The sequence below is a fragment of the Papio anubis genome, unplaced genomic scaffold (genome assembly GCF_008728515.1).
Source record: "Papio anubis isolate 15944 unplaced genomic scaffold, Panubis1.0 scaffold206, whole genome shotgun sequence".
NCBI lineage: Eukaryota > Metazoa > Chordata > Mammalia > Primates > Cercopithecidae > Papio > Papio anubis.
The window spans coordinates 36,762-156,843 of NW_022162088.1; the positions used below are offsets into that span (position 1 = coordinate 36,762).

At 38.6% G+C, this 120,082-nt stretch overlaps 1 protein-coding gene across 4 annotated transcripts; it reads right to left on the minus strand.

The window, feature by feature from the left end:
- Positions 1-10,250: 10,250 nt before the first annotated feature.
- Positions 10,251-111,763, minus strand: LOC101025161 (transient receptor potential cation channel subfamily M member 7). Of its 4 annotated transcripts, XM_031661630.1 has the most exons (39): positions 111,610-111,763; positions 105,653-105,691; positions 95,709-95,907; positions 89,409-89,622; positions 87,991-88,115; positions 86,325-86,496; positions 83,309-83,483; positions 81,793-81,916; positions 80,316-80,388; positions 77,043-77,143; positions 73,061-73,195; positions 68,241-68,294; positions 62,764-62,904; positions 62,353-62,487; positions 61,199-61,479; positions 59,447-59,675; positions 58,176-58,331; positions 57,955-58,098; positions 55,599-55,727; positions 53,151-53,429; positions 47,225-47,399; positions 44,037-44,163; positions 42,240-42,424; positions 41,429-41,561; positions 39,162-39,877; positions 36,826-36,893; positions 33,368-33,464; positions 30,273-30,343; positions 27,972-28,006; positions 25,777-25,802; positions 22,849-22,899; positions 22,704-22,769; positions 21,826-22,109; positions 21,612-21,694; positions 21,248-21,453; positions 19,797-19,848; positions 19,576-19,682; positions 19,302-19,351; positions 11,645-11,756 (listed from the first exon to the last, which is right to left on the minus strand). In XM_031661630.1, exons 3-38 carry the CDS (start codon positions 95,850-95,852, stop codon positions 19,332-19,334), a joined length of 5,313 nt encoding a protein of 1,770 aa, XP_031517490.1. In that variant the 5' UTR covers positions 95,853-95,907; positions 105,653-105,691; positions 111,610-111,763; the 3' UTR covers positions 11,645-11,756; positions 19,302-19,331. The 4 variants fall into 4 exon arrangements, with proteins under 4 accessions (XP_031517488.1, XP_031517487.1, XP_031517489.1 ...); XM_031661628.1 differs by lacking the exon at positions 19,302-19,351 and having other exon boundaries at positions 10,251-11,756; positions 30,273-30,340; positions 111,610-111,762; XM_031661627.1 differs by lacking the exon at positions 19,302-19,351 and having other exon boundaries at positions 10,251-11,756; positions 111,610-111,762.
- Positions 111,764-120,082: the final 8,319 nt, after the last annotated feature.

Consider the following 120,082-nt stretch of genomic DNA (forward strand, 5'->3'; position numbering starts at 1 on the left):
TGACCAATTATTGTGAAGAATATCCCTTAATTTCTATTCAGAAGCTACATCTATCTGGACTGAATCCTGGGTCAGAAAAAAACAAAATCGCCATAAAAGAACATTATGGGAACAATGTTGTCTGATGTTTCCTCATGATTAGATTCACATTATGCATTTTTATGAAGAATATCACTGAAGTGAAGCTGTGTTCATATTGCATTTGTATCAAATGTTATACAATTTTGATTTGTCCCAGCACTGGTTATGTGAACTGTGATTAACTGTGATAACTTGAATGAAGTGGGGTCTCCCAGGTTTCTCCAATGTAGTTTTTCCTTTTGTAATCATCAGGAAGCATTTTGCAGGGAGGACTTTGAGACTGTGTAAATGCTCTGTTCCTCATCAAACTTTCATACACTAGTTTTAGCAATTGATGTTTCTTGGCCGGATTAATTTTTGCTATGGTGATTGCCAAGTGGTGATTTTCTAATATCATTATTCTGACTACATTCATCTGTTGGTACTCTACTATAAAGAGAAGTTTCTCTTTTTTTCTTTTGAGACAGGGTCTCACTGTCCCCCAGGCTGGAGTGCAGTGGCACAATCTCAGCTCCCTGCAACCTCCACTTCCCAGGCTTAAGCGATTTTCCAGCTTCAGCCTCCTGTGTAGCTGGGACTACAGGCGCGTGTCACCAATGCCTGGATAATTTTTGTATTTTTTGTAGAGACAGGGTTTTGCCATGTTGCCCATACTGGTCTTGAACTCCTGAGCTCGAAGCGATCCACCTTGGCCTCCCACAGTGTTGGGATTACAGGCGTGAGCCACCACACCTGGCTATGTCTCTGTTTATTCTTTTATTTTAATCAGCATGGACTCACAAATTACTGTTTTGTTCAATGGATTACATCTGATATTTTATTTATTTATTTTTAAATTATACTCTAAGTTCTGGGATACAGGTACAGAACGTGCAGGTTACATAGGTATACATATGCCATGGTGATTTGCTGCACCCATCAACCTGTCATCTACTTTAGCTGTTTCTCCTAATGCTATCCTTCCTCTAGCCACCCACTCCCTGACAGGCCTTGGTGTGTGATGTTCCCCTCCCTGTGTCCACGTGTTCTCATTACTCAACTCCTGCTTATGAGAACATGTGGTGTTTGGTTTTTTGTTCTTGTGTTAGTTTGCTGAGAATGATGGTTTCCAGCTTCATCCACGTCCCTGCAAAGGACATGAACTCATCCTTTTTTATGGGTGCACATCTGATATTTTCTTTCTTCCTTCCTTTCTTTTTTTTTTGAGACAGGGTGTCGCTCTGTTGCTCACTGGAGTGCAGTGGTGTGATCTTGGCTCACTGCAGCCTCAACTTCTTGGGCTCAAGCAATCCTTCTGCCTCAGCCTCCTGAGTAGCTGGGACTACATCACATGCCACTATACCCAGCTATTTTTAAATTTTGTTGTAGAGATGGGGGTTTCACTATGTTGCCCAGGCTGGTCTTGAGCTCTTGGTCTCAAGCTCAACCACTTTGCCCTCTTAAAGTACTGGGATTACAGGTGTGAGCCACTGCGCCTGGCCATGATTTTTTTTAGATGTTCAAATTGTCTCAAGATTAGCCTGCAGGAAGCCCTTCAAGATGTCTTCTGTATCCATTTGACATGTCCTCATTGTTCTTTGAGCACTTCCTTTTTTTGGCACAGCAAGATCTTCCAGAGTACCATTCCTGCCCCAATCCTGAAGTCAGGTGTTTCTCCGAGCCCTGGTTCCTTTCAGTGAAGAATGGTATTTAGAAACCAAGATCTGGGAGCTGGGTATAGTCATGTTATTACAGCGTTGCTGCTTCCAGGTCCTCATGCATACATACATCCACATCCATAGGTATATCTCTCCACACTTTTTTTTTTTTCAGTATTACTACCATACTGAATATATCTTGATATTTTGGGAACCACGAATTCATGCCAGTAATTCCAATTCCAAACCTATAATTCAGGATTTATTCTAGTTTCCTCCCTTTTACATATTTACAACCCCATCTCCAACAGAGAGGCACCTCCCATTGTCCTCAATATATTTCCTTATTTGATCAACCCCTCTGCATATAACTAATCTCCTGTCGCTGCGGACATCAACCCCACTCCCCTCTTTACACAACACACAAGCATTATCCTCACCCTGCTTTGCTGATACCCCCCACCAGGTCACTGTTGCCTCCCACCATGAACACCTATGACTGGTCTGAAACCTAGTGGATTTTAGACTAACTTATGAATGAATGAAGATGAAAGGGACCTGGGGCCTGGTCTTCCTGTTAGTGTGGGTGCGTGTGTTTGAGACAGCATCTTGCCATGTTGCTTGGGCACCTCCTGAACTCCCAGGCTCAAATTATCCTACTGCCTCAGCCTCCCAAGTAGCTGGGATTACAGGCGTGAGCCACCACACCTGGCCCTAGTGGATTACCTTGTAAAAATCCTCTCCTTCCCTTCAAACTTTATTTCCTTCTAATGGCCAAGAAGTTGTGTTTGTTTTTATAATTCTGTTTATTTCCTTTAAATATTAAAAAAAAAAAAAAAGGTAACCTGTCACCTTAATCTATTTGGGTCTAAGGTTTGAATAGCAAAGAATACTGTATTATCCCAACCTATTTGGTTTCTAAACTCTGGATGCCGTGAGTTTGTGTGAAAATGTACATTAATCTATGTAGTTCCTGAGCTCACAGTGCAAGTAAGGATAGCAAGGGTTACCCACATTTAGAATTACCTTTCAATGTCAAAAACACCCATAATTTCTCCCAAATAGAAACGAAACCTTTAGTGTGCTTTTACTATCTTTCCCTGAATCACTTTCAATATTTTAAAAAATTTTATTCTAGTTTACATTTTTCAAAAAACATTTGTGACCAGGTGCAGTGGCTCACACTGGTAATCCCAGCACTTTTGTGAGGCTGAGGCACTGAGGATTGCTTGCAGTCGGTTCAAGACCAGGATGGGTAACACAGCGACACCTCATCTCTAAAATAACAAAACAAAACAAACAAAAAAAATTGTCAGTAAGCATTTCAATTTGTGTTTCATACACCATTGTTTACTTCCGTGCCTTTTTTTCCCCCTTGTGTCTTCCTATTTATTTTTCTTTGAAGATATCCTTAACATTTTCCAAAAAGCATGGGTAGTAGACTTTCTGGGAATGCCATCACATGACTGGATTCAACTTCCTCCCTCTTTCCCCTCCGAATATTGCTTTGCTGCCTCTTACATACAGGAGATAAGAACTTTTTTTTTTTTTTTTTTTTTAAGACAGGGTCTCACTCTGTTGCCCGGGTGGGGTGCAAGGGCACAAACACAGCTTACTGCAAACTCTGCCTCCCAGGCTCAAGCAATCCTCCTACCTCAGGTTCCAGAGTAGCTGGGACTACAGGTGCATGCCACCACGCCTGGCTTTTTTTTTTTTTTGGTAGATACAAGGTGTCACTATGTTGCCCAGGATGGTCTCGAACTCCTGGGCTTACGCAAACCTCCCACCTCAGCCTCCCAAAGTGCTGGAATTACAGGTGTGAGCCACCGCGCCTGGCCTACTATGTGAGAATTTTGATGTCAATCTGTTCCCTGTAAATTTTTTCTTTCTTTACTTGCAGAATCACAAAATGTGGCATTTAGTGGGTTATTTCCTTCCTTCTAGCGTTTTTATTCTAGGACTTCTATTATACAGTTATTGTGGCCAGTCATGGTGGTTCATGCCTGTAATCTCAACATTCTGGGAGGCCAAGTTGGGTATATCACTTGAGCCCAGAAGTTTGAGACCAGCTTGGGCAACTTAATGAAACCCCATCACTACAGAAAAATAGAAAAATATCAGCTGGGTGTGGTGGTGGGCGCCTGTGGTCCCAGCTATTTGGGAGGCTGAAGTGGGAGGATCGCTTGAGCCTGGGACGTGGAGGTTGCAGTGAGCCAAGATCACACCACTGCACTCTAGCCTGGGCGAGAGTGAGACCCTGTCTCAAAATAAAACAAAAACCCCCAAAACACAAAATGCTATGGTATCTCATTTATTAATCCAGAAAACGTGCATTTACTTTATGCCACTCATCATGCTATGTGTGTAATACTGAATAAAATACAAGTATTCACTCTCATATAGCTTACAAACTATTGACAACTTACTGACAACTTGGATTATTCTCTGTACTTCCAACTCTTCCCACGTTTTCTATCATTATTATTATTTTTTTTAACTTTTTTGTTGAGATGAGGTCTCAGTATGTTGCCCAGGCTGATCTGGAACTCCTGGTCTCAAGCGATCCTCCAGCCTCAGTCTCCCTAAATGCTGGGGTTAAAGGCATGAGCCAACACGACTGGCCTCATTAGTCTTCTTACATATGCATTTGTATGTAGTTGAACACTTGTATGATTACTTTAGCTTTACATTTGGTGCTTGTGGCCACTTTTTATTAATACCTTGTACCATCCTGCCCCAACTTTCAGCCTTTTTCCCCTAATCTCATTCTTAAAGAGTAACTTAAAAGTGCCTGTTTCCAAACGTTGAGATGGGTTAGACTTATGCACTCTGATGCACATTACACACATTTACAAGGATCTTAAGTGTATGGTCATACTTTAATTAGAGTACTAATGGAAGAAGCTACAACATAAATTCCTTCATAGAAAAAAAAAATTACTCTCAGAATGTTTTCTATTTCCCATCATGTCCTCCTGTCCTCATTGGAATTCCCGAATTAAAAAAGTAGCAAGGAGGGACCCAATACTTGAGACCTCCACGTGCCAATATTTAACTCATTCCGCTTTCACACCATCACCATTAAGTACTGTCAGAAAGGGTTGCTCAGTAAGTCAGTCACTTATGGAATAAGTGGCAGGGTAAGAGACAGTCCAAGTCTATTTAGATCAATTTTGCACTGCAGTGTTATTATAACGCAGTAGCTACAGAATTGAAAGACCCTTAATGTCAGTACTTCATTCTTTTTTAATCGTTAAACAATATTCCATTGGATGGATATATACATATCCAATGTATACATGAAGAAATAACTATTCAGACCTCAGGCCATTTTAAAATTAGGTTGTCTTTTTTTTTTTTTTTTTTTTTGAGATGGAGTCTGCAATTCTCCTGCCTCAGCCTCCCAAGTAGCTGGGATTACAGGCATGAGCCATCACACCCAGCTAATTTTGTATTTTTAGTAGAGATGGGGTTTCACCATGTTGTTCAGACTGGTCCCAAATTCCTGACGTCAAGTGATCCACCCACCTCTGCCTCCCTAAGTGCTGCGATTACAGGCACGAGCCACTGCATCTGACCTCTTATTTCAATTTTGTTGATTGCTGTGTCTATCATAGTATCACACTGTCTTGATTATTGTAGTTCTTTATGGGAAGGAGTATTTTAATAGCCTTTTAGATAGCTGCGGATATTCTTGAGGATGAGGACACGAAAATTGGATGAGTAGTAGTTTCCTAAAGGTTAACTATAATGTAGACTCTGAAACCTCATAAACAAACCTTTTCTACTATGTTAGATCTTTCACTTATGCATTATTTTGTAATACTATGCATTGGCCATTCCGAAAATACTGGTTTAGTTATGCAGATCTTCGAAACACTGACACATCTCATTATACACTAATCATTTTTGGCCTGGCACGGTGGCTCATGCTTGTAATCCCAGCACTTTGGGAAGCCGAGGCAGGCGGATCACCTGAGGTCAGGAGTTCATGACCAGCCTGGCCAACATGGTGAAACCCCGTCTCTACTAAAAGCACAAAAATTAGCTGGGCATGGCAGCTCATGCCTGCAATCCCAGCTACTTGGGAGGCTGAGGCAGCAGAATCACTTGAACCTGGGAGGCGGGGGTTGCAGTGAGTGGAGATCACGCTACTGTACTCCAGCCTTGGCATCAAGAGCAAAGATCCGTATCAAAAAAAATTTTTTTTTTTTTTTTTTTTTTAAAATATCAACACTACTGATTTCATTAGGAAAGTATTAGGAAGCTATAGTGCTACTGGTGTTAAAGGCAAGTTTTCCAAAATTCTAATTTTCACTTGATTCATGGTAAGGTTCTGGCAGTTTTACCCATCACTGCTTTTACTCCATCAATACAACTCTCAATATAGTGAAAAAGGCGAACAATATCTTAGTATTATAAGAAGTTTTGACCTTATCTTACGTACCCCTTGACATTGTCCTGGGGAGACCCTCAGGGGTCTGTGACCCACCATGAGCACCACTGACCTAATTAATAACAGACCCAGGCAATGACCATCAAAAAGACAAGCAGGCATGTGTTTCCCAACAGAATTATATACCCCCACCAATGAAGCATTCTTACCAAAAATTCAGTACTGAATCTATCAGGCCTTTAGACCTAACTAACAACTAGTTTATGACACATGCAGGAAACAATCAGCAAAATCTCAAATGTAGTAAACTTTTCAGGACAAGTAAGTTGGTTCTTCAAAACATAAGCTGGGGGCAAAGATGAGACAGAAAACCTACACACTAAGAGACTTTATAAACAAGCGATTGTTGGCCGGGTGCAATGGCTCGTGCCTAAAATCCCAGCACTTTGGGAGGCGAAGGCGGAGGCAGGTGGATCACTTGAGGTCAGGAGTCAGAGACCAGCTTGGCCAACATGGTGAAACCTCGTCTCTACTAAAAATACAAAAATTAGCCTGGTGTGGCAGCATGTGCCTGTAGTCCCAGCTACTTGGGAGGCTAAGTCAGGAGAACCACTTGAACCCGGGAAGCGAAGGTTATCACTCCACTGTACTTCAGCTTGGGCAACAGAGCAAGACTGTCTCCAATAAAAAAAACAAAACGAGCCAGCAACTGCAATGTATGGACGTTCCGTGTCCTAATACAAATTACTTAAAACAAATTTTTTTAGAACAATGATTATATGTTTGACAATAGTTTTGGTTAAACTTTCAGGTGTAATAATGTTAAATTTCTTCATATTTAAGAAATGTATACTGACACTTATAATTACAATGAAAGAAAAATTCTGCAATGCAGGATTACACAGAAATTCCAAGGGAAATACAAGGAGAGGGCCTAATGTTGGTTTGGACAGCACATGAAGAAAGTGCTCTGTGCATTGGTGTTATCTACTGTTAGCCTGAAGTGTGTGCTTTTTCTGAAGAACAATGTGGAATCATGGGCCCCAGGAACAGAACTCTGCTTTAAGGAGTTTCCAAAGAAGTCAGAAAAAGAAAATCATATTCTAGAGAGGACCAGAGCCTCAGCCTGGAATTTTCTTGAGAAAAAGCTCACAGATTATTTGGAACCTTTAAATACAGGTGCCTTGCTGACACCCAGCTAGGAAGCAGTAAGATCAGATATGCTAAATAAGGAGACATTCAAAAACCCCTGTTGTGTAGACCCATCATTTTCTGTAAATAATTACTTGATCTTTCTTTAAAGTGATAAATAGCCATTTGTTGAGTATTCTTGCTTTGACTGTCTACTTAAGCATATAAGACTACAACATTATGACCTATTTTTCAAGAGGAAGTCTGGTATGGAAGAACACTTTGTCATTCAGACTTTTTTTCTTATAGTGTGCCCATCACAAACCAGGCAGCAAGCAAGGTATTGGGTGCTCCTCATCTGGTGAAGTCTCGAGGGTCCCTTCCCTCTGTGAAGCATATAATCTAGTGGGGTAGGCTGCTAGCTACTAACTATGAAAGCAACATAGTCTGACTTGAGAGTGGGGAAAGTGGAACAAGGGAGTAATTTTTATATTTTTCTTCATATTTAAAAACATTTTCTAAACAATCCAATATAATCTTTTCTATAATTTCCAATACAATCAACATGTATTACTTGTAAAATAATGGCATACATATACCGACACACTGAAGAAGGTATACTATTAGAAAACTTTTGCAGAAAATAATTCCACATTTTTTTTTTTTTGAGATGGAGCTTTGCTCTGTCACCCAGGCTGGAGTGCAGTGGCAGCGATCTCTGCTAACTGCAACCTCTGCCTCCTGGGTTCAAGCAATTCTCCTGCCTCAGCCTCTTGAGTAGCTGGGACTACAAGCATGTGCCACCAACCACAGATAATTTTTTATTTTTAGTAGAGATGGGGTTTCACCATGTTGGCCAGGCTGGTCTCAAACTCCTGACCTCAGATGATTCCTTGGCCTCCCAAAGTGTTGGGATTACAGGCGTGAGCCACTGCACCTGGCCGAGAATTCCACATTTTAAGACTATGGTAAAAGAGTTTTATTCTCTTCAGTAAGATGAGGTTGAGAATAAAAAATTAGAGATTAAGCAAACGACACTTTTACATCACAGGGTAATAATAATAAACTTCAATAATCTAAAAAAAAATACTTATTGGGGATGAAAAATGTGGTTTACAAGTAAACTGCTACTTTCTAGACTTAACCCAAGAAGTTAATGGAGTAGGTGTGTTTCAGTAAGTAACAGGAAATGGTACAGAAACCACCAATGGTCATCATGATTGAGTCAATATAGCACATAATTTACAGCACAGATGAGGCTGGGTGCAGCAAGTTCATGCCTGCAATTCCAGCACTTTGGGAGGCTCAGGCGAGAGGATCACTTGAGCCCAGGAATTTGAGACCAGCCTGGGCAACACAGCAAGACCCCATCTCTACAAAATACATATTTAAAATTAGCTGGGTGTTGACCAGGTATGGTGGCTCAAGCCTATAATCTCAGCATTTGGGCAGCCAGGGGAGGCAGATCACTTGAGGTCAGGAGTTTGAGACCAGCCTGGTCAACAAGATAAAACCTTGTCTCTACTGAAAATACAAAAATTAGCCAGGCATTATGGTAGGTACCTGTAATCTCAGCTACTTGGGAGGCTGAGGCATGACAATTGCTTGAACCAGGGAGGTAGAGGTTGCAGTGAACCAAGATTATGCCACTGTCTGGCCTGGGCAACAGAGTGAGACTCCAACTCATAGAACAAAATAAATAAATAAATAAATAAAATAAAATAAAATAAAATAAGCTACGTGTGGTGGTGCATGCCTGTGGTCCCACCTAATCAAGCGGCAGTGGCAGGAGGATCGCTTGAGCCCAGGAGTTTATGGCTGCAGTGAGCTATGATCACGCTACTACACTCCAGCCTGGGCAACAGAGCAAGAGCTTGTCTCTTATTTTTTTTTCTGAGACAGGATCTCACTCTGTTGCCCAGGTTGGAAAGCAGTGGCATGATTTCAGCTCACTGCTGCCTCCATCTCCTAGGCTCAAGTGATCCTCCTACCTGTCTCCCAAGTAGCTAGAACTATATACAGGTGCATACCACCACATCCAGCTTTTTTTTTTTTTTTTTTTTTTTCATGGAGTCTCACACTGTTGCCCAGGCTGGAGTGCAATGGCATGATCTCGGCTCACTGCAACCTCCTCCTCCCAGGTTCAAGTGATTCTCCTGCCCCAGCCTCCCAAGTAGCTGGGATTACAGGCACTTGATGCCACGCCCAGCTAATTTTTTGTATTTTTAGTAGAGACGGGGTTTCACTATGTTGGTCAGGCTGCTCTCAAACTCCTGACCTTGTGATCCGCCCACCTTGGCCTCCCAAAGTGCCGGGATTACAGGCGTGAGCCACCGCGCCGGCCTGATTTTCGTATTTTTAAAGTAGAGATAGGATTTTGCCATGTTGCCCAGGCTGGTCTCAAACTCCTGAGCCCAAGTGATCCACCTGCCTTGGCCTCCTGAAGTGCTGGGATTACAGGCGTGAACCACCATGCCACACCGAGACAAACAAAACAAAACAAAAACAGTATAGATGAAAGGCAGCCAGCGTGGGTTCAAATCCTATCATTGCTACTTATTAAATAAATGTAAGAATCTTAGGAACGTTACTTTACCTCTCTAACACTTTGATTTACAAATCTGCAAAACAGGATAATAACACCTATTTCTTTATAACATTGTTATAAGGATTAAATAGGTTAATATATGTGAAATACTTAGAGTAATGTCTGGCATGTAGTAGGCACTAAATAAGTGTTAGCAGCCGGGCGCAGTGGTAAGAAAAAGTGTAGCTACTATTATAATCCTGTGAAAATAAAATCAATAGACAGCCCATATTGCCCTTTTTTGGCCTAACAAAAAACAGATTTCTAAGAAGACAGTAAGAAATGAGTATTAATTTAAACATTGTACAAGATAGGATATCAAAAGCATAGGTATATAAATAGTTCATTTAAAAAAACTGATACTCAAATTGATACCCTGAAAATGTCAGATTTTTCAGAATGATTAAACTCACTAAACATCTGTAAACAATAATAAATTTATTTCATTTCTTTTAAAGATTTAATGATATACAAAATGTATATAATATCTTTAGTAATACACTTTTTTTCTCCCCACCCCCAATCAATATTAAACACTATTTAAACAGCTTATCATCTCTTGCCTTGTCTGTATCTATGAGATACACTACTGAGTACAAATAAGCTTTATACTGCTCCCTTCCAAATAAAAATTAAAATTAGTACCAAGGAAACAAAAAGAAAAAAAAAGGAAAAAAAATTAAAGCATAAAACTTGGATGAAAAGCTTTTCTTGTTATTGTTGAATATTCAACAATATCTGGGGTTGTTAAATTACATTTTATTGGCATAAGGTTGCACTGCAATCTGCCAGTATCACATAATGATAATCCAACTGAATTAATTTCTTAAGTACCACAAACAGCATTCATGTTCAAATGTTCCAACACAATTTTAAATATATGCAAGAGTTCATGTTTACATTCTGATTTGATATAACAATCAATAAAATCTTTGGAGAAGTTCTGTGTTGTCACTATTGATATAAATAGAGAAAAAGTACTTTAACTTTCCTCACAAGGTAACTTCCCTTGATGAGTGAGTTAGATTTCTCCTTTTATAATTTAGGTTATATATCTGTTTACCATGGCTTTCTTCTACTTAACAGTGACTTGATAAAACAATGTTTAAAAAACCCAATTAACACTTTCACACAATTTGGGTTCTATTTAACAAAAAACTGGCTCTATCTTTAAATATGGAGCCTAACCCTGATTCATAAATACCGTCCCTCTTGAAAATGGTCTTTAGTTCAGGCTTCTTATACCTCTGTGAACCTAGAATTAGAACAAGTCATTTCACTTCCCGTGCCCAGTAAGCATCTAGCTGGGAACCAGTGACATCATCACTGAACGCACTAAATACACTGAGGAAAATTTTGACTGCCATTTAACCAAAAGGCTGAGTGATTTCTTCATTTCCCTACTTGAATGGCAACAAACCAGCTGCCAATAAAATCTGCATGGACATCTACCTTTGGTTAATGGTATTGTACCACATAAGAGAGAGCATCACCCTCATCAGAACAAAGTCAAATGAGATACTCTGCTATATAAAGAGCCCTTTAAAAAGTTATAAATACTAATTATCATTACCTTTAAAATTTCTCAGCTGCCAGCTCTATCCTATAGGGAATTTCTGACTGATTAGTTTAATCAGGTCAAAAGAATATTGACCTTTTAACAGTGCTGGAGTCAGCAAATTCAACTTGCATACACCTTTCTATATTACCAAACAATTTCCTCCTGAGGGAAAAGTGACACAGTAACATTTCTATGAGGTGCAGGCAAAACCAATGATTCAGTAATATTAATATTATAACATCAGACGAACAGAATTAGTTGATTCTGATTCTTTGGTGGAATTTCCAGGCTGAAGATTCAAATCTGAAGGCTCATCCTGAGGAAATATAATTTTATCAGGCGTATAATCATTCCTCTTCAGATCTACATTGAACACCCACAATAATTAAAAAAAAAAAAAAAAAAGAGAAAAGAAAAAAGTTAGTATTTCTTAGAAATGGAGAATTAGGAACATTTTTTTTTCTTTTCTTTTTGAGATGGAGTTTTGCTCTTGTTGCCCAAGTTGGAGTACAATGGTGTGATCTCAGCTCACCGCAACCCCCACCTCCCAGGTTCAAGCGATTCTCCTACCTCAGCCTCCCGAATAGCTGGGATTACAGGCATGCACCACCATGCCCGGCTAATTTTTTATATTTTTAGTAGAGACAGGGTTTCGCCATGTTGGTCAGGCTGGTCTCGAACTCCCGTCCTCAGGTGATCCACCTGCCTCGGCCTTCCAAAGTGCTGGGATTATAGGTGTGAGCCACCGTGCCCAGCTGAATTAGGAATATTTTCTAATCAATTTTTCTCCAAACATGTCAGACTTGTTTTCCATCAGGCTGTTATAAATTCAGTAGTCACCAAATTTATACACATAAAAATGAAGTCAGTCATTCATTCAACAAATAATTACATATTGACCATAAGTCAGAAACTCATGTAGGCGTGGGAATGTAGCAGTGAACAAACCAGACAAGGTCCCTGACTTCAGTGAGTTTATATTCTAGTGGGTGACAAAAAAATAAGCAAATAGAAAAATAACAGAATTATAAGCAGTAAAAAGTGCCTTGAAGGCAGGGTGCAGTGGCTCATGCCTATAATCCCAGCACTTTGAAAGGCCGAGGTGGGAGAATCATTTGAGGTCAGGAGTTCAAGAGCAGCCTGGCCAACATGGTGAAGTCTCTCATCTCTACAAAAAATACACAAATTAGCCAGGTGTGGTGGTGTGTCCTGTTGTCCCACCTACTCAGAAGGCTGAGGTGAGAGGACTGTTTGAGCCCCAGGAGGCAGAGATTGCAATGACCCAAGATCATGCCACTGCACTTCAGCCTGGGCGGCAGAGTGAGATCCTGTCTCAAAACAAAAATAAAGTAAGTGCTCTGAAGAAAATAGTGTAGTGATTTATAGTGAGGGACAGATAGAAAATGGTATAGGGTGATTCTTTCAAACAGGTCTGGGCAGGAAAGCCAGAGGAAGAGATTTGAGTAAATACCTGAATATTGAGAAGTGAACTATCAAAGCTCTAGGAGGAGTGTTCTAGGCAGAGGGAGGATTAACTGCAAAGACTGTCAGAAGGAAATGGACTTAGCGTGCTTTGAGAATGGTAAGAAGACAGGGTGGCTTCTGCAAGGTGAATGAGAGGAAAACTAGTAGAAATTGAGCTCAAGCAGCAGTTAATGGTCCAAGATTGTCAGCTACAGCTTGTGGGCCAAATCTGGCCTGCTGCCTGTTTTTGTAAGTAGTTTTACTGGAATGCAGTTACACTCATTTGTTACAGTCTATGGTTATTTCCGCACCACGATGGTAGAACTAGGTAGCTGGGACAGACCACATGGCCCTACAAAGCCTAAAATATTTGCTACCTTGCCCTTTACAAAAGTTTACTGATCTTTATTTAAAAGATACAAGCTATGATGAGAAGTACAGATACAATACAAATCCACTGGAAGGTTTTAAGCAGTCTCAAGAGAGAAACATCATCAGATTTGTTTCAAGAACTATTCTGATGACTATGAAAAGTCTTGTGAGATAATGGGTGGCAGCAGTCCAGGAAACAAGGTGCTAGCCATGAAGACAGAGAAGAGCAGATGAATTCTAGGGAGATTTCAGAATTAGGACAGACAGAATTTGATGAATTGGCTATGAAGGGCAAGGGAAAAGAAGAATTGGATAGCTTTAGGTTTTGGGCTTGAGCAATTGGGTAACCATTAATGAGATGGGGAAACAGAGTTCTATGTAGGGTGGGAGATGTAAATCAAGAATTTTGGATTGGACACATTACTAAAGATGCTTTATAGCAAGTCTGCCCGATCCTCGGCCCACAGGCCACATGCAGCCCAACACAAATTCATAAACTTTCTTACAACGTGATGGCATTTTTTGCAATTTTTTTTAAAAGCTCATCAGCTATAGTAGTGATAGTGTATTTTATGTGTGGTCCAAGACAGTTCTTCTTTTTTCTTAGATAAGGTCTTGTTGTTGCCCAGGCAGAAGTACAGTGGCACGATCTCGGCTCACTGAAACCTCCACCTCCCGGGTTCAAGTGATTCTTGTGCCTCAGCCTCACCAAGTAGCTGGGATTACAGGCCTGTGACACCACACATGGCCAATTTTTATATTTTTAGCAGAGACTGGGTTTTGCCATATTGGCAAAGCTGGTTTTGAACTCCTGGCCTCAAGTGATCTGCCCACTTCGGCCTCCCAAAGTGCTGAGGTTATAAACATGAGCCATGGTGCCTGCCCAACAATTTTTCTTCCAATTTGGCCCAGGGAAGCCAAACGGTTGGACCCCTCTGCTTCAGCCTGGGTGGCAGAGTGAGACCCTGTCTCAAAAAATAAAATAAAATAAAATAGTATCCAAGTAGAAATATAGGTAGCTGAACAGAAACGGGAGCTTGGGAAATAAGTCTCCAGATAAATTTGCTATGATCAGTATATAACCATATTTATAGGTATGGGATAGGAAGAAATCACTTAAGAAGTTAGGACATATATGAAAATAGTTGCAGAACTGGAAATAATGCAGTAACATCAACATTATAAACTAACCAAATCAAGCATAAACATATATAGTATGTTTCTTTTTATTGCCTCAAAAAAAAAGATACATGTGCAGAACATGCAGGTTTGTTACATAGGTATATGTGTGCCATGGTGTAAACCCTTATATTTTTATCTCCATATAAAACATAACTGATACTCAGAATATAAACTAATTTTTTATTTTTTTAAAAATAAAAATATTTGACCTCGCTGAGTCATAAACTGTTAATTTTAATCTAAGAAACAGCCTATATTAAATAATCCAAACACATATTTGCAAATACATGAATTATTTTTGATAAATTTTAAATTCAAGACTATGTCAGTATGGCTTTAGGGAATACAAGCTAATCTGCAATTACTGTACAAAGAACAGTGGAAACACAATTATAGCTCATCTTAATTATGTTGTTAACTAGTAAGTGTATCAATGAGCAAGTCATCTCAACTTTAATTATATAATCCAGAAAATGAAGGATCTGGGCCAGATTGCTTTTTTTTTTTTGAGATGGAGTCTCACTCTTGTCTCGCAGTGGTGTGATCTCTGCTCACTGCAACCTCTGCCTCTAGGATTCCAGCAACTTGCCTGCCTCAGCCTCCCAAGTAGCTGGGATTACAGGCACCCACCACCATGCCCGGCTAATTTTTTTATTTTTAGTAGAGACAGGATTTCACTATGTTGGCCAGGCTGGTCTCGAATTCCTGACCTCAAGTGATCTGCCCTCCTCGGCCTCCCAAAGTGCTGGGATTACAGGGATGAGCCACCGTGCCGGCTTAAAAAATGGAAACTGTTTAGATTTAAAACAAAATCAAGAACCTAATTGTATGCTGTCTACAAGAAACCCACCTTAAACATAATTATATACAGATGTGTATGTGTATGTTTTGAAAAAAAGATTGGCTACGGTATATGATGAAAACCTTAATCAAAAGATAGTTGGAGTGGTTAGAAAAAGCATACCTCAAAATAAGGAAAATTACCATGATATTATTAATACACAATGATAAAATAATCAATTCACCAAGAAGACATTAACAACAGTAAATGTGTATGCATCTAAGAACGCCTCAAAACACATGAAGGAAAAACTGATAGAACTGAAAAGCAAGACAGACAAATCCAATTATACTTGGAGACCTCCTTTCTAGTTAATCAATAGAACTAATACACAGAAACCAGCAAGGATATAAGAAATCTGAACATTAGCAACAAACTTTCCTTAATTAATATTTACAGAATACTCCATCCAACAATAGCAGAATATATATATTACTTTCCAAAGCACATGGAATGATCAGAGACCATAAACTTTTTTTTTTTTTTTTTTGAGACAGAGTCTTGCTCTGTCACCCAGGCTGGAGTGCAGTGGTGCGATCTTGGCTCATTGCAACCTCTGTCTCCCAGGTCCCAGTGATTCTCCTGCCTTCGCCTACTGAGTAGCTGGGATTACAGGCACCCACCACCACATCCAGCTAATACCTTGTATTTTGAGAGATGGGTTTCATTGTGTGCACAGGGTTGGTCTCGACCTCCCGACTTCAGGTAAGTGATCCACTACCTGCTCCTCCCAGTGTTGGGATTACGTGCGTGGTTTCACCAAACCCAGCCCTCCATAAAACTGTAAGGTTAAAAAAATTTAATTGGGCCGGGCGCGTACTCAAGCCCGTAATCCCAGCACTTTGGGAGGCTGACGGCGGATCACAGGTCAGGCTTATCGGTGACCATCCTGGCTAACACGGCGAAACCCCCGCTCTCTACTAAAAAAAAAGATACAGCACCAGCCTACGGGTGGCTGGCTCTCGTAGTCCCAGCCATCTCGCCGGAGGCTGAGGCAGGAGAATGCATGGAACTGGAGGTGGCGGAGCTTGCAGTGACGTGGTGATCGGGCCACCGCAATCCAGCCTGGCGATAGATGGTGACTGGCCTCAAAAAAAAAAAAAAAAAAATTTAATTGGTTTTGAAGTACAGCATGTTTCTTTTATAATAGAATTAAGTAAGATATCAATAAAAGACATTTGGAAAACTTAAAAGTAAGAACTAAACAAGACACTTCTAAACAATCCATACATTGAAGAGGAAATAACAACTGAAATTATAACTATTTTAAAGTAAATAAAAATGAAAATAAAATATACCCAAATTTGAGGGATGGAGCTAAAACAATGCTTAGAGGGAAAACTATAGCACTAAATCTCTTCTTAGAAATACAGATCTGAGGCCAGGTGTGGTGGCTCATGCCTGTAATCCCAGCACTTTGGGAGGCTGAGGCAGGCAGATCACGAGGTCAACAGATCAAGACCATCCTGGCCAACATGGTGAAACCCTGACTCTACTAAAAATACAAAATTAGCTGGGTGTGGTGGCATGCACCTATAGTGCCAGCTACTCAAGAGGCTGAGGCAGGAGAATCGTTTGAACCTGGGAGGTGGAGGGTGCAGTGAGCAGAGATTACGCCACTGCACTCCAGCCTGGCGACACAGTGAGACTCCATCTCAAAAATAAATAAATAAATAAATAAAATAAAGATCTGAGAATCAATAATCTAAGTTTCTACTTTAATAAACTAGAAAAAGAACAAACTAAACCTAAAGCGAGTATAAACATGGAAATAATAAAAAGAATAAATCAAATAAATTTAAAACAGAAAAGCAATAGAGTAAAACAATAAAAACAAAAACTGATTCTTTGAAGGTATCAATAACACTGGTAAACCTCTAGCCAGGCTGATCAAGAAACAAACAGCACAGACACAAACTGCGATAGGGAAAAAGAGGATTTGCCACAGACCTAACGGGTATTAAAAAGATAGTAAGGTAACAGCATAAATAACTTGATGCCCCCAAATTTGACAATTAAAAAGAAACAGACCAATTCCTTAAAAGACACAAACTACCAAAACTCACTCAAGAAGAATTTGATAATCAACAGTCCTATCCATATTAAAGAAATTAAATGCTTAGTTTTAAGACCATATGACAAAGAAAATTTCAGGCCAAGATGGTTTGACTGGACAATCCTATGAAACATTTATGGTAGGGACAATATCAATTCTATACAATCTATTCCCGAAAATAGAACTTTTAAAATAAGTATTATCCTAATACTAAAAGAAAACAAACATAGTGCCCCATAAAACAAACCTACCACAGACCAATATTCTTCATGAACACAGATGCAAAATCCTCAACATATTATTAAAAACTGAATCTAACAATAAATAAAAAAGATATTTATCACAACAAAATGTGGTTTGTCCTAGGAATGCAAGACTGGCTCAACATTAAAAAAATAAATTGATGTAATACACTATATTAACCTATTAAAGGAGAAAAACCACATGATCATACCAAAAGATGCAGGAAAAAACCATCTGACGAAATTCAATATCCATTCAAGACAAACATTCTCAAGAAACAAGGAGTAGAAGGAAATTTCTTTGGCCTTATAAAGTGCATCTACAAAATCCTTACGGTTAACATCATCTTAATGGTGAAAAGACAGAATGCTTTCCCTTAACATCAGAAACAAAGCAAATATGTTGACTCTCACTACACGCATTCTATACCGTGCTGGAAATCCTTGCCGGTGCAAAAAGTCAAGGAAAAAAAAAAAAGATACTACAGGTTGAAAAGAAACTGTCTTTACTGTCTACACAAAAAAATCCCGAGAAGTCTATTACGAAAAGTTCCTAAAAAAGGGAGTTAAGCAAGGTTGCAGAGACATAAGCTCAAAAAAAAAAAAAAAGGTATTTCTGTATACTAGCAATAAATAAAAAACAAATTTAAAAAAATAGTACCATTTACATACCTAATAATGCTTATTATATGGCTGGGACTAAATATCTCACAAAACCAACTCGTTAAGTCCTCAAAAAATCCTTGGTGATGGAGGTATTCTCTGGAGCCATGCATACTGGCTCTCAAGTCTAAGCTCCTAACTACTACATTACTGGTCATACAAAGTGGGACTTTCAAAAATACACAAGGGCTGGGCATAGTGGCTCATGCCTGTAATCCTACACTTTGTGAGGCCGAGGCAGGTGGATCGCTTAAGCCCAGGAATTTGAGACCCGCCTGGGTGACATGGCAAAACCCCATCTCTACAAAAAAAAAAAAGAAAAATTAGCCAAGTGTTGTGGCACATGCCTGTAGTCCCAGCTACGTGGGAGGCTGAGGTGGGAGGATAACTTGAGCCTGGGAGGTGGAAGTTGCAGTGAGCTGAGATCGTACCACTGAACTCGAGCCTGAGCAACAGAGTGAGACCCTGTCTCAAAAACAAACAAACAGCTCAAGGGTGAGCCCCAGGCATGTGTAATTTTTTTAAAAATTTAATTTTTAAAAGAGACAGGGTCTCACTATGTTGCCCAGGCTGAAGAAGGTACTACAGCTTTGAACTCCTGAGCTCAAGCGATCCTCTGGTATCAGCCTCCTGAGTAGCTGGGACTACAGGCATGTGTCACTGCTCCTGGCAGGGTAATTTTTTTTGAAGTTCCACAGGGGACTATGATGCACATCAAAGAGAGAGAACCACGGGTTTGTGCTTTAACTTATGATTAAATAATAACTTGTAATTCACCACATACAAAGATGATGTTAATATCATGAGACAATATATTTACAGTTCCTGTTTCTGCTTGATCAAACAGCCTTTTCTCAATTCTTCCGCAAGGCTAACTTGAAAGTCTATTCATTCTCCAAGTAAAGGCAAATATGTTAGTTTCCCAGGATCATTCCCTGACCTGGGTTTGAGTTAAGGGACCTGCTTACATGTTCTATAGCACTCTGTTCTGTTTTTTTGTCTCTTTTAGCATTTATCGGTCCTGTAACTCCCTGCTAGTCTTGTCAATATTCAACATTAGGCTAAACTCCATGAGGGCAGGGACATACCTGTCTGGTTCGATATTCTACTTTCAACACCTAGCACAATTCCTGGCATTCTGCAGACACATAATACATTAAATGAATGAACTTTGTATAAAGAAAGAAAGAAAACACAGATTCATTTATAACCAACAATATGTATTTGCAAAGGCGCTGCTGAAGCTGGAACAATTAGAGACCATTACATTAAACCTTTGTACCTCTGGCCTTATGAGGTACTGTAGAAACCAAGTTTCGTTAACAATTTATATGCTATATAACTGATTAAGAAATTTTTTACCTGGAAGTTTAAGTTTTCTACAGCAAGAATTACAGTGATGTTTTGCTCTGAAGTTTTTAATTGCATCTTCTCCTAGATTTGCTGGGCCAAAAACCATATCACAGGATCTGCAGAATTGGTAATTAAAACAAAAACAACAACAACAACAAAAGGGACAGTTTATGCAGGTACAAATGTAAAATGTGAAATTATGCCTTAATGAAATAGTTAAAACTTATTACCTCTTTTCTTCTGCTTTTATCACAGATGGGTCAGTCAAATTTTCACCAACACCTTTGTATTGTATATAAAAAAGACAAATAATTTACATTATATAATTGACATAAACACTGACATCTGCATAATAAAAATCATCTTAAGAGATGTTATAGTATCGCCAATCATTATGTTAAACTATTCAAAGGAGTGTAGTTCTTCTCTTTTGATATTTCATAACTTGATTTATGACCCTGGCATTCTACCAGGGAGAGGCATAGCTCCTTGTAATGTGAATAAGAGTTAAACATCAGAGTTGGTAGGTAGGCATATAAGTTCCTTATCCTACAGTGCCAAGTATGCAAATACCTCCTGGTAAAAGGTCTGGTCAATCTGTCCTTGTTTCATCTTAGTTAGCAAAAAACAATTTGGTACATAAAGGAATAATCCATAGGACTTTAAGTGTTTGGGATTGGCCAGGCGCAGTGGCTCCGCCTGTAATCACAGCACTGTGGGTGGCCGAGGTGGGTGGATCACCTGAGGTCAGGAGTTTGAGACCAGCCTGACCAACACGGTGAAACCTCATCTCTACTAAAAATACAAAAAAAAAGTTAGCCGGGCGTAGTGGGGAGCGCCTGTAGTTCCAGTTCCTTTGGGGAGGCTGAAATGGGAGAATTGCTTGAACCCAGGAGGCGGAGGTTGCAGTGAGCCGAAACTGTACTACTGCACTTCAGCCTGGGCAACGGAGTGAGATTCGTCTCAAAAAAAAAAGTGTTTGGGATTTAAGGGAAAAAAAACACACACATTAATACATATCACATTTTCTTGCAAAACATTCATGTAACATAAAGAGTAAGATTGTGAAAATCTTTCTTCACCTCCAACCCTCTCCAGAAGTATTATGATTAAATCCTTCCAGTCTCTCATATATTCATGTGTGTATATATAAACACATACACACACACACACTAACACCTACTGATATTTTGAATAATCAGAAATATTTAACCCATTAGAACAAAATTTAATAAAATGGTTTAATTTCACAAAAGGAAAAACCAGAATTAAAACATGATACTATTTTCCATCCAATAGAATGGCAAACATTAAGAATATTCAATACTGGAAAGACTGTAGAGAAGCGGGAACTTCCATAGAATGCTGAGTATGATTTCTGATAAGCTTTTGGGAAAATAATCCGGCAGTTGTTATTAAAATTAAAATTGGGCTGGGCGCGGTGGCTCACACCTGTAATCCCAGCACTTTGGGATGCCGAGGTGGGCGGATCACGAGGTCAGGAGATCGAGACTGTCTTGGCGAACATGGTGAAACCCCGTCTCTACTAAAAAATACAAAAAACTAGTTGGGCGTGGTGGCGGGTGCCTGTCGTCCCAGCTACACGGGAGGCTGAGGCAGGAGAATGGCATAAACCCGGGAGGTGGAGAATTTCACCTTAGCAATATTTTAATAAATTTACCTTGTAAATCAAGTACCAGTAACTCTCCTCTTGTATATTCATAAGTCCAGTGGCTAAAGGCTAACATGATCTCTTCCAGAGTATTAGTTGGAATAATCTCATCTCCATTATTATTGTTGTATTTTCTAAACTCTCCAGTCATACATTCTTCCACAGCAAACCATTGTCCTGCTGAATGGCAATACAGCAGGAAAACTTCAAGGAACCTTATAAAAAATAGTTACAAATATTACTAGCAGTTTTGTTAATAAAATTCTAAATGATCTACAAAATGGATAATTAAATATTCAATATCAAAAATGAAGGTCAAAAGGGACTGCTATCCATATAATAAAAGATCCCAGAAAAAAAATTAAAGATTTACCTTGGAGAATATGGTATGGATTTGGGTTTCATTTGATTAAAGGCAAATGTAAGCTTTTGTGCTGCTCTCTGTTGTTGAATTTCCTGTAAAAGTGGGGTGGGGAGAACCCTTGTTTAATATTTAAACTAAGATTATATTTGGCTTATTGATATTTCAGAAGTTAAAATATAAAGCTTAAATTATGTTCCACTATTAAACATTCACTGACACTTACTCTCAGACAGAGATGCAGAACTGTATCTTCTTTATAAATACTTGACCATGTATTAACCACCTCTGGAAGAAAAGATTTGATAATATAAAGATGCCCTGATTTGAGGATATCATGTTCTGACCAGGTACACTGTACTTTGACAGCTCTTCGTAAACCTCCTCCCATCTCCTCTTTGCTTAAAAACTCTATTTTGGCACAGAGGCCTAGTTGTGACCAAGAAGACATGCTGTTATTTAATATGTTGGGTGAACTCTCTTCCAAACGATACACTGTGACAGGCTCCCCTGCAACATGAATGGAAACAGTTTAAGATTAAATTGTGACTTTTTAAAAACGACAAAGTAAAATAAAAATTAGCAGGCATTTTTGATTAAATAAGGAACAGAAGATAAAATGGACCAAGATGTAGTTTTATGAAAAGAAATTTAATAGCAATAGGTAAGAAATCAAGGATATTTTCATAATATCTTTGAATTCATGTGTAATGTAAGCACTTTTGAAATTCTGAGCATTTTAAAGAAAACCTTTAAAAAAGCAACTGAAATTCTACACACTTCTGAATTAAACTTAGAAGTTAGAGCTATCTGTTTCATGGACACTGTGATGTCAATTTATATACATTACTAGATACTGGATCAAGAACTTTTTAGAATTAGAATATATTGTTGCTTCTGAATATGCCAGTAATGGAGAAATTCAACACTTCTGATGCTTCCCTTCTTCTATTCAAACATACCTCACCCTTGTAGTAGTCAGATTAAGATTTTAGTTGAAATTGATACTTATTAATGTAATCCCACCCACAGTCTATATTATAGCTAAAAACCATTAAAGGGTTAATTTTCACTTTTATTTATTTCTTTAATTTTTGGATTTACCTCTTGGAGGCACAGGTGTAAATGGAATGCTCTGTGATAACCTCATCAAGTTATTTCTTTCCACAGCTGCATAAAAATGAGAGAGAAATGATGAAATCTGTAAAGGTTCAAAATACTATTAAATTTTGTTTTTAATATTACTGACCTGAATAATAGTAATTTGTATCCATAGCCGGCTTAAATGGAGAAGTGAGACCTAGAATGGCAAAAACAAATGAGACCATTTAAAAAGTACTAGTGCAGCAAAAATTTTAACCTGGATACTCTCATAAAATAATTTTCAATTTCCATCGTGTAACTGTTCCTCACAAAAACAGAAAAAATTAGGGATAAAATATGTCCCCTGTGCTATATTACCCTGTTTCGTTATGCCAGATTAGTGAGAGCTGTGCATTTAGACACCCACAAGTGAAGACCACATTATGCTGCACACTATCCTAACTCCTGCCATAAACTTACTCTTCCCATACCTCCCACTCAAAAAGAAAAATCTCTCTTTGATTCTGATGTTTGGGGGTTGAGGACTGTAGCCATGTAACTATTTTAGCAGGTCTACCATGAGAAGATGAATTTCTGGAATGTGAAACATACCCATCAAAAGCCCTTTCCCCATCTTTTTTTTTGTGTGTGTGGAATTGACCTTTAAATGTAGCAAGAAGACAAAGACAAGTCAAATCTGCTTTGTGCTAAGTTTCTAGAACACAAATAAAAAGAAACCTACTGTCTTGCAGGAAAAGGAAGTTAGCCAACAGTTTTAATACTGTATAATAAACATAAAAATATACTGTAAAATGTGCATATACACATACATGTGTACACATATTGTAAGACTATATAGAAGGAGTACCTAATGCCTTTTGGTTGAGAAGACGTCAAAGGCTATCTCAGAGTAAGAGAAGGGGGAAAACAGAGTATTTTGCAAGGTACTGGTGTGTAGAGGGCTTCATTTACAAAGGCATGGAAGTGTTAAAGTACATGCTACACTTGGGAAACTACACACAGTTTTGTATGAATAGGGCTAATTATATACACATCAGAATGACCTATAGAGCTTTTTGGATATACACTCACCCAGATGTCACTCCAAAATATTCTAATTCTATAGGTATGTGTCATCACATAAATGATTCTCTACAAATGATCTGAATATGCAGCTAAGACTACAAATTAATGGGCAAGAATACAGGGGTAACTGCAGGAGGTGAAGCTACAGAAGCAAGGAATGTCAAATTGTTAAGAGGAGGCCAGGCACAGAGGCTCACAGCTGTAATCATCAACACTTTGGGAGGCTGAGATGAAAAGATTGCTCTGGGGCCAGGAGTTCAAGACCAGCCTGGATAACATGGCGAGGCCCCATATCAACAAAAAAAATTTTTTAAATTAGCCGGGCGAGGTGGCGCCCACCTGTGGTCCTAGCTACTCAGGAGGCAGAGGTGGGAAGATTGCTTGAGCCTAGGAGGTTGAGGCTGCAGTGAGCAAAGACCGTGCCACTGCACTCCAACCTGGTGACAGAGAGATCCTGCCTTGGCGGGGCGGGGAGGGGCGTGGAATTAAGAGCCTAATATTGGGCAGGTGGCGGGGTGGGGGGGAATTAAGAGCCTAATAGGTTAGGGAAGAACAATGGATTTTATTAAACAACAATGGGGAAAAATGTAAAGTGGAGGAGTGACCAGATCAGATCTTTTAGAAAAATCAGGCCAGCTGCAGTGGCTCTCGCCTGTAATCTCAGCACTTTGGGAGGCCGAGGTGGGCAGATTACGAGGTCAGGAGTTAAGAGACCAGCCTGGCCAACATGGTGAAATCCCCTCTCTACAAAAAAACAACGCCAGGCGTTGTGGTGCACGCCTGTAATCCCAGCTACTCGGGAGGCTGAGGCAGGAGAATTGCCTGAACCTGGGAGGCGGAGATTGCAGTGAGCCAAGATCACACCACTGTACTCTCTACTCCAGCCTGGGCAACAGAGCAAGACTTCATCTCACCCGGGGGTGGGGAAGAAAAATCATTTTGGTGGCAGAATAGAACATAGACAAGAAGTAAAACTACAGGCAGGGACCCCAAACTGGTATAATCACTTTGAAAACCTATTTGGCAGTAATTACCAAATGTGAACACATGCTAACTCTGACTCAGCAATTCCACTCCTAGGCATATGCCAATAATAAATATATATATGTTTATCAAACAACAAGAACAAGAATGCTTATAGCAGCAAATCATAATAACCATACAGTGGAAGCTACTGAAATGACCACCAAATAGCAGAATGGATAAGTAAATTCAATATATTCACATAAGGAAATTTTATATAGGAGTGAGAATGCACAAATTACCACTATCCACAACAATACTGATGAATTTTATAACAATATGTTAACAGGAAGAAGCAAGACACAAAACAGTATATACTGTATAATTTCATTTATATAGCCAATATGCACAAACATGCAAACACACACACACACACCCCCCCCCCCCAAATAGGTGAAACTATTGCTTTAGGGGGAGGGACTGTAAGAAGTAGAAACAAAGGAATAGGGATATAGGCAAAATTGTTTTTAGGTGCAGATTACATGGCTATACTTACTTTGTAAGAATTTACTGAATTCTGTACTATTCTGTATGAACTATACACTTCGATAAAAGGTTGAAAAAGTAGTGGTCTAAGCTGAAAGGAGCAGTGGGATGTATAGTGGAGGATGGATTTTAGAGACACGTAGGAAGTAAATGCAATAGGACTTTGCGAGTACAAAGTCAAGGTGGTCAAGAATAACTCAGCTGACTAAAAGTTTCATTTGTTACAACAGATGGAATATTAGAAAAGGAGCAGGCTGTATAGCAGAGACCAAGTGGCGGGAGGAAGTGTGACAGTAAACAGATATCACTCACAGGGTGGTTCATGTGTTTGTGAAACATCTACAGTAAGGAAAAACTATATGAGGGAAGAACTCTTCACTACCTTGGCTTTTTCTAGCTTGAAGTCTAAAATGTATTACCTAGAATAATGTGGTGTTTGCTATAACGGATCATGTAAGATTGTCATTTTTTTCACATTAAATCTACCACACAGACTCACCATTTAATGTTCCTTCTTCAGATGGCCTAAAGAAACACCAAAAAATATAGTATAAGCTGTGCTATGATATAAATTTTGGCTATCATTTAATTTTTTGATTTTATACAATTATTGTATAAAAATATTAAAGAAATTCTGATAATGATTCCCTCCGAATATCTGCCATTTCCCTTAAGCCAATCCCAATCCATAGATATATATCCATATATATATACATATTTATCTCCTTATTAATAACTTGTATCTCCAATTTATGCCTAAATATTATTAGTAGTTTGGTGCCAAATTGAAGGCTCTATACTAATAAAGTATTTCATAACTTCTGTATTTGTGGAGATTCATTCCAGTACTTTAACAATACATTGAGATGACTTTGCAGGATGCTAGAAATATTTCAATAGAACTGATGAACAAAGAACTGACAGAAAAGTAAGTAGATGTCATTTTGCCTCTTAGTTTCTAATGTTGCAAAATATTTCTCCCAATGTTCACTGTATTTATTTATAACAACATATACTGGCACCAAATGGAGGTTCTTTTACTTCCAAGGATTCCAGTGTCAATTAGACACACAGGTATAGCAGAAAAGAGAATAGAATGAGAATAAAGGAAAACGGGTTAGAGAGTTAGCACTTTCATTATACAGCTATGTATCCTTGCTCAGGAATGAAAGGACCAGATCCAGAAAGGACCTTCGGAGTAAATAACCTTGTCACTTTCCAGCTCCTACATTCTATGTGACCCTGTTGTTTCCTGTTGATTTTCACCTTAATAGAAACATTTTCTTACAAAAAGTATTTTGAACCTAACATCATTCCTTTGCCTGCTGCTAATCAATCACTCTTTTCTCAGCACTCAAAGGGTTGCCAATCAACTCCACCTTTATGGGTAATTATCAGGGTCAGCATTCTGCAAGACAATGTTCTGCTGTTAGAAACCAGAATTAACACCAACTTGAAGTACCTATTCTGTACTTACATCCTATGGCTTTGGTTATAAAAGAAAATATTCCTTGAAGAGGTCTGACTATAGGTGGGTCTTCCAAATGCCATTTCAGGGTCAAGAAACTCAATTTGAGCAGCTGCTTATCTGTGGCCCAGGTTTATTTTCTTCTCTATAGATTCAGATTTCTTTTCTTTTTTAAGACTAGGTCTCACTGTTGCCCAGGCTGGAGTGAAGTGGTACAATCACGGTTCACTACTCCTGCGCTCAAACAATCCTTCTGTCTCAAGCCTCCTCAGTAGCTGGGACCACAAGTGCACACCATTATGCCCACCTAATTTAGAGACGGGGTCTCACTATGTTTCTCAGGCTGGTCCCCAACACCTGAACTCAAGCGATCCACCCACCTTGGCCTCCCAAAGTGCTAGGATCACAGGTGTGAAGCACCATGCCTGACCCAGATTTATTTCTGATTCACAGAAGGGGGAAAAACACTGCAGAATAAAAATTTCCCCCAAATTAGCCTCTCTGCTCAAGTAATCCATATGAGAGAATAACTCTACCATGCTTCCAGTATCAGGTGCGTGTCAAAACAAGACTTGTTTTTTTTTTCCCCCATATCCTTTGGAATTCTACAATACTAATTCCTAGGATGGAACCACAGAGATTATCTTAGATTCGTCTTTACCCTTATGTCTAATCTGTACCAAAAAGTTTTACCTTCTGGGGACAATAACCTGTCAGATTGCCTATAGTTTCCACTTTCGGTTTTGGATTACCACATCAGCTTTCTAGTGGATCTTCCTGTATGCAGGCTTTCTAATATATACTGTGTATTACTGCTCTAATCATCAAAGTGCTTTCCAAAAGCAGATGCAAAGTTTGATTAGAATGATGGATAGAGAAATCAAGCAAGTACAAAACTAAAGTCTCAAACTAGGTCTCTCAACAAATTTATTCAGGAATAAGTTAGAAACAGGACTAAATAATAAAATCAGAATTGCATCACTATGAGGAAGACCTTAGTAGAGTTGTAATTATAGTACAACTATACGAAAATAAATTTTAACTTATGTGTTAACCCATAATAAACTTGTTCCCCTAACCTCATCTATGTGAAGAGAGGAGATGCTAGAATAAATCATCAACACTCATAAAGAAATGTTAAAGAGATGATGCAAAGAGCAGGAAAAAAGACAACATTCAATAACTATGATACTTTTCAAGCTAATGGTGAGAAAAGGCTTACTTACATTTCTCTGTTTGATGGTCTATCTTGTAACCAATCCTTAGGTTAAAAAAAAAAAAACACACACACACACAAAAACTTTAAAGACCAAAATCTCTAGATGAAGCACAACTGTTTAACTTTTTTCTTATATTTTAAGAATGAAAGGCTAAAAAATTAACATAAAGTTCTTGTTTCATAAAACAATAAATTTATTTATTATAACTGTAACTACCATAAGGCTATTCAACAAAGTGGAATAAAAAATTTTGTTATTTCCCACAACATAGTCTTTCTATTCTTTATGAATTTTTATATTGTTTGAAGACAATTCTATTCTCTTAAAATATACATTTGTGGCCAGGCGTGGTGGCTCACACCTATAATCCCAGCTCTTTGGGAGGCCAAGGTGGGTGGATCACCTGAGGTCAGGAGTTCAAGACCAGCCTGGCCAACCTGGTGAAACCCCGCTTCTACTAAAAATACAAAAATCAGCTGGGCGTGGTGGCGGGTTCCTATAATCCCAGCTACTTGGGAGGCTGAGGCAGGAGAATCACTTGAACATAGGAGGCAGAGGTTGCAGTGAGCCAAGATCGTGCCACTGCACTCCAGCCTGGGTGACAGAGTGAGACTCCATCTCCAAAAAAAAAAATATATATATATATACACACACACACACACACACATTTGTTTCTGTGATTCTAAAAATAATATGTGACCCTTGCCAAATAAACATCAAAATATAAACAGAAACATTAAAAGCATGTAAGCTGTGAATGCTCATGACATTTAGGTGTATTTCACTGCTGCCTTTGTTGTGTGTATGTGCATATGGTTTTTATTCTGCAGTTTTATAATGTTCCTAGGTGTGGGTTTATTTTTACTTACTCACTTTGAGACTCATTCTGCCTGAATTTGAATCTTCACATATTTCATCATTTTGTAAAATTCTAAACCATTTCTAATCTCTTCATATTTTGTCTACTCTCTCAAGGCCAGTTAGATCTGTCTTCCATATCTCTTTACCTTGAACATATTTTCCACCTTATTATGTAGTTTATCTTTTTTTTTACTTTAATCATCTTGTGGACAATTTATTATTATTACTTTAATCCATTTAATTACAGTTCTGTGTTGCATTCTGATCCAGTTTAGTAATTGCCCCTTCAGATGTGCCTAATCTGTTAATTATAACTCCCACTGAGTGGGGGCTTTTTTTTTTTTTTTTTGAGATGGAGTTTCACTCTGAAGCCCAGGCTGGAGTGCAGTGGTGCAATCTTGCTCACTGCAACCTCCACCTCCCTGGTTCAGGAGATTCTCCTGCCTCAGCCTCCCAAGTAGCAGGATTACAGGCATGTGCCACCACACCCAGATAATTTTTGATTTTTAGTAGAGACAGTATTTTGTCATGTTGGCCAGGCTGGTCTTGAACTCCTGATCTCAAGTGATCCACCCACTTCAGCCTCCCAAAGTGCTGGGATTACTGAGCCACCGCACTCAGCCCCCACTGAGTTTTTTTTTAATTTCTAGTTTTTTCAAATTTGCCAGTCTTTTTTAATAGTATCTCCTCCTTTTCTCATGTTTTATATTTAAAACTTTTTTATGTCTATAATCACTTTAAACATACTTATTTTGTCATCTGTAACCAATAATTCCACTATCTTATCAGAAATCAAATACCGTTTATGTAAGTTGACTCCCACGAGTTCTAAATTGCCATTGTGAGGTCATCTTTGGCAAAGCTTTAATTTGTTGCAACGTTGTGCAGCTCAGGGTCAGGAAGAGTCCCTCCAGAAAGGAGGATTTGTTACTGTGAATCTCTTTAACTAACCTCTTTCCCCACTGAAATAACTTTTTTCAATAACATGATTTTAACAACATAATCTCTCTATGCCAGAACAGATATATTTTGAATGTAAGTCAATATTTTCTTGAGCAAAATTATGAGAACTGACTTATATATACTTGATTTTAAAGGAGTAATTTTTGTCTTTTCCTGAGCTTTTTGTCTTGTCAGTGTATGCTTTTAAAGGGAATTTGCAAAATCAATTATTATCGCAATTAGCTGGAAATGAGTTCATATAATTAGCTTCAATTCAAACAAAGAGATTTCTGCCTTTATTCTGCATACATTTTTCTTTAAAATTCCTGATTATTCACTGTAAGAAGAAACTTTTCTGTAACTGCTATTTTGCTAAAGTCAGTTTTCTAAGAAAAATTTTTTTGAATTTTTGATATAGTCCCAAATATCACCACTTTGTAGATCTTACCTAAAAAAGTTTAATGTATTTAATAATATGTATCGGTTTAGTTGAAATCTACAAACCGGTATTAAAGCTGCTTTGGAATCTACTTCATGAGTGTCTTCGGTAGATGGTCTTCTACTGATTTTTTCTGCTGCAAGAAAATTTAAAAACATAAAAAAGCTATACAACTGAAGTTTTATGAATACCAACTAACCAAACACAAAGTATTCCAGGCAGAGTATAACCTTCATAAGATAACTCAAACTTTCCTCAACATGCTGAACACAACAGGTACATGAGGCCCATAAATTACTCAATTTATTTTGAGTAAACTATTGTGAAAAGGCAACAATAAATGAGAGTATGAAGTAAAAACATATTTACCTCCCTTCTGTTCCCAAGTAACCCTGACTGGGGGCAGTAAAGATAATTCATTTCTTGTATATTCTTCCTAGGATATTTGTATGTGTGTACACATACCCCTGCCAATATTTAACATAAATGGCAGGGAAATATATATGTCTTGAGGTTTTTGTTTTTTTTGAACTTTAAGCTTAGAGATTTTTTTTTTTTTTTTTTTTGGAGACAGTTTCGTTCTTGTTGCCCAGGCTAGAGAGCAGTGGCGCAACCTCTGCCTCCCGGGTTCAAGCAATTCTCCTGCCTCAGCCTCCAGAATAGCTGGGATTACAGGCATGTGCCACTATGCCCAGCTAATTTTGTTTTCAGTAGAGACTGGGTTTCTCCATGTTGGTCAGGCTGGTCTCAAACTCCTGACCTCAGGTGATCCACCCACCTCAGCCTCCCAAAGTGCTGGGATTACAGGAGTGAGCCACTGCGCCTAGCCAGCTTAGAGATTTTCTACAGAAGAACAGAGATTTCCAATTATCTTTTGATGCTCTCTTTATTTCATACTGGATATACAGTAATGTATTCAAACAAACTCCTACTGATGGACATTTGATCTGTTTCCAATCTCTTCCTGTGATAAACAATGCTGCAATGAATAATCCTTTTCCCCAATTTATGATAATACCTTTGTTGTCATATCTTGTTTATCTGAAATGAACTTTAGAATTAAGCCTACTTCCAAAAAAAGTCAGGACATTAAGTTACAAATCAACTTAAAGAAAGCTTACAATTTTACAGTACAATAAAGGAAAACCTCAGAATGAAGAAAGGAAAATCTCAGAACAAAATGTGTATTCCAGGTGCAGAGGACAAAAAGACCAGACTGAGATATATTAGAAGACTCTGGGCAAAATGTTTTCAATATGATGAAACTGACAGAATACATTATATTCTGAATATCATGAAGAAATTTGGTTAAATATCAGAGAACCTAGAGTGTTGACCTAACCAAAACTGTAGCTATACTTGGTGGAAAAAGGTGAACAAGTGTGCGTGTGTGTGTGTTCGTTTGTTCATTCGTTCTGGGAATACAGAGTGAGAAAAGAGTTCAATTCTTCTCTTCTTTAGTGGAAGGTCAACAGACATGGCCTAAAACTGAAATATGAGGATGCTGCAATACAGGTAGGTTGAGTATCACTTACCAGAAATGCTTGGGATCAGAAGTGTTTCAGATTTCTGTTTTTCTTAAAAAAATTTTTGGAAGATTTGCACTATACTCACCCAGGAAAGCATCTGAAAATCTGAAATCTGAAATGCTCCAATGACCACTTCCTTTCAGTCAGTACTCAAAAATTTCGGATTTTGGGGCATTTCAGATTTTTGGATGCTCAACCCATATAAGCATACGAGCTCAAAAATAACATTTATGTTATCTTAAATACTGAGAATTCTTTTTCTTCCCTCCTAATCCTTCCACCATTTCTTTTTCTTTTCTTTCTCTCTTTTTTTTTTTTGAGATGGAGTCTCGCTCCCATTGCACAGGCTGGAATGCGGTGGTGCGATCTTGGCTCACTGCAACCTCCATCTTCTGGGTTCAAGCTATTCTCCTTCCTCAGCCTTCCGAGTAGCTGGGATTACAGGTGTGCAACACCACACCTGGCTAATTTTTGTATTTTTAGCAGAGATGGAGTTTCGCCATGTTAACCAAGCTGGCCTTGAACTCCTGACCTCAGGTAATCCACCCGCATCGGCCTCCCAAAGTGCTAGGATTACAGGCGTGAGCCAACCGGCCCCCTTTACCATTTTACTTGCTTTATTGCTCTGGCATCAGAAACAGTAACAGTCAGAATCCTTGTCTTGCTCCCCATCTTGGGCTTTCAATAGTTCACTATGAAATTTGATGCTTCGTGATAACTTTTTGTTGATATCCTTTTTGAGATTACGAATGAATACTGAATGTTAATCAGATACCTTCTCTGCAGCTGTTAAGATGATCTCATGATTTTTCTCCTTTAATCTGCTATTATCATGCATCACCATAATTATATTTTTGAATGTAAAGACAACTTTCATTCCTGGAATAAACCCAATTTGGTCATAATATGCGTTGCTGAATTCAGTATGCCAAAGAAAAATGAAAGAAGTGATGGTGAGCTGGACAATGTAGTACTATTTTTCTTAAGGAACCTTTATAATTATTCAACTTTTCAAGGATGTGCATATATAACTTTGACTTATAAAAAAATTATGATATGGAAACATCACCACAATATAGTAAATGAAAAATTAATGGTACAAGGCAACATGTATTGTCTGTGACCTTTCGTGTAAAAAATGAGAGGTATAAGATTGTACTGTCATACATGATTGTATAAGCAAGAAACTCTAAAGGGTAGACAAATAGTGGTTACATGGGGGAACAGAGTGAGAGGGAAAATTTTCAGAGTGTTTGTATTTTAATTTTGAACCAAAAATGTATTATTTTTAAAAGTTAAACTAGAAAAATATGTTGAATAAATGATGATACAGATTAAAACAGATGATACAGATGAACAGATACATCTGTAAAAGCTAAAAGTAGATTTATAAAAAGTTTTTCTATTCCATCTTTACAGAATAAACAATTTTTTAAAAAATATTCTAATAACATTCTAATGAATGCTAGGATTACGACTTATTCAAGGTTACAGTAACTATGGAAGACCAGAATTTTCATCTTCTGACTCCTGTACCATTCACTGCTCACGTGTTTGACAAACATAAAATACATTTATAAAGTGTAAATGAGTATGTTTTCTAACACTATTCATGTAGTCAAAATACTCACCTTGTTTTGAATGAAGAGGAATGGAAGTTCTGTGACAGTCAGTAAATCCAGCAAGAGAACTCACTCGTTTCAAAGTCTTTTCAGAAGTATTGTTATTCTGCAAATATTGTACATATATACAATTTGAAAACAACTGAACTAAATTTCAACCCATTATTCTAAGTAGTATAAGAGTCCCTTGATCTATTTAGCTCAATACGCTTTATTCTACCTGGACACTGATGGGTATATTATAGATTATGGTTATTTTCTTCAATGCCAATTTCAAAAACTGCACCAAAACACCTTATTTGCCTACTGTTCATAAATCCATCCAAATGAATTTTTTATAATAATAAAAACTCAGGTTGAGTGTGGTAGCTCACACTTGTAATTCCAGCACTTTGGGAGGTTGAGGCGGGAGGATCATGAGTTCAAGAGATCGAGACCATCTTGGCCAATACGGTGAAACCCCATCTCTACTAAAAATACAAAAATCAGCTGGGTGTGGTGGCACACGCCTGTAGTCCCAGCTACTTGGGAGGCTGAGGAAGGAGAATCGCTCAAACCCAGGAGGCAAAGGTTGCAGTGAGCCAAGATTAAGCCACTGCACTCCAGCCTGGTGGCAGAATGAGACTCAGTCTCAAGAAAAAAACAAAAAACAAAACAAAACAAAAAGCCTCATTAAAAAGTTGGAAAAATATACAAAACTGTGGAGAAAAAATGAAACCATTATGAATTCAAAGAAGCTATTATCTTACATGTATCTTGACACACTGATAACATTAATGGTGGGGGAACTATTTCCTTTTGGGGATCATGGTAACTTTCTTATTGATTCGTATGAGCTATTTATACAACAAGGTTATCTATATGCTTACTATCTGTCAAATTGCAATTTGTTTTTCAAATTTCTTTTGACTATGTTTTTTAGGTATTTAAATCTCTACATTTTCCCTTAATATTTTTCCATTATTTATGTGTTTGGAAAGCCCTGACGGCTTTACTGGCTCAATAAATACTGCTTTTTTTTTTTTTTTGAGATGGAGTCTTGCTCTGTCTGAAAAGAAAAAAGTTGTTTAAATCAAAACACAGCTACTGCTTTTCTGCTAACTCACAGAAACTTGCAATGTCTTGCTTTATTAAGGAGTACCTACCACTAAAACATTTTCAGCACATTCCTCTTTAAGTTCATTATTAAAAAGGTGAAATCTGTGGGAAAGCTCTGATGCTTTACCTTTTCCCATTAAGAAATGCCCATTTATCCTAAGTTTTATGTCTTATCTATACCAAGTGCTTCACAATAGCAAAACAATACCACTAGAGGTGTGGCAATAATTTGTGTAAAGAAAATGTGATGAACTTAGGTTTAAATAGTTCTACATTGTAAACAGCTTTACTAAAACTTACGAAAGTCCATAAAACATTTCATTTACCTATAAAATCTACTTCAATCCTATATGGATTACAGATATTCCATAAGTCATATTGCAATAATTATAAAACCAATTTGGTAGACAGCAGTCTGTTCTTCCTACTTCCTAGTCTCATTCCTGTTTTTCTTCTTTCTCTTTTTATCATGTGTCAGCTAAGGCTACCTAAGAGAACTTGATCCATTTATTTAGCTCTCTCAGTCTAAATATGCCATAATTAAAATGGCTAGAAAACACTACGAATTACAGTCCTTATGAGAGGTCCACTGAACCTACACCTATTTTCTCCATCTTGCTGACTTTCTGACTTCTGCATATACTAAAGAGAGTTTACCTCATATTTAGGCATCTCTGTATACTCCATAATCACATTTCTTACATCATTCTGCTGTTCCTATTTGAGGTAAGAAAACTGCAACTATTCTCAAACTTAAAGGCAAATACAGAAAGGAAAAAACCTAGGTAATCATTACACCTCAATTTGCTTATAATAACGAATTAAATTCCAAGTTATCAATATCTAGTTGATATTAATTGATTTAGTACAATACTTTAATCAAAATATATGATAATAAAAATACAAAATGTTACAATACAAAAATGCATTTGAGTCTACTTTTTATATGTAGGGGAGTAAGTAATATGGCCTGATAGCAATTACATAATTAACTTGGATCACATAAAAAGTAAATCATTCATAGAAACTCCTATGTCATTATCATTGACTTGGTTCTAGCTTTAGGAAAGGTCCTGTTTTCACTGTGTATGTCACTTAACATTTCCATAGTGTAAGTTCTTTAAGGGCTAGAGAAGCTTAACACCTTTCTAGGTGTTTTTAATTATCTTGGTGTAGCCACGTTACTACTCTTAAGGCTTTAAATAGCCACAATATATGATAGCAACATTTAAGAAATAAAACTAACTTGCAGGCAAGAAATACACCGTTTTTGCCAGCTGTCCTATATATTTTGAAACTTATTTAACAAACATTTATTGAATTATCTTGCATTTGTACATAATATACAGCTTCTTCCTGCTAGACAATAGGTTTCTAAGAGTCAGGGTCATGTTCTAATAAAACTTTTGGATCTGGGAAGAGTGAGCTCATTAAGTATTTAATCAGTGGAAAACATATGGGGAGAAGAAACTTTAGAAAAAGAAATGTAGGCCGGGCACAGTGGCTTACACTTGTAATCCCAGCACTTTGGGAGGCCAAGGTGGATGGATCGCTTGAGGTCAGGAATTTGAGACTAGCCTGGACAACATGGTAAATCCTCATCTCTACTAAAAATACAGAAATTAGCCAGGTATGGTGGCGTGCACCTGTAATCCCAGCTACTCAAGAGGCTGAGGCAGGAGAATCACTTGAACCCGGGAGGTAGAGGTTGCAGTGAGCTGAGATTGTGCCACTGCACTCCAGCCTGGGTGACAGCAAGACTCCATCTCAAAAAAAAAAAAAAAGAGCCGGGCGCGGTGGCTCACGCCTGTAATCCCAGCACTTTGGGAGGCCGAGGCGGGCGGATCACAGCGGGCGGATCACAAGGTCAGGAGATCGAGACCATGGTGAAACCTCGTCTCTACTAAAAATACAAAAAATTAGCCAGGCGCGGTTGTGGGCGCCTGTAGTCCCAGCTACTTGGGAGGCTGAGCCAGGAGAATGGCGTGAACCCGGGAGGCGGAGCTTGCAGTGAGCCGAGATCGTGCCACTGCACTCCAGCCTGGGCCACAGAGCAGACTCCGTCTCAAAAAAAGAAAAAAAAAAAAGAAAAGAAAAGAAAAAAAAAAAAAGAGAGAGAGAGAGAAATGTTAAATAGGTGATGTTTGCTATTTAATTACTATAACTATGCAAGCTATTTGTACCTTTTCATGTTCCTCAATTGTTCGTTTTTTCAAATTGAGGACAGCTTCAAATATTTGGTATCAGCATGTTAATGATGATATCTGCTACAACTGTATTTTTACTGAAAAAACGTTTAATTAAATTTTGAACTAAACATCAAGATAGTAAAATAAAAACTGTGGATGTTTTAATAAGGATTTACTTACGAATAGTATTTCTTTTATCTTGTTTGATGTTTCTTTAAACCTCTGTAAATCCATGCTATCTCTGTGTCCTTTAATAGAAAAAAAGAGATTGCAATGAGAAATTTTTATTTTTCTTCACCAAAATAATGGCATTGCTTAAAGTTTATAAAAACAATAGATTTATGCTGCTTTTCAAGTACATTTGATGGCTTTGCAGTCTCCTTTAGCTCTTTTGATAAATAAAATTGAAAATTGCCAAGAAGCTGGTGAAGGTTATAGTTCTTTGTTTTTTGTTTTAATTTGAGAACGAGTCTCACTCTGTTGCCCAGGCTGGAGTGCAGTGTCATGATCTTGGCTCACTGCAACCTCTGCCTCCTGGGTTCAAGCAATTCTCCTGCCTCAGCCTCCTGAGTAGCTGCAACTACAGGTACGCGCCACCAAGCCCAGCTAATTTTTATATTTTTAGTAGAGATGGGGTTTCACCATGTTAGCCAGGCTGGTCTTGAACTCCTGACCTCGTGATCCGCCTGCCTTGGCCTCCCAAACTGCTGGGATTATAGGCCTGAGCCACTGCACCTGGCCAAGATTATAGTTAAGTTTACACTAACGTTAAAAGCCAAAGTCCTTATAAAAGAAACCAACATGTGATATGAATAAATAGCTCGAAATTTAAAAGAAACAAGGGGACCAAGCATTTTTACTATTAATAAAAAATATATAAAAGTATTACATATATACGGATAATCAACCAAAAAGGAATGATTTATTCTTATGCCTATAACTTAAACAAGAACAGAAAAAAAATATTTTGGCAATAACACTTTAATTACCTTAATGAAAACTGTTTCACACACAGAGATTGTTCAGACAACATGTTATAATAAGCCCATGAATAATCTCCACATTAAGGCCAGCCAGCAAGTTATTTAGGCACTGAACATGCTGATATTTACTGCTAGGCTATATGGAATTCACTCTAGATATATAGATACATAAATTTTCCTATATGATATACATGTCGAGAAAATATATATGATATAAACATATACCCCACTGGTAATACATTAAAAAACAGGCTAAAATGCATTTTTAAAAATAAACTGGAAATTAGCTGGGTGTGGTGGCGCGTGCCTGTAATCTCAGCTACTCAGGAGGCTGAGGCAGGGGAATCGCTCGAACCCAGGAGGCAGAGGCTGCAGTGAGCCGAGATTGTGCCACTGCACTCCAGCCTGGGCGACAGAGGGAGACTCTGTCTTAAATTTCAAAAAAAGGAATACATTTAATGTAGGAAAAGTTGTATATCTATGTATCTAGAGTGAATCCCATATAGCCTAGAAGTAAATATCAACACGTTTAGTGCCTAGATAACTTCCTAGGCTGGCCTTAATGTGGCAATTTTCCATGGGCTTATTAACATACTGTCTGAACAATCTCTATGCATGAAAGTTTTCACTAAGGTCTTTAATGTGTTACTGCCAAAATAAATACTGTCTTATTTAAGCTATCACAGGTATAAGAATAAGTCATTCCTTTTTAAAATGTTCTCCTCTGTGAATACATAAATAGGTAGACCATAAATACTAATTTTCCCAGTAGATTCCTAGATTTCCGTTGTTGTTCTGATAATAATTATTAATAGTGCACTCTTTCACTTTTAAAGTGTCTTGGTTTGGGTAAAAAAATTATATGGTTATCTATTTACAGGGCACTGTTCTTTTCCAGTTGATTCTAACCTCCCCTAGGAGGTTCTCCAACTACTTAACACTTAAGAATCACTTAAGTTTTCAACAGGAGTTGATGAAACCCAACTGAAGATATTCAAACTCAAAAGACAGAACCTAAAATTCCATCAAAGAGGTTATATGCCAAAATAACTCTTATAGCCTAAGTCAGTCTATTTCCCATACTTCTGATTTTTTTTTTTTTTTTCCCATTTCATTTCTAGAGACAGGGTCTCATTCTATCACACACACTATAGCACAGTTGTGTGATCACAGCCCACTGCAGCCTTGAGCTTCTGGGTGCAAGTGGTTCGCCTGCCTAAGCCTCCTGAGTAGCTGGTACTTCAGGCACATGCCACTGCGCCTGACTACTTTTAAAAATTTTTTGTAGAGATGGCGTCTTGCTATGTTGCTTAGGCTGGTCCTCGACTCCTGGGCTGAAGCAATCCTGCCTGCTCAGCCTCCCAAAGTACCAGAATCACAGGTGTCTGATTCTTTAAAAAATTTTTATAATTATACTCTATGAAAAGATACTGACTTGTAATACAGTATGTTTTTATTATTTCTAAGGTGATAATTTTTATTTCTAAGGTGAAAAGTAATATTGATATACAAATATGAATTTGCCAAACTTACCTACAAATGCTCCAAATTCTATATTATCTCCTTCTGCAGCTTTAGAGCAAACAGTTTCTTGATCTTTGGTTCCTGTTTCCAAGTGGCTTTTGCAACTTGGTTGAGATGGTGTACTAACAAAAAATTTGGTTGGTGGGGATGACAGATGTGGTATGCTATTAGATGAACTGCCTAATTTTTGATTTTTATTAAATATTTTTAAGAGTTCTACCCCATGCAGTCTCTGTCGCAGTTCTGGAGGGGAACCAGCACTTGGGAATAAGGCACCAGAAGAGGAACCAGCCTCTGGAAAATTAAATTCTTTTCTCTGGGGTATTGCAGGTAAGTCTTGACCAAATATATTACACTGGGGATCTTTGTCATCTTTCATTAAAATATTACAAAGAAAAGGATTATTACTTTCAAGATCACCTTGAGGAACAGAGGAGCTAAGCGTATTTACAACACTATGCTTTTTCCATACAGAAGGTCTTACGGGACCATCATCAATAAGGTTTTGAGCCAAGTGTTTGGAAATGCTCAGTTCTCGGGTGATTTCATTATGAACTTTGCTAGCTTCCGACGCTTTCTGGGCAGTGAGTGTTTTTAATGTATCTACCGTCAGGGCTGAAAGATCTTGCAAATGGCCAATTTGAGAATCTAATGATTGTAATGATCTTTTTATGTAGTTGACACGATCTCCAACTTCTTTAATCTGAATGCACATCTGTTCCACTCTGTAGGAGAGAAATAAGCCTTTTTTACAAATGTGAAAAAAAAAACTTAGAATTTTATTTTGTAGCCTCAAATAATAATGATAAAGAGAAAATTGTACATGCATTTAAGCAAGATATAAAATAAAGTACAGTTATTTTTTTTTTTTTTGAGACAGTCTGCATCTGTTGCCCAGGCTGGAGTGCAGTGGCGGATCTCAGCTCCTGCAGCTCCGCCTCCCGAGGTTCGCGCCATTCTCCTACCTCAGTAGGACTACAGAGCCTTCCGCCACCTGGCTTCGGCTAGTTTTTTGTAATTTTTGGGAGCCCAGTCTTGCTCATTGCTCAGGCTGGAGTGCAGTGGTGCTATCTTAGTTCACTGCAAGCTCTGCTCCGGGTTCGCATGCATTCTCCTGCCTCAGCCTCCCGAGTAGCTGGGACTACGAAGCCGCCACCTCGCCGATAGTTTTTTGTATTTTTAGTAGAGGCAGGGTTTCACCATGTTAGCCAGGATGAACCCGATCGCTGCGACTGTTGATCCACCTACGGCCTCCCAAAGTGCTGGGATTACAGGCTTTGAGCCACGGCATGAGCGCTTTTTATGTTACCCCGGCGGGCGGGGTTTCGCATGTTGTGAATGATCTCGTCTACCGGCCTGATCCGCCGTGTGGCCTCCCAAAGTGCTGGGATTACAGGCTTGAGCCACTGCGCCTGGCCAAGGTACAGTTATTTAATTATACAAGGCCTACCTTATGTTTAAGAAGGATCCAGTGCTAATCTTACACTAAAATGAAAGATTTCAAAAAATATTTTTGTTCCACAGGCTACTTACTCCAATTACCCCACATCAAAGTAACACAAAATAATGTATATACAGCTACATATACACAGAACTACCATTACTGTTACTGTAACTATACCAAACACCATATGCTTCCAGAATGTAGCAAAGTCAACAGAAAAAAAGAAATGCTGGCCAGGCGCAGTGGCTTGCGTCTGTAATCCCAGCACTTTGGGAGGCTGAGGCGGTCAGATCACAAGGTCAGGAGTTCGAGACCAGCATGGCCAACATGGTGAAACCCTGTCTCTACCAAAAATATAAAAATTCGCCAGGTGTTGTAGTGCACGCCGGTAATCCTAGCTACTCAGGAAGCTGAGGCAGGAGAATCACTTGAACCCGGGAGGTGGAAGTTGCAGTGAGCCGAGATTGTGTCACTGCATTCCAGCCGGGGCAAAAGAGCGAGACGCTGTCTCAAAAAAATAATAATAATAATAATAATAACAACAGTAAAAGAAATCCTGTAAAATACTGAGGATAGTTTTACTTTTCTCCCTCTAAACAGTAAAGAACAGTAACTCTTCTATCTTCTGTAACTAGGGTAAAAAAATAAGAGACTGACCAACTGACTTATATGAAGTATTAACAGAACTGAACTATCTTTCCAATATATAATGTAAAACTATAACTAAACTTATTGTTTGACAAAATAAATTTAACAATGACCATTTAAAAGAGATATAACTAATAGATCCCATTTTGACATATAATTGATTTTAACTAAAGGGCTTCTGAACCTTTCGAAAGTGACACGAATTCTCTCTTCACTCCCAGAATGAAATTTGTCATCTTTTTCATTGAAATACATCTCAACACATTGCTCTTCAAAATCATGAAGTTTCTTTTGATCTTCTTCTGTTAAAAAAAGTTCTATGGGAGGAAAAGAAGAAAATCAATGAAGAGCTGTCAAGGTATCAACTTTAGCTCATAATTCTTATGAATTATTCAGGGTTTCTAAGACTACATCCATCATCTGCACTTTTTAAACTTTTACTTCTATGCTTCTAAAGCACTAGACAAGTATCTTTCTTTTTTGCTTCACCAGTGTGATGTCAACAGAATACGATCAGGTACTTCCTCCTCCTCTTCTGATTTCCTTTTCCTATACAACATCCTTCCCCTGTCTCTCTCATACCTCTCCCTCAAGTATCTACTCAGAGAAATTTAAGAACCAATTTGAAAGTCCCTATACCATTTTAAGCATAATTTGACACAGTACGATTAGTCTCACACACACAGAATATACTAAAATTGTTACTGTTTACAGAGCTGTAAAAATGGTTTGTAGAACAGCAAAGAAGTTAGGTTTACACTACCATTTTAACAGAAACAGAGATGCCATTCTCATAATGAAGTTTAATGTTAAATCCATTTCTATAGATATCATATTGCACTTAAAAATTCCTTTATCTTCAGGCAAATTTAACAAAAGCCTTTACCATAACATTAACCCACTAAGTCATTTTTGAATAAAATCAATATATAGTCTTCAGTGTAAAACTAAGAAGTAATAAAATGAAAATGTTTGCCTTAATACAGTTTACTTACTTGGTCCATCGGAAGTCTTATCTTTCTTTCTTCTCTTACATATGCAGCAAAACAGAGAAACTATATGGCTAAGAATGATAAGTGGAGGAGGCAGAACTGGTTTCTCATGATAAGCCATAATAAAATGATAACGCTGGTACTTCCATACAATATTGGAAATTGCCTTCACTTGTAAATACACATTGCTAGAGAAATAATGAAAAAAAATAAAATAAACTTTGCTAATCATCTCTTAAAGTTTTAAATACTGATGATTTCATTGTAATTCTGTACTAAATAAGGATTCAAAAAAATATACTTCTAACAAAACTAATAGCAAACGAGAAACTGGAAAAGATTAACACTCAGCAGAAAAAAATAATTTAAAAAATTTAAAATATTTCATGTAAATGGGTAAGACATAAGAAAATACTCAATCTTATTAGTAATCAAATAAGTGCAAATTTTAAAAAACAAAATCCTGGCTGGACATGGTGGTTCACGTCTATAATCCTAGCACTTTGGAAGGCCGAGAGGCAGGAGGAGTGCTTGAGGCCTGGAGTTGAAGACGAGCCTGGGCACCATAGTGAGACTCTGTCTATTTAAAAACAAAAAAGTCAGCCAGGCGTGATGGTGTATGCCGGTAGTCCCAGCTACTGTGGAGGCTGAGACAGGAGGGACTGCTTGAGCCCAGATGGAACAGCCTACAGTGAGCTGTGATAGTGCCGCTGCACTCCAGCCTGGGCAACAGGTTGTCTCAAAAAATAAAATAAATTTTTTTATTTACTATCAAATTGGCAACCATTAAAAAAACTAGTATGGGTAGAGAGTTGAGGAAACAGGCCTATTTAGACTTAAATGCAAAAAGCCCTAAAAGTACATATACTGAACAGCCCTGCTTTTAGAAAAACATTCTAAACAAGCAAGTTTTGCTCACAGATTTAACTACAATGTGATGTTTAGGAGAAGAATTACAAACAATCTAATTGACCAATATAACATACTGGATTGAAAAACTATGGTCTATATCATGGAGTATCAGGTAGCCATTAAAAACAGACTGGAGAAGAACATTTGTTTATCTGAAATAACGTTCATGATGCTTTGCTTAGTTATAAAACAGTACATAAAACATAAAAATAGGCTAGTCACTGAGGCTTACGCCTGTAATCCCAGCACTTGGGGAGGCTGAAGTGGATGGATCACATGAGGCCAGGAGTTCAAGTCCAGCCTGGCCAACATGGTGAAATCTCATCTCTACTAAAAATACAGAAAAAATCAGCCAGGCGTGGTGGTGCACACCTGTAATCCCAGCTTCTCGAGAGGCTGAGGTGCGAGAATCGCTTGAACCCGGAAAACGAAGGTTGCAGTGAGTCAAGATTGTGCCACTCCAACCTGGGTGACAGAGGGAGACTCTGTCTCAAAACTAAATAAATTAAATGAAAATATTATTTTTGAAAAGAAAAATGGCTTATATATATTTGCAAAAAAAATGATAGAAAGGTGTACACCCAGATATTAACAGTGGAATTATGGATGAATTTTCTATATTGAATGCATATTTGTTGGCAACCGAGGAAAAATCCCAATGACGACTAAATTTATAAAGAAAACTGCATGTTGAAAGATAATCAAACTTAAAATTTAGAACTCATTTGATTAGGAAAAGCATCTCCTATTTGTAATTTTTCAAATATAATTTTAGTAGTTTAAGCCAATATAATTTTTAGATTTTAAGTTCTATAAATTTCCTTCAAAACATATAGAATTGCACATTAAATCATCTTATTATAATAAGCAATTGAACAAAATTCTTACTTGAAAAATGCAATAAGAAGATTAACCATAATGATATACTGTACAAAGAGGTAGACTGCTTGAAGAAATGGAGTCAACCACGTCCCAGGACCACAGATTTGAGGGATAACAGAATCATTTGCACACACTTTAAAAAGAAAGAAAGAAAAACACAAAAACAACTTAAATATAGTAATTCACCAGTAACTGCTATTCATCAGTGTTTCTGGTTATTTATTTATTTAAATTAAATTTTGATTATGTACAAATCTGTTCCACAGATTCCAGCAAAAGCCTCTAGGCAGGCAGTCATAGGAACCCCAGTTTAAGAGTGTTCAAACACAAAAAGATGTTGTGAGAAATGTGGGTGCTATCTGTTTTACAACTCTATTCCAGAAAAGAAAGTATATTTAGGTGTTACATTTACCCTTCGAGGCAGGGTTTAACCTGAGGAGCATTAAAGAGGGTTAAAATTCCTGGATCAACCATATTTTAACATTTCTGTAAGAAAAATGTCTGAACTTTTTACTTTTTTCCTGAGATAGAGTCTTGCTCTGTCACCCAGGCTGGAGTGCAGTGGCACAATCTTGGCTCACTGCAACCTCCGGCTCCCGGGTTCAAGCAATTCTCCTGCCTCAGTCTCCTGAGTAGCTGGGACTACAGGCATGCACTACCATGCCCGACTAATTTTGCATTTTTAGTAGAGACCAGATTTCATCATGTTGGCCAGGCTGGTCTCGAACTCCTGACCTCGTGATCCACCTGCCTTGGCCTCCCAAAGTGCTGGGATTATAAGCATGACTCAACTTTCAGAGTATGGTTGACTCATAGCAAAACCTGTACATTTACAAACATAAAGAGTACTTAGTTTATCTTATTATGTCACAAAAATGGGGCTGAAGAAATAGCTAAAGTGCCTCTAAATTATACAGTGATTAGATTTGAATTCCTTGTTTTTCATTACCCCATCTGAAAAATTTCTTTTTTTTTTTTTTTTTTTTGAGACGGAGTCTCGCTGTGTCTCGCAGGCTGGAGTGCAGTGGCGTGATCTCGGCTCACTGCAAGCTCCGCCTCCCGGGTTCACACCATTCTCTCGCCTCAGCCTCCCAAGTAGCTGGGACTACAGGTGCCCGCCACCGTGCCCGGCTAATTTTTTGTATTTTTAGTAGAGACGGGGTTTCACCATGTTAGCCAGGATAGTCTCGATCTCCTGACCTCGTGATCCACCCGCCTCAGCCTCCCAAAGTGCTGGGATTACAGGCTTGAGCCACCGTGCCCGGCCTGAAAAATTTCTGAAGCCAGAACATAGCTAATTACAAACAAGGAAAGGAAGAGCTTTAATACCCCCCACAGCATAACAAAGAATAAAGTAAATTAGGCAGGGCAAGGATTAGAATTAAATAATGATGAATTAGTGGTAAGTTCTACCTAAATATTTATAGCACACTTAGCATTTAGTACTTGGTAGATTTTTTAAAGTATATGCATCAATGACATTCATAATGGCCCTATGATTCCTTTAAATGGTTTTACGGGCAAATCAATGGTAAGGTCCTTTCACTCTTAAATAATTTTATGAATCTATTTCCATTCTATTCAGATTAGTTTGTGGAAGCAAATACCCAAGAAAGAGAATGCAGGAAACTAAAAAACTATACTCAACGCTTTATAACAACTACACAATTAGAGCCACATCATTAGAAAAATAGCAGACAGCCAGGTATGATAGCTCACGTCTATAATCCCAGAACTTTGGGAGGCTAAAGCAGGCCAATCACTTGAGGTCAGGAGTTCAAGACCAGCCTGGCCAACATGGTGAAACCTTGTCTCTACTTAAAAAAAGAAAAACAAAAAACTAGCCAGGCATGGTGGCATGCAGCTGTAATCCTAGCTACTCCAGAGGCTGAGGCATGGGAATCACTTGAATTTGGAAGACAGAGGTTGCAGTGAGCTGAGACGGTACCACTGTATTCCAGTCTGGGAGACAGGGTGAGACTTTGTCTCAAAAAAAAAAAAAAAAAAAAAAGTAGCACAGAATGAAAACCTGGAAACACCACCAAACAGAAGCCATTAAACACAACATTTGACCAGGCTGGTAAAACAACATTAGTTTAACTACTGTTCAAGAACAAATAATGACCACAATTTTCTATGTGGCCACCCTTGGACCTAACCACAATCACTTGCATGGCCAGCCCTTGACCTAATCACCCATAAATATGTGGGAAGGGAGTAACACAGATATTGGGGGAGGGAAGAGTGAAGGAAGAAGAAAGAACAAGAGTGAGAGAGAATTAATAAAATGAAGACTCTATAACTCAAATGTGGAAGTCAGCAGAATATCACTGAAAGCTGACAGCATCACTTATGTTCACAGGTTATCTACTCTCATTGACTAAGACAATGTAAGAGTCAAAATGTGGATAGTAACAAAATTGAACAACAAACTTAATATTCTCTCTAAGAATAGGGTTGAATCAGTGGGAGTTATGTCATTGATTATCCAGAGAATGTACTCACAAACTGCAACAAAAACCTTGAGTATCTGTCATCTGTAAAACTCAACATGCTGTAAGCTTTCAGTATTCACACAGGATCATTATTTTTGTAATTAACATTGTGCTTGACTTCTCAATGTCGAATCTACCCTGAATTATCTACGCGAATCATGGTAATCCCATCCCCCTTGTCTGTAACCATTTTAGAGATAGGCAGGCCGAAGCCAACTCAAGCTAATGAAATGAAAGGTCAGGCTCAAAAGGGAATTTCTGTGAAAGGGACATTTTCCTCTAAAGAGAACCATGGATAAACGGTGTCTCTTTCCTCCTGTTGCTAATGACGGTCTTATGATCATAAGGGAAACTTACAGAGCTGGCAGCGGGATGAAAAAGAACAAGTGTCCTTAGTTATGAATTAACCAACCCTAAAGACCACTGGAGCTAGCTCAAAATTGTTATGTGAGTTAATAAATGTCCTTATTGTGTAGGACGGTTTAGACTAGATTTCTATTACCAGCCACCAAAAAATTTCTAAAATACTTTTTCTTCCAATTAATTTGTATGTTTCTTTTGGAGTTCACTAATGCCTTTGTGGGGGGCTTAGGTTGGTAATAGTTTGACTTCTGAAAATATACAATATTACTATAATTCAATACTGGCTTTAAAACATAAAATAACCAAAAGATAAATCTGTAAACATACAATTCTTACCATCAATTTCGTATGCATAAACTTCACCAAAAATCATCCAGTATGGATGAAAAACTATATCTTTAGCAAGAGTCCAAGATGGTGCTTCATGAGGATAAAGTATTGCCTTTCTGGGAACACCAAAACTAAGTAATACAAGAGCCATAATCACTACAATGTAGAACATATTGGCCACCTGTTAAAAAATGAACACTGTTAAAATACAAGGAAGTTTAAACACTATGACAAATCTTTTTAAAAGATTCTAATGTTCTAATAGACCAAAAAAAATCCATTAAACACAAAAAATCTTTGAGATTATTTTTGTTTCTAGTGATAGCTTTCAGAAAAATTTCATCACTACATAAATCTTAACAACTAGGAGATCATGTAAAAAAAATCTATTAAGCTAAGCAAGTCATGGCCATCTTTAGCTACATAAAGAACTGTATCACCAGTTCAAACTGAAGTATGCCTATTTCTGTGGTACGTGAAGATTTTCAAGAAGTACAGAGACACAGACAGATTCAGGGAATCAATTTCCATAACTGCCCTTTCCTAAAGCTTCTCTATTCTTTTAATGGAGGCACAGACTCTCTTTTCCACGTTGCCTCTGACAATTGTACTTTGCCCACTTCACACAAAAAAAGAATACTTCCCATCCACCCTGAATCCATGGGTGCCTTGTCCTGGGATATGAAAACTTCCTACGAGCCAAACAAAACAATATGAATTATTAGCATGGGTGTTGAAAAACTAAATGATACCAATGTCTGGGAAACAAATACTTTCGTAAGTCATGTAGTTTGTAATTCTTTAAATTCAATAAAATTCAAAAAAGACCCAATTGAGCTAAAACCTAGTAATTCATTGAAAAATTATTTTCATTGTTAAATCACAATGTGCATTCTGACACAATTATGTAAGGATTCAAAGAATTAAGCAGAATGCTATAATAAAACTTTACCTCCCATCTACTTATTTAGGTATATAAGTTCTCCAGCCTGTACTACTTATAGTCTAGCCTAGACAATATAAAAAAGTGAATATACGACCAGCAACAGTGACTCAAGCCTGTAATCCCAGCACTTCGGGAGGCCGAGGTAGGTGGATCACTTGAGCTCAGGAGTTTGAGACTAGGTTGGCCAACATGGTGAAACTCTGTGTCTACTAAAAATATAAAACTTAGCAGGGCATGGTGGCGTGTGCCTGTAATCCCAGCTACTCAAGAGGCTTAGGCAGGAGAATCACCTGAACCCAGGAGGCAGAGGTTGCAGTGAGCCAAGATCACACACTGCATTCCAGCCTGGGTGACAGAGCGAGACTCCATCTTTTAAAAAAAAAAAAAAAAAAAAAAGGGAATATACATATAAAAAAGGGAGCACCTTCTCACTCTAGCAATATTGATGAATATTCATTCATAATCATCTAACTGAGGAAAAAGGCCTCATGCAAAAGAGAATACATTTGCAATAAATCTGTACATTAACCTACTGTAAACTTAAAATAATTGTAATGACAACTTAAAAAATTATTATGACATTTTCACATATTTTTAAAATGACTATACAGTGACAGTAGAAATGGAAAGTAAGATGTGAAAGGTAAAGGGGAGGCCGGGCGCGGTGGCTCAAGCCTGTAATCCCAGCACTTTGGGAGGCCGAGACGGGCGGATCACGAGGTCAGGAGATCGAAACCATCCTGGCTAACACGGTGAAACCCGGTCTCTACTAAAAAATACAAAAAAACTAGCCGGGCGAGGTGGCAGGCACCTGTAGTCCCAGCTACTCGGGAGGCTGAGGCAGGAGAATGGTGTGAACCTGGGAGGCGGAGCTTGCAGTGAGCTGAGATCCGGCCACTGCACTCCAGCCTGGGTGACAGAGCAAGACACCGTCTCAAAAAAAAGAAAAAAAAAAAAAGAAAGGTAAAGGGGATAATAAGTAGTCAAGGCCGAATAAAGTAATTGTATAGGGGCTTAAGATTAGGAAGAAGTTGTGCAGATAGCTGAGAGTCTTAAAATGTCAATTCAAAGGAAGAGATGAGACTTGATGCTTCATCTTGAGAATTGTGTTAGATGAACAAATAAATTTTCTTTTTAAATTAAGAGCTGGGTCTTTGCAACTTGCAGAGTCCTAACAGGCTCCAAAATTCTTAATTGGGTGTTCTTATATGCAAAATGGACAAGTAACGCCTTCATTGAGCATTTGAGAGCGTTACTGAGAGAATGCATGTTTTCAAATAAAATATTGCAAAACAAACAAAAAGTATATTAGGATAAAAGATTTTAAAAGGCAAAAAATGTATTAAAACATTATCCATGCTATTTGATATATTTTGGAATACAAATATTTATTTGTAAATAAAGGAAAAGCCAAGACAAATATTCCAAATGAAACCTAAATCTGTATTGACGTAAACTAAAATTATTCAAGGTCTATGGTTGATGATTCATAGTCGTTTTTGCATTTCACACACCTTTTCACATAAAGCCTAAATGACAACTACTTTCCTTGTGCTTGTTACGAATTTAATTAATTAAAAATGTGAGTATCAGCTTGCTCATAAAAATGAGGATTCTTAAAGTAAAATTTTGCTGGGTGTGGTGGCTCACGCCTGTTAATTCCAGCACTTTGGGAGGCCGAGGTAGGCGGATCACAAGGTCAGGAGTGCAAGACCAGCCTGGCCAATATGGTGAAACCTTGTCTCTACTAAAAATACAAAAATTAGCCGGGCACGGTGATGTGCGCCTGTAGTCCCAGCTACTCGGGAGGCTGAGGCAGAAGAATTGCTTGAACCCAGGAGGTGGAGGTTGCAGTGAGCCGAGATCACACCACTGCTATTAAAAGATGTATTAGGTTGATGTAAAAGTAACTGTAGTTTTTGCAATTACTTTCAATGGCAAAAACCGCAATTACTTTTGCACTAGCCTATAAAGTGTGAGGGAGGTTTCTTCTTTTTAATCTTTTATTGTCTTCAAGCTTTTCAAAGCTGTTTCCTCTGGTTAGAAACTCCCTGCTCAGAAGAAAACTCCCACATATTTTCTTTTTTTTTTTTAATGATTATACTTTAAGTTCTAGGGTACAGAAATACCATTTGACCCAGCAATCCCATTACTGGGTATATACCCAAAGGATTATAAATCATGCTATTATAAAGACACATGCACATATATGTTTATTGCGGCACTATTCACAATAACAAAGACTTGGAACCAACCCAAATGTCCATCAATGACAGACTGGATTAAGAAAATGTGGCACATATACACCATGGAATACTATGCAGCCACAAAAAAGGATGAGTTCATGTCCTTTGCAGGGACATGGATGCATCTGGAAACCATCATTCTGAGCAAACTATCGCAAGGACAGAAAACCAAACACCGCCTGTTCTCACTCATAGGCGGGAACTGAACAATGAGAACACTTGGACACAGGGCGGGGAACACCACACACCAGGGCCTGTCATGGGGTGGGGGTGGGGGGCAGGGAGAGGGATAGCATTAGGATAAATACCTAATGTAAATGATGATTAATGGGTGCAGCAAACTAACATGGCACATGTATACCTATGTAAATCCTACATATTTTCTAAACTCCTTTGAAATGCCATAATCTTTGTGAAAGCCTTCATGACAGAATTGGTTACTAGTTCTTCTATCTTCACATAACAATTTATCATATTTTTCAATAGCTACCTATCTGTTCACATGTCTATATTTAAAGACTCAATTGTTGAGTTCCATGAGGATCTGGACCATGTCTTATTCATCTTTGTAGCCTCAGTTTAGTTTAACTCTTAACATATAATAGATACACAATGATGAAATAATGAACATTAGATCTAGAACAGTAACCATTATGAAACTTCCAAAGGGGGATGTACAGGGATGCTGGCACTAGGGGAAAACAGACAATGATGGAACAAATGACCAGCTGACAAGGAGAAAGACATCCTAGCGGAGGGTGGTTTTAGAGAAGATCACAAATAAAGACTTCTGTACTTCCTAACTCTTCCATTTACATTACCATTAAAGTAACTAGACACCACTAAGTCACTAAATAACCTAATAAGCGTAAGAGCTACAACACCTTTTTTGCACGCTAAAACGTTAGGCTAAACCCAATTCTTCCCAAAAAATCTTAACTGCCCTATTTTTCCTTGAAATACCATAAGAATGCCAAAATGTGTGAATAATGAGTAACACTTTGATGTGAAAAACAGTACACTACTAATTCTCAATTAAGTGGGGGAAGACACATTCTCTTAGAGGGGAAGAGTGCAGCGTGAAACTGCAAATAAATTATATTTAGAAAACCTGAAAGTCTTGTTTTCAAGATGCAAAGATAATCTTGTGAGCTTAGTATGGTTACTCAAGAAATAATTTAGAAGACTGTTTTTTTATTATTATACTTTAAGTTCTAGGGTACAAGTGCACAACGTGCTGGTTTGTTACATAAGTATACATGTGCCATGTTGGTGTGCTGCACCCACTAACTCGTCATTTACATTAGGTATATCTCCTAATGCTGTCCCTCCCTGCTCCCCACAGCCCACGACAGGCCCCAGTGTGTGATGTTCCCCATTCCCCACCCTGTGTCCAAGTGTTCTCATTGTTCAATTCCCACCTATGAGTGAGAACATGTGGTGTTTGGTTTTCTGTCCTTGCGATAGTTTGCTCAGAATGATGGTTTCCAGCTTCATCCATGTCCCTACAAAGAACACGAACTCATCCTTTTTATGGCTGCATAGTATTCCATGGTGTATATGTGCCACATTTTCTTAATCCAGTCTATCACTGATGGACATTTGGGTTGGTTCCAAGAGAAGACTTATTTTCTAAGATTAAGAGAGCATAAGAAACTCTACGAATAGCTTTTTATACTTCTTACAATGGGACAAATATTTTAAAATAATTGAGAAACAACATGTATTTTTAAAGCATATTTTGATAAAACTACTGTATATACTTATTTACGAGAAGTTTGAAACAAACACATGCATTCATATATGTCTTGAGGGATGGAAGGATGTACATTAAACTGTTAATAGTGAATGTCTCTGAATAGTGATTTGTCTGCCATTTCCTGAAATTTCCTAGGATGAACAGAAATTTCAGAATGAGGAATAGCAATAGCTATATTACAAATTTTGCCTTTTTCACCACTGAAAACCAAAAGGAATTATGGCAAGGAGTAGACCCAATATATTTTAGATTTAGTGTATAAAAAAATTACACATTTAACTTGACATCTAGATTTTCAAAAATAAAACCTGCCACTCAGATAAGACTAAGGAAAAGAGCAAATACTGGGCATACTGTATTAGGAAAAGATTAGGTATCCTGGATTTAACTTTTAAAAAATAGCCTGAGTCAGGCCAGGTGCGGTGGCTCATGCCTGTAATCCCAGCACTTTGGGAGGCTGAGGCGGGCAGATCATCTGAAGTCAGGAGTTTGGGACCAGCCTGACCAACATGGTGAAACCCTGTCTCTACTAAAAATACAAACATTAGCTGGGCATGGTGGCGCATGCCTGTAATCCCAGCTCCTCGGGTGGCTGAGGCAGGAGAATCGCTTGAACCTGGGAGGCAGAGGTTGCAGTGAGCCGAGATAGCGCCACTGCACTCCAGCCTGGGCGACGACAGAGTGAAACTCCGTCTCAAAAAAAAAAAGGCCTGGATCAGTAAAGACAGGAAAAAGGAGTTACCTACAGACATAAACCATAGATTGTATAGCTAACATTATCTTGCAAAGCACAAAATGGGTGTAGGGGATTGGGATTGAGCATGAGAAACTCTTAAGGAATGGCTGATTTGAAGTATGAGGCAAACAAACACAAAATAAAAGACATTCACTGGCTCAAATAAAACTATGTTAATAACATTTTTGTGATTTTAAAAAAAAATCAATAAACCCATGAGTATTATCAAACATCTCTCAACTTACCATTTTTCCAATCATCATTACATAAGGTCCTGCCTGTTGATTTACAGCTAGAAAATCTAGCAAACGCACATACCAAAATATTATGTTAAGACAGTAAATTAATCTTCCAGCCACAAAAACATGATTATCATATGCATTTGCAAAGTTCCATTTTGCTCCAAATCTTAGTCCAAATCCAATGAAGAAAGAAATTATGGCAATTGTATCACTGATGTTGAAGTAATCACTAAACCATACTTTAATCTTCTGGTTTACTTTCCCAGCTTCAGACATAAAGATCTAAAGGTTTAACAACAACAAAAAAAGTTTAATCAATTTATTCCTATTAAAACACATAGAGCAATCAATTATAACATTACAGAGTTTCACATAGCATTTTATTTATTTATTAACTTATTTATTTTAAGACAGAGTCTCGCTCTGTTGCCCAGGGTGGAGTGCAGTGCCGCGATCTCGGCTCACTGCAACCTGCGTCTCCCAGGTTCAAGAGATTCATCCAACTAAGAAGCTGAAAATGCAGATTGCAACCCACTTCGCTAGACCTGGATTGTAAAATACTTCTGCAAAATTGTTTTATTTCAAATTAAAGCAGCACCTGGATATCCTGGTAGTAGCTGCCAAACCTGCCTTCTTTGTAGAAAGTAAATAACTCAATGGTTTAAGTAGCTGTATTTATCTAACTTATTTAAAACATATGCCTCTTCTCCTGAATATATGAATTTTAAGAATTATCTTTTGAGAGGAATGGTAACACATTCACATCTTCAAAATTCATGGTGTATCATAAATACTGCAAAGTATCTGTTTCCCTCTTCTCCCTTAGCCAATTAATTACTCTTCCCACTAGAGGCAATCACTACTATTACTGTCTCATGAACACCTGCAGAACTATTTTATGAATATATATATTTTAAAATGCTTTGCAATTTGCTTTTATCATTTAACAAATCAATTTCTTTAAACATGCTGATAGAACAACAGATTTAATAAACATATGGACCATAACACTCAGAGGAATTTAAAATGCAAAATAAGCTATTTAATAAGAAATTCCTTCTGGTTCCAGTTGGTGTTTGGAAAAGAAAAGAAAAAAAAAGAAATTCTTATGATATCTAAGTGAGAGAGAAGTACTATGCCTTCTAATTATTTTTGCAATTTCTTCTATTCTCTAAATGCAAGGTAGAGACATGAAATAATTCAGAGGTACTTATGCAAGTATGTTATAAAACAATATTCATGGCCAGGCGCGGTGGCTCACGCCTATAATCCTAGCACTTTGGGAGGCCAAGGCAGGTGGATCATGAGGTCAGGAGTTCGAGATCAGACTGACCAACATGGTGAAACCCTGTCTCTACTAAAAATACAAAAATTAGCCAGGCTTGGTGGCACGCACCTGTAATCCCAGCTACTAGGGAGGCTGAGGCAGAAGAATCGCTTGAACCCGGGAGGCGGAGGTTACAGTGAGCTGAGATTGTGCCACTGCACTCCAGCCTGGGTGACAGAGGGAGACTCCATCTCAAAAAAAACAAAAAAACAAAAAATCAAAAAACAATATTCATGTAGTTACTACTTCAAAAACAAAGTATAAATATTAAGAAAAAGATTTTCTTCAAAATCAGGATATTAAAAATTTAAACTGAAAACTGAAAGACACAGGGATATAAATCTAAATGATGATTCAACGGCAGTATAGTACATTTTAGTAGGCAGTACGATATAAAAGCAAAATAAATACCTATTTATTTTATTTTTATTTTGAGATAGAGTCTCACTCTTTCGCCCAGGCTGGAGTGCAGTGGTGCAACCTCAGTTCACTGCAACCTCTGCCTCCCGGGTTCAAGTGATTCTCCTGCCTCAGTCTCCCAAGTAGCTGGGATTACAGGTGGCTGCCACCATGCCCAGCTAATTTTTGTATTTTTAGTAGAGATGGGGTTTCATCCTGTTGGCCAGACTGGTCTCGAACGCCTGACCTCGAGTGATCTGCCCACTTCAGCCTCCCAAAGTGCTGGGATTACAGGTGTGAGCCACTGTGCCTGGCCTAAAGACCTATTTATAACTTACCTACCTAATTGGCTAAATCAGGCAGGTAAAATAAAAGTCATTTAGCCAAGTATATTTAATACTTTTTGAAGAGTGACAGAGAGCAAATGTGAACGTTCAGGAAATAAAACAAACAAAATATAGGCTACATTTTTATAGGCTACATTTCTGACACAAATCATTGTATTTGTAATGGCAACAAAGTATACAGCATACTCAGTAATTCTCTATTCTTTTGCCATTCTTTTGCCATTATTTTGGGAACAGTAAAATTACACAGGTTCTACACTTCTACAATCTCATCACACACATAAACACACACACACCCACCCACGTATATACCCAAAACAAAACAGAAAATCTTCCATGTATACAGTAAATTATTGGTAGGAAAAATTAAAGACATACCTCACGGACTTTCTCAATGGCATAAGTAAAAATATAAGCAATAACAATCCATTCTTGAACTGAAGGTAATTGTTCCATTTGTACAAGAACCACAAATGTATAAAGCATCAGAAATCCTAAATATGCCAACTAATGAAAAAGTAAAGGTTATATAAACACTGGTTACAAAATAAATCTTTTAATTATGAACATTTTCAACCACACACAAAAATAGACATTAAATGAACCTTTGAGAATTATCCCCTGGTTTCCCTTATTAAAATAGTTTTAGAAATATCTCTTTTTCAGCACAGACATTGCATTTACTGGAGTATAAATGGTCCCCAGAGTATAAACGTGTTGTTTTACAACTCAGTCAACCTTTAGAACATCCCATAGAAAGGATTTTGTAATCAGGTTTATGTTCTCAGCATATGCCACACAATTCTGCTTAACTCACACCTACAGTATCATCATATATTCAAATCACTGCAGAATTTCACCACCATAATCATCAAGGAACACATATTTCCTGCCTCCTTCCTCCCCCAACCAAACAGTATTCCTAAGAAAGACAACTGAGGCAGGGTGTGGTGGCTCACGCATATAATCCCAGAACTTTGGGAAGCCAAGGCAGGTGGATCACCTAAGGTTAGGGGTTTGAGACTTGCCTGGCCAAGAGGTGAAACCCCGTCTCTACTGAAGAAAAAAAAAAAATTAGCCAGACATCGTGGTGCATGCCTGCAATCCTAGCTACTCGGGAGGCTGAGGCACAAGAATTGCTTAAACCTGGGAGGTGGAGGTTGCAGTGAGCTGAGATCATGCCATTGTACTCCAGCCCGGGCAACAGAGCAAGACTCTGTCAAAAAAAAAAAAAAAAAAAGGAGAAAGAAAAGAAAAGAGAAAAGACAAGACAGATAGACAATTGGTATTTTCTTAGCTCCCAGGCACTAAAGTTGAACCCCAAAAAGTGGGAAAGATGTGAAAAGGCTTTGCCCCAGGTACAGAAACAGCCCACCTTTGACACTCTTTACAAAACAGGTTATAGAGAGGTGATAAAGTTTATGTTTAAAAACATGTGAGTATTTATTTCATTTCAGAGGAAAACCCACACTTATTGACCCTTGAAAAATTATGGGTAACAATCCTCTCATCTCTATCTTGTCTCCATCAGTCCTAAAGTAAGTCATATCCTTGATTTGATTATCTATAACAGGCTAGGGAAGTAAACTGCAGTAAAGAAAGAAAAGAGAAATTCCTGTAGTCACCCATACTGGCTATTTTAACGTAGCCATTCACATGAATGCAAATGTAAGAAAACTGCCCTATTTTCATTAGTGGAGACAGAATTTGGAGATTAGATCAGATAACTGATATTTGCAATTTCAGCCTCTGAATAGGAAGGAACAAGAACATTTTCACATAGAGATGTAAGGAAATGTTAATGGTCACATGTGGGTGAAAAAGTAATCGCCAAAGAAACAGATTCTTATTGATGAAAATGAAAAAATCTCCAAACAACAAAGTTAAAAACATCTTAATTAAGAATTTTCCGATGAAGAGGAGTTAAGAACTCATTTACTCAGTCCCTGGTTAAAAGTAGGGGCTAATCTCATTTACTGTATCACCTGTTCCTTCAGGTTGGTCCATCACTAGGAAAAGCAGCACCAGCAAGATAGCCAACTAATATTTCCTAGTGCTCATTCTCCACACAAAATAACCAAAACACATAAACACCTACATTTCAACCAAAATAACAGATGAGTCCATCCTTGTATGGACATATGCTCTTTATCTGCTGTCAAATCAATTTTTCCATAAAGCAAGAGAAAAGCCAATTATATGGAAGGTAATCAAGCATACACTTTAATACGATTAAAGAAATAAGCCACAGATAAATAAAACCATATAAATGATCTGGATTACTTTTCATCATCATCAGTTAACACTGCCAACAGGTTTATTTCAGACTTTTATGTATTATAAAATTATAATACAAAAAATTTTATAATACAAAAAAATTTTATAATACAAAAAAACTTTCATAATACAAAAAAAAAAGTATCAGAATCTCTTTTGGTCCATCTTTTATCATGAATTTTACTAGTTGATTAGTATTTGCTACCAACTTACAAAGACCAATGGTTATCACATATTTGTTAAGTATATTTTTGGTTCCAATTAGAACTGAAATTTGTTAGTGTTTATCACTCTAGATGACAATTTAAATGAAACTAAGGCAAATGTATCACTCTTTTAAATGTGAAATGCCTTTTCAGTGATCCAAGTTATATCAAGATTAGTATGGATTCTGAACCAGTGGTCCCCCACAGCCTATCTCTTAAAAACATTATGCTCGTGTAATTTAAAAACATACCGTGTTAAACCAGAATTTTACAATTGGTGCATGATAAAAGGCATAAAACTTTCGTGTGATTGGAAGCTTTTTTGATTTTATTTGTATCTCCATCTCATTCTTTCCTTCATTACTATCCAAAATCCGTACTTCTTTAAACACTTCCTAAAATTAAAAAAAATTTTTTTTGTACAATTATTCAGAACAAATTTATGTTTACTTTAAAATGTTTTCCTGCTTACCATGGGGATCTCTTCTGTTATGTTCTGAAAGTTGTTTTCGCTGTCATCCATTGTCATCTGATGAGCATCTTGAGATTGTGGGATATGGGACATTTCAGCCTTAGTTTTATATTCTAGCAGTAATATGGCAGGTGGAACTAAAATGCTTAGTATGACCTAAATTTTTAGAAACATAATTTTGCATTTTAAAATTAATGACCTTCAAGAATATAATAAAGAAAAATAAAAGATATTAAATATCTTATGATGATTAGCCATTTTGCCCCAGTAGTGGAGAGAAAAAAACAAAAAATTCATTTTTTACTTACATGTTGTATTTAAAGAGGCCCAAGTTTTAAAGAGTAACAAAACATTTGATTATTATGATAATAAGGGTATAGGATAGATTTAATAATTATTATAGACTTGTCCTTTAAATAAAATCAGATTACAATTTGTTCAGAAAACACATTTTCTTTACACAAAATTCAAACCTTATAAAGGTGCTATGTCCTTAATTTTATCCTAAATCTCTTTGCAAGTGTTCCATGTCATAACATGATTACTCAGCTTGTGCCTCTATAAACAAAAAGGTTTATTTCTAAAATTTTACTTATTACTTGCAAAATCCCAAAGCATGAAGAAATTGTAATTGCGTAACAGGGTTTCTGTTGGTTATTCAGTGGCCTATGGTTAAAACTGCCTGATTTCTGACTCCTACATTTCTGCACCTTATTTAAAAAGATGTAAGAGAACAAAAAGCAAAGTTAAAAGCAGTATGTATCACCATGACAAAACCTGAAGTACATGTCATTTTACTCAAATTTTTAAAGATATAAACGGGCCACATGTATATACTTATCTATAAGTATAAACTGGGTATATGAATATACTCATTCAATATACTTTAAGTAACTTAAAAGTAACAGATTATTAAATTAGTAGATAGGTCTTGAATTTCAGAATTTGGGAATAATCCTTTCATAAAGTAGTAACTTTTTTCAAGGCTGCTCAGGGCCATAATCTCCAGTATTTCCCATTTGTTCCCCTTCTAGCTCAAAAGGAGGCCATAATCATTATACACACCTGAAAAGGATTCAAAAGTAAAGAAGAGGAGGAAAAAAGAAGCCCATTATACCACTTGGGATGAAATGCCAATCATCCTTCTTGCTCCCTCTATAACCCCCACCATTACCCTCACACATCAAGGCATTTTACTACACATTTTGACTAATTCCTCTGTTCTTTTTATCTTATCATACACTTTATATCAAATTATTTCTAAAGTATACCTTGTACCAGGAATTTTTCCTCATATTCAGCCTTCCCATCCACATATCAGATAACAACATTTGTGTACAGGTGTGGGCTACAAAAGGTCTAAGTCTTGAAGAAACTGCTAACTTAAGGCAGGTTGAATTACTCCAGTTCTTCAGTTCATAAGTGAGCAATTTCATAGCCATGGTTTCATCTTGTCTGAAGGACTGTTCTAATAATTCAACAGCCAACTGACCAAAATCACTATAAAAAGATAAAAGCCAAAATATACTCAGATTAACAAACTGCAATTTTAAGCCACTATTCTTATATACATTAATACTTTCTACCTTTTAATATTCTCACACACACTTACAGAATTATGAGGCATTAAAACTATAACTGTTTTCAGACATCTACATCTATTCACAAAATATTAAAATATGTCGCATTATGTACAAGACTGAAAAGGTGAATCCAGAGCACTTTCTCCCAGTCCTAGAAATCAAACTATAATCTCGAAGTCAATCAAAACTGACAATGTTACAATGCTCTGTTCAAAAAAGTTTATGCAGTATTTCAAACACAGAAAACAGTTGGTACCTGGTAAAGAGGAAGAACAATGTGACTAGGGACTAACCTAATTATGAGAAACATCTGAATTTTGAAGTTCCACTAAGTAACCATAGGATCCCTGTTAAGAGTTATTTTCAGTAACAGTTGGTCACTGTCCTCTAAAGACCCCACTTGGGAAGCGGGAGGTCTTAGTATATATTAGAAAACTTCTACAAACTACATTTCCAGTTTAATATTTCAATACTGCCCCCCCAAGTAAATTGTAAATTTTTATGAACTATGTCGTTAGTCTATGTATGTACTTCTAGCTTCTGAAGTGCCTCCCAGTTGAATTCAGTCTATTTTCTTATAACACAGCTCCAACCTCACTTCCGCCCTTTCCTTACCAATTCAAATGGAACTTTCTAATCCAATTGCTACCATTTGCAAAAATTAAAATGACTTCTGGTATTTCTTCTTTCTTTTGAGATAGGGTCTACCCTGTCACCCAGGCTGGAGTGCAGTGGCATGATCACAGCTCACTGCAGTCTCAACCTCCCAGGCTCAAGTGATCCTCAGCCTCCTGAGTAGCTGGGACCACAGACAAGTGCCACCACACTCAGCTAATTTTTAAATTTCATGTAGAGACGGGGTCTGCCTATGTTGCCCAAGCTGCATTTCTTCTTTCTTGCTGAAATATTTAATTCTTGGGTTGTAAATATAATAACCTCTTTTTCATAGAGGCAGAAAGTTTCTTTCTGAATTAAAAAATATATACGCTTCAATAATTTTCTGTCAATTGTACCAGTAAGATTATACATATAAATACATCACCGTTAAGTACGTGGCACTGTAACAGCCACTCAAACAATATCTACTTTGAATTTTTAAAATGTTTTCAAATAGTCTGGGCGCGGTGGCTCAAGCCTGTAATCCCAGCACTTTGGGAGGCCAAGATGGGTGGATCACGAGGTCAGGAGATCAAGACCATCCTGGCGAACACGGTGAAACCCCGTCTCTACTAAAAATTACAAAAAACTAGCCAGGCGAGGTGGCGGGTGCCTGTAGTCCCAGCTACTCGGGAGGCTGAGGCAGGAGAATGGCGTAAACGCGGGAGGCAGAGCTTGCAGTGAGCTGAGATCCGGCCACTGCACTCCAGCCTGGGTGACAGAGCGAGACTCCGTCTCAAAAAAAAAAAAAAAAATGTTTTCAAATAATAAAATATCACTTACTTGGAATACTGTTTCAGTTCTTCTGAAGTATCATCTACCAGGTCACTCTGCTTTGCTTCATATGCCATTGAACGATAGATCTTACAGGCAACTAATGCTTTAGCCATTGATTCTTCACCATGTTGCCATAAAAAACGGGCCATGACCTGCCTCTTCATAAGGCAAGCCCAAATTAAAAGTTCATTAAGTGGATAAGGAAAGCGCTTGGTTTCTGGATCATCAATGTCTACAATTTCATCTTTGGTTCTTTTCTTCTTTCCTTCTTCCACAACTGTATCAATCTTCCAGGGAAAATAAAGTTATAAAGATCATTATAATAAGGCCATATGAAATTTATGTCACTGAAAATTTTAATAAAATATCCTTTACATTATTCAGCTCCATAAAACTGCACATAATAGCATAAATTTTATAAACTGGATTTTTATTATAGCTCATAATTCATTTTATGAAAACGCTATTTTAACAGAAATGTCTTTGCAATAAACATTTCCCAAAATTTAAGGGCCTAAATATTTCAACTAATATTCTAATAGAACATAATTTTAATAAAGGGTTAGATAACATTTTTGTCATACATGTTCTTAATCAAGTATAACTGGAATGAAAGGAGTCAGGTAACCATTTATTAAAACATTTTAATTTGGTTATCATCATAGCTAAATATGAAAATGTAGGCCGGGTGCAGTGGCTCATGCCTGTAATCCTACCACTTTGGGAGGCTAAGGAGGGTGGATCACAAGGTCAAGAGATCGAGACCATCCTGGCCAACATGGTGAAACCCCATCTCTACCAAAAATACAAAAAATTAGCCGGTGTGGTGGCGGGTGCCTGTAGTGCCAGCTACTTGGGAGGCTGAGGCAGGAGAATCACTTGAACTCGGGAGGCGGAGGTTGCAGTGAGCCAAGATTGAACCAAAGCACTCCAGCCTGGTGACAGAGCAACACTCCATCTCAAAAAAAAAAAAAAAAGTAACAGAATCATTAACTTATAATTAATATCTCTGTGTATGAGAAAATGACAATTCTAAGACATACCCAAAAATGAAAGGTAATTCTTACTAAATCCAATTAGGTTTTTTTGTTTAATAATACTAAGTAATTTAGAAAGAAGAAAATAAAAACTCAGAAAGAATAATATTTAAATAAATTTACCTTTGGTCGGTAGGGCTGTGCTGTCTTAATGAAATGGTTATGCCTCATTTTTTCCTTTTTATCTGCCCTATTGCCAAAAGATTCATGACTCTTTCGCAACTGAGGAGTGCTGCTGGAGGTATTTCGGCCAGACCTCTGAAAATGAGCTCTTATTAGCTTTTACAGATTTAAACATGCTGACATGTTATAAAAATTCAAGAATCAATTTATATACGTGTGCAAATGTGTTTGTGTATAAACAAAATATGACTGCTTTAGGATTTTCATGACAAAATATTTCTAATTACTCTTAGTTGAAAATCTTCAATTTTATGACAGTGTTACTTTCTCCATTCTAATGTTAATTCTTAACATTTAAAGTGCATTTAATGTTAAAGCACATATATGGATTTCCCCCCAAATTTTACATACCCGATTATTTCCACCAAGACTATTATATATTAATCGAAAACGTTTCCTAGTATAGGTGCATCTGTAGGTTCCTCCCATGAGATATTCAATAACAAGTCCTATATCAATTAGAGTGATCTTATATCCTGGAGGAAGATTTCCCTAGAAACAAAACATGTTTTAAATAGATCAGATAGCATTTCTCAATATTGCCATGCCCTGCCTAGGAACAGGCCTACTCTCCAAAATGACAAATGTTTACTTTGTATAAGCAGCAAGGGCCAGGTGCAGTGGCTCACGCCTGTAATCCCAACACTCTGGGAGGCCAAGGTGGGTGAATCACCTGAGGTCAGGAGTTCGAGATCAGCCTGACCAACATGATGAAAACCCGTCTCTACTAAAACTACAAAAACATTGGCCAGGCAAGCTAGCACGTGTCTGCAGTTCCAGCTACTCAGGAGGCTGAGGCAGGAGAATCGCTTGAACTCGGGAGGCGGAAGTTGCAGTTAGCCAATATTGTGCCACTGCACTCCAGCCTGGGAGACAGAGCAAGACTTGGTCTCAAACAAACAACAAAAAAAGCAGCAGCAGCAAGGGTTGCCAGCAGCTATCTTTACAGAAGGAGATGTTTGTTTCTCTATTTGTTCTGTAAAAATACGGGATTCTGAAGTTCTGAGGTCTCAAAGGTGTGCCTTGAGACAGGAGTATGACCTAAAGCAGGAAGATAACAATTTCATCTCTCTATTGCCCCAATACTTCACACATAAGATGGAGGCTGGGTGCAGTGGCTCAGGCCTATAATCCCAGCACTTTGGGAGGCTGAGGCAGGCGGATCACCTGAGGTCGGGAGTTCCAGACCAGCCTGGCCAACATGGAGAGACCCGGTCTCTACGAAAAATACAAGAGCAAGACTCTGTCTCAAAAAAAAAAAAAAAAAAAAGAGACAATGGAAATGCTAATTGGCCAACTATTCCATTTTCATTGTGATATATATAAAAAATTGCATTTTTCTGCAAAACTAATGCTGTGTTATGTTTCCAGACTGGCCCAGAAATACACGTAAATATTTTTTAACCAAAATTATACTGGCGATATTATAGGTTTTTATAGTGTTGTCTAGGAATTAACTATCACTTGCAACATTGTTTAAAGCTAAGACTTCATTTTCCCATGGCAATTTACAAATGCACTTTTGGAACATACACCATTTGTGAGTTTGGAAAGATGGCCTGTTTAAAAATTTAAAAACTGGTTAATTTCATTAAATAATCTTAAAGGGATTTAATCATCAGATAATTTGTATTTATTAACTAATTCTGCCCTCCTACCATTACCATTTTTTTATTTCCCTGATTATAATGTCATGAACTTTTTTTTTTTTTTTTTAAATGTCTGTATTTTTACTATCTTGGTTTCACTGGGCATGGTGGCTCACGCCTGTAATCCTAGCACTTTGGGAGGCTGAGGGGGTGGATCACCTGAGGTCAGGAGTTTGAGATCATCCTGGCCAACATGGTGAAACGCCGACTGTACTAAAAATACAAAAATTAGCTAGGTGTGGTGCAGGGCACATGTAATCCCAGCTACTCAGGAGGCTGAAACAGAAGAATTGCTTAAACCCAGGATGCGAAGGCTGCAGTGAGCCAAGATCGCATCACTGCACTCTACTATGGGCAACAAAGGCGAAACTCCGTCTCAAAAATAAATAAATAAATAAATAAAATCTTGTTTTCATCTGTGAAATTTCTAATTTCTAGATAGCTATATCCTTTAAATCTCTAATTTGAAAATAAATCAAAATACATATTTCCATCTTGAATACATGATTTTTGGTTTTAACTCAAGCAGCCTCAAAATATGCTGCTTGAGCAATATTATTTATTAAAAATGACAAATGCCATTATATGAACCCACTTGAATAAGAAATATTTAAATTAGGTAAAATAATGTGAATTATCTATCAAATGTCATGACGATCAAGTTCTCAAACTATACTAAGCCATAAAACTCTTTACCAATGTGAATCAAAATATTCAATTACTGCCTTTACTTCAGGATTTATCACTTACAGAAATCAAAAAATAGGGCTTATTATCATAGCCACCAATGTAACAACAATGTATACAAATTCTCAGATTTGTTTCCAAAATTTTAACTACCATAATTCTTAGAAACATGGTCTTAAGGTCTCCCCCATTACTTAAGATTTCTAGGGGAAGGAGAGGAAATTTTAATTATTTAAAAAGACCAAATCAAACTGATGTGAAATGACCAGAATAGGCAAATCATTAGATTAATAGTTATCCTAGGAAGGAAACGGAAGTGGGGAGTAGAGAAGGAGAAGAAATGAGGAGTGACCGCTAAAGGGTACAGGGTAACTTTTCGAAGTATTATAAATGCTCTAAAGTTAGACTGTGGCAATGGTTGCACAACTCTGTGAATAAAGTCAAAAAAGTATGCCTTTTTTTTTTTTTTGAGACAAAGGATCTTGCTGTGTTGTCCAGGCTGGAGTGCAATGGCACAATCTCAGCTTGCAGCAACCTCCGCTTCCTAGGTTCAAGCAATTCTTCTGCCTCAGCCTCCTGAGTAGCTGGGACTACAGGCACACGCCACCACGGCTGGCTAATTTTTGTATTTTTAGTAGAGACAAGGTTTCACTATTTTGGCTAGGCTGTTCTTGAACTCCTGACCTCAAGCCACCACGCGCCTGGCCAATGTCTCCCCTTTTTAAATGAACGAATTTTGTTGTGAAATACATTTCAATAAAGCTATAAGAAAAAGCACGCACACATGGGCTGGAGTGTGTATGGCTCACACCTGTAATCCCAGCGATTTGGGAGGCTGGTGGGTGGTCACCTGAGGTCAGGGGTTGAGAGACCAGCCTGGCCAACAGTGACCCCATCTCTACAAAAATAATAACAATAATAAATGGGGCTGGTAGCGGTGGCTCAGAGCCTGTAATCCCAGCACTTTGGGAGGCGAGATGGGAGGATCGCGAGTTCAGGAGGTCGAGACCATCCTGGCTGACAGTGGCTCCATCTCTACCAAATACAAAAATTGGCGGGGGCAGTGGCGCGACGCCGCGCCTGTACTCCCAGCTACTCGGAGGCTGAGGCAGGAGGAATGGCGTGTGAGCAGAGGCCGGGGCTTGCAGTGAGCTGAGAGATCGGCCACTGCCTCCAGCCTGGGCAACAGAGCCAGACTCGTCTCTAAAAATAAATAATAATAATAATAACCAATAAATAAATAAATAAGCGGGTGTGGTGGCACACACCTGTAGTGCCAGCTACTTGGGAGGCTGATAGGAGAACTGCTTGAACCTGAGAGGCAGTGGGTGCAGTGAACCAAGATCGTGCCATTGCACTCCAACCTGGGCAACAGACCAAGACTCCATCTCAAAAAAAACAAAATCAGCCAGGCGTGGTGGCAGACACCTGCAATCCTAGCTACTCAGGAGGCTGAGGCAGGAGAATCACTTGAACCCGGGAGATAGAGGTTGCAGTGAGCCAAGATCGCGCCACCGTACTCCAGCCTGGGCAAGAAAGGGCAAAACTTCATTTCCAAAAAAAAATTTTTTTAATATAAAATGTCTCGGTTCTTCCTATGGGATAGTTTAGTATTAGATCAGTTACAAAATAATGAAAATGAAAACAGAAAATGACATTTTTAAAAAACATCCTCAAGGCTGTTAAAAATGACATTTCTAATGTCATTCTTTTTTCTTAAGACAGGGCCTTGATGTGTACCCAGACTGGAGTACAGTGGCTCAATGACAGCACACTGCAGGCTCAAGTGATCCTCCCTCAGTGCCCCCCAACACCCCCACCAATCATTTGGGACTACACGCAGGTGACAACATGCCAGGCTAATTTTTAATTTTTTTGTAGAGACAAGGTCTCGCTTTGTTGCCCAGGCTGGTCTCGAACACTTTCTCTCTGGCGATCCTCCCACCTCAGACTACCAAAGTGCTGGTATTACGGGTATGAGCCACCAGGCCTGGCCTTCGATGTGTTTAATAATGCACTCATATTAAGTAGCAAGTAAAAGCTGAAATAAATAATTCTAAACAAAATTTAAGTTTAGAAACTTAGAAGATATTTTAACCAAATAAATATAAAGACTATTTTATCAAGGAAAACAAAACTGTATTGAACACCAATATAAATGGCTATAAAAGTGGTGATAAATGTTTAAAACTTTTAGTTCACAAACAATCCTGATAGGAGAGAAGAGGAATAAGAGTACATCAATTTAGTGGCCACAGAATAGCCTGAGATCATGAGAGTGTTATACATTCATCACTACCAATACTAGATTTTGTTTTACTTTTAAAAATGTTAAAGCGATTTATATATATTTAGGGTTACAAGTATAGATTTCTTACATGCATGTGTTATGTAGTGGTGAAGACTAGGCTTTCAGTGTACCTATTACCTGAATGGTGAATAGTGTACCCACAGGTAAATTGTTCAACCCTCACCCCCCAACCCAACCTCCCACCTTTTGTTAAGTCTCCAGTGTCTATCATTCCACTCTATGTCCACAGGTACCCATTGTTTAGCTCCAACTTATAAGTGAAAACGTGGTATTTGACTAAGTTATTTCACTTAGGATAATGAACCTCTAGTTCCATTCACATTGCCACAAAGGACATGATTTCATTCTTTTGTATGGCTGAGTAGAAACACTACATTTTTTTTTTAAGGGGAGAGAGCTTTTCAGTATTTCTACTGGCAATTTTTTTTAAGGGGAGAGAGCTTTTCAGCATTTTTACTGGCAAAGTCTGCCATTAAGATCATGACCCTGTCCTCAATTTCCTTATTCAGTATCCTTTACATTCGGACAATTTTCTAAGGAACAAATTTCTGCTGAAGATAGAGGAAAAAAGATACATTCTATCAACAGTCTTTCTTTTATGAACCAATGAGCTTTATACATCATATTCTATCTTGGATGACCAGAAGCTCAATAGCTTTTTTTTTTTTTTTTTTTTTTTTTAAGACAGAGTCTCACTCTGTTCCCAGGCTGGAATGCAATGGCAAGATCATGGCTCGTGGCAGCCTCCACCTCCTGGCCTCAAGCGATCCTCCCACCTCAGCCTCCCGAGTAGCTGGTACTACAGGTGTGCACCACCATGCCCAGGTAATTTTTTTAACTTTTTGTAGAGATGTGATTTCAGCATGCTGCCCAGGCTGGTCTCGAACTCCTGGGCTCAAGCAATCCACCAGTCTCAACCTGCCGAAATGCTGGGATTACAGGTTTGAGCCTCCCATGCCTGGCAGTGGTCTTAATTTCATAAATTCTCTTTTTTTCTTGTTTTCTGATACATTATGCTCTTTACTCCTCTCTTACCACAAATTCAGCTCATATTTTATCTTGTTCTGTAAACTAATTTTATTGGTATTTCCAAAATGTATTTAAATGCTTTAAAAAAAAAAAGATGAAATATAAATGATTTTTTAAAATAACATTTTTCAAAAGCAAAAATAATCTTTTACCTGTTTGACGTCTCGAACAAGATGAAACAGCATTGGATTAGTTGGACCTTGTTTCTTTAGGGAGAAAAAGTTACAGCAAACTATTATTTTTCTTCTAAAATAATTTAAAGTTTACAGGATTTTTGAGAACCTCCTTATATAAATTACACTGTTTTGGAGTTATTTCCTTAAGTTCTATTCATAAAGTAGAACAACAAAGAATTGTCACGTTTACTGCCAAAAAACAAATAATCTTAGAGTATCACTAAAATGATACATTCTTTTTTGTTTCATAAAAGTCATGTCAACACTGCAACTTTACAACTGTACCTTAAATTTAAATTTACATTTATTTCATTGATAATGGCGCCGTACAATACCTTTCTTCTTGTTAAAATGTCTGTTCCTCTGTTCCATCACTAATAAAGTCATATTGAGACTTTAATATTTTGAGTAATAAGTCTTTTAACACAAGCTTGTCCAACCTGTAGCCCACGGGCTGCACACAGCCCAAGAAGGCTTTGAATGCGGCCCAGCACAAATTTGTAAATTTTCCTAAAACATTGAGTTTTTTTCCAATTTTTTTTTTTTTAAGCTCATCAGCTATCGTTAGTGTATTTTATGTATGGCCCAAGACAATTCTTCTTCCAATGTGGCTCAGGAAAGCCAAAAGATTGGACATCCCTGATTTAACATTTATATATGCCATAATTTTGCCATTATCTTACTTCTCTTAATATATAATGTTAGAGTGGACTAATCACAAGTTCCACCTTTCTAGTAATCTCATTTTGATGGCAGTCTGTGTTTTGAAAAAATAGCCAAATATCTATTCTCCTCGACCAAGAAGGAAGTAAATGGCTCAAAAAGACCTGAGGTAGTCATTTGACCCGTCTGAAATTTAATGCAATGAATTCCAGGTGACACAAATCAAGAGACTTCTAAATACTTTAAATCCTATTGTTTAAAAGAATTATCAAATGGGATTTAATGCCACCCGTGTATTGATATTTTATATGATAAGTTATTATAGTAATCAACTCAATCTACTTTTCTATTTTGATCACATCTACTTTGTAAAATGTTTTAAAATTTAACTGGGTGCACCTACCATTATTTCTTTTTTTTTTTTGAGATGGAATCTTGCTCTGTCGCCCAGGCTGGACTGCAGAGGTGCAATCTCGGCTCACTGCAAGCTCCGCCTCCTGGGTTCACGCCATTCTCCTGCCTCAGCCTCCCAAGTAGCTGGGACTACAGGTGCCCGCTGCTACCACGCCCTGCTAACTTTTTTGTATTTTCAGTAGAGACGGGGCTTCACTGTGTTAGCCAGGATGGTCTCCTGCCTCAGCCTCCCAAAGTGCTGGGATTACAGGCGTGAGCCACCGCACCCGGCCATCTACCATTATTTCTTTGGAGAAAAAGTTATTTTCTTTTATATTCCTGGCTTTCAAATTCTATATAATATCTAAGATGACTACAATTGACATTGCATATAAATTATACTTTACTTTGCTCTGTCTTCTTTTTACAAGATTTATTTAGGGCCGGGCACGGTGGCTCAAGCCTGTAATCTCAGCACTTTGGGAGGCCGAGGCGGGTGGATCACCTGAGGTTGGGAGTTCGAGACCAGCCTGACCAACACGGAGAAACCCCGTCTCTACTGAAAAAACACAAAATTAGCCCAGTGTGGTGGCGCATGCCTGTAATCCCACCTACTCGGGAGGCTGAGGCAGAAGAATCGCTTGAACCCGGGAGGCGGAGGTTGTGGTGAGCCGGAGGTTGTGGTGAGCCGAGATCACGCCACTGTGCTCCAGCCTGGGCGACAAGAGTGAAACTCCATCCCCCCAAAAATAAAAAATTTAAAAAACAACAACAACAATATTTATTTAGTCTATCCACTCAGGGGCTAAGTTCTCTCTGCCAATTCTCCCCCACAGGTTAACTTTTTAAAATAAGAGTTTCTTCTAAGTTAGTAAGAAGCATCTCATATTTTGGAAGTATTGGGGAATTTCATTGCATTTTTCTCCAACGGTATATAATCATATGCAAAGGCACTTAGAATTTTTTAAATTCTATTTTATCCTACTCTATTAAATGTTTATCCATTAAAAATAAACTGTTAGTAAATAATAAATGTACTTTAACATAGAAATTCTCAAAGTATGACCTGGGGACACCTGAGGCCCCCATGATTCCTTTGGGAGTTCCATGAGATCAAGACTTTTTTCCTAATCATATTAAAATTGTATTTGTATTGTTTCATTCTTATTCTCTCCGTGTTTGGTGAAGTTTTCCAGAAGCTTTCTGATGTGTGATATTGTGAGATTAAATTCAGAAGCAAATATGAGAATCCAGCTGCTTTTATAAGGCTAGACTTTAAAGACATTTGCAAAAATGTTTTCCTCTCCTCAGCAATTTTTCTGTTTTCTTTAAAAATAAAAACATAGCAGGCTGGGCGCGGTGGCTCATGCCTGTAATCCCAGCACTTTGGCAGGTCAAGGCGGGTGGATCACCTTAGATCAGGAGTTCAAGACCAGCCTGGCCAACATGATGAAACCTCATCACTACTAAAAATACAAAAATTAGCCGGGTGTGGTGGTGGGCATCTCTAATCCTAGCTACTCGGGAGGCTGAGGCAGGAGAATCACTTGAATCTGGGACGTGGAGGTTGCAGTGAGCTGAGATTGTGCCATTGCACTCCAGCCTGGATGACGAGAGCAAAACTCCGTCTCAAAAAAATAAATAAAAATAAAAACGTATCAGGCAGAAGGTGCTAATTTAAGAAAAAAGAAATACAAATAACAAATATTTATGTTAACATGGGATAAGTTTAGAAATTTTAAGTAAACATAATTGCTACTTTAATAAAAACAAATATTTTTTAAAACTCGCATTTTTACATTCTAAAATACCAACACACATAAACAAAACCTCTTTAGAAAAGCTCTCTGAAGTTCTTGATAATTTTAATGTAAAGGAACCCTGAAATTAAAAAGTTTGAGAACCACTACTTTATCATGTTGCAAGCCCTTAAATGTTTTAAAACTTCATCAATAATTGATGCTAAAAGTAACTACAGTATTTTCTTAAGACCTTTGAGTTACATAATTTAAAAATTACTTGCCTTGCTAATGGGATCAATGTTTATTTTTATTATTTTACACTGCTTTATATTTCAGGGATAAACCTTACTACAGCACAATGAATAATCCTTTTAATTTTTACATCTATCCACTAGAGACAGTAAAATGTCAACAAAGTTCAATGCAAATGTGCTATGCACTATTAAAAGAAAATAATGGAGGCTGGGCCTAGTGGCTCATGCCTGTAATCCCAGAACTTTGGGAGGCTGAGGCAGGCGGATCACCTGAAGTTGGGAGTTCAAGACCAGCCTGGTCAACATGGTAAAACCCCACTTCCACTAAAAATACAAAAATTAGCTGGGCATGGTGGCGCACACCTGTAATCTCAGCTACTCAGGAGGCTGAGGCAGGAAAATTGCTTGAACCCGGGAGCCAGAGGTTGCAGTGAGCCCAGATCGTGCCACTGCACTCCAGCCTGGGCGACAGAGTGAGATTCTGTCTCAAAAAAAGAAAAAAATGGGAGAAAATAAGATATAATACCTACTTTAAAGAAATTTACAATGCAAAGGGAAAGACCTAATAATTGTACTTAACTATGCCATCAAGCTTCATGGAACCAGTGGCATGCATTTGAGCTAAGTTCTAAGCAATGAACAACATTTCAATAAACGGGTTATTAGTTGGAAGCAAAACAGACCAGCACTGTGAAAACAGCAAATGCTTTTTAAAAAAAGTTTGTATTTTTGGCTGGGTGCTGTGGCTCATGCCTGTAATCCCAGCGCTTTGGGAGACTGAGGCAGGCAGATTATGAGGTCAAGAGACCAAGACCATCCTGGCCAACATGGTGAAACGCCGACTGTACTAAAAATACAAAAATTAGCTGGGTGCGGTGGCACATGCCTGTAGTCCCAGCTACTTGGGAGGCTGAGGCAGGAGAATCACTTGAAACAGGGAGGTGGAGTTTGCAGAGAGCCAAGATGGCGCCACTGCACTCCAGCCTGGCGACAGAGCGAGACTCCATCTAATAAAAAAAAAAAAAAAGTTTTTATTTTTAGTAAATAGTAGGTAGACATTTACCATCTTATTGCCGCCGTTCCCCTCTCCCCCAGGATTTGGGGAGCAATAAAAAGGCCAAGTGAGAAAAGTAGCTGGGGCAATATATGAAGATCTTTGAAAATCAAGTTAAGGATTTGGGTAGTAAATTCATATTCATCAGAAAACCACTAAGAAGGGTAGTATATCTTCAATGCTAATGATAATAAAAATTTGGAATAAAATGAGAAAGTCTTTGTGACAAGAATAATAAGTTTTCAGGAGTCCTTTACCAAAAAAATGAAAACAGTATGTAAGCTAAAAGGGGTATACCATGAGGTCAAACAATGAATGTAAAAAAAGAGCAAAAAGCAATGCATAATTCCTCCATTAGACAACAGAGTCAAAAGAAACATAATCACCCTATAATTAAGAAGTTGATCCTATAGTTTTAAAAAGGGGTGAGGGGAGGGAAAGGGAGACAGATAGGAAAGAGAGGTAGGCTTAACAGCCCTATGTGAGTATGGTGACAGGGAATGGGTTCTAAAAACAAGGAAAGGGTTTCAGACTGTAATACAACCAATCCATACTAAGACTGGCTATAATTTTTTCATATAATCGAGGAAGACATTAAGGGTTTTATCAATAGGAACGGCTATATTCAGGTAAAGTAACATTTCCCAAAAGATAAAATGTAGTCAATAAAGAATTTTAACGTAGACTTACAGTGTTGTAAAGTTCTTCCAGTCTTGGAATGGTAAGGAATTTATGCATGCTTACTCCATTTTCAATAAGAAGTTTTACAAATGCAACTCTATCCATTACAAGAGCATCAAGCATAGCTTGTTCCAAGGATCCAACCTAGGAGTATCAAATTTAATAAGTATATAGTTCACATATTCTAATTATACAAACACTTTTAAATGTTAAGTCCTTAGGATTTATATTTAATTTGTTCCCAACAGTTTTAGAACAAAATTAGAAAGATGCAACACAGTAAAAAGCTAGTAAGACTTCAGGTGTTGAGGGAATAGATTAAAAGACCTCTCTAGAACAACATTTCTTAAAGAATATTCCACAAACACTACTTCTGTAGGAGAATAAATGTTACATGGGGGAAAAAACAGAATCCATCATCAATTAAATCTCGGGAAAGAATACCTTAAAGCAATGCTCTCGGTGTTTAGGGAAAGTTTTGTGGTAAGGATTATTTCAATAATTGAGTGCTGTTACTAACATTTAATGGGTAGGGTCAAGGGACATCAGAAATCAAGCAATATGCTGGAGAATTCTACTCAGAAAGAAACTATCCCGCATCCCACACAACTTTTTATTATCCTGTTAGATGTTCATGAGTGAAAAACCAGTAATTCTGCCTTACAAATGAACACTAAGTATTTCATCATGGTTTTTGTTCTACAATGAATTTTCCAAAAATACAACCACCAGATAAGTCAGGCAAGATTGTACTTAGTTTTCTTCAGAACTTTAAAAGAAATCATTCATTATTAGGGAAAAGAAATCACTTGACAGCAGTACAACTTATGTCATTTGTGCTTAATATAACACATCTGTATCATTCAGCATTTGTAGCGGTCCTTTATATATTAAAGCCTATTTTATAGACTTCAACAGACTTTCAAATCAAATACTGGTAAATCAGTAGAGACACAAAATGTAGGTATTTCACTGAGTTTTATTAATAAATATTGTTTTAACATAGTCTGTATATTTTTTAATATTTTGTATATTTCTGTGTATTTTTAAAAATTTAGTACCACATTACTAAAAACATCTTTGTGGCAAAAATCAATACAAAACCACTGGTTTTTTTACCCATTACTTTCCAATCTTATTCTATCTTCAGAGGTTTAACACACAACTACACAACTTCTCTAGAGGAACTTGTATTACCATTTCTTTCTCCAATCTATCTTCAATTTACATCACCTAGCAAGGATATAGTCTTCATGATATTTTCAGTATATACTTTCCATTTTTTCAGACGGGGTCTCATTCTGTCACCCAGTGGCACAATCATAGCTCACTGCAGCCTCAAACTTAGGGGTTCAAGGGATGTTCCCACCTCAGCCTCCCACATAGCTAAGAACTACAGGTGTGCACCCCTGTACCTGCCTTTTTTCTTTTTCTTTTATTTTTTTAAATAGGGACAGGTCTCAAACTCCTGGCCTCAAGTGATCTTCCTACCTCAGCCTCCCACAGTACTGGAATTAAAAGGCATGAGCCACCACACCTAGGCCTATTTTAAGTATATACTGATGAAATGTATGCCTTTTACATGATGGCATTTAAAGATACAAGGTATGTTTTCTGTGACATTTTTCAATACTCAATTCTGTCACAAGGAAAATATTTTCACATGCTTAAAAATAAGGCCCGATTTCCAAGAAATTAATACTTATTAGTTTTCTCTACATTAATAGGCTGTAGTTTATCATGGCATGTTACTACTATTTTACTTCAGATTATTTCCTTCTTTCTCTTATCACATACAAATAATCCTGATGTTATTACTTATTCTAACAGTAATATTCTAACATTATTCTAGTGCCCACTTGATCTTTCTTTGTCCTACACTTGCAAAGGATGTTTATCTGTTTCCCAGGATATTTAAGTTACCAACAACATACTTGTATTAGTATGTATAACTGCAGCATTTACACTCATTATAACTGCAGGCATCTGACTTATGTGTTTTATATTGCCAATCTTGAACATTTGTATACTGAAATATTTATTTTTTATTATAAATCATTTATTCTGTCTTATTACAGTTAGGGCATTATACATATATTCTTAATTTATGTAATTATGACATTTCACTTTAGTAGAATAAAAGGAGATATAACAAAAGTATTGTTTTTAAAACAAGAACATTCTATCTGTGTTTATAATCACTGCCCTAGAACAAAAACTTAATTTTCATATCTGAGGGGAAAAAAGAGACCATTTAAAAAAAAAAGTGTCTGCTTTGTAAGGAGCATTTCCTCAATCACTCAATGCATACTGAACTCCTGGCAAGTAAGAAGAAAGAAGAAAAATAACTGTTCTGCAAATTCTAAGTTTAGCAAGAAGCACAAAATCAAATAGGTAACATTATGCAGAAGAAATCCATCAGACAAACCACATATACACAGAAGATAAATGCTTCATCCAAGCCTTTACATCTGAGGAGAACAAAATCCAGTGAAATTATTCAAGGGAAAAATAAGGTTGGTTATAGTCATCACAAATGATTAACATTAATTTTTTTCCTCTGTAGTCCTGCAAGAGGAGAAGTGACTAAATAAACTGTTTTTTTATTGCTATATAGGAAATACACTTCCATGGTTAAAAAAAAAAAAATCAAACACTACAAAATGGTATAAAATAAAACTTTCTCTCCTCCAGCCCCCATCTCTCCAAGATGAATCCTATGTTAACAGTTTTAGAAAGGTACTATTACTACACAGTACATGTAGATATGCATGAATGTTTGTACATTCATAAGGAGAATTTGCCACAATTAAGATCATACTGTGCATACTTTTCTGCAATTTGCTGTTTATATTTACTATGTGGACAAAAAGGATCTAGTTCATCCTCTGTAAAGGCTGGTAATACTTCAAGGTACAGATGAACATTTAATCTGCCCAGCCTCCTATTGATTCAGACATGTAACAAAATTTTAAGTGATTACTACATACCAAGCTGTCAATACAATAGTAAACAAAACTGAAAAATATTCTTGCCCTCAGAAAGTTTACTTTCTAGGAGAAAGACAAACAAACAATAAATAATAGCTACATTATATGGTTTGTCAGATGGCGACAAAAGTTAGGAAAAAATAGCAGGGAAGAATGCTGGTTTAGGGGGATGCTATTAAAATAGGGTGGACAGAGGAAGTCCAAAGAGGAGACATTTGGTTAGAGGCCAGAAAGATAGGAGGAATTAAGCCCACGTGGGTATCTAGGGAAGAATATTAAGATAGAGAGACAGGCAAGTACAAAGCCTAGAGATAGGAGCATGCTTGATATGTTCAAAGAAGAGCAAGAATGCCAACAAGGTTAGATAAAAAAGAGCAAAGCGGATAGTAGTAGCATGTAAGGCTCTGGATTATGCTCTGAGTAAATGGAATGTGATTCATCTCCTGTTCGTAAAAGGACAGCAAGTATGAGAGAAGTGAAACCAAAAAGTATGCTACTGAAATAACACAAAAGAAGGATGATGATAGACTAGACCAGGATGATAAAATTAGGTATTTTGAAAGTAGATCTGACAAGATTTACAGATGGAATTGGATTGGAATACATGAGAAAGAGAAAAGTAAAACACTAAAGATTCTCATCTTAGAAACTAGGAAGAAGTTGTTTCCATTTAGTAGGATGAGGAAGATTAAAAAAAGAATAGGTCTAAACATCAGGGGGAATGCTAGAATGGATTCTCTTGTATACAGAGCATGAGTTCCAAAGCTTCTTTCAGTTCTAAGATTCTTAGAGATCTATATACTCTATAAAAAAATAAGGTTTTATCTAGAGGCATATATTAAATCCTAAACTGGATCGGAATGGTGTAGAAATACTTAGCTAAACTATTTTCGAACTATTGGCAGAAAAGTAAAATGTCAAGTCAGTTCACAGTTCCCGCAAATACTTTTTTATTACTTAGTGTAATTTAATTGTATTGTGTATGTAGATTATTTACATACCAGCCACTGCTGTCCATAAACAAATACATGATTTTTGGCAATGTCAACTCTATCCCATGCCAATGTAAGGATAAGCTGGTCAAATGCAGATGCATTAGTACCTAATCAAATAAAGAAAATAGTTGATAGGTTCAATTAATTTATCTCCATTAAAAGGTGAACACTTTTTTTTTTTTTAAGAGATGGGGTCTTGGTCTGTTGCTCAGGATAAAGTGCAAAGGTGATCATGGCTCACTGCAGCCTCAAATTCCTGGGTTCAAGTGTACCTCCCACCTTAGCTTCTGAGTAGCTGAGACTACAGATGAGCACCACCACACCCAGCTAATTTTTTTAACTTTATGTAGAGACAGAGTCTCACTTGTTGACCAGGCAGGTCTCAAACTCCCGGCCTCAAGTGATCCTGCCACTTGGGCCTCCCAATATGCTGGGATTACAAGTGTGAGCCAGAGTGCCCAGCACGAACACTTATGACATCTCCCCACCATTCTTTAGTTAACTTACACAGCTGGTGTCAGCCACCATTCAGAAGTAGCCTGCCTCAGAGAGATAAGATAAGCCCCAGGGTTAAGAACTTTACCTTTCCAACTATAAACAACATATTCCCATTCATTGCAAACATTTAGAAATGCAGAAAAATGAGAAGAAAACAAAGATGAACTGTTTCTATCACAGAGAGAGCACTATCAGGATTCTGAAAACAGCCTGTCAGGTACTTTTCTGTGCATATACAAGCTCATACATAAACTTTCCATTTTTTATTCAAAAATGGGTTCATACTACAAAAGTGTTCAGTAGCTTGCTTTATGTACCTGGATATCGTACCCTGGTTCTTCCTAAAATTATATATAAATCTACCTTATATATACTTAGGTGAGCCACAATTTATTTAACAAATACTTCAAATGGTAGATATTCAAATTATTTTGAATTTTTTGCTGAGTATGTTTTTGTGCACATGCTTGAATATTCAAATAGGATGATATTCTAGAAGTCAAATTACTAGGTACAAGGATATATACTTCAAGGTTTTTGATATACTCCAAAATACTTCAGATCGCTTCTACCATCCACCAGGGGAGGGGTATAACCATAACCATTTCTCCATGTGCCATGGAGAGGGGAGTTTCCTTCTTTTCTTTTCTTTTTTGAGACCGGGTCTCTCCCTGTTGTCCAGGCTAGAGTGCAGTGGCGTGGGCTTGGTTCACTGCAACCTCTGCCTCCTGGGCTCAACTGACCCTCCCACCTCAGCCTCACTCAAGTAGCTGGGACCACTGGTGCATGGCACCACACTAGGCTAATTTTTGTATTTTTTGTAGAGACAGGGTTTTGCCAAGTTGCCCAGACTGATCTCAAACTCCTGGGCTCAAGGGATCTGCTTATCTCAGCCTCCCCAAAATGTATTACTGTAACATTGGCCATCCTTCCATATTTTCTCTAAGTATTTGGATTCCTCTATTAATTATCTATTACATAAGTTCTGACCCATTTTTCCACGAGGTAGTCATCTTTCTCTTATTAATTTTTAACAGCTCTTTTTGATCCCTCCACTTCAACATTTCTCTTCCTTAGTTTCCTCATCTATAAAATGAGTAAAACCACAGGAAATCTGACTCATAGGAATGAGATAATGTAAACCACTTAGATATAGTGGTTAATACACAGAAAGGTACATGGTAAATAATTAATGAATATGGTACTTTCTTTATAACCTTTTTATTTATTTATTTATTTTTCTGAGACACAGTTTCACTCTGTCACCCAGGCTGTAGTACAGTGGTGTGATCCTGGCTCACTGCAACCTCCACCTCCCAGGTTCAAGCAATTCTTATGCCTCAGCCTCCAGAGTAGCTGGGACTAAAGGCTCCCACTACCACCCTCGGCTAATTTTTGTATTATTAGTAAAGACGAGGTTTTGCCATGTTGGCCAGGCTGATCTTGAACTCCTGACCTCAAGTGATCCACCTGCCTCAGTCTCCCAAATTGCTGGGATCACAGGTATGAGTCAGCGGACGCAGCCTTATTTATTTTTATGCAATCCCATTTATTATTTTTTTTTCCTTTTTGGTTTCTAGGTTTCCTATCACTTGTGATCTCTTGATACCATGATCCCAGATGATATAAATATATTTCATCACAGTATTTTAAAAATGCTTAATGTATTGGCAATTTATTATGGTCTAATATGCAAGAAAATTCTTGTAAATAAAAGGACAGTATCCTCTTAATGTGATGGGTTCCTGGCACATCACTCTACACTAACTTTCAGGTAGATAGATGGGATACTGTCTTAGTTCCTAATTTCTGAGAAAATATTTCACTATAATGTTGTTATATCTGTTGGATGTCTTTGGGGAGACAATGAGAGGATCAGTGTGTGTGTGTGCTTCAATCCCTTAGTCCTAGAAGATACCACTAGTTTACAAACTTTCCCTTCATAATGAAGACAGCATGTTTTAAAATTCTATCTTTAAATTCTATCAACTAATGCTTTATAACCTTTAAACACTTATTTTTCAGCTGATTAAGAAAGTGACACATTTTTATTTGTTTTTAGAGACAGGGTCTTGGTCTCACCCAGGCTGGAGTGCAGTGGTGTGATGATGGCTCACTGTAACCTCAAACCCTAGGCTCAAGCGATCCTTCCGCTTCAGCCTCCTGAACAGCTTGGACTACAGAGTGCACACCACCATGTCCAGCTAATTTTTGTTTGTTGTGAGATAGGGTCTTGCTCTGTTGCCCAGACTGGAGTACAGTGGCATGATCACAGCTCACTGCAGCCTCAACCTTCCAGGCTCAAGTGATTCCACCTCAACCTCCCAAGTAGCTGGGACTACAGGCACATGCCACCATGCGCAGGTAATTTTTAAATTTTTTGTAGAGATGGGTCTATCTTGTCTAGGCTGGTCTTAAACTCCTGGCCTCAAGTGATCCTCCTGCTTTGGCTCCCAAAGTGTTGGGATCACAGGTGTGCGCCACCGTGCCTGGCTCAGGATGTTAGACATTCTTAATAGGACTATTAAATAGGTTTGGTGGCATAAACCTTGCTAAAAACTTTTATTTTTTAAATTCTACAAGATTAAATCAAAAGTTACCTTACTGCCAAGGAAACCAACATTGTATTTTTCACAAAGATAAATGACTGAAAATTCACTTTGCAAGTAGTTAGCCATGTTAAAAGTTTCTATATTTTACATACATACACATATACACACACACATCCATACAAAAAATAAATAAAAGGTTTTACAAATAAAAAAGTTCTTAGAGGCTTACCTTTAAGCAGTGCAGTAAGTATTGCTACATCTATATCTTGATGTTCATCTGACCCAATATGGAAAACAGTGATCTATTTAAAGATAAATTCATAATATTATGCCTTTATATTTTTAAAACAAAGGCATCATAAGACCCAGTAATATCAAACTCTATGGGGGGGGGCAAAATATATATATATACATCTAGGAATCTATGTATTATGCATACATAAACATACATACACATATTTATGTATCCAGTTAGTAACTTTATTTCAACCAAAAAAACCAAAAAATTTAAAAAACTTTATCATTTACCAAATAAAATGGCAAAAATACTAAAAATATTTGGTTTCATATGATATTCTGATCTATCTTATGGCCCTTACTAGAGTAAGAAATTTAGGGGCTGAGGCTATAGATTCTTTATTAGGGTAAATAAATCCTACAGTTCCTTCCACAGAATGAACATTTACATGTTCACATAATGTATGTATTCTTGAAAGATAAATGTTTGTTTTGGTCAATCTTTTTACTGTAAATGTCTTTAAATTACTTGAAACATAGCACCAATTCAGAAATTGTAATTTAATAACATTTTTCATAAAGTGAAAGATGGTCAGGCCCATGGCTCATGCTTGTAATCCCAGCAATTTGGGAGGCCAAGGTGGGTGGATCACCTGAGGTTAGGAATTTGAGACCAACCTGGCCAACACAGTGAAACACTGTCTCTAGGGAAAATACAAAAATTAGCCAGGCATGATGGTGTATGCCTGTAGTCCCAGTTACTTGGGAGGCTGAGGCGGGAGAGAATCGCTTGCACCCGGGAGACGGAGGTTGCAGTGAGCTGAGATTGCACCACAGCACTCCAGCTTGAGCAATGGAGCAAGACTCTGTCTCAAAAAACCAAAAACCAAAAACCAAACAAACAAAAAAAACAAAGAAAAGAAAGTGAAACATTATTATAACCCCAATACAAAATTTTTGGTCAACTTTATTTCATAGTTTACAAAAACTTGCAATGAAAAATACAGCAAATCAAATCATGTTATATATCTATTTATAGGCTTGCTAAAAAATTTTATCTCTGAAAACTTAAGCCCATGTTTACATGACTGAAACAAAGCAGCACTGACCTTTAATTTAATAGGCTTAAGCACATTAAAAAAATTTTTTCCAAATATTTTATTACAGAAACCATAAACAACTCTTTACAGTTCTTCGTTGGTACCGAACATGACCTGTTGAGACCTAGTTACTTTTCCTAAAACTTTCCCTAAAACAGAAGCACAAATACACAGTCTCAATACCGTATAAAAAACTACAGGCCTCCTTCTATGATACCTCTCAACTTGGAACAGACCAATAAATGACATATTTTTACGGTTAATAAAGATTTCAAAATTTAAAATCCAAATAAAAACAAACGTATTTCACCAATTTAGAATGTATTTTGAATGAAAGAAAAAAAGGCCTATCAGCTGAAATCCACTCACAAGCTCCTTTCTTTTCATGCACTCCATCAGTGTTTGAAATAAATGAACTGCTTCATTCTGGCCAAAGTTAAATGTTTTTTTGATAGTGGAAATAATATCAGGCTCTGCTGCATCAGGAAGATTCCTGGAATAAAAGGAAACATAATTCACTGATTTCATCTTCCATTATTTGTAAGATCAATATGAAGTACAGGTAGATTCATGTAAGACCTTTGAAAACAATGCATTAATATTACATACTTCACCTTGGGTGGGATTATTTTCTCTTTCATGAGACTCCCAACACAAATCTTAGAAGGAAAATAAATGAAATGGAGTGATTTTTCTCTTTGAATTACTTTGTGAATTTCATCAAAAAGTGTATGTGGCAATATCAGTACTCACATAAGATATTGCATAAAAACAATCTGAAGATATTATGATGTATAAACTAGTATTCCACCACGATGTTCTTAAACATAGGCACTCACATTTTTCTTTTTTGAATATTTAATACATTTTCATGGCTCAAAAATATAGTAGAAAATATAAAATGCTAAAATATTAAAATTAATAGTGAAAGTCTCCTTCCCACTGTCTTTCATCTGCCCAGTTCTATCCCAACTATTTTCAGGAATCATTTACTTATATAACTTTCCAAGATATCTTTCTGCATATACAAATAATTATCCTCTCTCCTTTTATTCTATATAAAAAGTGGCACAATATATATGCTTCTCTACATCTTCCTTTTTGCATGTACATATTGTGGTAATCTCCTCAAAACCATCCTTACTCAGCTGTAAACAATTTCTTTGTATAGATACACCATAACTAATCTAGTCTTCTCATGTTCTATTTTGTTTCAATCTTTTACAAAGAATCCAGTAACAAGTAGCTTTATACATATATTATTTCACAGATGTACACCTGTAGGAACAATTCCCAGAAATGAAACTACTAGATTAAAAGATAAGTGCCTCTAGGTTTGATAGATCTTACAAAATTGTGTTCCATGAAGATGGTTTTATTTTAATTTCTTCCAATAACATATGAGTCAGGCTATTTCCTCAACGCTTAACAAAGTATTGTATTAAACTTAAAATTTTCATGTTCACAAAACACAGGAAGGAATCCAACACCGTATTCTAAATACCACAAGCCATTTTAATAAATTAATTAAAATGGGCCAGGCACGGTGGCTCATGCCTGTAATCCCAGCACTTTGGGAGGCTGAGGTGGGTGGATCACTTGAGGTCAGGAGTTCAAGACTAGCCTGGCCAAGACAGTGAAACCCCATCAGTACTAAAAAAAAAAATACAAAAATTAGCCAGACATGGTGGTTCATGCATGTAATCCCAGCTACTTGGGAGGCTGTGGCAGGAGAATCGCTTAAACCTGGGAGGCGGAGGTTGTAGTATACCAAGACTGCACCATTGCACTCCACCCAGGCTGGGAGATAGAGCAAGACTTCATATCATGAATAAATAAATTAAATAAATAAATAAAATAAATTAAAATGTTGTCATACACTTACCCTCCTTCTTCTGTTTGTTTATGAATATATGCTAGTAGATCTGCAGCTCTGCCTGTTCCTTCACATACAACTACTGGAACAGGGGGGCTTTCCTGAAGGTATTCAAGAACTGTGAGGATAACATTTGGCCCACCCTCAAATATAAGTGCCACCACAGGGACACCTTGGACAATCCCTAAAAAGAGCAAAGTTAAATTAAAAAATTATTTCATCACAAGCAAGTTTCTTTCCAAGAAAAAAAATTAGGCAAAATACAGTACTCTAATTTCAGATTTTACTGAAAAAAAAAAAAAATTAAAAAGTAAAAACATAATTTCTAAGACTATGTTGACTTGACTTTAAGCACACCACTTGATATCAGTTCACATATTAAATAATGAATACTTTGTCACTATCTTAAAGGTTGTTCTCTAAATGACAAAAATAGAAAATCCAATATATAACAGACATCAAATAATGTATATATTCACTACTTAAAAGTAAAAATTTGTTTTCCATATTTTATTGAGCTCTTGACAAGAAATGTAAAACACTAATTTTTTAGTTTGCTTTTTAATACATTAGTTGAACTTCTAACATGGATTTTTATTCATTTTAAAAACATATATTTCTGATTCCAAATGAGACATTAAAATAGAAATTAATGACAGTCTTGGCCAGGTGCAGTGGCTCATGCCTGTAATCCCAGCACTTCAGGAGGCCAAAGCAGGCAGATCACAAGGTCAGGAGATCCAGACCATCCTGCTAACACGGTGAAACCCTGTCTCTACTAAAAATACAAAAAATTAGCCAGGCATGGTGGCACACGCCTGTAGTCCCAGCTACTCGGGAGACTGAGGCAGGAGAATCACCTGAATCCAGGAGGCAGAGGCTGCAGTGAGCCAAGATCATGCCACTGTACTCCAGTCCGGGGACAGAGTGAGACTCCATCACACAAATAAATAAATAAATAAATAAAATTAATGACTTTCTCAAACACCATATGAAAGGTTTGTAAAAAAGAAAAAAGAAATGGCTCATGTCTGTAATCCTAGCACTTTGGAAGGCCAAGACAGGCAGATCATGAGGTCAGGAGATGGAGACCATCCTGGCTAACTTGGTGAAACTCCATTTATACTAAAAATACAAAAAAGTAGCCAGGCATAGTGGCAAGCGCCTGAAGTCCCAGCTACTCAGGAGGCTGAGGCAGGAGAATCGCTTGAACCCAGGAGGCGAAGGCTGCAGTGAGCCGAGATCGGGCTGCTGTACTCCAGCCTGGGCGACAGAGCAAGACCATCTCAAAAAAAAAAAAAAAAAAAAAAAAAGGACGGCTGGGTGCAGTGGCTCATGCCTGTAATTCCAGCACTTCAGGAGGCCAAGGCGGGCGGATCATGAGGTCAGGCGATCAAGAACAGTCTGGCTAACATAGTGAAACCCCCTCTCTACCAACAATACAAAAAATTAGCTGGGCATGGCGGCGAGTGCCTGTAATCCTAGCTACTCTGGAGCCTGGGGCACAAGAATCGCTTGAACCCAGGAGGCGGAGGTTGCAGTGAGCTGAGATCGGGCCACTGCACAACAGCCAGGGCAACAGTGCAAGACTCTTAACTCAAAAAAAAAAAAATTAAAAATTAAAGAAGAAATTGATGACAGTATTACATAACTGGAACTGATCAATAAAATTCCAAGATCTCTAGAAGAGCAACAGAAAAAAATTAGTGAAGAATACAAATTTTTGCTTTTACAGTAACTTGTGGTGCACTGAGAAAAAGAAAAAAACAAAAGGTAGCTATAGGACTATAAACAATTCTTAACTTTTGTTTTTTGGTTTTTTTTTTGAGATGGAGTCTTGCTCTGTCACCCAGGCTGGAATTCAGTGACGTGATCTCAGCTCACTGCAGCCTCTGCCTACTGGACTCAAACAATTCTCCTGTCTCAGCCTCCCAAGAAGCTGGGACTACAAGCGCACACCACCATGCCCGGCTAATTTTTGTATTTCTAGGAGAGACAGGGTTTCACCACATTGGTCAGGCTGGTCTAGCACTCCCGACCTCAGGTAATCTACCCACCTCGGCCGCTCAAAGTGCTGTGATTATAGGCGTGAGCCACCATGCCCAGCCCATTCTTAACTTTTAGCAAAAGCTTTGACTCCACCATAATCTATAAACACTGTTCTGTAGTTTTAAATTTCTATTTCACTTTGTCACAGAGCTCAACTTCTTGGGGTTCTTAGGTTACAAATTTTCCTTTATTTGAAATAAAAATTTAGATGTTGAACCAGAAAATTCAGACATAGTTAGAAAGAAAAATCACTCCCAGGAATACAATTTTTAAGACACATTTAGCCAAACAGTGATACTCATTTTAAGCTGATTTAGTTCTTTCAGTGATTTTTTTCCCTTTTAGTTTTCAATTTTGAATTTCACAGCCATGTATTGGACTAAATCACACATTAAGAATATTTATGGGCCAGGCGTAGTGGCTCACGTCTGTAATCCCAGCACTTTGGGAAGCCAAGATGGGCAGATCATGAAGTCAGGAGATGAAGACCATCCTGGCTAACACAGTGAAACCCCATCTCTACTAAAAATACAAAAAATTAGCCAGGCATGGAGGCGGGTACCTGTAGTCCCAGCTACTCCGGAGGCTGAGGCAGGAGAATGGTGTGAACCTGGGAGACGGAGCTTGCAGTGAGCCAAGATCACGCCACTGTACTCCAGCCTGGGTGACAGAGCAAGACTCCGTCTCAAAAAACAAAAAAAGGAATATTTATGAATTCCTTGGGCTGAAATGGAATTGCAATAACAGAACTTCCAATGAACCTTTTTTGGTTTTAGCCTTGATAACCGAGTACCCAATTTTGACCTCTTTTCCTTGGTCTTATCATTTTGTCTAAGATCAACCACTGTTGGTTGTTTCACATGTTATCTTGCTATGTAAGAAAAAGCACTTCAAAGAACATTCCACCTTCTTTGAATTTAGCTATTAGTACAGCCCAGAACAATTTCAACAGTAACAAATTTATGAATTCACTTACTAGCATGAATTCTTTGCTGATTAATAGTTTTTTCAAGTTCTCTTCTCAGTCTGACTTCTGCCCCATACTTTCCAACAGTGCCATCATCCACCAATATGAAATGGGAATGTAGATTATTCAAAACATTCAACTTGCTCAGGGGGTTCAGTAAGGTTTGATAAGGAGCAACCACCTAAACAATAGCAAACAAAGGAGTTAGTGAGCAGGATTAAATACAATATGATGTAAAATAAATTTTGAAATAATCCGTAAAGACAAGTAAGAAGTAAAATTCTATTTTACATGCAGAAATACGAAATCACAGAGAATGTATCAAAAAGCATAAGCTTTTAAGCAGCTGAAGATTAATCAATAATGGGTTGAAATATGTGATTACATTTGACCCATACTGCGGAATTACGTATTTCATCATCACACGCAAAGACAGAAGCAGTAAATAAGTAAATAGTGCAAAGAAACTATTATCAGATTAGTAAGTGAATAAACTACAATATATGAAAGATATTGTGGCCAGGCACAGTGACCCATGCCTGTAATCGCAGCACTTTGGGAGGCCGAGGCGGGTGGATTATCTGAGGTCAGGAGTTCAAGACCAGCCTGGCCAACATGGTGAAACCCCATCTCCACTAAAACTACAAAAATTAGCCAGGCGTAGTGGCGGGTGCCTGTAATCCTAGCTACTCAGGAGGCTGAGGCAGGAGAATCACTTGAACCCAGAAGGTGGAGGCTGCAGTGAGCTCAGATTTCAGCCTGGGCAACAAGAGCAAAACTCCATCTCAAAAAAAAAAAAAAAAAAAAAAGACACAGTAAAAAACAATAAAATGTCAGTCATATTTTAGCCATGAGTAGACTCTTTAAAACTGACATCAGAAATTTAATAACACTTGAAAGTGATCATTATAATTCAGTAATTGTATGTATGTATGTATGTATGCAAGCATGCATGTATGAGATGGAGTTATGTTTTGTCACCTAGGCTGGAATGCAGTGGGGCAATCTCGGCTCACTGCAACCTCTGCCTCCCAGTTTCAAGCAATTCTCCCGCCTCAGCCTCCCAAGTAGCTAGGTGGCAAAGACCACCACATCCAGTTAATTTTTGTATTTGTAGTAGAGATGGGGTTTCACCATGTTGGCCAGGCTGGTCTCGAACTCCTGATCTCCAGCGATTGGCCCACCTCGGCCTCCAAAGTGCTGGGATTGTACGCATGAGCCACTGCACCCAGCCAGTAATTCTTTTTAACAGTCTTGATAAATATCTATAACCAATTCACAAGTCTTTAACCTATTCAAACAAAACAGTAGGATTTAACTCCTATTCCCTATTCTTAGTGAGAATAAAATTAATTCTCATGTCACACAGTCATTAAAAATTTAATTACAAAGACTAGCATATATGGAAAATGTGAAATAATTTTATACATAAAAGACTGAAAGCAAAATGTGCCAACACTATAACAGCATTTATATTTATGAACTTATTTATAGTTATGAATTATTTATCTTTATTCATTTTCAAAAAAATCAGAAGTAAACCTCAGGAAAATACCTTTTAAACTTAATTTGAAAAGTATAATATAATCATGAATATTTTAAACTGGCACTATTCTTACTATAATTTTGTTTATATATAATTTCAAACATAAGAAATTTTAAAAATAATTCTTACATCTCTCCCAACAAGATCATTTCTGTTTTCAATCACTCCCCATGGAGCTATTCCGATAGTGCAAATCTTTCGAGATGATCTGGAAGCATGTTCTTTGAGGGCATCTCCAACATGTTTTGCCACACCTGCTCATAAAAAAAGTTTACTCATTTTGTTTTTTTATTTTCTTAAAGACAGGGTCACCCAGGAAACAGTGCAGTGGTGCAATGACGGCTCACTGCAGCCTCAAACTCCTGGACTCAAGCGATCCTCCCTTGTGAGCCTCCCCAGTAGGTGGGACTACAGGTGCATGCTAAGACAGTCGGCTAATTTTTTTTTTTTTTTGGTAGAGACAGGCGGGTCTTGAACTCTTGGGCTCATGCCTCAGCCTCCCAAAGTTCTGGGATTACAGTCTTTATTGTGTTCAGAACAACCCTGTGCTCAATCTGTAACACTATAATATGTGATATATTTCTTTACACATACAAGATATAAGGCAACAAAGTCACAACAAACTTAAAACAAGGTCATAGCCAAACCTACGAAAGAATACACAAGGACCAAAAAGGAACAAAAACCACTAAATCCCACAATATCAAATCACTACAAATGCCAGAAACACATACAACACTAACTTTTTTAATGTTAGTAGGTCTAGTCCATTTTTGCATTTCTCCTCTAAGTAACAGTAGGTTTTTTATTACTGCTCTACACATCATTTAGAAAAAATTAAGAATGCAGCTCCGTGGCACAGGACCATATGCAAAACACACACACACACAATAAACAATGACGAAAGTCTACTTCGGTCAAAAATGAGAGAGAAAAGTATAAAAGGCAGTTCCAAAGAGCATATAACTCCTCATTATCACTTCTTTTTTTTTAGGGAGGGAGTCAGGGTCTCACTCTATTGCCCAGGCTGGACTGTAGTGGTGTGATCATGGCTTGGCTCACTGCAACCTTGACCTCCTGGGCTCAAGTGATCCTCCCACCTCAGCCTCCCAAGTAGCTAGGATGGTAGGCACATACCACCATGCCTGGCTAATTTTTTTTTTTTTTTTTTTTTGTAGAAAATGTCTTACCATGTTGCCCAGGCTAGTTTTGAACTCCTAGACTCAAGTAATTCTCCCACCTCAGCCCCTCAAAGTGCTGGGATTATAGGCATGAACCACCATGCCTGGCCCATTATTACTTCTTATGGGCTGAATTGTGTCCCCTAACTCCCAATACCACAAAATATGACTGTGGTTGGAGACAGGGCCTTTATATATGTGATAATACCTCAAAATATTACTGTACTGGGAGGAAGAGGTTGCCGTGAGCCGAGACTGTGCCACTGCACTCCAGCCTGGCAACAAAGTGAGAGTCTGTCTCAAAAAATAAATAAATAAATAAAAAATAAAACACACTAAATAAAATTGGTATAATCATCACATTACCTGTGTTTACTCCTCCAGTTAAAATCCAGGCTCCGGTTGTAACTGCAGCTTTAATAAGACCTTTTCCAAGCAACTGCTTGATTCGTGGGTGAAGCTCAAATTTCTGCATGCCCCCATGTACAGAGATAACAAGTTTGGGTAATTCCATTTGCCATTCTTTAAGCAGAAGTTGCAGAATGACTTCAGGTTTGGTGTCATATGACAGCCTAACATACTAGAAAAAGATTTTAAAAGGCCAAAATAATTGAACATGTTCACAGGTTTCATAATGTGACATTATACGACATTGGAAAATTTTATATGAACCAGATTATGTAAAAAGAGATTTCACAGGCCATTTTCAATATATTTATACTCCAAGGAATAAGCAATAGCAAATGATTTTAAAGTTGAAAAAAATAATTCTGTGAGATCTTAAGAAACAGTAAAACTAACTTTTAAACATTTAGACACAAATGTTACTCTTTCCGTTTAAACTCAATTACCACTGACCCAATTTACCAAGGTACCTGCAGTATTTATTGCCTTCTTTAACTATGACTACACAGTGAGTGAGAAGCATTAAGACTGGCTTCAGAGGATCAGAAAAGGAAAAAAAGGGAATTATGGGAGAAAAAAATGGAGGCTTCTAAGGCTCTTGCTACGAAGAGAGGCAAATACTGATTATCTGTTTGAAAGTTTGGCAACGATCTAGTCCAAATAACGAATTGCGACTATGGAGTAAAATTTAAAAAGACACATTTAATATAGATAATTATTTTCTTCGCTGTAATTAACTGGATTTGATCAGAGTGAGAAATAATCAGAAAATCATAATCAACATTTCATGGTGTTCGGATGGATTCTCCAGTTTAATTTTTGAAAACATCTTTCTATAGAAAAATAGAAAAAAAAGGCTGGGCGTGATGGCTCACGCCTGTAATCCCAGCACTTTGGGAGGCCGAGGCAGGCGGATCATGAGGTCAGGAGATCGAGACCATCCTGGCTAGCACAGTGAAACCCCGTTTCTATTAAAAAATAGAAAAAATTAGCCAGGTGTGGTGGTGGGCGCCTGTGGTCCCAGCTACTTGGTAGGCTGAGACAGGAGAATGGCGTGAACCCGGGAGGCGGAACTTGCAGTGAGCCGAGATCGCGCCACTACACTTCAGCCTGGGCAACAGAGCGAGACTCCGTCTCAAAAACAAAAAATAAAAAAAGAAAAAGAAAAATAGAAAAAAAAAGCTATCGCATGTGAAATAACTGCTTCTGGTTTGAAAGATTTTAAAAATTAACTTCCTGTTTAAGTGATATCACAAGACATACTTGCTATACTCACATTAATTCATTCTCTTGGCCTCAAGCACATATATGAAGTAACTCATAAGAAACTTCAAATATTCAGACATTGAGACATTTAAAAATCATCTATAAGAAACCTTATTTGCAAAATGATGTATTTCCCATTCCTTTACAAAGACCAAACACCACTGAAAATCTCAGTACTGAAAAACAAATGAAGCCAAGAGGCCAGGCACAGTGGCTCACACCTGTAATCCCAGCACTTTGGGAGGCTGAGGCAGGTGGATCACCTGAGGTCAAGAGTTCGAGACCGGCCTGACCAACATGGTGAAACTCCATCTCTACTAAATACAAAAAATTAGCTAGGTGTGAGCGCTTGTAATCCCAGCTACTTGGGAGGCTGAGGCAAGAGAATCCCTTGAACCCGGGAGACAGAGCTTACAGGGAGCCGAGATTGCGCCATTGCACTCCAGCCTGGACAACAAGAGTGAAACTACGTCTCAAAACAAAAAAAAGCAAAAGAAATGAAGCTAAAAAAATCCCAGAATTCCATAAAACTGAGTAGAAGACTCCGGAGTCCCTTAAGAATACTTTGGTTTTGTTTTGTTTTTTTTGAGACACGGTCAGGCTCTGTTGCCCAGGCTGGAGTGCAGTGGCGCCACCTCAGCTCACTGCAGCCTCTGCCTCCCAGGCTCAAGCCTTCCTCCCACCTCAGCCTCCCAAGCAGCTGGGACTACAGACACACGGACCCTGGATGGTTAATTTTTTTTTTTTGTAATTTTTAAAAAGAGAAGGTTTCACCACCATGTTGCCCAGGCTGGTCTTGAACTCCTGGGCTCAAGTGATCTGCCCACCTCAGCCTGTCAAAGTACTGGGACTACAGACACATGGCACCCAGCATGGCTAATTTTTTTTGTATTTTTTGTAGACACAGGGTTTCACCATGTTGCCCAGGTTGGTCTTGAATTCCTGGGCTCAAGTGATCTGCCCATCTCAGCCTCCCAAAGTGCTGGGATTACAGGCATAAGCTACCAAACCAGACAAAGAATGCTTTGTCAATAGGATTTGTTTTTGTTTTTGTTTTGTTTTGTTTTGTTTGACAGAGTCTCGCTCTGTCGCCCAGGCTGGAATGCCTTCTGGGTTCAAGAGATTCTCCTGCCTCAGCCTCCCAAGCAGAGTAGCTGGGATTACAGGTACGCACCACTAGCCCCGGCTAATTTTTGTATTTTTAGTAGAGACAGGGTTTTGCCATGTTGGTCAGGCTGGTCTTGAACTCCTGACCTCAGGTGATCCATCCGCCTTGGCTTCCCAAAGTGCTGGAATTACAGGCATGAGCCACTGCGCCCAGCCAGATTTGTTCTATAGTAAGTCTTTCTGTATCAGTTTTGTTTAACTCATTATTATATTTGGGCACATAAAGTAGTATTAGAGAAGTAGTCTAAAGTTAATGTTTTTAATACTATATTAGAAATAAATGAGAAATTCCACTTCCTACAATGATAGGCTAGGTTGGTTTGGACCTACTCTGCTCCCAGGAACTAGAAGAACTAGAAAAAAGAACAACACCTGCATGAAGACATGAGCAGGTGGCCGAGCATGGTGGCTCACACCTGTAATCTTAACACTTTGGGAGGAGGAGGCGGAGGCAGGTGGATCACTTGAGGTCAAGAGTTCCAGACCAGCCTGGTCAACATGGTGAAACCCTGTCTGTAATCCCAGCTACTCGGGAGGCTGAAGCAGGAGAATCTCTTGCTCTTGAACCCAGGAGGCAGAGGTTGCAGTGAGCTGAGATCGCGCCACTGCACTCCAGCTTGGGCAAAAAAAAGACACTAGCAGGGTACAAACGCAGTGAGAATTTGTAGGATCGGGATCCAGGAGAAAAGAAAAACTTAGAGAGATGATAAGCTCACTGTTTGGCACAGTTTTTTCTCATCAGAACACGGAGGCAGGCAGAACAATGTAGAGGTTAAAATGGTTTTTGTTGTTATTTGTTTTACAGGCAAGGTCTGGCTCTGTTGCCCAGGCTAGAGTTTGGTGACATGGTCCAGGGCTCACTGCAGCCTCGACTTCTTAGGCTCAAGTGATCCTCCTGCTTCAGCCTCCCAAATAGCTGGGACTACAGGCGTGTACCACCATGCCTAGCTAATATTTTTGAATTTTAGTACAGACAAGGTCTCACTATGTTGCCCAAGCTGGTCTCAAAGTCCTGGAACTCAAGTAATCCTCCTGTCTAGGCGTCCAAAAGTGCTGGGAGTACAGGCATGAGCCACCACGCCAAGGTTAAAATATTCAAATCTAAATAAATAATAACTATATTTTAGGGGTTTAAAATAAACAAAATTAAAATTTATGCTGACAAGAGCACATAAGTCTTAAGAGAAATAAATGCAGTTTCAAATATTCCAAAGGTTCTTGCATTGTTGAAAAAGTGATAAAGAACTAATTTATAGTACAGTCATGTGCCACACATTTTGATTAATGATGAACTGCATGCATACATGCAGTGGTTCCATAATATTATACCATACTTCTGTACCTGTTTCTTGTTTAGATATATTTAAACACATATTTCCCACTGTGCTACACCTGCCTACCATATTTAGTACAACAACATACCATAGAGGTTTACAGCCTAAAAGCAATAGGCTATACCATATAGCCTAGGCATATAGTAGGCTATACCATCTAGGTCTGAATACACTCCATGGTCTCCATGGTGCTAGCATAACGAAATTGCTTAACACATCTCTGAGAACATAACCCCATTCTTAAGTGATGCATGACTGCACATAACAAGTTAAAAAAATGCATTTTGGCCGGGCGCGGTGGCTCAAGCCTGTAATCCCAGCACTTTGGGAGGCCGAGACGGGCGGATCACCAGGTCAGGAGATCGAGACCATCCTGGCGAACACGGTGAAACCCCGTCTCTACTAAAAAATACAAAAAAACTAGCCGGGCGAAGTGGCGGGCGCCTGTGGTCCCAGCTACTCGGGAGGCTGAGGCAGGAGAATGGCGTGAACCCGGGAGGTGGAGCTTGCAGTGAGCTGAGATCCGGCCACCGCACTCCAGCCTGGGCGACAGAGCCAGACTCAGTCTCAAAAAAAAAAAAAAAAAAAAAAAATGCATTTTATCGGCCAGGCGCGGTGGCTCACACCTGTAATCCCAGCACTTTGGGAGGCCGAGGCGGGCGGATCACGAGGTCAGGAGATCGAGACCATTCTGGCTAACACGGTGAAACCTTGTCTCTACTAAAAATACACAAAAGTAGCTGGGCGTGGTGGCGGGTGCCTGTAGTCCTAGCTCCTCAGGAGGCTGGGTCAGGAGAATGGCATGAACCCGGGAGGCGGAACTTGCAGTGAGCCAAGATCGCGCCACTGCACTCCAGCGTGGGCGACAGAGCGAGACTGTCTCCAAAAAAAAAAAAAAAAAGCATTTTATCACATTTATTACAGTATTATTTTTCTTTTTCCTTTTTTTGAGACAGAGTCTCGCTCTGTCGCCCAGGTTGGAGTGCAGTTGCATGATCTCGGCTCACTGCAACCTTCACTTCCAAAGTTTAGGTGATTATCCTGCTTCAGCCTCCCAAGTAGCTGGGACTACAGGCTCGTGCCACCATGCCCATCTAGTTTTTGTATTTTTAGTAGAGATGGGGTTTCACTATGTTCGCCAGGCTGATCTCGAACTCCTGATCTCAGGTGATCCATCCACCTTGGCCTCCCAAGTGCTGGGATTTCAGGCATCAGCCACCACGCCCGACCTATAATATTCTTTTTCTAAAGAACAGAAAAAGAGGCCGGGCGTGGTGGCTCATGCTTGTAATTCCAGCACTTTAGGAGGCCAAGGCAGGCAGATCACGAGGTCAGGAGATGGAGACCATCCTGGCTAACACAATGAAACCTCATCTCTACTAAAAACACAAAAAATTAGCTGGATGTGGTGGCATACACCTGTAGTCCCAGCTACTCTGGAGGCTGAGGCAGGTGAATCGCTTGAACTCAGGAGGCGGAGGTTGCAGTGAGCCGAGATCACACCACTGCACTCCAGCCTAGGCAAAAGAGTGAGACACCATCTCAAAAAAAAAAAAAAAAAGAATAGAAAAAGAACGTATAGTAGGCCTTTTGTATCCATGGGATTCACGTTTACGGTTTCAGTCAATGGTGAATCATATATATTCAAGAAAAAAAACTGAGCCTATACTAAACATGTATAGACTTTATTTACTTGTCATTATTCCTTAAACAATGCAATTAAACAACTATTTACGTTATCGTTATCGGGCATTTTATTAATTTTTTTATTTTAAGTAGAGACAAGAGTCTCACTATTTTGCCCAGGCTGGTCTCCAACTCCCAGCCTCACGCCATCCTCCCACCCTCTCAAGTGTTGGGATTATAGGCGTGAGCCACTGTGCCTGGCCTATATTAGGTATTACAAGGAATCTAGAGATGATTTAAACTATATAAGAGGGTGTGCATAGATTACATCCACATACTATGATATCTGTAGACTTTGGTATCTGAGGGAAGTCCTGGAACCAAGGCCCCTGAAGGATGACTGTATAAATAATATGTTAATAAAGGAGTAAGAAAATAATAAAAAATACTTAATCCAAAATAATATAAGAAAAAAAACAGAACAAAGAAAAAAGTGAGACAAATAGATAATAACATAATGGTAAATTTAAATTTAAATACACAGCAGATAACTTTTTTAAAAACAATTAAAAGAAACCTCTTAAACATAAAAGGTTAAAACCAAAAAGGAAAAAAGATGGCTTAACTATACTGATTCCAGAAAAAGCAAACCATGTCAAGAAAAATGACAAGAAACAAAATACATTTTATAATGATGAAAGGTTCAATCCACCAGAAAGATACAATTCTGTATTTGTATGTACCTTTGTACTTTAAAATATGCAAACAAATTACTGAGACCAACTTTTTGTCAATGTTGCTACACAAATTGTGATATTTATTATTTAAATAACAACATAAATGAAGAAAAATTCAATATGTGACATACCTTAGCTCTGTAGGAATGAGAACCCCCTTGAAAATTTATGACTCCATAAGCATCCGTTGGGCTCTGTTCTGTATGCTTTTCCACAGACCATTCTTCTATTGCCTGATTAAAATGGTCACCCAATTTCACATCTGAGTATTTCATGGCAAGACTTGCAGTAAAACAAGCATGTTGCTTGACCAAGCGACCACAAAAACACCTAAAAGAAAAAGGTGAGATGATTAAAATACCTTTCAAAAAATTAGAGTTAATGAAAAAATGAAATTAAAAATGAATGAACCGACAAATAGTATAAAAATAAGCTTTTTGATTTTAGGATATCTATATATTAATACCTTCATTATAGCACTGAAATAGCATAATTAGTCTAAGATGAATTCATCATCTAAATTTAACGTGAGGCATCTACAAAACATGGTATAGGCATGTAACAGAATAGCATTTACACCGGGTGTGGCTCATGTGGGTAATTCCAGCACTGTGGGAGGCCAATGATGGAGGACCTTGAGGTCAAAAGTTCAAGACCATCCTAAGAAACACGACAAGACCCTGACTTGACAAAAAAGTTTTAAAAATCAGCCAAGTGTGGTGGCATACACCTGCAGTCCCAGCTACACAGGAGACTAAGGTGAGAGGCTTGCCTGAGCCCAGCAAGGATGCAGTCAGCCTTGGTCACACCACTGTACTCCATCCTGGATGACAGAGCAAGCAAGACCCCAACTCAAAAAAAAAAAAGAAAAGAAAAAGAAATATCATCCAATAATAAAGATAAATGAATGAATCACTAATGATACTAGAGAATGGATAAATCTCAAAATCATTATACTGAGTGAAAGAACCTAGACACGAAAGATTATATATTTACATGATTCCACGTATACAAAATTCAAAAAAATGTGAACTCATCTATACAGTGACAAAAGGGTGATCAATGGTGTCTGAAGCTAGGGTACAAATACGGATGGCATTCTACCCAGAAGTACATACTGAACTGTAACACCGAAAGTAGGAATCTAATGGAGCTGGGCAGTCTCACTGATTCGATACAATCTTAAAATCAGATCAGAGTTTGAAGAAGCCAAGGCAGCTTAGAGTTTGTGAGGTAGAAGACAAAAAGAGGAGGGTTGCAAATATCTGCAGAAGGGCCTCCTTAAGCATGTGGAAGAATAACTACTTGGCCAGGTGCGGTAGCTCACGCCTGTAATCCCAGCCCTTTGAGAGGCCAAGGTGGGCAGATTACCTGAGGTCGGGAGTTTGAGACCAGCCTGACCAACAGGGTGAAACCCCGTCTCTACTAAAAATACAAAAAATTAGTTGGGCATGGTGGTGCACACCTGTAATCCCAGCTGCTAGGGAGGCTGAGGCAGGAGAATCACTTGAACCTGGGAGGCAGAGACTGCAGTGAGCAGAGATCGGGCCACTGCACTCCAGCCTGGGCGAAGAGTGAGACTCGGACTCCCAAAATAAATAAATAAATAAATAACTACTTAAGGCAAAGTTAAGAGCTACTAGACAGCAACAGCCGAAACAATTTCTGAAGCTCATAAAGGGCAGGGAACAGTTTATGTTCCCACCAGCCAGAATAGAGATCTCGTAACACAGAAGGCTTATGATAGAGTCCTCAAAAACAGTATCATTAAATCAGACGCACTAAATTAGACCTAGACAGGCCAGGCACAGTGGCTCATGCCTATAATCCCAGCACTCTGGGAGGCCGAGGCGGGTGGATCACGAGGTCAGGAGATTACGATCATCCTGGCTAACACAGTGAAACCCTGTCTCTACTAAAAATTTTTTTAAAATTTTAAAAAAGACCATGCTTGTTGGGCACGGTGGCTCATGCCTATAATCCCAGCACTTTGGGAGGCTGAGGTGGGAGGATTGCTTAAGCCCAGGAATTTGATATTAGTCTGACAACATAGTAAGACTCTGTTTCTAAGAGAAAAAATTAAAGAAAAAAAGACTACGTAGAAAAAAAATATGAGCATGATGAAGGCTAACATAATGAAACCCCATCTCTACTAAAAATATAAAACATTAGCCAGACATGGTGGCACGTGCCTGTAATCCCAGCTACTTGGGAGGCTGAGGCAGGAGAATTACTTGAACGCGGGAGGCAGAGGTTGCAGTGAGCCAAGATCGTGCCACTGCACATCCAGCCTGGCGACAGAGCAAGACTCCTTCTTGAAAAATAAATAAATAAATAAATAATACTAATAATAATTTTCCAAATAAAGTTTTTGAAAATTTCATTTAAAAAATAACCTACACTTCTACCGTAAAAACTAAAAATATCCTAGCTAACCCAGTGAAACCCCATCTCTACTGAAAATATAAAAAATTAGCCGGGCGCAGTGGCGCCTGTAGTCCCAGCTACTCGGGAGGCTGAGGCAGGAGAACGGCGTGAACCCGGGAGGCAGAGCTTGCAGTGAGCCAAGATTGCGCCACTGCACTCCAGCCTGGGATACAGAGCGAGACTCTGTCTCAAGAAAAAAAAAAAAAACTAAAAATAAGAGCAAATTAACCTCAAAGTAAGCAGAAGAAAAGATATGATAAAGAAAACAGAATGGGCCGGGCGCGGTGGCTCATGCCTGTAATCCCAGCACTTCACAGGGCCGAGGCAGGTGGACTGCGTGAGGTCAGGAGTTCGAGACCAGCCTGGCCAACATGGTGAAACCCCCGTCTCTACCAAAAATACAAAAATTCACCAGGTATGCTGGTGGGCGCCTGTAATTCCAGCTTCTGAGGAGGCTGAGGCATGAAAATTGCTTGAACCCAGGAGGCAGAGAGAGATTGCAGTGAGCCAAGATCATGCCACTGCACTGCAGCCTGGCTGACGGAGTGAGACTCCACCTCAAAAAAAAAAAAAAAAAACCACAATGAAACAGAAAAGAGAAAAACACTGGGGGAAAGCAAGAAAACAAAAAGCTTGTCATTGAAAAGATAAATAAAACTGATAAACTGAAGTCAGAATAACGAGAAAAATTGAACAGGAAAATAAATTAACACTCCAGCCTGGACAATACAGCAAGACTCTGTCTCAAAAAAAAAAAAAAAAATCATTAATACACCTTCCCACAAAGAAAATTTGAGGCCAGATGCCTTCACTGGTGAATTTCATCAAATATTTAGGAGGAAATATCAATTCTACACACATTCTTCCAAAAAAATCGTAAGTGGGTACATTTTCCAATTCATTTCATGAGGTGAGAGTCATTCTGCTTTGGAGAAAAACAAAAACAAAAACAGCCTGTAATTCCAGCTACTTAGGAGGCTGAGGTAGGAAGACTGCTTGAGGCCAGGAGTTCTAGATCAGCTTGGGTAACAAAAGGAACTCCATCTCAAGAAAAGAAAAAAGAAAAAAAGGCAAAGTATTAGCATTACAAGAAAAGACTAGGCCAGGCACAGTGGCTCGTGCCTGTAATCCTCGCACTTTGAGAAGCCAAGGTGGGAGGATCACTTGAGCTGAGGAGTCAAGACCAGCCTGACAACATGGCAAAACTCCTCCTCTACAAAAAAATACAGAAATTAGCCAGGCATGGTGGCATGCACCTGTGGTCACAGCTACTTGGGAAGATGAAGGGGAAGGATCACCTGAGCCCAGGAGGTGAAGTCTGCAGTGACTGTGCCACTGCACTCCAGTCTGGACCACAGAATGAGACCCTGTTTCCCCACTCCCCCCAAAAAGAAAAAAGAAACGGACGTGGTGGCTCACACCTGCAATTCAGTTCTTAAGGAGGCATAAGTGGGAGCATAGCTTTAACCAAGGAGTTCAAAACCTGCCTTGGCAATATGGCGAGACCTCGTTCTCCACAAAAAGGAAAACAAGCACTGGACAAAACTGAATGTCTATTCATTATAAGCATTGTCAGAAAACTAGGAAAGCAGGAAACTTCCTCAACAGAGATAACATAACACTTATTAAATCTTATAAAGAGTACCACTACATGCTAAGTCTTGTGATTCATTCTAGCTAAATCATGGAATGTGGTCTCGGAGATTCCTGACACAAACGTGAACAAAATATATGAGACAACTGTTTCAGGCATTAAACAAGAAGAAACATGGAGCAGTGATTCTTGAAATGAAGGAAATACATAAGGTAAACCCCCATGATTGCACAAGCTTGGGAGAAATTTCTCAATCATAGAGATGACACCTAGGCAGAAAATGGTAGTCATCGAGCCAAGCAAGGAAGTAGAGAACAGAATTCTAGGCTGTTGAAACAGCTGGAATTTGTAGCAGACTACCAGAGAAAATGGATCCATAAAGACAAGAAGGAAAAAAATCTCACATGGGGATTCACCATGGGTCTTTGGCCATGGTCTAAGGTGGATCTATGAGAGATTCTGTGATGCCTAGCGGCAATCACTTGCTGTGTGTGGGTCTGATAACTGGGTCCTAAAGATCTGGAAGACACAGCAGTTTTAGTTCAGCGTGAAAAGACGTAACTGAACCCCTTGAACACTCAGTTCAGACCACAAAAAAACCTATAACTTAAGAGGAAGGTCCACATCCTAGGACTATGTTCAAAATAGAAGTAGAACTGTCCTAACAAAGAAAAAAATCAAACCTGAATGGACAAAAGAATCTACCAATAATTAATTTAATCACCTGTCAGAAAGAAACCGAACACTTCTTACAGGAAAATTATTTACTCCAGAACAACAATATATAATAAAAAATTACTGGCCGGGTACGGTGGCTCACACCATCCCAGAACTCTGGGAGGCCAAGGCAGGTGGATCACCTGAGGTCAGGAGTTCCAGACCAGTCTGGCCAACATAGTGAAACCCCATCTCTACTAAAAATATAAAAAATTAGCCGGGCGTGGTGGCACATGCCTGTAATCCCAGCTACTCAGGAGGCTGAGGCAGGAGAATCGCTTGAATCCGCAAGGCAGAGGGTGCAGTGAGCCAAGATCACAGCACTGCACTCCAGCCTGGGCAACAGAGCAAGACACCATCTCGAAAAACAAACAAAAAAAAGATGTATTTAAAAGATGAAGAAAAAAAAGCAGTCATCAGAAACAGACCCTAAATGATGCAAATGTTGGAATCAGTAGACAAAGACTCTAATGCAAGTATTATAAATACGCTGAAGGACATACAGCAATAGACAGTCACAATGAGAGTGCACAGGGTACATCTCAGCAGTGAAATGGAAACTATAACCAAGAATCAAATAGCAATCCCAGCACTGAAAAATGTAAGGTGTGAAACGAAAATTCACTGGATGGGGCCGGGCGCGGTGGCTCACGCCTGTAATCCCAGCACTTTGGGAGGCTGAGGTGGGCGGATCACAAGGTCAGGAGATCGAGACCATCCTGGCTAACACAGTGAAAAATTAGCCGGGCATGGCGGTGAGCGCCTGTAGTCCCAGTTACTCAAGAGGCTGTGGCAGGAGAATGGCGTGAACCCAAGAGGCAGAGCTTGCAGTGAGCCAAGATCGCGCCACTGTACTGTAGCCTGGGCGACAGTGCGAGACTCCATCTCAAAAAAAAAAAAGAAAAAAGAAAATTCACTGGATGGGCCAGGCGTGGTGGCTCACGCCTGTAATCCCAGCACTTTGGGAGGCTGAGGCAGGTGTGTCACGAGGTCAGGAGATCGAGACCATCCTGGCTAACACAGTGAAAAATTAGCTGGGCATGGTGGCGGGCGCCTGTAGTCCCAGGTACTCAGGAGGCTGTGGCAGGAGAATGGCGTGAACCCAGGAGGCAGAGCTTGCAAGATCGCACCACTGTACTCTAGCCTGGGCGACAGAGCGAGACTCCGTCTCCAAAAATAAAAATAAAAATAAAAATAAAAGGAAAAAAAAATTCACTGGATGGACCAGGCGTGGTGGCTCATGCCTGTTATCCCAGCACTTCGGGAGGCTGAGGCGGCACGAGGTCAGGAGATCAAGACCATCCTGGCTAACATGGTGAAACCCCATCTCTACTAAAAAAAAAAAAAAAAAAAAAAAACCACACAAAATCAGCCAGGTGTGGTGGTGGGCGCCTGTAGTCCCAGCTACTCGGGAGGCTGAGGCAGGAGAATGGCATGAACCCTGGAAGCGGAGTATGCAGTGAGCTGAGATTGTGCCACTGCACTCCAGCCTGGGCGACAGAGTGAGACTCCGTATCAAAAAAAAAAAAAAAAAGGAAATTCACTGTATGGACAAAACAGCATAATGGAGACTGCAGAAATAAGAGTGAGTGAACCTGAATACATCAATAGAAATTATTCAATACATCAGATAAAGAAAAAAAAAAAAAGTTAATTAAAAAAAAAAATCTTCCTGGCCGTATGCAGTGGCTCATGCCTGTAATCCCAGCACTTTGGGTGGCCGAGGCGGGCGAATCACAAGGTCAGGAGTTCTAGACCAGCCTGACCATCAGGGTAAAATCCCATCTCTACTAATAACACAAAATAAGCCGGTGTGGCGGCATTCACCTGTAATCCCAGCTACTTGGGTGGCTGAGGCAGGAGAATTGCTTGAACCTGGAAGGCAGAGGTTGCAGTAAGCCAAGATTGTGCCACTGCACTCGGGCCTGGACAATAGAGCAAGACTCTCTCAAAGGGAAAAAACAAAAAACAAAAACCTTCTCAATTAGGTAAAAAATTTGAACGTGCAAATATTTACGCAAGCAGAATAAGTACAAAGAGAATCACTCTTAGGCATATTATAGATATGCTGCTGAAAACCAAAGGCATAGAAAAAAAATCTTTAAAGTAGCTAGAGAAAAAAAAGACCCATTCCACACAGGGAGACAACTACTGTATGACAGCTGCCTTCTCATTAGAAACAAAAACTACAAGATAAAACAACGACATCTTTAAAGTGCTGCAATGGGCCGGGCGCAACAGCTCACACTTGGAATCCCAGCCCTTTGGGAGGCCAAGGCGGGCAGATCACAAGGTCAGGAGACCAGCCTGGCCAACATGGTAAAACCCCATCTCTACTAAAAATACAAAAAGTAGCCAGGTGTGGTGGTGTGTGCCTGTAATCCCAGCTTCTTGGGAGGCTGAGGCAGGAGAATCACTTGAACCCGAGAAGCAGAGGTTGCTGGGAGCTGAGATCACGCCACTGTACTCCATCTAGCCTGGGCGACGGGGCAAGACTCCATCTCAAAAAAAAACCAAAACCTGCTGCAATAAAATAACAACCCAGAATTCTATGTCCAGTGCAAACATTCTTCAAACATGAAAATAAAAGAAACATATTTTCAGATAGACCAAACTGAGAAAATTCATGTTCAGTGAAGCTGCACTATATGAAATGCTAAATAAAGGAAACTCTTTGGCCTCGTCAAACAAGAGACACCAGGTGAACCTCACCATCTATAAGAAGAAACGAATAGGACTGGATATGGTTAAGTATAGGGGCAAATATGAAAGACTGTCAGGTCTTTTTGTTGATTTTTTTTTTTTTTGAGATACAGTCTTGCTCTGTTGCCCAGGCAGGAGTGCAGTGGTGATCAGGGCTTATTGCAGCCTCAATTTCCCGGGCCCAAACAATCCTCCGGGCTCAAATGATCTTCCCACTTTAGCCTCTTAAGTAGCTGGGACTACAGGTACATGATACCATGCCAAGATTTTTGTGTGTGGTTTTCTTCTTCTTTTTTTTTTTTTTTTTTTTTTTTTTGTAGATACAGGGTCTCACTCTGCTACCGGGGCTGGTCTCAAACTCCTAGGCTCAAACAAAACAATTCTCCTGCCTCAACCTCCCCAAGTGCTGGGATTACAGGCATGAACCATCACATCCAGCCTGTCAGGTTTTTTGTTTTCGTTTTTACAAACTTCTTTGAAAGACTCTTTAACATATCTAAAATAAACTCATTCTATGTACTTTTATTCCTAGCCTACCACCCAGAGACCTTCTCTTCTTCCTCTCATACTTCCTCAACAGACCCTACAGCATATTACAATTTACTCAGTTGCCTAAGAAGGAAATGTAGTTACCATGCTCAAGTCTTCCCTTGTCTTCACATTCACCAAATCCTATTGCATTTATCTCATTAATCCCCTCAAGTATGCCTACTTCTCTTCATTGTCAAAAACATCTTACTTCAGGTTCTCATCTTTTTGCCAGAATCACTCCAAAACCTTAGTAACTGGTCTATTTTCTTCCAATCCAATCTAAAAAAGGAAACTACTCTTACAAAAAATAAAATTGGCCGGGCGATGTTGTGGGAAGTCAGGGACCCCGAACGGAGGGACCGGCTGAAGCCACAGCAGAAGAACATAAATTGTGAAGATTTCATGGACATTTATTAGTTCCCCAAATTAATACTTTTATAATTTCTTATGCCTGCCTGTCTTTACTGCAATCTCTGAACATAAACTGTGAAGATTTCATGGACACTTATCACTTCCCCAATCAATACCTTTGTGATTTCCTATGCCTGCTTTTAATCTCTTAATCCCGTCATCTTCGTAAACTGAGGATGAATGTCACCTCAGGACCCTGTGATGATTGCATTAACTGCACAGATTGTTTGTAGAGCGCGTGTGTTAACAATATGAAATCTGGGCACCTTAAAAAAAGGAACACGATAACAGCAATGTTCAGGGAACAAGGGAAATAGCCTTGGACTCTGACTGTTAGTGAGCCAGGCAGAACAGAGCCATATTTCTCTTGTTTCAAAAGCAAATAGGAGAAATATCGCTGAATTCTTTTTCTCAGCAAGGAACATCCCTGAGAAAGAGAATGCGCCCTGAGGGTAGGTCTATAGACGGCCCCCTTAAGGCGGCCGCTTTTACGGTCAAAGCCGAAGGGATGAAATAAGCCCCGGTCTCCTGTAGCGCTCCCAGGCTTATTACAACGAGGAAATTCCTGTCTAATAAATTTTGGTCAGACAGGTTGTCTGCTCTCAAACCCTGTTCCCTGATAAGAAGTTATCAATGACAACACATGCCCAAAACTTCATTAGCAATTTTAATTTTGCCCCATCCTGTGGTCCTGTGATCTCACCCTGCCTCCATTTGCTTTGTGATATTCTATTACCTTGTGAAGCATGTGATCTCTGTGACCCACACCCTATTCATACACTCCCTCCTCTTTTGAAAATCACTAATAAAAACTTGCTGGTTCTACGGCTCGGGGAGCATCATGGAACCTGCCAGCGTATGATGTTTCCCCCGGACACCCAGCTTTAAAATTTCTCTCTTGTACTTTCCCTTTATTTCTCAAACCAGCCAAGATGCTTAGGGTTTTTCCTCGATAGGGCATGGTGGCTCACACCTGTAATCCTAGCACTTTGGGAGGCTGAGTTGGGTGGATCACCTGAGGTCAAGAATTCAAGACCAGTCTGGCCAACATGGTGAAATCCCATCCCTACTAAAAATACAAAAATTAGCGGGGCATGGTGGCACGTGCCTGTAATCCCAGCTACTCGGGAGGGTGAGGCAGGAGAATTGCTTGAACCCATGAGGCAGAGGCTGCAGTGAGCCGAGATTGTTCCACTGCACTCCAGCCCGGGTAACAGAGCAAGACTCTGTCTCAAAATAATAATAATCATCATCATCTAGCATGTTAGTAATTGCCTGTACAATATCCTTTGAACATGAAATCAAAAGTATGTGCAATGAAAAGCCTTGTAGAGTAACTGAAACTCTCATTTTTCTAGGCCCAAATCTCTCAAATCTCCATCTTACATTCTGCAGTTTCCTGACAGAACCATGATGTCTTTCACTATCAGGCCTTCCCACACACTGCTCTCGCTGCCTAAAATTCCTGTCCTTCAACTTCTGCCCAATGGACACAACTTTCCAACTCTTCTTAGGCAGCTTCACCGGAGTTTCAAACAGCTTTGACTGACCCTTCACCTTCCAAGTCTAGGTAAAGTACCCATCAAATATAATAGCATGTGAGTTTCATGCCACTGTGTTCTAACTCATATTTCTAACAGATTAGTTTTATTTATTTTTGAAATTTGTGCAGTATAGTTATGTTAAACTTACCTGACGAGTTGCTGACAAATTTGACATCCTGGAAGGCATCTATTGAACATAAAAAGGTAAATAAATTATTTCAGGGGAAAAACTTTCTGATTTTAAACTAAAGTATATAAAATACATAAAGTACAAAACAAAGAAAAATTATATACCTAGCTTAATTTTTCAGTAGATACCATAGATCATGTATACCTTGATTTACAATTCAAGTAACTTTTTTAACTGACAGTTTCAATATTTTTAATATAATTAGTTGTGATATAAAATCCAGAAACTATAAAAGACCGACTGATTTAACTACATAAAAATACAGCACTTATATGTGGCAAAAATCTGTCAGTAATAAAGTCTAAAGACAAACAGAAAAAAAAAAATGGCAAAGGGTTAGTTCCCTAATATATAAAGAGCTTCCTCAAATCAATTTTTCTCTCTTTTTTGAGACAGAGTTTCACTCTTGTCACCCAGGCTGGGGTGCAATGGCGTGATCTAGGCTCACTGCAACCTCTGCCTCCCGGGTTCAAGGAATTCTCCTGCCTCAGCCTCCTATGTAGCTGGGATTACAGGTGTGCACCACCACATCTGGCTAATTTTGTTTTATTTTTCTTTTTCTTTTTTTTGAGACAGAGTTTCTTTCTGTCACCCAGGCCGCTGGAGTGCAGTGGAACAATCTCGGCTCACTGCAATCTCCACCTTTCAGGTTCAAGTGATTCCTCTGCCTCAGCCTCCTGAGCAGCTGGGATTACAGGCACGTGCCACCATGCCTGGCTGATTTTTGTATTTTTAGTGGAGACAGGGTTTCATCATGTTGGCCAGGCTGGTCTTGAACTCCTGACCTCAGGTGATCTGCCTGCCTCGGTCTCCCAAAGTGCTGGGATTAGAGGCGTGAGCCACTGCGTCCAGCAAATCAATTTTTTAAGATCCAATATTATAAAGGAAAACTAAATGAACAGATAGTTCATAGTGAAAACACACATATAAAAAGATTATTTGATTACAAAAGATTTTTAAAGCATATTTTAAGATCCTATCTTGGCCGGGTATGGTGGTCCACACCTGTAATTGCAACACTCTGGGAGGCACAGGTGAATTGCTCGAGTCCAGGAGCTTAAGACCAGCCTGGGCAACAAGGCGAAACTCCGTCTCTACAAAAAAATATAGTGGTACAGGCCTATAGTCCTAGCTACTAGGGAGGCTGAGGTGGGAGGATTCCTTGAGCACAGGAGGTCGAAGCTAAAGTGAGCCATGATCATGCCCCACTGCACTCCAGCCTGGGAGAAAGAGCAAGAAACTGTCTCAAAAAAAAAAAAAAAGACACTATTTTGGTGAGAATACAGAGAGAGTCTGGTATCTGTGGGTGAGAGTACATATTTATATAATCCTTATGGAAGGCCATTTGGCAATATCCATCAAAATAAAAAACACTGACTCTCACACACTAATTCCAGTTCTACAAGCATAGGCTAAAACACATCTGTAGTATACATATAAAATGAAAATTGTACAAGGTATAATTGTACTGCAGCACTTTTTTTTCCCTAACAGCCAAAAGAAAAAGTGAAAATACCTAAAATGTTCAATAAGGGATTACTAAAACAAATTGTAATTCAGACATAATTAAATAGGTTGCAACAATTAAGAACAAATTAGTGGCCGGGCGCGGTGGCTCACGCCTGTTAATCCCAGCACTTCGGGAGGTCAAGGCAGGCAGATCACGAGGTCAGGAGATCGAGACCATCCTGGCTAACGCGGTGAAACCCCGTCTCTACTAAAAATACAAAAAATTAGCTGGGCATGGTGGCGGGTGCCTGTAATCCCAGCTACTCAGGAGGCTGAGGCAAGAGAACGGCCTGAATCCAGGAGGTGGAGCTTGCAGTGAGACTGCACCACTGCACTCCAGCCTGATTGACAGAGCGAGACTCCATCTCAAAAAAAAAAAAAAAAAAAAGAACAAACTAGTGATCGCCAAGATAAGTTACAGACACAGTGGGCTACACTATATATCTTAAAGGTGGAAGCAGGATAATCATCTGCTTGGACATGCAAAGACTATATCTAACTTTCTAGAAGACATTCCAAGGAATGGATAACATCAGATTTTTTATTAGCAAGGTAAACTTGTAGCTAAAGCACAGTAGTGGAAAGGAGACTTTCACTTATAGTATTTGGTACCTTTTAAATTATGAACCAAGAGTGAATTATTAAGTCATATAAAATTAAGAGTTCAACTAGTGTAGAAAGAAGTGACCATCTACCTGTTTGTAAATTACGTCTCATATGAATGGTTAAAGGTGGGGACACTTAGTAACAGCTTTGGATTTCTTTAATACCTTGAGTGCTTTTATTACTTCTATTGCAAAGTGGAATTAATAAAACTATAGAAAATAAACTCCTTAATGATAAAATTTTTTTTTTTTTTGAGACAGAGTCTTACTCTGTCACTGAGGCTGGAGTGCAGTGGCACCTTGTCGGCTCACTGCAACCTCCATCTCCTGGGTTCAAACAACTCTCCTGCCTTAGCCTCCTGAGGAGCTGGGATTACAGGTGCCCACCACCACGCCCAGCTAGTTTTTATATTTTCAGTAGAGACAGGGTTTCACCATGTTGGCCAGGCTGGTCTCAAACTTCTGACCTCAGGTGATCCACTCATCTCAGCCTCCCAAAGTGCTGGGATTACAGGCATGAGCCACCGCACCTGACTAACAAAATCTATTTTTTTAATAAAGCAAAACAACAATTTCTCTGGAAGAAAAACAGTATTTTATTTTAGAACTGGAACACTGAATTATGGAGGCTTAAATACTAATCCCATCTTTATGAACAGCCATGTGACTTGGGAAATGTCATTTATCCTCTTGTTGAGAAATGCGGTATGATGTTGTAATAAAACATATCTTTAATAAGTAGTAAGAAATCAGAATAAATCATAGAATCTAATGATTGGAAGAGATGTTAAGATTATCTGTTTTAATGATCCAAAAAGAACTAATCAAAAAAATTTACAGAATTTACTAAAAAATTGAGAGATATTTAAAAAACTTAAAATATTTTCTCAATAGTAAATAAATGCAAATTTAAAATATATACTATTATAATTACTGTCAATTAAAAATAAATAAATGTATGCCAGGCGCGGTGGCTCACTTTGGGAGGCTGAGGCAGGCAGATTATCTGAGGTCAGCAGTTCGAGACCAGCCTGACCAACACGGTGAAACCCCATCTATACTAAAAATAAAAAAATCACCTGGTCGTGGTGGCACATGCCTATAGTCCCAGCTACTCAGGTGGCTGAGGCAGGAGAATCACTTGAACCTGGAAGGCAGACTTTGCTCGCCTCAGTCTCCCAAAGTGCTGGAATTATAGGCATGAGCCACCACGCTCAGCTTAAATATATATATATATATATACCTATGTATACCTTTTTCTACTTACCACGTTTTCTTGACAGTGATGGAAAATGTTACTCTAGTCATTACTTAGTAAAGCAGACAATCTCATTCACTACTGGGTGATCATTTATATTGCTTTAATACTTTTGAAAAGATTTTGGCATTACATAACCTAAGGGGGGAAAATCTTAAATACAAAAAGGTTTTATCCACAAAGATCTTCATTGTGGCCTAATTTAAATTTAAAATGGCTAAAAATTGAAAAAAACTAAATTGACCAATAGAAGAATAGGCATATAAATGGTGGTATAAACAGAATATTAACTACCATTCTTTTTTTTTGAGATGGAGTTTCACTCTTGTTACCCAGACTGGAGTGCAGCAACGTGGATATCAGCTCACTACAACCTCTGCCTTCCAGTGTCAAGTGATTCTCCTGCCTTAGCCTCCCAAGTAGCTGGGATGACAGGTGCCCGCAACCACGTCTGGCTAATTTTGTATTTTTAGCAGAGAAGGTGTTTCACCACGTTGGCTAGGCTGGTCTCGAACTCCTGACCTCGTGATCCGCCCACCTCGGCCTCCCAAAGTGCTGGGATTACAGGCGTGAGCCACTGCACCAGGATTATTACTACCATTCTTATAAAATATCCGTAGTATGAAAAGCAGGTACAACATTTTGCATATAGACTGAATGTAGCAATACTTTAAAACAAAAACAATACACTGAGAAAAAGCCAAAAATAAAACCACCAAATGTTATTAATAATGACAATCTTAATGTATTAAAACTCTAACTATTGATCCAACTTTCTGTTTCTCAAAAGTTTTTAAAATGTATCATGCACATTAACACTTTCAATGGAAATGTGTGTGTTGGGAAAGATTCATTCAAAGTTAGAATTTTTTTAAATGTTAAAGAGAAATTTTAAAAATTAAATTATGTAAATTTACATTTATATAATTTAACGAAAGGTTTTGGAAATGCTATTCGACAAATATTTACTACGTACCCACTATGAACAAGAACAGTGACATATTCTATAATATAAAGGGACATCAGTTAATAAAAATTGTCTATTTAAGCTATGTTTTTCTAAGAGTTATATATCTAATAGAAATGAAAGTTGCAGAGAAGGCAAATGGATAGAGAACAGTGTGATAGGAGATGGAAAAGGAAAGAAGATTCAAAAATCTTGCAAATACTTTTGTCAATTAATTTTCATTTTTTCTAAGTGCCCATGAAGAGAAGTGCTCCATAGGTTAGGAAATAACTACATCTTGTATTTCCTTGTTTAAGTTTTTTTCTATCTTTAGGCCTCAGAAAAAAAAAAAAAAAATTTGCTGAGTGCGGTGGCTCACACCTGTAATCCCAGAACTCTGAGAGGCCAAGAGAGGTGGATGACCTCAGGTCGGGAGTTCAAGATCAGACTGGCCAACATAGTAAAACCCTGTATACTAAAAATACAAAAACTAGGGCCGGGCGTGGTGGCTCACGCCTGTAATCCCAGCACTTTGGGAGACCGAGGCGGGCAGATCACGAGGTCAGGAGATTGAGACCATCCTGGCTAACACGGTGAAACCTAGTCTTTACTAAAAATACAAAAAATTAGCCAGGTGTGGTGGCATACGCCTGTAGTCCCAGCTACTCGGAAGGCTGAGGCAAGAGAATCGCTTGAACCTGGAAAGCAGAGGTTGCAGTGAGCCGAGATTGCGCCATTGCACTCCAGCGTGGGCAACAGAGCAAGACTACGTCTCAAGACAAACAAACAAACAAAAAACTAGCCAGGTGTGGTGGTGCATGCCTATAATCCCAGCTACTCAGGAGACTGAGGCAGGAGAATCACTTGAACCCAGAAGGCGGAGGTTACAGCGAGCTGATATCACACCACTGCACTCCAGCCTGGGCGACAGAGCAAGACTCTGTTTCAAAAAAAAAAAAAAAAGTTAAAAGAATATTTTTGGCAACTATGCTTAAGTAAATATTTCATGAGCTCAACTTTTTCTTTAGTTACTAAGTTAATATCCTTTATTTTTTTTCTATTATCAAAGTCATTTCAGAGACCAAAGACACAGACACCTATAGTCTCTGACAATGGATTTTCCAGTAAATAATGATCTGTATCCATATATTGGCAAATAAAAAGAATGACTATTGGGTTCATATTGCTTTCTTCAACATGAACCATAGTGTTGGATACTCAGTAGATGCTCAATAAATACACAAATTTAAGTTTGAAGTATCAGTGAATCTGTTAAAAAAATAAAAAAGAGAGAAAGAGTCTTAACTGCCTTACCTTTGTAAAACACTACACTATGATCTGAGGGAGTTTACAGATGGAGGAACACTTCAAGGAAGAGATTGTATGCTGTAAATGGCATTAAGAACTCCAAAATACTGATTTTCAATGCTGTTTCTTCCTCCCAATCCTTCCCAAATTAAATGATTAGCAGTAACTATAAAAAGTAACAGTAACTACAAATAATGTATTTAGTAGTTTTTGTTTCCAAAAAAGAAATAGCAATATAATTTACACTAAAATTTCTAGAAGATCCCAGAAGCAACAAAGGTGTGCTTACCTGTGAGGGTCCTTGGAACTTGGTATAATATATACACATTCCCTCTTGGTCAAAGTGCTTTCTATCCAGGATTTCTGGGACTAAAACAAAATGTTTTAAAGAATTGTTTAAGTTAACCCACTAAATAAGAAGGAAACAATTTCATGATAAAAACATAAACTTTTTTTTTCTTTTTTTTTTTTTGAGACAGAGTTTTGCTCTTGTTGCCCAAACTGGAGTGCAATGGTGTGATCTTGGCTCATCATAACCTCCACCTCCCAGGTTCAAGTGATTCTCCCGCCTCAGCCTCCTGAGTAGTTGGGATTACAGGCATGTGCCACCACGACCAGATAATTTTGTATTTGTTTAATAGAGACAGGGTTTCTCCATGTTGGTCAGGCTGGTCTCAAACTCCCGACCTCAGGTGATTTGCCCGCCTCGGCCTCCAAAAGTGTTGGGATTACAGGCGTGAGCCACCGTGCCCAGCCCATAAACACTCCTATACTACGTAATTTTTTATTTACTATTCATTACATACTATAGTCTGAAGATGGCACCCCAAAACGTCAGAATAATTCCACTTAAATCCCAAGTGACTTAGATTATTAAATCAACAGTACTGTGAAGACACTATTGCTTCAAATAGTCAAAGAGGAGGGAAGCCAAGTTTGAGATTGCCACTATGAACCAAAAACCTTAAGAGGGGCTGGTATTATTCTAGGATATGAGCCATTTAAAAGACAACTAGCTGGGCACAGTAGCTCACACTTGTAATCCCAACATTTTGGGAGTCAAGGTGAGAGGATCGTTTTAGACACCGAAGTCAAGGGTAGCCTGGAAAACATGGTGAAACCCCATCTCTACCAAAAGCTAAAAAGTTAGCCAGGTGTGGTGATGTGCTCCTGTAGTCCCAGCTACTTGGAAGTCTGAAGCCAGGCGTGGTGGTGCACGCCTGTAATCCCAACTACACAGGAAGCTGAGGCAGGAGAATCACTTGAACTCCGGAGGTGGAGGCTGCAGTGAGCCGAGGTCATGCCAGTGCACTCCAGCCTGGGCAACAGAGTGAGACTCTGTCTCACAAAGAAAAGTAAAAAAAAAAAAAAAAAATCCACGCTGGGCGCAGCTTTAAAAGTCTTATCTGAGATTCCTTATGGGACAGAGTTCCACCAAAGCCAATTTCAAAAGCCTATGTGAAAAATAATTATTCTTGCTGCACTTTATACAGATAATCTGGCCAAGTATAACAAAGCAAATCGGTCATACTATAATTTGTCTTTAGTAAAAATGGGACATTGGAGAGAGAAAAAAATTGTTTTTTGAGAACTATGGTACACCCGTCAGTAGATTCTGGTCTCATCAGTTGTTTTTGAGTTTTTTTCCTGCAATTTAGGCTGACCTTGCTTTCTCCTGTGAACCAATCAGTGATCTCTGACTGAAGTGCAGAAAAAAAAAGAGGGATGGATAATGTAAAAATCTGGATCAATATTCTAATTCTGGGCACATAATGGAATCAGTGATTCCGTATCAGTGTGGTTCTGACAGTTGCCAGTTCATGGAAAGTCTTCTAATTTAGTTTTCTTGGGATAGTTTTACTTATTTTGCTTTACTGTTATGGAATATATTGCTGTTGTACTCTTTATACAGGAATGCAGGATAAGCTTACTAAATGTTTTATTAAACACTCATTAATCTTTCAGATATCATGTTTTGTCAGAACTCAGTTATGGATGGTCCTCAGCAAACTGATGCATTCTGAATGAGCGCCTCTCTACCACGGATACAAGAGACCTTAATAATTAGGCAGAAATATCATCACCCCATTCAGCAAGAAGAAGTTACAAAAGGTAGATCTTCGTCCCTCTACAACCCTTAGGATGAAGGATTCTCTTATAAATGAGGGGGGGAACGTCAGAGGTGTTTAAACCAGAGTGACTCCATCTTGAATAGGGGCTGAGTAAAATAAGGCTGAGAGACCTGTTAGGCTGCATTCCCAGTAGGTTAGGCATTCTAAGTCACAGGATGAGATGGGAGTTCAACATAAGATACAGGCCATAAAGACTATGCTGATAAAACAGTTTGCAGTAAAAAAAGCTAGCCAAAACCCACCAAAACCAAGATGGCAACAAGAGTAGACCTCTGGTTTTCCTCACTGCTCATTATATGCTAATTATAATGTATCAGCATGCTAAAAGACACTCTAACCAGCACCATGACAGTTTACAGATGCCATGGTAATATCCAGAAGTTATCCCATATAGTCTAAAAAGGGGAGGAATCCTCAGTTCTGGGAACTGCCCACCCCTTTCCCAGAAAATTCATTAATAATCCACTCCTTGCTTAGCATATAATCAAGAAATAACCTCAGGACTGCTCAACCTATGGGGTAACCATTCTTTTGTTTATTTACTTTCCTAATAAACTTGCGTTCACTTTACTGTAAAAAGAAAGAAAAGGAAAGGAAAGGAAAGAAAAGAGAGAGAGAAAGAGAGAGGGAGGGAGGGAAGGGGAAAGAAAGCAAGAAAATAATAATGAGGATACCATCAACAACTCTGTGCCAAAACGTGTCAAAACATGTTAAGTAGGCCAGGTGCAGTAGCTCTTGCCTGTAACCTTAGCACTTTGGGAGGCCAATGAGGGCAGATTGCTAGAGCTCAGGAATTTGAGACCAGATAAAAGGGGGCTACTATACATTGTGGAATGGCTAAATCGAGCTAATTATCATACACATTGCCTCACATACTATTTTTTTGTGGTGAGACCACTTAAAATATACTCTTAGTATTTTTCAAGAATACACTGTTATTTACTATAGTCACCATGTTGTACAAAAGATTTCTTGAAATTATTCCTCCCAACTGAAATTTTGTATCCTTTGACCAACATTTCCCCAGTAATCCCCACCCACCCAAGTCTCTGATAACCACCATTCTACTCTCCACCCGGAAATTGAACTTTTATCAGTTCACTTTTTCAGATTCTACATAGATGTGAGACCATGTGGTATCTGTTTTTCTGTTCCTGGCTTATTTCACTGAACATAATGTCCTCCAGGCCTATCCAGGTCACAAAAAACAGAATTTCCTTAAGATTGAATGATATTCCCTTGTGCATACTGTCATGTGCCACATAACAACACTGAGGTCAATGATGGACTGCATATTTAACAGTGGTCCCTTAAGATTATAAGGGAGCTGAAAAATTCCTATTGCAGGCTGGGTGCAATGGCTCACACCTGTAATCCCAGCATCTTGCCACGGGAGGAGGAGATGAGAGGACTGCTTGAGGCCAGGAGTTCAAGACCAACCTAGGCAGCATAATGAGATCCTGTCTCTACAACAGTTTTTGTTTTTTTTTAATTAGCCAGGCATGTTGGTGCCTGCCTATAGTCCCAACTACCTGGGAAGCTGAGGTGGGAGGATCACTTGAGCCCAGGAGTTTGAGGAAGGTTCATCTGAGCTCAGGAGTTTGAGGTTAAAGTAAGCTATGACCACGTCACTACACATCAGCCTGGGTGAGAGAACTGGTCTCGAAAAAGAAAAAAAACTCCTATGGCCTACTAACATCATAGCCATCATAAGTTCATAGCTCAAGGACTACTTGGGTATTTGTTTTGATACTGGTGTAAACAAACCTGCACTGCCAGTTGCATAAAAGTATAGCATATACAATTGTGTACAGTCCATAATACTTTGTAATGATAATAAATGACTATGTTACTGATTTATGTATTTACTAGACTATGCTTTTTATGGTTAGAGTGTACTCCTACCTATTTTTGTTTTTTGTTTCTCTTTTTGAAACAGTCTCACTCTGTCACCCAGGCTGGAGTGCAGTGACATGATCTCGGCTCACTGCAACCTCCGCCTCCCGGGTTCACACTATTCTCCTGCCTCAGCCTCCTGAGTATCTGGGACTACAGGCACCCACCACCACGCCCGGCTAATTTTTTGTATCTTTAGTAGAGACGGGGTTTTTCCATGTTGGTGAGGCTGGTCTCAAACTCCCAACCTCAGGTGATTCACCCGCCTCGGCCCCCCAAAGTGCTGGGATTACAGGCATGAGCTACTGTACCTGATCTAGACTGGGTCTTTTTAAAAAAAATCTATTAACCACTGTCTTTTGTTTATTTTCAAGACAGGGCCTTGCTCTGTCACCCAGGCTGGATGGAGTGCAGTGGCACAATCAGCTCACTACAGCCTCAACCTTCTGGACTCAAGTGATGCTCCTGCCTCAGCCTCTCGAGTAGCTAGGAATACAGGCACATGCCACCATGCCTGGCTATTTTTTTTTCTAGAAATGGGGTCTCACTATGTTGTCCAGGCTGGTCTCAAGCAATTCTTCTACTTCAGTCTCCCAAGTAGCTGGGAATACAGGCATGGGCCACTGTGCCTTTTTTTTTTTTTTTTGGGGGGGGGATGGAGTTTCACTCCTGTCTTCCAGTCTGGAGTGCAATGGTGCAATTTCAGCTCACTGCAACCTGTGCCTCCTGGGTTCGAGTGACTCTCTTGCCTCAGCCTCCTGAGTAGATGGAATTACAGACACCCACCCCATGCCCAGCTAATTTTTTTTTTTTTTTTTTAGATGGAGTCTTGCTCTGTCGCCAAGTTGGAGTGCAGTGGCACAACCTTGGTTCACTGCAACCTCTGCCTCTCGGATTCAAGTGATTCCCCTGCCTCAGCCTCTTGAGTAGCTGGGACGACAGGTGCACACCCCCACACCTGGCTAATTTTTTGTATTTTAGTAGAGACAGGGTTTCACCATGTTGGCCAGGCTGGTCTCAATCTCCTGACTTTGTGATCTGCCCACCTCAGCCTCCCAAAGTGCTGGGATTATAGGCGTGAGCCACCCTGCCCAGCCACCTAGCTAATTTTTGTATTTTTAGTAGAGATGGGGTTTCACCATGTTGGTCAGGCTTTTCTTGAACTCCTGACCTCAGGTGATCCACCTGCCTCCGCTTCCCAAAGTGTTGGGATTACAGGCATGAGCCATGGCACCCAGCCAGTGCCTGGTTTCTAATAAATTTTTGGTGTCACAATTTATATGTTTTTGTATTATGTATCTGTTAACAAATTATTCTTGCTATTACTATTTTTAATGGTTTTTATCTTTTAACCTTCATACTAAAAATACAAATGATTTTCATACCACCATTATGGTATTAGAGTATTCTAAATTAACTGTACTTACATTTACCAGTAAGTCTTATACTTTTCATATTCTTTTTGTTACTAATTAGCAACCCTGTCTTTCAGCTTGAAGAAATTCTGTTAGCGTTTCTTGTAACACAGGTCTAGTGGTATAAACTCTGAGTTTTGGTTTGGGAAAATCTTCATCTCTCCTTCCTTTCTGAAGGACAGCTGTGCCAGGTACAGTATTCTTGGTTGATGGGTTTTTTTTTTTTTTTCCCTTCAATACTTTGAATATATCGTCCCCTCTACTACATCTCATAGTAGTTTTGGGTTTTTCCAAGAGCTGGAAACCATAGTTGTTTCTCATTGGCAAATCCACCCAAAACTTTAGCAAACAATTTGCTAAAAGTCACTTAAATTGTGTCACTCCTATACGCACAGATTTTTACTAAATTTTATGTCTATAGGGACATACAATGACATTAGCATGTTTCAAGAAAATCTCCTGGCCAGGCACGGTGGCTCGTGTCTGTAATCCTAACACTTTGGGAAGCCGAGGCAGGTAGATTACCTGAGGTCAGGAATTTGAGACCAGCCTGGCCAACATGCTGAAACCCTGTCTCTACTAAAAATACAAAAATTAGCTGGGCATGGTGGCAGGTGCCTGTAATCGCAGCTACTCAGAAGGCTGAGGCAGGAGAATCGACTGAACCCAGGACACAGAGGTTGCAGTGAGTCAAGATTACGCCATTGCACTCTAGCCTAGGCGACAAAAGCAAAACTCCATTTCAAAAAAAAAAAAGAAAATTTCCTACAGCTTTCCAAAGTACCTCATTCACCAATTTCGTTTATTTCAAAAACTTACTACCTTTCATTCTGTTTATGGAACAGACAAATGTAAGTATATTCTTCCCACACATAGCATTCTCATCATTTACAGCCTTCACTTGTTACACAGGAATTGGCTTCACAAACCCAACATTCACATACCCCAGCTGAAAGCTGTAAATATGACCTAATGATAAAAAAAAGTTTTTACAGTTTTTGAAATTCTAAGTTTCTGCTCTGCCATCAGTCACCCAATCAAATATGCCCTAGTTATAAATACATACAAAAATTCCTAGTTTTTTACACTTTGCTGTTTGTTCTACTGCTAGGCTGCACTACCAAATTTTACCAAGAGGTGGCAAACTACAAACACAAATCTGAAAATTCCTACATTTGTATGTTCCAAGTAATGTAAAAAGGAACTATATTCGCAGAATGCTAGCAGAGGAGGGAATCTTAAAGATCAGTTGGTGATCTTCAGTAGTTAAACAGTACAGATTCTGGAATTAGACTGATCTAAGATCCCAGCTCTGCTGTTTACTATGTGTGCAACCTTGTTCAAGTTTCAGAACCTCTTTTTGCTTCCTTACCTGTAAAACAGGGTAACAATAGTACTTACCTCACAATGTTGCTCTCATGATTAAATAAAATGATCCATGTAGGTTGTTTTAGCACAATGCATGCCACATAGTCAAATTTCAACTATGATGGTGATCACTTCAAAATTCCTTGAATTATAAATTTTTATACCAGTCTACCAGCAATAAGCGACACGTATTACAAGTAAACCTAAGCACATCTCACTCTCTAAACAAATCACTACCAGCATATCCTTCCTGCCTAGATGCTGCTAGCAAAAATTTGGGGAAAAAATTAAAGATTCCTAAAAAATTCTGCTATTAAGGTAACATGTGGAAATCAAAGATTTTTTTTAACAAATAAATACATTCTATGATTCTATATATTAAAATTAGAAAGAAGATACTAGCTATGGAGAAGTAGGTCCTATTAGGCTAACCATCCCACAGATAACCACCATAAACTCTGGACAAAAGATAAAAAAGAGGCCAGGCACAGTGGCTGACGCTGGTAATCCTAGCACTTTGGGAGGCCAAGATGGGAGGAATGCTTGAGGCCAGGAGTTTGAGACCAGCCTGGTCAACACAGCGAGACCTCATCTCTATCCGTTTAAAAAACATCTTTTTAAATAAAAAGATAAAAAAGACTTGAGGACACTGAAAAAAGACTTGAGGACCAAAAAATAATAATGAGGATACCATCAACAACTCTGTGCCAAAACGTGTCAAAACATGTTAAGTAGGCCATCTCTATCCGTTTAAAAAACATCTTTTTAAATAAAAAGATAAAAAAGACTTGAGGACCAAAAGGAAGCAGAAACTAGATGGAGTCTACACTTAGAATAAAAGAATGGTATTGAGTGAGTTTCCCAATTTTTAAGGCTTTTTTGCCTGAAGACGGTCCCCATCCTACGCCTCGTGAACAGCTAAATACCAATAGAAATCCCACAGTCTTACTGACTTATAGAACCAGAATACCTACTCAGTGCAAGGTGAAAACAGCAGCTGGAAAGTGATGGGAAAGTTTCTCCAAGAGTCGAGAAAAGGAATCCTAAATACTTCATATTAACTCTACACAAATCTCTCGCTGACCCATGAAGAACGTACACATGGGGCAGCAGCCCAGCTAACTAAAATAACTGAGTAGATATTCCTGCTGCCCATTGTAGGAGAGACAGTTTGGAGTTTGAGTACAATAACTGTTTTAGCTTGGGATGCCACAACAAACACCACACAGACTTGGTGGGATAACAACTGAAATAAATTTTCTCACAGTTCTGGAGACTGAAACTTCAAGATCAAGATTCCAGGAGGGCCAGTGTCTGATGAGGGCTCTCAGACAGCTGCCTCCTCACTGTGTCTTCACACAGTGAAGAGGGAGTGCATAAGCTCTCCGGTATCTCTTCTTCTCAGGACATAAATCCTATCAGACCCAGGGCCTCATCCTCATGATCTCATCTATCCCTGATTACCTCCATCTCCCAAAGTTCTCATCTCCAAATACCATCACACTGGAGATTAGGGCTTCAAGATATGAATTCTCAGGGAGTGAGGGAGATCACAGGCATTCATTACATAACAATAACAACACACAAACACACACAGAGCAAAGGATTAAAAGAGAACCCAGAGACCGGGCGTGGTGGCTCACACCCATAATCCCAGCACTTTGGGAGGCTGAGGCAGGCAGATCACGAGATCAGAAGTTTAAGACCAGCCTGACCAACATGGTGAAACCCCGTCTCTATTAAAAATACAAAAATCAGTCGGGCGTGGTGTCACGGGCCTGTAATCCCAGCTACTTGGGAGGCTAATGCAGGAGAGCTGCTTGAACCCACAAGGCAGAGGTTGCAGTGAGCTGAGATCATGCCATTGCACTCCAGCTTGGGCAACAGAACAAGACTTCGTATCAAAAAAAAAAAAAAAAGGTAACCCAGAGCCTCTACTAAGTAACAATCC

What these genes read in the sequence shown, in the direction of transcription:
- LOC101025161 (XM_031661627.1), bottom strand. Translation starts at nt 95,852, where the DNA reads ATGAAATACTCAGATGTGAAATTGGGTGACCATTTTAATCAGGCAATA. An exon ending in TTTATGGACAGCAGTGGCTG is followed by an intron (nt 73,196 to 77,042) that starts GTATGTAAATAA and finishes TGATACTCCTAG; the next exon opens with GTTGGATCCTTGGAACAAGC. An exon ending in TAAAATTCTGGTTTAACACG is followed by an intron (nt 55,728 to 57,954) that starts GTATGTTTTTAA and finishes CTTTTTCATTAG; the next exon opens with TTGGCATATTTAGGATTTCT.